The sequence below is a fragment of the Felis catus genome, chromosome A3 (assembly GCF_018350175.1).
Source record: "Felis catus isolate Fca126 chromosome A3, F.catus_Fca126_mat1.0, whole genome shotgun sequence".
Taxonomy (NCBI): Eukaryota; Metazoa; Chordata; class Mammalia; order Carnivora; family Felidae; genus Felis; species Felis catus.
In genome coordinates, this window is record NC_058370.1 from 110303417 (window position 1) to 110421646 (window position 118230).

A 118230-nucleotide genomic window follows, 5' to 3' on the forward strand; every position below is an offset into this window, starting at 1 on the left:
CGGCCCCCACCGCCGCGGGCAGGGGCGGGCAGGGGCGGGCCGGGGGCGGAGCTGCGGCCGCGCCCGAGTCTCTCGCAGCCCCACAGGCCGCAGCGACCGCGCTTGCCGCCGCCCCGCCCCGCGACTACAACTCCCAGCAAGCCCTGGGCCGCCCGCGCGCCGCAGTTGACCCATTTCCCGGCCCGTCCCGGGCTCGGCCGGCCCCCGCGCCCAGGCGGCTGCTCCCTGCTGACTGGGGTGTGGGCGGGGAGCGGCGGAGGCAGGAGGAGGCGCTGCTGGCCGCCGCCGTTGCCTCCGCTGCTGGGCTCCTGGGCAGCTCCCGGGGTTTCTGCGGCCGCCATGGACGAGCAGGCGGGTCCCGGCGTCTTCTTCAGCAACAACCACCCGGGCGCCGGCGGTGCCAAGGGTCTCGGGCCTCTGGCGGAGGCTGCCGCGGCCGGCGACGGGGCGGCTGCGGCGGGGGCGGCGCGAGCCCAATACAGCCTCCCTGGGATCCTGCACTTCCTGCAGCACGAGTGGGCCCGCTTCGAGGTGGAGAGAGCCCAGTGGGAGGTGGAGCGGGCGGAGCTGCAGGTAAAGACCCTCCCGGCCTGGCCCTCTTCATCCCGCCTCTTCGCTCCCTTCCGCCCCGCCCAGGACCCTTCCCCCCTCTCCCCCTTCGGCCCCCCTCGTCCCCTCCCCCTTTGCTCCCGCCCATCCCACTCAGAAACCGCATGTCTTTCCCCCCTTCACCTTTGCCTTTCCCTGACCCCGCTGCCTTGACCTAGGTTCCCACTCCAGCCCCTGATGCGTTGTTTACCCTCCCCGTTCCTTTTCGTCTGCTCCTTCACACTCTTAACTCAGTCTCATTTCAACTCTCTTGCCGTCCCACATTTTAGGTCGTCCCTTTCAGTTAACTAATTGGGCTGACAGTAGTTTTGAGAGACGTCTAGCAAATCATCCTCTGCCCTAGTGAGTCCCATCCTAGGTCTAGAGATGTTCCCTGCGAAAGGTATTGGTAGTTGGCTCCTGTCTCTCTGAAAGGGAGGTGACCAAAGCAGACAACCGAAGTTGTGTGCGTGGGGCCTTGACTTTAGGCAAGAAGCTGATGCTGGGCTAAAGTATTATGAGGGATATCAGCTCCTTTTTGATGTATGTGAACGTTTCTTCTCTTTTCCTCTTCCTCCACCCCCCCCCCCCCCCCACAACCCCCCACCTCCGCGTTTCTTTTAGGTATTTCAGATCATGAAGAACCTAGATGATCACCGTCAGGTGATGGTTCGGAGATGGTTTCCTGTTCTCAGAATCTGAAACTTCCCAAGGGTTAATTTTATGCCCAGTGTTTTGTGAGATTGCCTTGTACTTTGAAAGGAACTAAAAGGGACTTTAAAGTTGGTTACATTTCCTTGCATAATCTGCAAGATAAAGCATATCCAGGAAGGAGCTGTTGTGGGCTCTTAGAAGAAAGTGAGGCTGATACTTTACAGGCCATTCTGAATTGCTAAGTGTGTTTCCGAAGCTGATCTTAAAACTTCCGAGGCACACACCAATTTCACAAGGAACTCGGAGAGCTGAGTGGCTGTGCCTTGCTGTTTTACTGGCTAATCTTGTACACTTCTGAAATCTGAGTATAGTTTTGGTTGGTGAAACACTTGAAGTTAAAATGCTACCCGGCGTGTCACTTTTTTTGGTAACGGGTATTTTCTTTGGCACTTAAAAAAAGAAAAGAAGGAATCTGTTAAATAGAAAATCATGTGCTGGAACAGGGTGCTTTGGCCTAGTGGAAGTGGCTATGGAAAGAGGGAGTAGACAGCGTTTTGGTACCAGCTGTGCTTACTGCTGGCTGTGACCTTGAGGAAATCCTTTAACCTCTGTGAACTTCAGGTTCATCATTTATTTATTCAGTACTTTATTGAGTGCCAGCTGTGTGCCTCGAAAGGCCTGGGATGAACACAACTGACAGAGCTTCGGCCCTCATAGAGCTTACGTTTTAGTCGGCAGGCAAAGAAGCAGCAAATGTAAGTACATAATATACCGAACCATAATGGCACCTTGGATGAGGAAAATAAATCAGGTACAGAAATAGAATGTGATAGGGACAGCTATTTTATTTGTTTATTTTTTTTTATTAAGGTTGTTTACTTATTTTGAGAGAGCGAGTGAGCAGGGGAGGAGCAGAGAGAGAGAGAGAGAGAGAATCCCGATCTGGGGTTCGAACTCACAAACTGTGAGATCGTGAGAATCCCAAGTCAGCACTGAGCCCCATCTGGGGTTCGAACTCACAGACTGTGAGATCATGACCTGAGCTGAAGCCAAGAGTCAGATGCTTAACTGATTGAGCACCCGGGCTCCCCGCGGCTTTTTTATTTTAGATGCGGTGGGTGAGGAAGGCCTCTGGGAGGAGTTGAGTGAAGCGAGGCAGTGACCCATAGTTTCTAAAATTTCTTCTCATTCTTTATTTCCACAGTTCTATGTTGGTATTCTTTGGCAACTTTTTTTATGTCTGCCGTTATGTACTTTAGTATCTAGTCTGTTGGTATTTGTAACTTTTCTCAAAATGAATCTGACCATGTCTGTATAGTGATAAGCAGACTTGAATGCTTCATTTAAATTTATTAGTAATTCACTTTATTAGACAGTGCGTTCCATAAATGAAATTGTGGATTTCAGACTTCAAGGAAGTGTTAAAGGCAGGCTTTAGCGTTAATGTTGTTCGGGTGTGGAGAATGATTTTTTTATGTGGCTGCTTAAATTTTAATTTCCAGTTTAGGGAAGGTGAGTCACACTAATTTGGTCAAAAACAAACAAGATAATAACTCTTCCCTTTTTACTTGTGGAGGTTTGGGAGTTTGCAGCTCATCTTACCCTTGTCCTATCTCCCAGTTCTCCCCTTCCACCCCTCCATTTCAGCTTTTCAATTTACCTATAATTGTAGTCACTTTTCAGTTTTACACACACATGCTATTTCTGGGATTTTTAGTGGCAGAATGTTACACACACGCGCACACATGCTATTTCTGGGATTTTTAGTGGCAAATGTTAAAGCTCAGGTAGGTTTCCAGTTGGTGCTCCTCACACTGAAAGCACTACATTTTTACAGTATCTTTTCATTTGTGCTTACACTAAATTAAGCATCCAGGGAGGAACTTTAAAAATGTGTCATTTTCCAAACAGAACAAATAACATACTTTTTGGGAAGAGAGTTTGTGGGAATCTCACAACTGAAAACATATTTTTAAAGTAATTTCTTTTTATCAACATCATTAAATGTGAACATACCCCTTCATTTTTCTTTTGCCATTTAAATTTTTCTAGAAGAAATCGGAAGTCAGAGAATGAGTGGTGATGAAATTTGGATTAATTGATGTCCTCTCTTTGGTTTTTAAATCTCTTCTCAAGTCATTAACACCGAAGTCAACAAAAATACCTTTAAGATTAAGTCTAATTTGTCCCTTCAGGAACCTGTTAGTCTTGCTCTTTCAGATTGTCAGGACAGAGTTGTGCAAGGCAATCCAAGCTGTCACCTACCTGGTCTGCCTTTACCACTTCCTCCCTTCTTCAGGTCTTGGGAGGAAGGAACCAGTTATACTGTGCTGTAAACTTGTCATTTTCCCCTCCTTGCCCATCTCAGTTAATGTAGAATTCTCTCTCTCTTTTTAAAAAAATTTTTTTAATGTTTTTTATTTTTGAGAGAGAGAGACAGAACGGGAGCAGGGGAGAGGCAGAGAGAGAGGGAGACACAGAATCTGAAGCAGGCTCCCCAGGCTCTGTCAGCACAGTGTCCGACGTGGGGCTCGAACCCACGGACCATGAGATCATGACCTGAGCCGAAGTCAGATGCTCAACCAACGGAGCCACCCAGGTATCCCTAGAATTCTCTTTATTTTTGATAATCCCCCTCCTGCCTCACTACCACCATTCAGATGAGAATAGGCAGTTCATGGGAAAAGAATGGTTAGGGTTATTACTGAGCTTTATATTTGTGAAAGGAATTGGAGTTGGAATACTAATCATAACAATCGAGGGAAATTTCTTTATGTGAGACATTGAGCTAGATGACCTTCAAGAAGTATGCAGTCTAGTTGGAGTGATAGACAAGCAAGATGTAGAAAAATCAGTGTTTATCATTGTGGGGGCTTAGATTTTCTTAGAATAGCACAAAAGAGAGCTGGCAGTGAATGGGGAGAATAGCAAGAAGAAAGAACTTAATGAAGTAATGAGAACCTATTTGAAAATTACTGACTTAATAGAAAGCAGGCGTGTAAATACAAAACAAAAACTATTGGCCCTAGATTTTGGGGGGTGTGTGTAGTAGGGGAGGCTCTGTTATTTACCTGGAAATGTTAGAATTGTATGAAAAAGGTGATATGATTGAGTAGCTTAGGGCATGTGGCATAGAGACTGGAGTATTTATTAATCTGGATTTTGGCATTATTGATTCATATTTTCAGTCAACAAATGTTATTCACCCATTTTATGCCAGCTCCTGTTCTAGGCACTGGAGAAACAAGATGGATAAAATAGATCCTGCAGGCAGACAATAATGAATACTTACATACATAAAATGTTAGGTGGTAGTAAGCACCACAGTCATGTGGTTGGTATAAGGGGGATATGGAGTGCTTGGTGGGGTGGAGTGGGGAAGAAAGGCTTACCTGATGAGATGCCATTTGAGCAAGACCTGAAAAGGTGAAATTAAGGAGGGGGTGTTCTGGGAGGGCAGAGAGAACAGTAGGGGGGAAAGGAGCATGCTCGGAATGTTTGAGGAATAATGAGGCACATGTGGCTAGAGTAGAGGAGAAGAATGGAAGAAATGCCGTACTGGGTCTTGCCCATTGTAAGGATTTTAGATTGTACCTCAGCCAGATGGGTGACAGTTGAAATGTTTTGAGTAAAGGAACAGCATCGCAAGGGTTTAGAATGCACTTGGAGGGAAGACAATGGTAAGAGAGTCATGGAGTCTAGTTAATAATCCAGGCTGGAGATGAACTAAGCTGGTAGTGATGAGATATGTGAATGTCTATTTTGATACGTATTCAAAATCTAATGGATCCTGAATGCATTTTTGAAGGTAGAACCAACAAGATGTGCTGAAGGATAGGATGTGACGTTTGAGGAAAAAGGAGTCAAGTATGACTCAAAATTATTTTTTGTCACTTTAGTTCAGTATTTCTTAGCTTTAGCTCAACCTTAGAATAATCTGGGGGAACTTTTAAAAATCTTCATTTCCTGTGCTCTACCCCAGACCAGTTTAATCAGAATTTTAGGATTTAGTGCCCCTGGTATTAGTGTTTTTTTGAGCTCCCTCAAGGGAGCACGGGTTGAGAACCACTGCTTTAGTTGTTTGTTTCTGATTTTACATGTATTGTTTGGAGACATCTGTTAGTATTCCAGATATGGATGGCTTTTTATAGAATTGGGATATAATTTTTGTTACGTTTCTATTATTCTTTCTGATGATAGCTAGCATTTTATTTTTAGCCAGTAGAATATTATAATTTGATTCACCTCCCTCTGACTGAGAGAGATAATGATAGAGTAATTTCTGAGCTGGAATGAACTTTGGAAAAAATCAGCTGCAACCTTCTTCTGCAGGTAAAGTGAGGCCCACAGAGAGGTTGAATGACCGAGAATGAAACAGGTTTTTGTACAGACTGTCACTTAAGTCTCCAGATACCTGTACAGTTTTTTCCAAGCCCTTAAATTCATTATCTTGCTTGATCCTTAGACCCTTCTGAGATAATCAGTCACACTAATGCTTACTTATCATTTTTCTTTTTATTTAAAACAACAGACCTGGAGATTTTACTCTGTTCCACTGTTTTCTAGCTTATTTTATTGTCTGCATTTAATATTTTTTTCTGGACTTTGTGTTCTGAGTTTCATTATGATGTTTCAGGGTATATATTTCTTTTTATTTTATTTGTGACTTTGTTAGGCTCTTTGAAAAATCTACATGATCCTCAATCATTATCTCTTTAGATTTCTGCAAAATCATCAGTCACTATCTCTTTATATTTCTGCTTTATCCCATTCTCTTTTCTTTAATCTTTAGGTCTCTGATTACATGTATTTTAGACCTTCTTTATCTGTTTATTCTGACTTATTTGCAGTCCATTAATTTTCTCTTCAGTTGAATTTAATCTTTTAAAGCCAGCTGATAAGTTTCTAATTTTAATTATTACTGAAGTTCAGTTTGGTTGCATTTTAAATCTGCTGGATTTTTTCTTAATAGTTTCCTGTTCCCTGAAGATATCTTCAAGTTTCTTTTTCTTTAAAGCGAGTGAGTATAGTTGTTTTTATAGGTGGTATATCTGTACTTCCTCTGCATGAAGTCTTGGAGATCTCTTTCTGTGGTCTCTTGTTTTTGCCGGTCCTTGTTCATGGTAACTTATTTCTTTGTATGCATATTTTTGTGTGCTGCTCGCTGTCCTTGGAAAGGTGTTAAGACTAATCTGAGGTCTCAAATAAAGGTGTCTTCTTTAGAAGGTCTTTGCATTTGCTCTGATGGGTTTTTGGAGGCATTAGCAATCCACAACCATTTTAAAACCAATTCATTGCTTGAGGTTTTGGACCACCCAGCTGATGCAAATTTTGGCCGCAAATACATTTGAGGACCAGCATCCTTCACCTTTGCCTTGAAGGAATATGCTACAGGGTCTTAGCTAAATGTGGGACATATCACCTGTTAGACTTTTTACTCCGGATGGTCCTGGTCTTTAGTTTTTGCTCTTTGGGTCCTATAAGGCTGTCCAAACTTAAGGTTCAGATTTGTTCTGATTGGCTAGTACCTCTAGAGCAAAAGTGGCTTTTGTTCTCTTACCTTACTAGGTTCCCATTTTCCTTTCAATTTTGGCCAAATAATTCCTTACTTCTTATCAGCTTTGCCTTTTAAATATGTAAAAATATTTTGTCCAGAATATTTAACTGTTTTCAGTAGAAGAGTTAATTTGAGGCACTATTACTGAAAACTGAGTTATCTTACTTTCAAAAATTGACAAATAAGAATGGCCCAGTAATTATCTGTAGAGAAATATAATTGATACTTTTTCTCTGTTAAGAGATATCCTTATTTGACCCTAAACTTTATTTACTATCTAAGTTTACTTTTCTTTGAGTCCCAGTGGTGGGGGGGAGACCACAACTTCTCTCCAAAATCTTGGTAAAATTAAAGCAGAATTTAAAACAAACAAACCAACCCCTTTATTAATCAGTCCTTGATTGGTGTTTGAAAGTCCAAATAATCTGGACTGATTTCCCTTTGTCAGCTTACTCTCTACTTGATGTCAGGCTTATTTTATTTTATTTTGTTTTGTTTTATTTTATTTTAATTATTTTACTTAAACATTTTTTCAAAAATTTTTAATCTTTATTTTTTTAGAGAGACAGACAGAGCGTGAGTAGGAGAGGGGCAGAGAGAGAGAGAGAGAGGGAGACACAGAGTTTGAGGCAGACTCCAGGCTCTGAGCTGTCAGCACAAAGCCCAACATGGGGCTCAAACCCACAAACCATGAGATCATGACCTCAGCCGAAGTCGGATGCTTAACCGACTGAGCCACCCAGGTGCCCCAGCATACTTTTTGATTTATGAATGTTATTAATGGATTTCAGGTTTCAATTCTGGGCCATTAGAAATAAACTTGCCCTTGGGATCTTTGGAGTTTCTTGCTTTAGTGGTCAATTTGACACAACAGTCTATTGTCATTGTCTCTTGCAGTGTGGCTGTGGAAAGTATGGGCCTTAGTTCCATCATTTCCAGTATATAATTTTTCTGGGCCCCATCTTTGTTTGTAAATATAGCCACCAAACAGAGTAGTTGTAATTTTAAAAAGATAGAGTATGCAAAGTTTGTGACCTATAATAAATGTCCAATAAGTGGTTTGCTTTTGTTGGTTGAGATTTCTGTGGAGAGAATGCTTTTAACTGTTTTATTTATTTATTTATTTATTTATTTATTTACTTACTTACTTACTTACTTACTTACTTACTTACTTATTTGGTATTATTTATTTAAATTAAACTTTAGGAGCCAAGAACTAGTTTAAGTGATGCATTTGGCATAGTGGCTACTTATGCCACTGTTAATAGTGACAGTAAAACTGACAGTTTAATAATACTGACAATAAACTGACAGTATCAGAAGTAAGGAGCAGGCTAGAGATGTAGTAGTAGATGGTAATAGCTGGAAAGCATTGAGGACTGGAGATAGGAACAGAGGAACTTTGTAGTTCAGGAGAGAAACCTGAGGCAGGAGAAGAAGCTAAGGAAGGGGGTAGAAGAAAAGAAGAGACAGAGGGAAGAGAGATGGGGAGAGCAGAGACAGACAGGAGGAAGAAACTGTACACATGAACCTGTTGTTAATTCCTAGAGTATGTATTGTCTGTAGTCTTCATCTTAGCACATGTAACGGTAGAATTCTAGGGCTGACAGGGATGCGTGTGCGCACGTCCCCTCTCTTTGCCCTGCATAGCTCGACTCCCAATTTTCTATTCCCTTCATTAGACTAAGAATATTTTACCTCCTGTGGGACCTTAGAACTTGCATAGTCTCATCCCTTGTTTTTTTTTTTTTTTTTTTTTTTTGGTGTGGTTTACAAAAGTGATATATATTTTTTTTCTACTTAATTTTATTTATTTATTTTTTAAAATTTGCATCCAAATTAGTTAGCATATAGTGCAACAATGATTTCAGGAGTAGATTCCTTAGTGCCCCTTACCCATTTAGCCCATCCCCCCTCCCACAACCCCTCCCATAACCCTCAGTTCTCCATATTTATGAGTCTCTTCTGTTTTGTCCCCTCCCTGTTTTTATATTATTTTTGTTTCCCTTCCCTTATGTTCATCTGTTTTGTCTCTTAAAGTCCTCATATGAGTGAAGTCATATGATTTTTGTCTTTCTCTGATGGACTAATTTCACTTAGCATAATAGCCTCCATTTCCATCCACGTAGTTGCAAATGGCAAGATTTCATTCTTTTTGATTGCTGAGTGATACTCCATTGAATATATATACCACATCTTCTGTATCCATTCATCCATCGATGGACATTTGGGCTCTTTCCATACTTTGGCTATTGTTGATAGTGTTGCTATAAACATGGGGGTGCATGTATCCCTTCGAAACAGCACACCTGTATCCCATCGATAAATGCCTAGTAGTGCAATTGCTGGGTTGTAGGGTAGTTCTATTTTTAGTTTTTTGAGGACCCTCCATACTGTTTTCCAGAGTGGCTGCACCAGCTTACATTCCCATCTCATCTCTCGTTTTATCAGTTAGGGCCACAGAGAGAATAAGTAAATGGTCCTTGATCACTCTGAATTGGTGGGGATTGACTTTAGAACCCACGAGTCGTACTACCCAAGCCCAGGCATTGTTCTCCATACATCATCTCCTTTTATTGGTCCCTTACCCTGTGTAGCTGCTTCTGATCTGAAGTAGCCAAGTGAATTACAATATTTAGATGATTAAGTATGCTTTGAGTAGCTGTCATAATGTAAATTCTTATATATTTCAAACGTCAAGCATGTGACTTAGTGAAATGATTGCATTTTAAGGGGCTCAGGAAAGTTTTCAATGATTTGTGTTCCTCAAAGGTGTTTAACAATGTGTCACTCTAGTTTCTTCGAATCGTTTTATTTTTGTGTAGAGAATACTGATGTAAAATGTTTATTTCTTTAAAAAAGTCTGCAAATTCGGATCTTTTCCAGCTTGTTCTGAGGGTAGCCTAATTATGTTGTGTGTGTGTGTGTCTGTGTGTGTGTATGTGTATATCTATATATACATACATATATATACTAACTACGCTATATACAGGCACATATATGTATATACTAACTATATATGCTATACTATATATACTACACATTATATTAAAATATGTATACATGTATATTTTGTACATATTTTATACATATATATGTATGTATATTTTAATATAGTTAGTGTTTATTGATCGTATATCACCTTTTGTGTAGTGCTTTTGTTATTAGGTTATTCTCAGCCCATCTGTTTTACATATGCTGTTTGAACAGAATAATAATGTCAACCATGTATTTGCTGTTATGCATTAAGGTATTTAAAGAAATAAAATCACTTTCTTTGGCAGACAGTGCTATTTAACTTTTATAACAAAAGTACCTTATCTAAATAAGATGATGGAATATTCAAAAATACTGATATGCAAGAAGGAAATTTTATTGTAGACTGGCTTAGAAGCAGTATGGCTCAAGGAAAAATGAGTAGTGTTCTGTTTTGTTTTATTTTTTTTTTAACGTTTTATTTATTTTTGAGACAGGGAGAGACAGAGCATGAACGGGGCAGGGTCAGAGAGAGAGGGAGACACAGAATCTGAAACAGGCTCCAGGTTCTGAGCAGTCAGCACAGAGCCCGAGGCAGAGCTCGAACTCACAGACCATGAGATCGTGACCTGAGCCGAAGTCGGACGCTTAACTGACTGAGCCACCCAGGCGCCCCTGTTTTGTTTTGTTTTAGATAAGAACAGGAGAAGAATAAGGAGTAGAAGCCCTGGAATTAAGGGGAGCGCTGGGAAATGTTGAAGAAGGTTGGGTGGAATAGGTATTTTGGGTGTGGTGAATAGGTTCTTGGCATGACTGCACTACAGAGATCCAAGGAAAGGGCCGGGGGAGTGTTACACACAGGCTTCATTAGCACTCATTTACATATGACAGAAATTGGATCCAATACCAGCATATCTAGTTAGGAGAAATAAATAAGATGTCAGATTCCATAAGGGTGATACCAATTTCACCTGATGGAAAATTACAGCCCAGTCTGGGACTTGCTCTCAGTTTTTTTGTTTGTATTTCCTAAATGAGAAGGTTCAGCAGTAAGCAAAGCCTAAATTATATGCACAACCAAAACCTGCTCCTGAGGAATGTGGATTCATGTAAAGCTAAAAGGGAACAAGGAGGAGCCTGGAGATCTGGGTCAGCACACTTATTGAACTTCAAAGAGTCCTTACTTGGGGAAGATGGTACCATGGTCCCAGTACTTTAGCTTTTGTTTCCTCTTCTTTCCCCTCCAACAATAATAACAGTTTTTATTGTTGTTGTTGATCCCTTACCATGTGCTGGGTACAGTGTAGAGCACTTTACACGTGTGATCGATTTTAATCTTTACAAAGCTATTTGTGGTAGGTAATAATTATTCCCTAACTCATAGAAAAGATAAATAATTTGCCATAAGAAAAGTTTGAGTGGTGGGACTGGGCATGGTAAATGGAAGGAAAAATATTTTGACACTTTTCTTGTTCTCATGCTTTTGAGTCAATGTATAGGGTTGGGATATTTTCGCTCCCTTGTCTGCCTGGTGAATTTCTAATCCTCTTCCAAGTTTCATTTTACTGTCTTTGGGAAACCTCCAGACACAGTGAAGTTTCATGCTCCCCTAAGAGCTTGTATAAATAACAGAAACACCATCCTGATCAGTGGTTGGGCAGTTAATCTGGTTGAAATGATACCAAGTCATTTAAGTTAAAAATAATATAAACGCATAGTCATTTGTCACCGTAAGACCAAGCCCATCTGCCCTTCACTTTTTTTTTTTTTAAGAACACTGATTGGAGTTGTGTGTTGTCTTTCTTGAAAAAGCTACAATTACAATACATTGGTTATGATTTCTGGTTTTGGTTTTCCTTGAGTAAAGTATACAGTACAGAATCCTCGATTTTTATGACTTTTCCCTAGTCTTTCACAGTTGTGTCACCCACATTTAATTTGATAGCAGGTCTCCTGCTTAGTAGGTCTCCTTTGTTGTGTTGTCTTCCCAAAGCATTCAACTTAGTTTTTCTTTTCATACGTATGTTTTATTGGTTTATGTAATGTTTAATTGAATTATGTAATCAAAGCAACAAGTGCAATTGGCATAAACAGGTTTGGGAGGAAACCAGATTGACTCTTGGTGAGCTTATACAACTTGACTGAAAACGCAGTGTATGGGTGAATTATAAAGAATAGCATACTCTAGCTGTGAATACTTAATGTGCCCTGGGCGTTGGGCAGTGTTTTACCAAGGGACTGAAGAATACTGGTTAATCCAGAGGTTTGGTTAAGAGAGGATTAGTGTTGAGAACCTCTGTGTCTCAGTTATACCACCTGTCTCCTGCTTTGTGTGTTTGTTTCCTCACTAGGTTTTGAGTCACTTAAGGGTGTTTTAAGGTCTAGCAGTTACTGGCACATAGTAGCTGCTTACTAAATGGTTCTTGAATGAACGAATCATATATTAGACTACACTGTTACTGAATATGTATTAAATATATGTGTTTAAATATGTATATTATGTCTCTCAGCTAAATTGTCATAAGGGCAGGTCCTGTGACTCAGACATCTTTGATATTTACAGCATTTGTCAATTTTGTGAGTGTACAATATATGTTGGCATATATGGGAGCAAAGGGTCTGTCCCTCTTTCTGCTAGCTAGTTCTGTCTTATGACTTCCCTTGGAAAGGGCCTTTTAGAGCAAGTAGTGTCTGTATTCTGTTGTGTAGAGAGCATTGCCTGGGCCCTGCCAAGTCATTCTGACAGAGCTCATTTTTAGGGATGCCACTGGCTTCATAATTGCAGGTTGATGTTAGCTGCAGCAAATGGTGCTTGGGTTTTGGTAGTTGTGAGTGTAGGTTTGTTTTCTTTTCCCTTTGTGTGTTAAACACTGACTGCCAGGAAGTGTCTTTGGCATGGTGTCCTGAAAAGTCTTTACAATCAGCAGGGTCACATAACATTTTTTTCTTTTCTAAAATCCATGCGTTCAAATTTTATACACGTTCCTTATTCCTTCTAAATAGATAACGAATTATTTTTTTTCTGTGAAGATGAATCTTGCTTTAAATAAAATATGTAGTTTTCATTACTTTGTATTCTACTTTTCCAATTGTATTTATAGTTGCATTATTAATATACTGTGATTTTAAACTTTTTTGAACTCTGCTACTTTAATAAAATAGAAATGCCCCAGTTATCCATAATTTAGAATTAAAATTCGGACTTTTTTTTTTTTTTTAAACCCCTAAGCCTGCTTCTTTTCATCAAAGATGAACGTTTGGTTTTCCAGATCCTTATAGCTAGCCAAGTGAGAATGAACACAAAAAAGCTGAAGTATGGAAATACCAAAGTTGCCAAAGCTTCATAGAAAATACGTTGTGGTTTAACAGTGGAAAACAAGCAGATATAGTTCCAGCTCCTGTAGAGCTTATCATCAGGTGATGATTCTTAACTTTAGAAAGACCTGAATCCATTATGCCAGTGGTAGTATCCACTGTGGCAAGGCCATTTTAGTTTTTCCCATTTAAAAACCAACCAAGCCAGTAGGAATAATAAAAGAAACCCCTTTGTCAGCAGTCTTACCCATTAGTAGACTATCTTGTTCTCTTTCATTTCGATAGGATGTTCTCAACATCCTATCTTGTTCTCTTTCATTTCACTGTTAATTTCTCTGTACAGACCACATTTAGGACCTTTGGTTTTCTACTAGTCTCATTTTCCTCCCTCTCAGTTTCTTTGTTCTCTTTCTCTCTCTTGGGTTATTTATTCCTCAGTCTCTTATGATCTTGCTTTCAGGCCACTGTTCAGATACTTGTTTGCCAGATTATACTGTTTGTTTTTTTGTTTGTTTGTTTTTTGTCCCCCCCCCCCAGCTGTTTCTCTTTGATTTGAATCTTCTCACTCCAATTGATTGCTTTTATATAGATAGATGTCTTATAAAATTATATCTCTAGGGGCGCCTAGGTGGCTGGCTCAGTTGGTTAAGCATCCGACTTTGGCTCAGGTTATGATCTCGTGGTTTGTGGGTTTGAGCCCTGCATCGGGCTCTGTGCTGACAACTCGGAGCCTAGAGCCTTCTTTGGAGTCGGTGTCTCCTTCTCTCTCAAAATAAATAAACATTAAAAAAAAAGGTACTCTTTTTTCTTTTTGCCTATAGTAGGTTTCAAATCTCTTCCATGATTAGACTGTTTATATTTCCTACCTATTAGGGTACTGTTCCTAAACCAACATAGTTTAATCTTGCTTTGCACATAAGCCACGTCTACTTTTTTTTTTTTTAATCATTGCTCAAAAAGTTTCATCATTCTGGAATGTCCTTCCACCACCTCATAGTTTGTATTATTCTTTCAGATTTATATATTTCTTTATTCAGATTTAGCTTAATCTCATTTCCAACATGAAAAGTTTTTGGTTTTGGTTTTGATTGTTCCTTTTTTAATACTTGCTTTGTCATTTGGCACTTAGGATGTGCTATCTTTTACTGTTTACTTGCTTTTTATGAATCTGTTCGATTAATTTAACAAATGTTTATTGGGCATCTTCCACATGCAAGTGATTGTTGTAGGCATTGGGAATGTAGCAATCACTTGCACAGTCTCTGCTCTCTTGGAGCTTTAGCAGCTTCCTTTGTACCATATATATATATTTTTTTTTAATTTACTTCTAATACCTAGTGCAGTATGTATTAACATTATGTGTTAATAGTGATAATATTACCGTTGAGTTCAGTTTTGCAAAACGGAGCCCAACTAATAAAACAGAAAAAAACCCTACCTTGCTGCCAACCAAAAACCACTGATAACTATAGAGAAATCGATAATTTTTCTGAGAGAGTGAGGATATCTTTTGGAAGGTGGCTGTTGTCTTTGAATTCAATTATAAGTTTTTTTAAAAATTGGCCAAAGTAATACTGCCTTTGAAGATAGTAATTCAACTGTATATTATTAGTCCCCCATACAAATAAACAGAATGCAAACAGAAATAGAAAAAAATACTCATTGTCTTGGAATCAGGACTTAACTCACATATCATTTTGTTTTCCACATATCACCTTCAGTTCCATGTAATCACAGAGTGTTAAACTGTTTCCTTGTATAGTTAAGGAAACTGAGGCTCAGAAAAGTTTAATAAGATCATACAGATTAGTGAGAGAACCAGGAGTAGGAATCTCCCAATTCCCATATCAAAGAACATTGAAGTTTTGTATAGTATATTTTAATAATTGATGTGTGTAGTTCTGGTCCTGAGTTACCAAGAAAAATTATGTTCCCTGGCTTTTTTTTTTTCCCCCAAAACAAAAATAGGAATTTGTTGATCTTTAAGATTCAGTGTACATCAAAGCTTAAGTTTATCTCAGGTATTTTTTATGTGTGTCTAGTAAGTCTTTACTATTTTCCCTACTTTGTGTCCTCTTGGTTTCTTGTTTGAATAAAAATGGTTACTGATATTTTGACCTTATTTTATATATACATTTTTAAAATCAGGAAATGAGTGTTTTATGAAAATCAAGTAGTTGTTAATAAAAGCTTGTTTTTAATAAACTTGACTTCCCTAGTTAAGGAGTCTATGCTGATTTTTTTAAAATGTTTTTGTAAGTTTGCTATATTGTGAATTAGAGATTTAGAGCATGAATCACTGACTAAAAACCACCAATTTTTCTATAAAAAAAGTTTTAAGTTTTTATTAATTTTTTTAATGTTTATTTATTTTTGAGAGAGAGAGAGGGTGGGGCAGGGGCAGAGAGCGAGGGAGACATAGAATCCAAAGGAGGCTCCAGGCTCTGAGCTGACAGCACAGAGCCCGACATGGGTCTCGAATTCTCGACTGTGAGATTATGATTTGAGCAAAAGTCGGATGTTTAACCGACTGAGCCACCCAGGCACCCCAAGAAGGTTTTTTTTTTAAGTTTATTTATTTTGAGAAAGAGAGAGAGTGGGAGGGAAGAGGTGGAGAGAGAATCCCAAGAACACCATCAATGCAAAGTCTGACGTTGAGCTCAAACCCACAAACTGTAAGATCATGACCTGAGCCCAAATCAAGACTTTGACACTTTTAACCAACTGAGCCACCCAGGTGCCCCCCAAAAAGAGAGTTTTAAGCTTTATTTAGAATTCAGAGTTAAACTTAGACTTTATTTTTAGAAACTGTCTAAATTTTACATGTGGCAATACTAAAAAAAATCGAGAGCTGGACAGTGGTTAAGGTGGTCAAAGCAGATTTTAATCAGAGACTTTTGTAACAGGGGGAAAGAGATCTCAACGGGCCCAATTCTGAATACAACAAGGAAAATTGGGAATTTATAGCCAGGGCCAGGATGGTGGTGGTGGTGTCAGTGGATGTAAATTATGAAGAGTAAACATCAGAGGTAGGGGGATTCTGGCTAAACTGACAGAGTCTGACAGGATTCTTGCTGAATCCAGGCCAGAGTGACCAAATGTCACCTGGGGTACCGGGGGGGTTGAGGAATTTGATCAGATATATTGAGGGTGAGGAGATATTGAAGGTGAGGGATTCTTGCCAAAATGACTTACAGTGAGATTGTTGCAAAAATTGGGGGATGTGAAGGTGGACGTGGAAGTCTAAAGATCTGGCCTCGTGGAGCAGAGGGCTCACAGGAGCCTGACTGAAGTTTGGTTGAGGAGAGACTCTTTGTCAGAAGAAATGGTTTCTTTAAAATAAGAATAGGTGTACATGTGAAATACAAGATACTCAGCCATATCTCTGGTATCTTCCTCGTTCTAGTCCTTGTCACAAATGTACTCTTTAGAGGTAAATTCTACTAACAATTTAGTTTGTGTCCCTACAGAATTTTATGTGTATGCACACATAAACACACAGTTGGGCTTTTCATTGAACTTGCATTTACTTGGCAATGATCATTTATTGCCTTTCTTGTTTATTTTTATCTCCATTCTCATATTCTCCTTTCATTTTTCTTTATCTTTGTAAAATATTTTTTCTGTACATGTGCTTTTTATTTACAAAAATCAAATTATGTCATTTTTTCCTCTTTTTAGAAATATCCATTTGTGATATTTTGTATACATTAACTGTGTTACTTTGAACTGTTTGAGAATTTCTTTAACATAGTAATGGTTTGTTGGGCATGCATAAACCTAATTTGGCTAAGTTGCCGATTGCTTTTGAGAATGACTGCCCTTTCTACATTACCTACCAGAGCATGATCCATATAGCTTGGCATTATCTAGAATTCTACTTTTTTGCTAATCTCATAAATATAAAGTTATATCTCCTATTTATATTAGCTTGCATTTTTCTGGTTATCACCAAGATCAGGCATCTCTTTCTGAGCTTGTTAGCCTTTTGGGTTTCCTCTTCTCAAATTGCTTATTCATATCCTTTATGAGAGCATGGAATATCTATTTCTTGAGATCATCTTCTGTCTATATTAAAAGTAGGATTAGTTTTTCTTCTTTTTCTATAATTTTGGTAATTTTTCAGGTTAGTGTTACAGTTTTAGCAGGAAACAGAATGGTAGTTCTATTTATTAAAGCTAAATAAATCTAATACTTGTAGAGTGGGTTAAGATAAAGTCATTGGGATTTGTATTTATATTAGGAATATTACTTAAAATAATAGGCATTGTTTTATGTAATGGATTTAATTCTAAAAAGGCATGTTTTCTGGATCTTATTCTCTTACAAATTAAAGAAGGAATATATATAAACACACTCATAGAGGTATCTACATACATATATCTGTAGACACACACATACTTGTAGCTACTTTAGCTGATTTGGGACATGTCATAGGTTTGTGTATATGAAAATCAAGGTTACCAAAATATATTTCTAGTCTGAAAGCTGCAGTCCTGCCTTGCCTACTGCCTGTAGGGCGTGCCTTAATAATAAAATCAGCAACATATAAATTTACATTTCAGTCTTACCCTACTTCACTACAAGGTCTTTAAATTTAACTCTCTAGCATCTGTGTTTTCTTCAGATCTCTGTTAGTGTACACATTTATGTTTTAAACGTGATTGGTTTGGGGGCACCTGGGTGGCTCAGTTGGTTAAGTGTCCAATTTCAGCTCAGGTCATGATCTCACAGTCTGTAAGTTTGAGCCCCACATCAGGCTCTGTGCTGATAGCTCAGAGCCTGGAGTCTGCTTCGGCTTCTGTGTCTCCCTCTCTCTCTGCTGCTCCCCTGCTCACACTGTGTCTCTTTCTCTTTCAAAAATAAATAAACACGGGGCGCCTGGGGCGCAGTCGGTTAAGCGTCCGACTTCAGCCAGGTCACGATCTCGTGGTCCGTGAGTTCGAGCCCCGCATCAGGCTCTGGGCTGATGGCTCAGAGCCTGGAGCCTGTTTCCGATTCTGTGTCTCCCTCTCTCTCTGCCCCTCCCCCGTTCATGCTCTGTCTCTCTCTGTCCCAAAAAAAAAAAAAAAAAAGTTGGAAAAAAAATAAATAAACATTAAAAGAAGAAATCTTTTTTATGATTGGTTTGTACATAACTATTTGGTGTCTTTTTTTTTGTTTGTGTAACAATGAAATGAGTTAATATAACACTCAGAAAAATATAACAGAGGAAGAACTCAATAAAAAATGGCTTTCGTTAATGTTATGTATTCATATATATATATGAATACATAAATATGTATATATGTATATACATATGTATAACATAAATATGTATATATGTATATACATATGTATATACATATATATGTATATATACATATATATGTATATACATATACATATGAATACATAAAATTAATATATGTATGTACATATATATGTGTGTAAATATGTGTGTAAATATATATGTGTGTATATATATATAGTTGTAGTTCCTGTACTTACTTTTAGTAATTATGTAACCAAAACAGATGTCATATTTGCTTATCTTTCTATCTCTGCATACAGGAAAGTTCAGAAGAGAATTCAGCAAACTGTTCACATTGATTATCTCTAGGTAGTGGAATGGGGGTAAAGGAATGGATTTGCTGGTTTTGCCTTTATATGTTCATATAAAGTTTGAATATTTTCCCCCAGTTTTTGGTATTTTTAATGAGGAAGAAGAATTTTTTTTAAAGCTATCAAAATATAGCTTATTGAACTACTCTCTTAATGAGTACTTGGATGGTTCTGTTATAGGACAATAGTCAACATGTGGCAAAATAGTCAATATTAATAATTGTCATCAAAGAAGTACTCATTAAAGCAATGAGATACTTCTTTCTATCTATGAATTTAAAAATTTTTTTTTTTCAACGTTTATTTATTTTTGGGACAGAGAGAGACAGAGCATGAACGGGGCAGGGGCAGAGAGAGAGGGAGACACAGAATCGGAAACAGGCTCCAGGCTCTGAGCCATCAGCCCAGAGCCTGACGCGGGGCTCGAACTCACGGACCGCGAGATCGTGACCTGGCTGAAGTCGGACGCTTAACCGACTGCGCCACCCAGGCGCCCCTATCTATGAATTTTTAAAAATCAATGACAGCACCCAATGCTCGGGGGAGATGTGTTAAACTTTAGTTTCATACATTGTTGTTGGTATTATCAACAGTATCTATCTGGTCAGTATCTCTTAGGAAACATACTTTGACCTAGTAATTCAGTTGGTTGTGGTCTATCCCAGAGAAATAAATAATTCCCTTAAAAGTCTATAAGCATGAAAGGTAGCCTACTGAATTGGAGAGGATATTTGCAAATGGCATATCTAATAAAGGGTTAATGTCCAGGATATATAAAGAACTTATGCAATTAAACATTCAAAAAACAAATAATCTAATTAAAAATAGGCACAAGACATGAACAGATGTTTCTCCAAAGAAGATGTACAGATGGCCAATGGACACATGAAAAGATGCTTAACATCACTCATCATCAGGGAAGTGCATATCAAAACCACAATGAGATATCACCTCACACCTGTCAGAATGACTAAAATCAAAAATACAGGAAACAACAGATGTTGGCAAGGATGTGGAGAAAAAGGAACCCTCTTGGACTGTTGGTGGGAATGCAGACTGGTATAGCCACTGTGGAAAACAGTGTGGAGATTTCTCAAAAAGTTAAAAATAGAACTATCTTATGATCCACTAATCGCACTGCTAGGCATATACCCCCCAAAATACAAAAACTAATTCAAAGGGATACATGCACTCCTATGTTTATTGTAGCATTGTCTACAATAGCCAAATTATGGAAGCAGCCCAAGTGTGCATCAGTAGATGAATGGATAAAGAAGATGTGTTTATATATATGTAAACACAGTGGAATATTTTCAACCATAAAAAAGAATGAGATCTGCAACAACATAGATGGAGTTAAGTGAAAAAAGAGTATAAAGTTAAGTGAAAAAAGTCGGAGAAAGACAAATACCATATGATTTCACTTATATGTGGAATTTAAGAAACAAAACAAAATGAGCAAAGCAAAGAAAAAGAGACAAACCAAGAAACAGGCTCTTTATAAGAGAACAAACTGATGGTTACCAGAGGGAGGTATGTGGGGATGGGTGAATAGGTGATAGAGATTAAAGAGTACACTTATCATAGTGAGCACTGAGTATTATGTAGAACTGTTAAATCACTATATTGTACACCTGAAACTAATAGAACACTATGTTAACTACACTGGAATTAAAGTTAAAAGCTTAAAAAAAGTCTATATGCATGAAGAACATCATTAGCAATTTATTTTGTAGTAGTGAAAAGTTACAGTCTGAATGTCCAAGTATAGTGAAATGAGTATTAGGAAGTGAACCCTGTTAACAGTGACCTAACAAAGGTCGTATATTTCTCACAAGTCTGGTGGTGGGTAGTCTTTTTCTCTGACATAAGCTGGTGCAGTTATTCAGTGATGACGTAAAGAAACGAGGCTTTTTTCTGTTATTCTCTTCTGCCATCCTTCACCCCCAGTGTGTTGGCTTATTGTCTTCTTTGTTGCATTATGGTTATAAAATTGCAATAGTTACAGACATCAAGTGAAAAGTAGCAAAAAGGTTTGCTTGGGTGTTTTTTGTTGTGTCTCCTTTATCAGTGAATGATAAACTTCCCCATAAGTACCATCCCCATGCCCAGCAGGTATCCATATATATCTCATTGGTTGCATAGCCATGTTTGGCCACAACAGAATCTAAGAAAGCATGACTTTTGCTTTCTAGACTCTGTAGTGGGAAGTTACAAGGTAGAAAGGGGTTGGAAATGTGTATTTTGAGTAGCCAGTCCAGAAGATCTTTTGCAATGGTTAAGTAAGTATGGTAACTTGAAGGTCTGTAATAAACTCCATGAAAATGATGGTATAAAAACAGTAATAACACAGAAAATTAGATTAGTTACATACTGTGTTTAGCAGAATGCCTGGTTTTCAAAAACCCTTATTTTCTTGCTTCCTGACTGAACATTAATTTAAGTGCTATAAAGTAGTAAAACAGTATTTACATACAGAGGAGTTTTTCTTTAATAGAAAATAATAAGTACTCTTGGGCTTCAGAGAAGGGAGAGATTACTTTGAGCTAAATAGGCCAAGACTTGGCATTGGTAGAATTTGAAATTTCAGAAGAGCGTTTGGGGAGGTAGTGGGGATGAAGAGAGGAACATTAGCCAAAGTGTGGGACTGGGAGAGTTCAGGCCATATTTGAAGACTAAAATACTGTCCCCTTTGATTGGAACACAGGATGTGTTCAGGAGAAGGGAATGTGGAAGACAAAGCTGGACAGGTGAGGTGGGAACAGATTGTAGATAGCCTTAAATTCCATTGGGAAGATTTTGGGCTTTAGTTACATAGCATTGTAGATTTATAGGTCCACAATGTAGACATAATGAATGAATGTTTTAAATATGAAAAGTGTTGCCTCTTGAAGACTGTTTCTTTAGAGATTATATATCAATCAAAAGGGAATTCGATTGGTGTAAAACATGTTCAGAACTGCTTTGAAGTTTTCTGACCATAAAGAAAATGATACATTGTAGAAAACTTTTCATATGCAAGGAATACTTTCTGAGACTTTTTGTGAATCCTCAGGTTTTAAAATTCAGACCTCTTTGTGTGGGATCCTTGCTTCCTCTGAATTTTATTTCCTTTGAGAGTCACATTTCATATGTATATATGAATTCCTGTTAAGTTAATAGTCTTCTCAGTGTTAATGAAAGTTTTATTTCTTTTGATGAATCGATTTTGCTCAGCTTGGAACACTTGCTGAGTCAGTTTAATGATTTTTTTTTTTTTTTTTTTTTGTATAGAACAGTTGGTGGACTTGTTCACATTCATACTTACAAGCTGTTACCAAATTTGACATTTTCTGACTAAGAGCTGTCACTTTCTTAGTACTTATGTTTTTCTTCACTTCCAACACCACTGCTAGCCGTTGGGCTTTCTTTGGGGTTGGAAGGAGACATTTTTGATAAGCTTAGTTTTTAAAAAATTATTTTAGAGTTATTGCTTTCGACCTTTGAGATGTGAATGCTTGTTTAGGCTAGCATTTACTCTGGATCTGGCCTCTAGCCTCACATCGTCTTAATGGAATGTTTTCTGGGTGGTTCTCAAACAGTGATAACTGTGAATATTACATCTTTGAATGTCAAGTTTATTATACTGCACATTCACAGATCTATCCCTTGACTGATATCTTATTCTCTCACTTCACTCTGTGTATGTATATGAATATGTACATATTTTTCTTTTTCCTTTTTCCAGCTTTATTGATATATAATTGACATATAACATTGTGCAAGTTATAGTGCACAATATGTTGATCTAATACACTTGTATATTACATATACATGTATGTGTGTCTACACATGTAATATACACACATATGTATATATACACACATATATATGTATATGAAGTTTCCATTTCTTTGTGCAAATGTTAGAAACATTTGTAAAGATTTGAGATATAAGAGGACATGCCGTGAGAATTGATTGGTTGAGGGATAGAGGAACCTTTATAAGGAGTCAAGAAACCTGATGTACGATTATTTATATTTTGCCATCACCTGATAATGTGTATGTAATTAATTTAGTGTTTTAAATGTGAATTTGACCAGTGGAGAGTTTCTTGTGTAGGACAATTTATATTTGTAATCATGTATTTAGGGATGGTGGGATTGCTGTGAAAGAATACACCCCTATCTCTCGTAGAACTTCAGACATAATCTGTCACTTAAAAAAAATTCCTCATCTTTTCTGGAAAGGAATACTAGATAAGTAAAAATAATAGCATGGAGCTTTTATGAGGAAAATTTCAGGAAACTCATTCATTTGTTAAAAGATAAAGCTAGCTGTAAAGTTAATACTAGATTAAAATACAGTTTCTGAGATGAACATCAGTTTTGTACTTGACCCCAGAATTGAATAGGCATCCCACTGTATTTTGTGTTTATTTTTTTATATTCAATGCTTTTGCCTATAATTGTGTTTCTGGTTCTAGTTACATACAACATATGCTACTGGTCCATCTGTGTTGTATTCAGCATACAATGGTTCTTCTACTAGACTGTTTTGTTTTGTTTTGTTACTATCATAGCCCTAGTGTCAATAACTGTACCTGGTGCAAGGTAGGTGCTCAGTTAATATTGTTAAATGAATAAATGTGAATATTTTACTAAATTTACTACTCAAATCCTCAGTTACTAGGAGACCTCATTTTCTGGTCTTAGCTTTTTTCTTTAAAAAATTTTTTTAAATGTTTATTTACTTTTGAGATAGAGAGAGAGGGCCAAGCAGGGGAGGGGCAGAGAGAGAGGGAGACACAGCGTCCGAAGCAGGCTCCAGGCTCTGAGCTGTCAGCACAGAGCCTGATGCAGGTCTTAAACTCACAAACTGTGAGATCATGACCTGAACCAAAGTCGGATGCCCTACTGACTGAGCCACCCAGGTGCCCCTTAGCTTTTTTCTATACATACGTGTTCTGGTCTTGCACCATCACTAGATTGGAAGCGCACTGTGAGTAGGAACCTGGTTTTATTTGTTTTTCCTTTTTTCTTTATAATAATTTGGACTGTGGTGGGTAATAGGTATTCTCTAAAGATGTGATTTTAACTGAATGAAAAATGATCAATTTTATTTTTTTTTATCATGAGACTACTAAAAATACAGTCATAAACAAGAAATTTGGCAGAGAAAACAGCTAATGTGTCTTTGTCTGTCAGCTTGAGGGCCTATATAACACTTTGTACTTCTGTGGCATAGAGAGCTGGGGTTCTGGGACAGCTCTGTTTCTTGCTCTTTAACGGCCTATTTGCTTTATTTTTGGCTTTCTAACTATGTCACAGATGGTGTAGGTCAGTGGTTCTCCAAGTGTTGTCCCAGAATAGCAGCATTAGCATCACCTGGGTACTTGCTAGAAATGCAAATTCTCAGGCCCATTCCAGACTGAGGGTGGAGCCTGGCCCGAGCAATGTGTGTTATAGCAAGTCCTCTCTTTGATTCCTTTACAGTACAGTTTGATGTCTCTGAGTGGTCACACTGTCTTTAGGAGAGAGGGCTGCTAGAGGCAACAGTTGTGTGCCAAAGAAAACCAACTTGCAGCCAGAATTTAAGAGAGCAATGTAATCCAAAGTTTTTCAGAGGGAACAAGTATAGTTTATAAAGGTGTTAGGATATAAAGCAAATTATTGAAACTTCATTGTATGCTATTACTTAGCTTAAGTAAACTGTATTATTCACTTTTATTTTTCAAGGATTTCTCTTATTTGTGAGTTTATGCTCAAATGCAAAGTGAGAAGCTTAAATTGGTCAAGTTTTCTCATACTTCAGATTTTTGCAAAAGTGAGTGCTCTGCCCATTGCAGATGAGCAAAAAACAACTGAAAAGTGTCCAACCCAAGCTAATATTTTGCGTATTTTTCTTTTTTGAATATGCTTTACAGTGATTTCAGTTTTGAATTTGAAACCTTTTAAGATTTAGAGTACAAGATAGTTTAAATGGTTTCAATAAATTAAATGGTACATTAAAAATAATTTGTTTTTAGATATTCCTGTGTGTGCAGATAAACCTTAGATATAGCAGGTTTCTTTTTTTTTTTTTTAATTTTTTTTCAACATTTATTTATTTTTGGGACAGAGAGAGACAGAGCATGAACGGGGGAGGGGCAGAGAGAGAGGGAGACACAGAATCGGAAACAGGCTCCAGGCTCCGAGCCATCAGCCCAGAGCCTGACGCGGGGCTTGAACTCACGGACGGCGAGATCGTGACCTGGCTGAAGTCGGTCGCCTAACCGACTGCGCCACCCAGGCGCCCCAAAGATATAGCAGGTTTCTATTCCTTATATATGTGCTCTTGACAAATTGGAATTGGAAAGTAATACAGAAATTAATTTTTGTTTACCATGTAGACTTAAGTTGTAAAATATCCAGTTATTGCTGTTTTTATGTTTCTTATTTCTAATGGTTAGGAAATGAAGACCTAATTTTAGGTAAATAATGTAAAATCTTAATAAGGCTTGTATGCGTTCTAACTTTTATTTTCCTTGAAGGTAATTCCAAAGTTTTCTTTTCAAAAATATGTGCCATTACCATTAGGTTTCCCTGTACACATAAATGGATGTATGATGATTTACAGTTTAAAAAATACTCTATCTGTAATACTTGAAAGCTATTTTCATACTTTATCTACTTGATCATATTGAATTTACTTCATTTTTCTACTTTTTTTCTTAAGATTTCCATTGCATGTCATAATCTTTTGTTCCTGGAACTCTGGAAAGTTCAGAAGAGTTCACTCCAAGAATGTTGAGGTGACATTAGTGAAGGCAGAAGTGAGAGTTTTAGAAAGTAGGCAAGTTGTAGCTTACGTAGTTCAGAGAGAAGTGAACCTATGCAATGAAAAATTCAATAACTGAATGCATCACTTCCATATTACTGGACAGTATCGGAATATATTTGCTCCCTAGAAATCTGTCTCTCTTAGTTTAGAAGGAATTCTGCTATAGTGGTGTGCAGGGAGAGCTTTTAAGGGGCCCCTTGGACAATGTATTGTCTGTCATATCCTTGTTGTAATACTCCCACTATGTTGCATGTGTGCCTTGAGTTTTCCAGGTGGTGATTCATTTATGGTCTTGGACTGTCATCTTAGTTCATTTGTGAGAATGCTGTGCTCTTTAGGGGCATAAACTCAGTCTCTTGGTGCTTCTTTTTTTTTTTTTTTTTCTCTTTTATAAAAATAATGTATTTGGATTGAAACATCCAAGACCAAGTCTACAAACTGGTGGCTTGTGGAGCCAGATCTAGTGAATTAGTTTGGCTGTAATCGTTTTAAGTTTTTCAGTTAAGGGACTTTTATGCATAGTAACATGCCTATAGGACAGCATTTAGAAGGCATAAGGAGGGACATGTACATTTAAAGGTAGTTTTAACTCTATTCTTCTTTCTCTCAGCCACCCGGTTGTTTTCTTTGAGGACATTCAGAATGGATACATATTTGTGAATCATTCCAGGGTTATTACTTATACAGAGAAGCATAATAGTATATTTACCTTTTTTTTTTTTAAACCAAATGGTTGCAAACTACATACGTTGTTCTGTGTTTTGCTTTTATTTTCATTTAATCTATCTTGGAATTCATTCTATATCAATATAATAAGAACTGTCTTCTTTGTAACAAATGCGTAGCTTTCTTTTGTATAGATGTAGCCCACTTTTTTTCCTATTTTCTTTGTTTTTTCCTTTCTTCCTTCCCTTCCATTCTTTCTTTCAGTCTTTCCTTCCCTTCAGTCTCTGTCTTCCTCCTGCCTTTTTCAGTTAAATAATCCAATTCAAACAATAGTATCTTACCATATTAGAAAAACCTTTACCGGGGATTTACCTTTTATTTTGAAAGGGTAGAATTTATGCCAGTTATTATGTTTTAGACTCAGGTGATTTTTATAGAAGAAATTAGTCTGTCAGAACATGTGTTTTCAGATCTTTTGTTTCTAACTTTCTGAGTAGAGTTTTCCAGAGGGAAAAAAATTTAAGACATTGGCTTTTTCTTCCTCTTTTTTTTTTTTTTTTAAGATATTAGTTGAGGACCTGATTTTCTATTAGTTTTATTCATAATTAATTTAACCAGTTCCCTGTAGATGGACATTTGGATTATGCATACATTTTTGGGTGTAATTTTTCAATATATCATTTCACACATGTGCAAATATATTTGAAGGGTAATGATCTAGAATTAGAATTGCTGAGTAAAGAGTGTGTGCATTTGCAGAGTGGATGGATGTTACCAAATTGTCCACTGTAGTGAAACTGACAAATGCCTTTTTCCCCTGACATATTGTTTTATTACATTATTGAACTTAGTCTGATAGAAAAGGGGAAATCTGATTATAATTTCAATTGGTATTCTCTTACATGTGACGTTAAACATCTTTTTAATAAGTTTGAGCTTTTTGTATTTCCTTTCTATCAATATGTCCTTTGTATGTTTTTCTGTTGAGTCCTTGGAGTCCTTGATTTTTATCTTATTGGTAGGTGCTCTTACTATATTAAGAAAAGCAAACTCTCGTGATTTGTGATATGACTACGTTTTCTATTTTGTTTTGACATTTGTCAAAAAAAGAATTATTTTATTTCTCATAATAGTTTTTCAGTAACTTTTTAATTGCTATATGTGTAAATATTTTTTGAGATAAAATTTATTAGTCTTTTATGGCTTTGGGTTTTGTCTTATCCTCAGAAAGGCATTCCTAACCCTGAGATTATTAAAACAAAAGCAAACCCTACCTTTTTTTCACATACTTCGGGGTTCTTTGAAAAATTTTTGATATTTTGATGTGAGAAATATTTTCCAGATAGCTGCCCATCAACATTTATTGAATAATCCATGTTTCCCCCAGTGATCTGCAGTGTCCCCTTTAGCTTATACCAAATTCCTATATATATTAGGTTTTTTTTTTTTTTTTGATTGCCCATACCATAGCTCTCTGTTCATGCATCAGTACCACCATTTAAGAGACTATAGAAATATGTTTTAAAATATTTCAGGAATTTTAAATAATTTGTTTATTTTGCTTATTTAGTTTTCCACTTATACTTTAGAATCATTGTGTGCTGTATTCTTTGCATGGCTTTTATTTTTTTATTGAAAGATTTATTGTAATCAGCTTATTTTTGTTATAAATAGGATTGTTTTCTATAATTATGTTAACTTTTTATAGAAGCTCATTCGTTTTAATTTTTTTAAACTTTTTAAAAGTTTATTTATTTATTTTGAGAGAGAGAGAGAGCATGTGCATGCATGCACAAGCAGGGGAGGGCTAGAGAGAGGGAGAGACAGAATCCCAAGCAGGTTCTGTGCTCTGAGCACAGAGTTCAATCAATGCAGGGCTCAAACTCATGAACCAGTGAAATCATGACCTGCAAGAGTTGGATGCTTTACCGACCGAGCCACCCAGGTGCCCTTTATGGGTTTTAATTTATTTTAATACGTAGCCAATTTACTAAAATTCCTCTATTTTCTTAAATACGTTTGTAGTCAGTTGCCTTGGATTTTCCATGTATCCACTTGTATCATTTGCAAATAATGATGATTTTATTTCCTCTTTTCTGTTTTTAAACATTTCTTTCTTGACTAATGGCATTGGCCACCACCTCCAGAATATGGTTAAATATTTGTGATGAAAAATGGACATCCTTGTTTTGTTCCTGATTGTCAGTACCTCTTGGGTTTTTCCATTATGCGTGATGCTAACTTTGAATTGAACTTGTATCTTATCATATTAAGGAAGTTGGCATAGTGTTTCAAAATTAAGAAGAAAATTTAGATCTTGTATTGACAGAACTGTCGCAAGGGTAATACACAGAATTAAAAAAAATTTTTTTTTAACATTTATTTATTTTTGAGAGACAGAAAGAGTAAGAGCGTGAGCGGGAGAGGGGCAGAGTGAGAGGGAGACACAGAATCCAAAGCAGGCCACAGGCTCTGAGTTGTCAGCACAGAACCCAATGTGGGGCTCGAACTCACAAACTGTGAGATCATGACCTGAGCTGAAGTCGGACACTTAACCGACTGAGCCACCCAGACGCCCCCACAGAAACCATTTGAGGACAAGTTGTCAGCTAATCTGATAGCCTGTTGTTTCCCACCAAATACTTTAAAAGTGTTTATTTCCTATAAGTAAGTACTATCTTATGTAACAACATATAACCATCAAAATCAGGAAGTTAACACTGGATATATTACTACCATCTAATCCTCAGACCCCATTCATGTTTCATCAGTTGTCCTAATAATGTCCTTTTATAGCCAAATCCAGTTTAGAATCATACATTATACTTGGTTTTCATGCCTTTTTAGTCTCCTTCAATCTAAAACAGTCTTTCCTTGACTTTTATGACCTGACACTTTTGAACATTGGAAGAAATCTACTGTAAAATGTCCCTCAAGTTGAGTTTGCCTGTGTTTCCTTATGATGCATTTTGGGTTATGCATCTTCGGCAGAAATACCACAGAGGTGTTCTGTGATCACCAAGAAATAACACAGATATTCCTGTTAATCTTTTTTGTTTTTCTTTCCAGGTAACTCTATCTTCTCTGCAATCTTTCTCTTTAACAGTTCTGGGTCTTTTATTTTTATTAAATATTTAATCCAATATGTGAATTGACAGGAAGATGGAGAAGCAAGTGTACTGGGAACACAAGGAGTGGTTGGTGGGTTCAGATATGAGTCACAGTAAAGACTTTTCCAGTATTATGGACTGAAGTTTGAGAAGCATCCAGGGACCACGATGGAGACAGAAGTATAAAACTCGCTGAAGGATATATAGTGGAAGACATTGATCGTTGATGTTATTATTACTTTGATTACATAATTATGCTGATTAGATTATTATTTTTATTAAAGCCATTTTGAAGAGTATAAAGAATTCTATGCCAAAGCACTGTTTGGTCAAACCAGTTGGACTGTCATATCCTTTTGTCAGGACTTCCATTTTTGTCAGCTTTAAATGAAATTATTATTATGCTTACATAAAATAATGATTGCCTTGTAGAGTACATAATTTCAAAAGGTTTTATGATCATTAAGTGTAGGTAGTGTAGATATTTGATGCCTTTTCCTTGTGTGTACAATTGTTTTTGGACGATTTTTAATTCAATAAGATGGAAATAATCCTTTTAATTCCAATGTAACTTTTTAAAAAATATAATTTATTGTTAAATTGGCTTTCATGCAACACCCAGTGCTCATCCCAACAAGTGTCCTCCTCAATGCCCATCACCCACTTTCTCCTCTTCCCCACCCCCATCAACCCTCAGTTTGCTCTCTGTATTTAAGTCTCTTATGGTTTGCCTCCCTCCCTCTCTGTTTGTCACTCCTCGCCTCCCCCCACCCCCCACTTCCCTTCCCACATGGTCTTCTGTTAAGTTTCTCAAGTACTACATATGAGTGAAAACATATGGTGTCTTTCTCTGACTGACTTATTTCACTTAGCATAATACTCTCCAGTTCCATCCACGTTACTGCAAATGGCAGGATTTCATTCTTTCTCATTGCCAAGTAGTATTCTGTGGTATATATAAACCACATCTTCTTTATCCATTCATCAGTTGATGGACATTCAGGCTCTGTAACTTTTAAGAGCTTACTGAAACGAGAACAAAAACAGCACTACCTTCATTTTGAAAGTTATAAGATGCTTGGTGAATTGGATTTTATGTTCATTATGGCATTGAAAAAACAGAAAGGAATGTTATTCAAATGGAGTAGAAGTAAAGTTTAGTGGCTCACTCACTAAACCTTGGTTGGACAATCCACAATTTCTTAGGGATGTGGTAAGGTCATCATTAAATACAAGTTATTGCTTGTTAAAGCACTGTGGAAATATAAATAACATTGTCATCTGGGTTAATGTAATAGAAATGGGAGGGGAAAACATGAGAACAGTGAAATTGATATAGCAATCCTTGAGGGCCCTTAAATGCCCTATGTATTACTTTAACTAGTTAGTGTTTGCAACACAGTTTCAGTTCCTTAAGTGGAAGTTACTATTTCAATTCTACATGTCTTTATAGATATTCTGGAGAGAGCCACTTTGCCCAAGCTGTGTTTCTGAAGACATGAGTTTTACAGTTTGTTTACATATTAAACTGTAGGGTTTGTTTTTGTTTTTTTGTCTTTATTCCGTGGAGGGGCTAGGAACCTCTGGAGGGCCATTGTCTCTAATTTTCCTTTTTTGAACTTTCACTTTTTTCCCTGCATATTAAAGCTCCTAAAAGGAGGTGGGATGAAAGGTAGGGATTGAGAAAAGGCAGCTACTTTTCATTTGTAGGGGAGGTCCAGAATAAAGTCTTTCAAGACAATCTCAAATCCATCATAAGATTTAAATATGTAGTGAAGCTCTGAGAACTGTTACTTTGCGATGATATTATAAGAACTCATGATTTTATTTTCCCCATCTTCATTTTTTATAAAAGAGAAATCCCCTTAATGCCACAAACATTTGAGCAAACTATACTGTATTCTTTGCATATGTCTGCATTTATATTGATTGTTTTAGATTATAGACTCTTAGAGGATATACATTACCTGTTTTAACATCCCTAGTCTGAAGTAAAATGTGTATTTAAAAAAAAGATTTTTCCCCCTTGCAATCAGTGCCTTTCTATATGCTTACATATTTTGTGACATATATGTAAAGGAAGCATATTTGCCTCTAAGTGCCCTATCATCCAAGGGTTCTTTCTTCAGCTGAGTTAAAAACTTTTTTTGTTTGGTCCAAACTGAGTTTTGTCTTCTTCTTTTTTCTCTACTCAGGCCCAGATTGCCTTCCTTCAGGGGGAAAGAAAAGGTCAAGAAAATTTGAAGAAGGATCTTGTGAGGAGGATCAAAATGCTGGAGTATGCTCTTAAACAGGAAAGGTAATTCAGTGGGATGGAAGGCTGTGTTCTCTTTAAAGACTGGACTAATTTTTCTGTTATTCCTAAAACAAATCCAAATGTTAATACTTTATACTTTTGAATTACAAAAATAGTACCTGTAATGCACATTTACAAATGGTTGTAATATTGAATGTTATCGTGACTGTTTAATGGTCATGAACAATAAACCGATTTGTATGATTTTTTTAAAAGTTTAGCAACATTTTCCCCCTGCCCTGTCCTTTCTAAGGAAATTTATGTGCTTCCTGAGCTGTCATGATCCATTTCTTTATGGGATTGAACTCGTTTTTGAGTTGTAAAGGAGATTTCTCTAATGCCTTTTCCTCATCATCTGGTATTCAGTTCGGTGTATTTTCTTTGGGGAAAAAGCAGACTGGATTGAGAACTTTTTCTTGACTTTTTTGGTATTTTGTTCCTTTGCTATGAACTATTCATATCTCTCCAGAAGTGAATCTTCTCTTTCGATGTTGCTAGTGTTTAACCTCAGTTCACAGGGAAAGGACAGTAGGTCATAGATGAGAGTTTAGGAGATTTTTGTATGAATTATAAGTGTATATGTTATAACAGGTGGTCTTTGGAATTTTTTGTCAGCAACATGAGACAGTTTTTTTGTTTTAGGTAATTGAGTACTTGATAGGCGATACTGAAATTCTCTATTTTGCTTGTTTTGATCACATGCTTTTCTCACTTTTTTTTAAGTTGATGAATGGGCTGTTTGCAAAACTGTCATAAAATAGCATTTAACAGATAATATTTATGGATATCAAGAAATAGATTAAACTTTATTAGAACTCATTTTCACCTTTACGTGAGATCTTTAAATGGCACAAGAAATTGAAAACACGTTGACCTCTTGGTAAAAAAGAGATGATTCTTTTTTATTCCTTGAGAGGTTGATTGAAAGCTGTATTGGAGAGATGGTGTGGGTGAGGAACTACTTTTAAAAGTGTGCAATTTGGGAATATTTGAGATTTTAAGCGATTTAAATTACAGGTGTCATCAAAGAGAAAGAATAATAACATTAATGGCAACTTTATTAAGTACTGTGCACCAGGCCCTGAGGTTTAAAAACTAAGTAACTTGAGTAAGTAGAGTTGCAAAGTTGTAGTACAGCTGTGATTCAGATCCTGCAGGTCTGTCTGATTCTGAAATCTGTACTCTTTACCATCTATCATAATACAGTAGAATTAAAATATACAGGTACTCAAGTAACCAAGGATATTGCAGGCGCGCGGCGTGTGTGTGTGTGTGTGTGTGTGTGTGTGTGTGTGTGTGTGTGTGAGAGAGAGAGAGAGAGAGAGAGAGAGAGAGAGAGAGAGGCCCTCCTCATTAAATATAGTCATTGCTCTATCCATCCAACTTAAGCACTGTGCTGGAGCTGAGTATAAACAAGGTCATTGTCCTTGTCCTTAAGGGCTCAGAGTAGCAGGAAACAGACTTGTAAACCACAAAAGTGCAGTGCAGTATCATGAGTGCTATGGAAGATGTCTGTACAGGGTACAGTGGGGTCACAAAGAAGGGAGTGGTTATTTGGATCTGGAAGGTAGAAGTAGGTAGAAGTGAGGATGTAACAAGAGGAGGTGAGACTTGAACAGCAGGTGTTTGCCAGATAAGCAAGGTTCAGGAAGTAGAGAGTGTATGTTTGGCAGGGAACAAAGCAGTTTGGTGCGTTCAGAAATTTATAGTCACGGTGTATGGAGGAGGGTAAGATGTTAGTTGTGATTTGATAAGTGATAATGATAGCTGTGGGCAAGAACTAGATCATGGAGAGCCTAAGGAGTTCAAAATTTTATCTTACATATAATAGGAAACATTGAAGGTTTTTCAAAACCTTTTATTATAAAATTTCTCAAGCTTATAGAAGTTTCAAGAACTACATGCCCTTTACCCAGATTCACCAGTTGACATTTTGCTATATTTACTGGTATGCTCATTCTGTAGACATACTGCTTTTTTCCTGGATCATTTGCTACTTAGATGAAGACATTATACCCCTTATGCCTCTAAATACCTCCGTATATATCTTCTGAGAACAGGGACAGGGACATTCCCTTTTATAATTACAACTCATTATCAAAATTAAGGAAGCTTAGTGTTGATATAGTTCTATTGTTTAATGTAGCCCATATTCATATGTTCTGGTGATGATCTTTATAGCATTTTTTTTTCCACCAAATACCCCAGTAATGATTTTTATAGTATTTTTTTTTTCCTGGTCTAGGAATGCATGTTGCATTTAGTTGTTGTGCAGTTGAAAGGAGCATGGAATAGTGTGAAGTAGATTTTAGAAAGATCACCCTGACCTCAATATGGGGATGGACTGGAAAGTTCTGTTAGTAGAACCAGGAAGATTCTAATAGTCTAGGATGAGAGATTATAACATAGTAGCTGCTAGAATAGAAGAGGCATCAGCTATGAAACATTTTAAGTAGAATCCATAAAAATTGGAGATGACTGGATATAGGGGATGAGGAAGAAAGATGATTCAAGAATGATTCCCAGGTTCCTGGCTTGAGTGAAAGTTTTGTTAAATTATCAAATGAATTAAAGATTAAGAAATGAGGGTTGAGGGGCGCCTGGGTGGTTCAGTTGGTTGAGCATCTGACTTCGGCTCAGGTCGTGATCTCACAGTTTGTGGGTTCGAGCCCCGCATCAGGCTCTGTGCTGACAGCTCAGAGCCTGGAGCCTGCTTCGGATTCTGTATCTCCCTCTCTGCCCCTCCTCTGCTCGTGCTCTGTCTCTTTCTTTCGCTCTCAAAAATAAATAAACATTGGGGCGCCTGGGTGGCGCAGTCGGTTAAGCGTCCGACTTCAGCCAGGTCACGATCTCGCGGTCTGTGAGTTCGAGCCCCGCGTCGGGCTCTGGGCTGATGGCTCAGAGCCTGGAGCCTGCTTCCGATTCTGTGTCTCCCTCTCTCTCTGCCCCTCCCCCGTTCATGCTCTCTCTCTCTCTGTCCCAAAAAGTAAATTAAAGTTGAAAAAAAAATTTAAAAAAATAAATAAATAAACATTAAAAAAAAGAAAAAAGGGTTGAAAAGCAGATATGAGAGTAAGGCTCATGACTAGAGATGTATACTTGGGGCTCATTAATACTGTGGATAAAGTTGCAGGGGTAGTTGAAACAAGCAGTTGAACAAGTTCAACAAGTAGTTGAAACAAGTGTTGTGGGAAGAGAAGAATCAGCCAGAGCCACAGGAAATGGAAAAGTTTGAGGAAAAGGGAGAGGAAGAAGAACCAGCAAAGGAACAGTTGGAGAAGGAAGGAGAGAGCAGTATATTGCAAGCAAGCTAAAGAAAGTGAGAGTTTGACAATTGTAGATGCCACACCGACTCTAAGTAAGCTGTAACCTGAAAGTAGTCAACCAGATTTGCCAGGTCAGAGCTTGTAAATGGCCTTGCCAGAAGAGCTTCAGGGAGGTAGCAGGAACACAAACCAGATCACAGGGGTTTGAGGGGTGAGAAGGTCAGATAAAGTGGAGACAGATATAGTCGCTTATTTTTTCAAGTAGTTTGACTTTGAAGAACAGAAGAGATAAAGAACTGGCTGGGTCTAGGGAAGACATTTTGTTTTCTTTCAACTAATGGAGTTCTCCTGGAAAAGATTTTGTATCTTCTGAGATTTATGGAATGATTTGAGGTTATTCCTGATACTATGGCACTATTTAAGTTTAATAAATTAAGGAGTAACAGAGCATTTCTATGTGGATTAGAGTCTTAAACATTTCAGTTCTTGGGGCGCCTGGGTGGCTCAGTCGGTTAAGCATCCGACTTCGGCTCAGGTCATGATCTCATGGTCGGTGAGTTCGAGCCCCGCGTTGGGCTCTGTGCTGATGGCTCAGAGCCTGGAGCCTGTTTCAGATTCTGTGTCGCCTTCTCTCGCTGCCCCTCCCCTGTTCATGCTCTGTCTCTCTCTGTCTCAAAAATAAACGTTAAAAAAAATTAAAAAAAAAAAACATTTCAGTTCTTTAACTCTGAAATTATTTTTCTAATGCCCTAACGCCAGGAAGTTTTACAGATTTTGGAGTTGTAGAACATTTCAGTTCTTTTGATTCTGAAATTATTTTTCTAATGCTTTAAGCAAAGAATTTTTAAGAAGTTTTTTTTTTGAGGAAAATTTGAAACATAAATGTAAAGAGAGTAATATCTTCTATATACACCTCCAAGCCTTAGCAGTTAATGTTCCTGTCAGTCTTGCTTCATCCTGATCTATTTTAGAACAGCAAATTCTAGACGTCTTTTAACCTGACACATTGTCATTTAACCTGACACACCTAAGTGTAAGGATCATAATTTAGAATTGCTGTGTTATTGATTTTCTAAGTAGTCCCATTTAAAAAGATCCAAAATTAAGTGAAACGGAATCTTTAACATTACAAAAAGATTACTCACCTAGCAATGAATTTATTTAAGGCATTCCCTAAAGTATAATAGAATATGCAAAATGAGCAAATGTATATCTAATTTTTCAAGAGTACACAGTGTGTAATTCAAGATTTACTCAGGCACTTCTATACTGAAAAACCTTAAATACTATATAAAATACAATTCTGAAACATTCCATTTTTCCCTGTTTCTCTCTTACATCTGCACTACTGTAAAAACCCATATGTCCTCTTTGCCTGTAATAATTCCATATTCTAATTCATCTTCCACGTTCACAGGATTCACTTTTTGAAATACAGATTGTTCTATCCCTGCTTTAAAATATCTAGCTAATTTCCAAGTTCTTTTTTTTTTTTATTTTTTTATTTTTTTATTTGAGACTTCAAGTTCCAGATTGAATTTTTTTTTTTCCTTCCCAAGTTCTTAGTAGAACCTTTTACAGCCAGGCCCCTTTCTAGTCCTGTACACACACACACACACACACACACACACACACAGATTTTTTTTGACCCATTGTGTATTTTCCCCCCACTTTTTCTTCTGACAGAAATACTCTTCATCAATTTATTTGACTAAAAACCACTGGTTTTTTTAAGGTTTAGCTAAAATCTCTTATGTTACCTTCTTTTTGGTAGCTCTCCTTGACACCACCTTTGACAGAATTAGATAATCCCTTTTCTGAATTCCTATAACATTTGATGTAACGCATAACTCTTTTTTAAAAAATGTTTATTTAGTTTTGAGAGAGAGAGAGGGCAAGCGGGGGAGGGCAGAGAGCGAGGGAGATACAGAATCTGAAGCAGGCCCCAGGCTCTGAGCTGTCAGCACAGAGCCCCATGCGGGGCTTGAACTCACTAAGCATGAGATCATGACGTGAGCCGAAGTCAGAGGATTAACCGCCTGAGCCACCCAGGCGCCCCTGATATGACTCCTAGCTCTTAACACAATGTGCTGTAGTTATTTTAATCTCTGTCTCTTAGGCATCTCCTTGCTCCGCCCTAAACTGACTGTAAACTGCAGGTCTTTCCCATCAGCCAGCACAGCACTGGACCTGTCATGAGAATTCAGAACCTGTCTGTTGATTTAATCAAGTTATTCTGAGCATGAACATTTAAAATGTGACTTGGATGCTATGTCATATTCCTAGCACATTATAATAGACTTTGAAACAAAAGTATAATGGGACTTCTTTAATTATTATACAATTTTTATGCTTTTTTAACCCAATAAAGGCCAGTTGGAAGGCCTAGCCACGTATCGTATGTAGAGTTCTTAGATGGGAGATCTGCTATTTATTTACAATCTGATTTAGACAAAAAGATTAGGGAACAAGAGGATTGGTAGGTAACACAGATCAAGTATTAAAACTGTAGGAAACAATATGAGTGAATTTAGCATATTGGCTTCAAAAGGAATGTTACTAAGTTGAGAAGAGTTCTGGGAGTAAATTATTTTTCAGTGAATTTAACAGTTCAGTAGAGAGACCCTGCTTTAAGGGAACACGGCCTGTGGTAAACACAGCAGTTCTTTATTTATTTTGTCTAATTTTTTTATGAAATGTCAGTTTATAATATGTTGTTTTTGTTACGTATATTGTAAAGAATATTTTCTGTTCCCTTTTTTACATAAACTCTGTTGCAGTTTTTCCTAAGACCACTAGAATGCACTATAGTGTAGTATTTTGCGTTTGAAATGTTTTTCTATATATGTATGTAAATGTACTCCGTAATATTTTGTTGATACTTTTATTCTGCTCTCAGACCAGATACTTTCAATTGCTATTTGGCTTCTAGGAGGTATTGTTATTTTGTTTCATTGTAGATGAAAAATCTGAAACTTGACAGTTACATTAAGAACCTTATTTACTTTCTGGTAACTGTAAATAAAGTGGCTTTAAATATCACTGTCTAATAATCAACATTATTACAAATACATTGAAATAGACTAGGAAATGTTTAATCTGGTGATGAAATCTTTGTGACTCACAGAAGCATTAGGAATAGAGAAAAACATACTCTAGTTAATTTGGAACAAAAATATTTACTAAAATTAAAAAAAAGAAATATATGCATATTGTTAATTAAGCAAATAATACAATTTGGTCTCCTTTATGTATCAGTTCATTGATTTCCTTTCCAAAAGGAAATCTTAGTAACTAATGGCTTATGTATTATGTATCCTTCCAGAACTCTTCTATGCATATTAAATATATATAATATACATATATAAAGCAAATATCCTTTTTTAATTTCTAATGGGTATATATTATCACAAAACATTTTATACATATGTAAAACATATAAAGACTATTATAAAATCTATTCATATACCCACCATCTACCTTATATAGAACATCAGCTGTTGTAATTTTCATGTTTTCTTAAGATTCCCCTCTGTATAAACTTTGATTTTTCTGTTGTAACTGCAAATGAATATGAATCCAGTACTTTGCACGTTTGAGCAAATAATTTTCCTTTATATCATTTTTGAAATGATACTGAAATATTGAAACTTTAAATATTAAATATTGAAATATTTATTTTAAATTTAAATTTAAATATTGAAGTATTTAAACTTCTTTATGTTAAACTTTAAATTTAAATATTGAAATATTTAAACTTCTTTATGTTAAGTACTCAATTAGTTTTATAAAAAAGTTAACTTTCAATTTGGCTATATTATCCCTTCATTCCTTCTTCATTACTTTGGTTTTTCAAATTATTGTGTAACCTTTTTACATTGAATATTACAAGTGGCCTCAATATTTTGGGGAAGCAAACCAATCAAAATAGAGAAGTACACGAAGTAAGTATGGACATTTTTGTTGACCTTTACAATTTTTACCTTATCTGCATTATTTTTCTGATCTCAGATGATTGAATCTGAGATAGTGAAATCAGGTTAGACATAAATAATTACATTTAGCTAGCTTTTAAAGGGAAACAGATAAGAATTTCTGTTTATAATTCTTCCTAATTGCTTCCTGAAAAGGCAAAGGATATCTTGACTATTAAAAAAAAATTTATTCATTCCTACTGAAATAGCTTATTCAACATGAGTGATTTGGGCTGGTTCCCCCTCCCTCCTTTGGATTGTTTACTATAATGCATACTTGGCAAACCATAATTGCCTGACAAGGCAAGGGGTATTAACAGATGATTTAAAACACTTTTTGGGTATAGTTGATACACAACGGTACATTAGTTTCAGGTGTACAATATAGTAATTCACCATCTCTATATGTTATGCTATGTTCACTACATTTGTAGCTACCATGTGTCACCATACAATGGTGTTACAATATCATTGACTATATTCCCTGTGGTGTGCCTTTTATTCCTGTGACTTATTCATTCCATAACTGGAAGCCTGTATCTCCTACTCCCCTTCACTCATTTTGCCCATGCCTCCAGCCCCCTTTCCTCTGATAATCCTCAATTTGTTCTCTGTATTTATAGGTCTGAGTCTGCTTTTTGTTGTTTACTCATTTGTTTTTTAAATTTCACATAGGAGTGAAACCATATTTGTCTTTCTCAGTCTGATTTATTTCACTTAGCATAATACCCTCTAGGGTCCATCCATGTTGTTGCAAATGGCAATATCCCATCCTTCTTTATGGCCGCATAATATTCCATTGTATATACATACCACTAGATGACTTTTCTTTTTAAATATGTAAATTTTGAGAAAGGTTAGTCTTCTATAGGCTTATTTCACAATCCAAACTTATCTACTGCTTTTATAGTAGAATTGTACTTTGGCGATCATCAAGAAAATTTGAATACTCTAGAAATGAGAATGTTATATCGTTCATTTGTAATTATACAAAGATTTGTGGTTCTCAGTGTTATTCTGTTTGTTATGATGGCACTTGATGGTATGACAACAATAAAATAATAATGACAAGCACTTTTTATTACTACTTTGACACCATGGAAGGCTATGATGACTACTCCTATTTCATATCCTAAAGTTAATTTAAATATATTTTAAGATGGTTTGTATTTTCTTATTTCTTTGTTAGAGCCAAATACCACAAGTTGAAATATGGGACAGAATTGAATCAGGGAGATATGAAGCCTCCAAGCTATGATTCTGGTAAGCTAATTTTAAAGGAAGTTTAAGTGATTAAAAAGAAGTTGATACCTAGTTTTTTTTGTAGCAATAATACTTATGATGGCAAGTTAATTTCTAATTATTTGCATATTAGTTATTTTTTCTGACCTCCTCATTTTTGGCACCAAACATTTAGTGTCATTTAGATTATTTTCCAACACCTTCCTTCCTTTTCCCTCTTCCCCTTTCTTCCTCCTCGTCCTCCCATTTTCTCCTTTGTTCTCCACTTACTGGAAGGACCAGAATTCATGGAGTAATGCACTGACATAACTGTGTCTTGTTGGGTTTCCCCGATGTTAATGGGAACTTTGAGATGTGCTTTTTAAAGTACATCATGCCCTTGAAATCCTGAGAGAAAGAGAAGGGATGATGGAGTTCAAAGACTTCTCAAATACAGAGAATTCCTAATCTCCTCAACCTCATCCCTCAGCTGCAGGTGCAAGATTGTTTTTGGACTCTCTTACCCATGGGAGTTTTCTGCAGCCAGACCATCTTTTAACAGCTAAAACTTTTATTATCTTTTGTGTTATTTCTTCTTTTTTCTTTTCCTGTCTTTTCATCCCTACAAAAATAGCACTTTGTAAGCAATCAGATATTAAGGAATATAGATGTAAATGACACATTAGTAGGTATAAGGGATAGTAAGAAAAGTTGTTCAAAAGTTACGATGTTTCAAATGAGAATGTTTTGACATAATTTCAGATTAAATTTCAAGATCAAATATCTGAAGATCTCAATTATTGTTTATATCATTTGCTGAAATACATGCCTTGGGCTAGGTGCTTTGTGTATATTAGCTTCAGATAGTTACTCATAAAATAGTTACTCGTAAAGATGACATGGCTCTAATTTTACCTAAGTGAAATTTGAACTCCGAGAAGTGGAGAAACTTGTACAAGGTCACACAACTATTAAGTAATGGGAATATGGATCTGAGCCCTGGTCTGTTGACTCGAAAATTCACATATATATTTTTTAAGTTTATTTATTTAATGTATGTAATCTCTATACCCAGCATGGGGCTTGAACTCATGACCCCAAGGTCAAGAGTTGCATGTTTTTTCCACTGAGACAGCCAGGTGCCCCATATGTATAGGATCCAAAATTCATATTAGTCCTATTTTGCTATACTGCTTTTTTTTGTTTGTTTGTTTATTTATTGTGAGAGAGAGAGAGAGCGAGAGCGAGAGAGAGCATGAGCAGGGGAGGGACAAAGAGAGAGAGAATCCCAAGCAGGCTCTGCACTGTCAGCGCAGAGGCCGATGTGGGGCTTGAACTCACGAACCGTTTGATCACGACCTGAGTCAAAATCAAGAGTCTGATGCTTAACCACTGAGCCACCCAGGTGCCCCAACCACACTGCTCGTATATTTGACAATGTATGAAAAAAAATTTACAAAGTAAGTTCTGAACGTGCCACTGATTTTATAATTGAATTCAGTGTACGCATTTCCACAGCTGAATATTGAGTCCTTGAGATTTAGAGTGGTACCAGTTGATCATTGGCTTTTTTTGCTTTGTTTTTTTAAATTGTTCTGTCTTACTCTGGTGTCTCTTCTTTTGACTTGAGATACACTTAAATTAATTTTGTTTTCTTTTTTTAAATGTAGGCTATTTGTCAAAGGCTGTCCTAAAAGTTACCTTGTCTGATTCACAGAAGGGATACAATCAGTACTTTTATATAAAGTAGTTTATTTCCTAAGTTTTCAATACTAATTTAGGAGTAAACTTTTAATTTAGTTAATGTTTTCAATATTAATTTAGGAGTAAACTTGCACCTAGTAAAGGTCTAGTTGCAATATATACAACATGTATAAGTAAACAAGTGGCTCTAGAAGAAGTTTGACTTTTATGCATGTGAGTTCTTAACTCTGCCCTGACACTTTAAATACCTGTGGTATTAATCTTTCTGAGATTGTTCTGTTCCTTATCTGAAACTGGGAAAAATAGAGGAAATAATTCCTAACTTTCAGGTTTATTTTCTTAGTATACAACACATAGTACCAAGGGTGATTTCATCTACTGATCTTTCAAACTATTTATTTACAAATATTAAATATGTAGTGCTTGTCAGACCTAGCACCAGATTCAGTGAATGAGATAACAGTGCCTTACTGGATTTTTACAGGGGAGATAAGAAAAAAGTGATTGCAGTAAAATGACCTGTATAATGGGGAAGGTAATAGGTGTTAAGAAGCACAATAGCAGGGGAACCAAGTCTAGGCTTAAGCAGTCAAGAAAGGCTTTTTTGCAGGAAATGAACAGTTAGCGTCTGAAGGACAAGTAAGAACTGGCCAGGGAAAGTGAACTTACTAAATTATTGTTGAATGAGAGGTAGGGGAAAGACAGAGGGAAGATATATGGCACATTTGAGAAATAAAATAACCGGCTAGTAGAGGAAGGCCGGGGAAGGAGTGTTTCTAGATGCAGCTAGAGAGTTAACCAGAGGGGCAGATGGTAAAGTATGTTACACGTGTTTCGTAAAATATGTTAAGGATTCTCATTTTATCCTAAGAGTTTTGAGAAGGCATTTGAAGGATCTTAACTCTCGTGATCAGATTTGCTCTTATACCCCATGGGTGGCAGGTGTAGCAGGCATATGAGAGAGGATCTGGATGGGTGATGGGACGCACCTGGCTGAGTGTGGAAAGCTGCCTTCGCAGGGCACTGACAGTGGAGATGAAGAGGGTGGGTGTGTTCAGGAAGTACTTAGGAAGTAAAATCTGCAGGAATTCGTTCTTGTTTCTACGTAAGGGATGAAAAACAGGGACACTCAAAACTCAAAGATGGCCCCCACACTGCCAGTTTTGCAGACTAGTTCAGATGTAGATTTGGAAAATGATGGGTTCACTCTTGGATTTATTTGTCAGGCAGTCAAGTGAAGCTGGCTGGTAGACAGCTGGCTGTGTGGGTCTGAAGCTCCAACCAGAGGTCTGGGTTGGATATGTAGATTTGAGAGGCCTCAGCATGCAGTACCGAGGGCACTCAGGTCGCTGGAGAGGAAGAACTCACCCAGGGACTTAAGGCACAGTAAGAGGAGGACCAGGATCTCTAATACAAAACTGGTAGAAGGGTAGAAAGCTGGAAAGGAAACTGATAAGAATTATCTTAATGGTGGGAAGGAAACCAGGAGAAGGGAGGGATTTCACAGGAAAGGACTCTACAGCACTGTGAGTAATGGCCAGAGGTTCTGAAGAGTAGCCTTAAGATTTAGTGATACATGGGTCATTATTTTGGGCAGTTTTAGGAGAAGGGTGAGGGCAGAAACAAAGACATGAATAGAAAATGAAGACTCCATGTAGTCATCTTTCAGGAAGTTTAGATTGTGAAGGTGAAGAACAGGGACAGCTGAAAGGATCCATGGGGTCAAGGAAAGTGTGTGTGTGTGTGTGTACATGCGTGCAAGTGTTTCTTAGAAGAGGAGCAAATAAAAAGGAAAGAGAAGAGGTATTTAAAATAGGAAGGTATCTGAAGAAGTGATAGGGACTGGATTCTGAATTAGCTGGACAATGCTGGGAGGAGTATGTCTTTTATTGTTCCCAAGAACGAATGTAGAAGTTAGGTGTTGGGTTTGTGAGTTTGGGTTTCAGTTTGGTGGTGGGTATTTAATATGATAGCTTTATGTGTAAGACTGGATTATCTGCTAAGAGTGTATGACAGGTTTAAGAAAAGTAGAGAAGGTTTAACATAATAGTGAGGAGGACAAACTGATAACAAATAGTAGGACTGAGAAAAGCTAAGGGTCCAGTCAAGGTGTGTGATCATGAGTTTATATAGAAGAATTGGTTTACACCCTTGACAGCTTGGGTGGAAGTTAAGTAGGATGAAAATAGTTAATAATGGAATTCATTGAATTTATGGAGAGACAAAAGGAAGGAGTAACTTGAGGATATTGGCTAAAGAACAGTTGCAGTGATAGACCGTGAACTAAAACTAGGGAGGGAAGGAAGTGAAGACAAAAAGGAGGCTAATGGGTAAAAGTAAGGGGATAGGCTGTTGTCTGGAGCAGGCCAGCACACTGGTGTCCCGTAAAGGGCCAAGTAGTAATGTTTGGGCTTTTTAGGCCATATGTTACCTGTTGCAGCTACTGAGCTCTGACATCCTAACATGAAAGTAGCCACAACACAGAAATGAATGAGTGCAGCAGGCCACGTTTGACCTGCAGGCTGTAATTTGCTGGCCCCTGATCTGAGGTCCCAGCTAAATGAAAGAACTAGTGAGGTGGGAGTATGAGCCTGAAGGATATGCTCAGAGAGTGAGTTTGCATCTGTGTCTGTTCTTCATAATGACAGGATCTGAGGTCTGACAGCTAGAGAGGGTGGTGGTTGTGGGGAGGCTAAGGTGGATCACCCACACGAATGTTAACTGCTCAAGATGATGTAAACGTTTGGTTGCAGAGGAAGCACGTAAGCCTGGTTCTGAGCGTTATCGAGGGATTCGTAGGTGACAGTGATGAGGACAGTGACGAGGAGAGGGTCGAAGGTGGTGTGTTCACCACAGGGTAAACTTTAAAGAAGCAGGAATTTTCCTAGTGCTTGATCTTTTATCCATTTATACTACTTTTGTTTAAACTGATAATCCAGACATTTTCTGAAACATTTTTCACTGTAAAATTCGTTTCCTTTCTGCCTTTTTTTTTTTTTTTCCTGTTTTGTTCTATTTCCAAACCTTCACATTTCTGTTTTAGGAGAATATTACCCCAGATTATGTTAATCTTATTTATCTTTCCATAGTTCAGTTTCTTCTATTTAATATTAGAAGGCAGGTACTTATTAAAAATAGAATATTTTTATCCAGAGTGACAGATTCTACCTTTTCATCACGATGTTTAAGACCATTTACATTTCACATGACTATCGATATGGTTAGATTTAAAGTTCCCACCTTGGCTGTTTGTTTGTTTTGTTTGTTCAGTCTGTTCTTTGCTCCCTTTTCCTTTTAGATTTCTTTTGGATTCATCTAGTTTTTGTTGTTGTTGTTGTTGGTTTTTTTTTTTTTTTTTTTTTTTTTTTTTACGGTTCTGTTTTCTCTCTTGCTCACTTATTAGCTCACTCTTTGCTGGTTTGGTGGTTGCTTTAGGGTTAATAGTATACTTCTTCTTTTTTTTTTTTTTTAAACCGCCATCTATCTTTGAGTGACAGTATACCACTTCTTTTGTAGCATGAGAACCCACGTATTTCCATTTCTCTTTGGTAGTTGTTCTCACATATTTTCTTGTATTATATTATAAGTCATACACTACATTCATTATTTGTTGAAACAATCGATTCTCTTTTGAAGGGATTTAAATAATACAAAAAGTATACATTTCCAGTGCTCCTCATTCCTTTGTGGGGATCCATATTTTCTGGCATCATGTTTCATCTGCCTCAAGGGCTTTTATGTATCCTGTAGTATGGGCTGTTGCCGATGACTTCTTCCAGCCTTTGTGTGTCTGAAACATCTTTACTTTGCTTGCTTGCATTGTTTCTGATGAGATACCTTCTATCAAACTTATCTTTTATTCCTCTGTATGTAGAATGTGACCTTTTTCTCTGGCTGCTTTGAAGAGTTTTCATTTGATCATTGGTTTTAAGCAATTTCATTATGATATGCTATGGTATAGTTCCCAGGTTCTCTCCCCGCCCCCCCCCCCCCCATTATATTTCTTGTGCTTGGGATTTATGGAGTCTCTTGGATCTGTGGGTTTATAGTTTTCATGAAACTTGGAACTTTTCAGCCATCATTTCTTCAGATACTGTTTTTTGTTCTCCCTCCCTATGCTGTGATCTAGAAACGCTGTCCAGGCAGTGGGCAGGAATAATCACAGGGCTCACCGTGCTTCTCTTCTCTCAGGGATCATCTTCCTCTGTTGCCTGATGTCCAGTGTCTTAACCATGATTTCATCTATTTTGTTTTGTACTTGTTACAAGCAGGAGGGTAAATTGGGTCCCTCTTCTCCAACTGCACTGGAAGTACGACTCAAGTACTTTTAATATGACCAAGCAATTCAACTCTTACCACTTTAGATAAAATCCTCACTTTTTTTGATGTCATTTTTTTTTAAACTTGGTAAGGTAAGAGTGAATCTGATATTTGATTGAGAGAACTGTGAGTTTTAACTTGGATAAAGAACAGTGGGAAAAATTAGGTTCACATGTACAGAAGTTTTATTTTAATCCAAGACTTAAAAAAAAAAAATACGTTACCCAGGGAGTCAAATTTTATATCAGTATACAAATATACTTTTTTTTTTTTTAAAGAGGGTGAAGATGCATTCTTATTTGATTTGGCTTAATTTATTTTTTATTAAGATATAATTTACATAAGCAAAATTTACCTTTTTTAGTGTTTTCACAAACATATATGGTCTTGTTCCTACTATACTTCTTCCCCACTCTAATCCCTGAGCAGCCGCTAATCTGTTTTATGTTCCTGTAGTTTTGCCTTTTCCAGAAACTCATATGAATTCCAGGATCATACAGAATAAATATAGCCTTTTGATTCTAGCTTTTCTCACTTAGCACAATGCATTTGAGATTCATTCGTGTTGGTGTGTTCATTCCTTGTTGAGTAGTATTCCAATGAGTGCATGTGTCACACTTTGGTAATAACATCATGAGCTGCCAAAGTAGGCAAAGACAGTTGAGTATATCTGAGGATAGTATAGAAAGAATTCGGGCCATTACTGATGGGAAATTAAATGATCTCAAAAGTTCTTTCACATCTGAAATTTTCAGTCTTTTGAAATGCCAATGCACATGTTCTCACTTGGCAGGTATAGGTTACTTACATCACTTAAAAAGGGGATATATTTAGAACATACCATAGTGTATTTCTGAATTTGTGGAACCATTTGTGAACCATAGTTCCTGAATTTGTGGGTCAATGGAAGCAGATGTGTTGTTTTTTCTTAACATTGGGACATCATTCTGCCCTCTTTTTTTTTAAAGTATACCCTCTGAAGTCGTCCTATCCCAAAGTACTCTTATCTTTTTAAGGTATCTTAATCCCTCCCACCCCCCACTGTACTGCTATTTCTTTGGTATATCACAGAGCTTGGCCTAACTATTTTAGGAGAAAAACGAAAATGGAAGACCAAATTCTCATTTACTTATTTCTTTAATTTCTTCTCATTGTAGTGAGAGCATGTAGAGGGAAACAGAACTCTGGAGTCACATGTGATTTCAGCACCTTACAACTGTGTTTCTAACTTGGGAATCTTACAGTTAACTTGTAAAACTCATCTTGCTCATCTTTAAAATGGGGATTTGGGGTTGTAAAGATTAAAAAAGATAACATATGTGTTTTTAACATAGCATCTGGAACATAGTAAATGCTTAACATCAAAATCATAAAACAAATTTTCCCAATCTCTCTTATATCTCCACTTGAATAAAACCCTGTAAGAGATCATAGTTTCTTGCAGTTTGATCAAGGGCTGATGAAAAGTGTGAACTTTTTGGGGTTTTTTTTTTTTTTGTTTTTTTTTTTTTTGTATTTTTAAAGTTGAGTCAGAGTATAGTTTGGAAATTCTGTAGTCCAGATTTATCACAGAGAGGGCTCTTTTCATTTTACTATCTTAAAAGGGTTCAGCGTCTACCAAATGATGAATTAAAGCTTTACAGGGCTTAGGTGGTTTTCATTCAAGGAACGTCTTCAAAAGAATACTTGAGGTTTTTACTTAATAACTAGTGAAGGAAATAGATGTGGATTGAAATTATTTCTTACCTATATCTACTCTTTACCAGACTGGCTTTTCTGTCATCATTCCTGAGTACTTTGTTCTAGTTCTGATGTGGTGCTCCATAATACTTTCATTGGACTCCTATTGTATGACTTGATTTGAGTCAGTCTTTGTCCTGGAGGAAAATTCTTAGGCCACTAGAGATTGGGAAAATGTCGTTATTTTAGTTCTGCTACTCTCAGGGGAATCTAGTAGCTATAATGAATTCATATTTTGTTATGGAAATTAGATTTAAAAAACAGAATTTACATTGTCCTAAAACATACCTTACAGTGTAGTTTCGCATATTCTGATCTAATAAATTTTTATTGGACATATTTTATGAATTGAGATACTCTCTAATGTACAAAGCAAGGCATTTTTATTATGATTTAATGTTTTCCAGATGAAGGTAATGAAACAGAGGTACAGCCACAACAAAACAGCCAGTTAATGTGGAAACAAGGTCGACAACTACTCAGACAGTAAGTATCCTGTGGTTAAACAAAGAGAAGTATATTTCATCAGGGTACACATATATATATCTATATATGTATCTATAGATATATCTATATATGTATCTATAGATATATCTATATATATATCTATATAGATATATACATATATATTTTTTTTGCATTTGCAACTCAGTACAATATTATCTCTTTTATTGTTAGACTGCTGGTATGAAAAAACTTAATTGAATTACTGTTCCTTTTTCATATTACACATTTTCCCCCTGTGGTAGAATTCATTTTTTATTAAATATTAACAAGAATTACCAAGAATAAATTCTTTTATTTTATAATTTTAGCTTTATCAAAGAGGATATCTAATAAGTGTTTATTTATTTATTTTGAGGGGGGTTGGGGAGGGGCAGAGAGAGAGGGAGAATCCCAAGCAGGCTCCGCACTGGGAGCAGAGCCTGACCTGGGGCTCAATTCCACAAACCGTGAGATCATGACCTGAGCCAAAATCGAGTTGGATGCTTAACCGAGTGAGCCACCCAGGCATCCCTCAGAGATTAATTTTAAGCTTCTAAATTTTAATATATGCTTATGTTTACATTTTAAAGAATTCTGTATTCCTAAAGTTATTTTTGCATCTTTTGTACATGAATATATGTGTGTCCTAATAGAAGTCTAATCAATATTAAGATGTAAAATTTTGGGTTATGTTTTTTAAACTTTCTATTTTAAATAAATTGAAGAACTTCTTTAATTTTCCCAATTTGCAGATATTGCACTAACATGTACTTTCTCCTATAAAATGTGTTTTGAGACTATAAAGAGGAAACAAAGCTGGAATGAGGTTCAGATGTCAGGTGGTAGGCTATAACCCACTTTACCAGCTCACTGCCTGGTTCTTGCATATCACATTTGAAATTGGTATTCTAATTTGTGCTTGAGTAAAATGAAATTTACTACCTGTTTTGGATTTTGGGGTTTCCTGTGAATAGTCTACATCTATGGTTTCCAGAGTGGATTTGTGCTGGCCATTCCTTTTGACTAATGGCAGAGAGAATATTAAAATGTGTCTTTTTATGTATTTGTTATTTATTCAAAGTTAAAGAAAATGAGAATTCACTAATATTTAATAAGTGGTTTTCACTGGTGCCCTCACTTTGGTCTTAAATATGATTATGAATTTTTCTTTTTATAAATGAGTGTTCTTAGTGATGATTTTTTTAAATGAGAAGTGGTTATCATAGTGAGCAATCTGAGAGAGAATTTTCAAAAACTTTTAAAAGATTCACAATCTGCCCCCTCAAAGAAAAGGTGACATTCTATCAATGAATAAAGAGGTTTTCTTTAGTAAAGCCAACTTACCTATGGAAAGAGCAGTTTTTAAAACAGTTACTTGTAATGTGATTTTGTTGACAAAGATAGGTATGTATCAAATGTTAAAAACAGAAAAATATAACACCTTTGTATTGGTTTGTAAGAACAACTAATTAAATTCAGGAAAGTTAAACATTTATTCAGACTTTAATCAAAACCTTTTTTTTTTTTTAAGTTTATTTTATTTTAAAAGAGAGAGCAAGAGTGTGCACGTGCACATACAGGAAAAGAGCAGAAAGGGAGGGAGAGACAGAATCCCAAGCAGGCTCTGTGTCGCCAACATGGAGCCTGATGCAGGGCTTGATCTCACTAACCGTGAGATCATTGCCTGAACTGACACCGAGAGTCAGACGCTTAACCTACTGAGCCACCTGAGTGCCCCTCATCAAAACCTTCTATAAATATTGGATAGTATTAAAATGAGTGTCTTGATTTGGTAAGATACACTTACTCCATTTCGGTCACACATCTTTTTGAAATATCTCTTTGAGCTGTAATCTGTTAATACCTGATCTTGAAATAAACTGGCCTGAAACTAATTATCTTGTCCACCTTTGTTTTCTCTTTCATTTCATAGACTTGATGCTTACTTATAGGTTCATGCCTAATATTTGTCTGTCACATTTGTTAATGACAGTATTTTGGCATGACGTTTGCCTTTTTCATGTTTTTGCTGCTACCGTTTTTGGTCTTTTTTGATCGATCTTTGCTGTTAAAGGATAACGAATGCCTTCTGTATGCCACCCAATGTATTAGATGTGTCACTCTTAGGAGGGAAGAAAGCTGAAGTTCAGGAGAATTAAAGTTACACCGGAAGAAAGTGGCAGAAACGGGCTTTAGAACCAGGTCTAGCTCTCAGTACAAACCTATTTTTTCTGTGCCGCTGGGTCTCAGTATCACACACACCCACGTGCACACACGCATCCCACATCCACAATTGAATTGTGGGCTATTTTTACTTTAGAGTTGGCTTAGGATAAAAGCTTCCTTTCTGTAGAAATGACTCTTTGGAATGTACTCTTCTTGTATGTCTTGGAGGAAAGCAGATATGCTAGAAATATTCTCTCTAGCTCTCAGACAGTTGATCCAAAAACACTTTATAGCAGAAATGTAAAAAGAGTACTGGTTATAATAATTACTGTTATAAAATAATAATTTATTAAGGATCTGAGAGTGAGTTTGCTCCAATCCTGCCTAGAAGAAAGAATGTGCTATTAGGTATATTAAGGAACAGCTTCTTCTTATGATAAATGCAATGAATAGTGTATTGTATAGTTCTTTGATTTTTTTCAGTGACCGTAGAGGCTGGTACTGCAAGAGACATCTCCATCTGGCAGCTGGAAGATTATTTATTAGCCAGTCTTGCCAGCATAGTACTGTACTGTTAAGTCTTCTGCAGGCAATGGATTTAAAGAAATACTTTTATTTACATGTTAAGTTATAGAATACTGATTCCAAAATGACCGGATTGTAAGGATCCTCTTCGCACACAGGTATCTACAGGAGGTGGGTTACACGGATACTATTCTAGATGTGAAGTCTAAACGAGTACGAGCTCTCTTGGGCTTTTCAAGTGACGTCACGGACAGGGAAGATGACAGAAATCAGGACTCAGTTATAAATGGCACAGAGGCTGAAGTTAAAGAGACAGCAATGATTGGGTGAGTATTTTGTCTGGGTTACTAAATAATTTTGGTTTATGGGTGACACTTGTGATACTTGCAATTTTAGATACTGTTACAGGAATAATTTTTTTATAAAGTTTAATTAAAAAATGGAAATTTCATTTGGTAGAAGATAACCTATAGGGATTAGAGTTATTTGTGATTATTATAATATTTTTTGTTTAAGATATTTTTATTTGCTTGAAATTTATAGATTTAATACAGATTTTAATATCTTGAAGCTCAGTCACTTACTATTAGAACTTCACAAAAGATCATCTTTCAAAATTCAGTTCAAATCTGTAAAAATGAAATTTCATTCCTGGTGACCTAGAACTCCTATAAATTCCTCAAATTTTTTAGAAGTAAAACTTTTAACCATGTTTGTGTATTTAATAATACTGTAACCCCTCTTTCTTTTGAAAATTATCTATTTTAAGTTTATGTTTTTAATTGATAGAATCAGTGTGAGAAATTCAATAGCTATTTGAAATATTTTGTTTTGCATTTTGGATCATATGTCATACAATTACATGTAATTTTGTTTAAAATGAACATGAACAGTTAAATAAGGAGATTCTTTATTGAAAAAAATGTTGGCATGATTCTTAAATAAAAAGCCAAAGATTCTATGAAAGTCTAAATATTATGTTACTTCATTTTAATGCATGTTAAAGCCATAAGAATGGTTTAAATTGAACTCTATACATTTTCTAGCAGGAACATCGTTTCTGTTAGTTGGAACGTTAAAATTATGGGATATGGGTAAAGGCTCAAAAATAGGACTTACAAGTTCTCTAAACAAATGTCATTGGAGCCTTCTTAAATGTATTCAGTAATAACTAAGACTACATTAACTTGTTTTTATAAATGTAAGATTAGATTGTTTCTTTGTGTAGATACAAACAATGCAGGCCTTATTCCTGATTATAGTTTTACCTAAAGGGTTATTGTAAGTCATTGTAAAGATGTTCAGAAAAGACCACTCTAATTGTCTTGTGTTTTGTCCTTGACCTGTGTTTTGAAACTGAAAAGGGTATTATTCTGAATCTGTCTGATTTATGTAGGGATAGAGAATAGGGTAGAAAAAAACCAAAAACATAGCTCTCAACAGATTTGAAATTTGAGATGTATCTGTTTTGAAAATTTTGTCCATAGTTGTGGTTAATTTTTTTTTTTTTTAAGAAAATGCCTTTTATCTAAAACATTTCCTAATGAACTGGAGAGAAATCATTCTATTCTGGCTATTAGGAAATTATTTACTAGATTTATTTTGAGGGACTAAATTAAAATTGTATATGTTTGAAAAGTCAGTCATTTTGAAAATGAATGGTTTATTCATTAACACGATCAAGTTTTGTAGTAATATTAGTTTGACTAATAAGTTATTTCATGTGCACATTTACTTTTTTCAGCTCCTTAGCTGTTCAGCAGAAATGTAAGATTGCATCAGAGAAAATTGACCTACTAGTTATTTTTTTAGTTATAGAAATTTATATTGTTGGAGGAAGAGTTGCAGAGAGTAAAAGAATAGAGAAAAATAGAAAATATTTTTAAATGTTTAAAAAGAAAATATTTTTAAAAAGAAGTACATTAAGTTTGACTTAAGGATCAAAAGAATACTGAATCAGGAGGGGCCATTAGTCTGAATAGTTATGATTGTAAAGTACTTTAAGAGTAACCACTTCCTATAGTGCTTTTCCAATTAAAATCCATGGAAATGTAATGGATAAGAATCAGTGTCGTTCATAACATGATTTGAGGGGTCATAGTTATAATATAGACAAGTTAATGCAGCATATCATGGATTAATTCTTATGTTAAGTTTAAAAAATGAACTGAGCAAGACGTACATGTTTTAAACCAGAAAATCCGAGTTAACAGATTCTGCCTCCGTGCTGGATAATTTCAAATTCCTTGAAAGTGCAGCTGCAGATTTCAGTGATGAAGATGAAGATGATGACATTGATGGAAGAGAAAAAAGCATCATTGATACTTCAACGGTGAGTTGGTTACTCAGATATTAATATTTTTAGGGATCATTATGTGTACTTTAAGAATAATCTGTGTTCTTCAACCTAAACTCTTAACTTTTTTTGTGTGTGTGAATTTGGGGACATTTAATCTAAGAGGTTTCAGTATTGAGTTAAAATTCAAGAATATTTTTAGGATGGCAGCTTTCTCTTAAAGGTCCTCACTTTTTGGGGCACCTGGCTGGCTCAGCTAGTAGTACATGTGACTCTTGATCTCAGGGTTGTGAGTTTGAGCCCCATGTTGGGTAGAGAGATTACTTAAAAAAAAAAAAAAAAAAAATCTTGAAAGGTCCTTACTCTTTGACTGGTTAGCTCATTAAACATTTCAGTATTTCTGCAGAGCTGGTGAATGTGGTAAAAATGTGTGTGTTATACCAGTGCAGCGTTATTGGTGCTATAAGACAATAGAACTGACAGACCCATTATGGTGCCTGATGGCCACTGGCATCACCTCTAATTGATGAGGTTTTTGTGACTTTTGCCTGGGTTGCTTTGGTAGACAAATGTTATAGACTCTCAGAACTCTTCCATTAGATTTCTTCAAACAGATTTAAAGTTATTCTGCAGTTTTGTTTAGATCTTCATAAATTTATTGACTTTCCCATGGTAGTTTCCTGGAATAAGAAGTGTCTCTTGCTTCTTCTCCCTTCTCTTCCCTTCTCCGTTCTGTCACCTTCAGCCCCTCTTGTTATTTTCCCTCTCTTCTTTTTTCCTCCCTTCTTTTTTCCTCCCTTCTTTTTCCTCCTCCTCCTCTCTTCTCTCTCTTCTTCTTCCCATCCTTCTCCTCTTTTAAGTAATAGATGAGGTCATGCTTTGTTTAGAAAAATGTTTACATTTCCTCTTCCATGTGTATTTAAGAAGAGTAAGGTAGAAAGCAAGGTAGGGAAGCTGACTGGACCTAGAGTTGAAAGCCTTGGGGTTAAGTTCCATTTCTGTTACTAGTTACCTGTGTTTCTTATCCTTCAGGCTTAGTTTTATACTTTGTAAAACAGAGGTCATAATACCCATCTTATCCTCAGAGGATTTTGTGAGGAATAAATGAGATGTTGTATATGAAAATGATGTATACGCTCTCTGGGTGTAACTCCTCTGTTCTTGATGCCGTTTGCTCCCATCAGAGACTCTCAAATTATTACTTCCAGATTCTTATTTCCCTGAGCCACTGTTCAGTAGCATTCTGCTGGTACAGGCTTGTCATGGGCATTATTTGAACTTCAAGTAGTCACCCCCAATTTTTCGTATGGAAATACGTAGTAATAGCATGTGTTTTAATTTCCTATATGAAAAGAAAATGCCTAAACTTGTATGATCCCTTTTCTCTGTCCTAGTCATTTGGAAATTTTCTACTGCCTTGTGATTTTTATGGGCTGATTGCATTGAGATCATATTTTCCCATCAAAATACTTTATTCGTAACTCAGTGGTAAATGATCGCTGATTATGATGCTTTACATTATTTGTTAGCCATTATATTGATTTAAATATTAAGAAAAACTGTAAGTTGATTATTCTAAGTATTAAGTGTGGTCTTCCTAGAAATTCCTAACCGTAAACTGGTTTCAAGAATTTTTAAGTAATCAAATTCATAAAGATCTCCTATCTTCCAGTTAGTGCAGATTGTAGCAATTCTGTGACCAAGCAGTGAAGGCACAGCTAATATAAAATACTTAACCCCATTTAACCACTGGATTCAAAAATCCTTTTAGCTTTTCAGGAAAAAACATCTCTAAACAAATCATTTCTTTGTAAAGCTTTGCTAATTTTTAGAATACTGTACACTCATTTTCATCGCTGCAGGTTAATAGCCACATACCAAAAGGACTTTCAAAGTCTAACTCTATGTAGCAATGAATAAGCATGACTTAGAAAACGTATCATGAAGCTATATAGAGAATGGCTGAAAATTATTCTATTAAAATGTTTCGTGAACAAACAGGTTTTTAAACTGTTATTTCTTTAATCAAAATCGTTTAATAGATTCAACTACGAAAATATAGGAACAAAGCCATTAGTAACTTTTATTTGTGTGTAGGCTATAAAATAGTGTGGTATCTTCAAAAAACTGCTGTGTTCTCTTATCTTGCTCTTTACCCTCTATTACAGTTTGATTGTTCTTTGAGTTACATTCTGGATCATTTCCTCCTCTTTCCTTCTTCTTCCTCATGATCAACCTCTTCATCTTATTTTTCCTTACCATCATGGTCTTCATTCTTATCATAGTACCATTAGTTATGTGTAATAATGATCTTGAAATTATACATGTATATATAAAGTGATTATCTTTAAAATTTTGAAGGGTAACTTCACCAGCAAGATTTAGTCTCCACATTCAGATACTTAGGAAGAAAAGTAATGGGATTAAGAATCATTAATTGTTGTGTTAGTCACAGTCTTGTCCCTATTTATGTTATATTTCTTCTAATGATTTGAAAAGGGACCTTCTATCCCTTTTTCTAATCTTTGTGAACCCTGTACAACTCCTAACTTTTTTGTATCTGCCTTAATTTCTTAAGCTGATTTGTAAACTCACTGAAGGTAAGAGTGGAGTGGAACCTTAGATGTAAGGAAAAGTAATATGTGCTTATTACAACAAACCCCACCCCTTCCCATTTACTAATCCTACTCTTTGTTGGTAACCATACTTTTCTTCTATGCCTAACCATTAAAAACACAGGAGTTTTGGGGTGCCTGGGTGGCTCATTTGGTTGAGCATCCGACTTCGGCTCAGGTCATGATCTCGCAGTTCGTGAGTTCGAGCCCCTCGTCGGGCTCTGTGTTGACAGTGCAGAGCCTGAAGCCTGCTTCCGATTCTGTGTGTCTCTCTCTCTCTGCCCCTCCCCCGCTCACACTCTGTTTCTCTCCCTCTCAAAAATAAATAAACATTAAAAAAAAAAAGTAAGAACAACAACAACAAAAAACTCGACAGGAGTTTTAATTTATTTAGGTTGTAGAGACTTGATAGACAGTGATCTGCAGGTTGCCATATTTTCATTCATAAGGTTATGTGGAGGAGATGAAACCTAGAACAGATTAGGAGTTAATTTTGTGACTTAATACCATATTTAGTAATAAGAATGTTGAAAATACATTCAGACTTTCAATGTAAGTCTGTATTTTCTCTTCCCTTTTTGTTAAGCATCGAGAACAAGAATTCTCTATCTACAAGATGTTGGTGATGGCCTATCTAATTTATATCTGGTGTCCCATCAGGGTCAAGGAAAGAGAGGGATCAAGCCTCTAGGGTAAAAGAAGAGGGATTAGGCAGTGTGTTTGTGGAGCAATGAAGGTTAGCATCTTCTCTTGGCATAACTCTTGAGAGATACTTTTTGACCTTGGTCTGGCCGCCCAGGGAAAATTAGAACAAATTATTGGCATGTGGTTACAAAAGAATTCACCTTCAGCATGGGTTTTCTATACCACAGTATGTCAAACTGGTCTTGCTTTTTTTGTTTGTTTAATAGATTCATAGATGGGAGATTGGAATATGCTGTAAACATAAAAGTATGTCTTGATTTTAGGGAAATATTCTGAATAGTTAAACCAGTTATTCTAGCAGCATTAAAGAATCCTTGATTTCTCCTATTCAGTTTACACACACACACACACACACACACACACACACACACACACACACACACACACCAGGACAGTTAAGGCAGATAAGGTTTCATTCATTGCACCAGCTTTCTTCTTCTGATAGTGGCTTCCTGGAGTGCTGCACTGAGAAGGATTTTCGAGACTGTATCTGATCTTAGATGAAAAGCACTATGATTGGTAACTGATACCAGGAATGAGCAGAACAGGGTAATACAAGTCAGGTATTTGTTATCTCTTAGAGTCTGTTTCTAGACTCTAGTCTGTCCTATTGATGAGTCTGTTGAACCCTTAAAATTTTAAACCACTCATAGTAACCCACTGATACAGTTTGATCAGCTCATGCTATTTCCATTTTGCATGAAATGAAGAAGCTGAGGTCTGGAGAAGTTGAGATACTGAGTCCATTGTAGCAAAAGAAACTGCAAACCAGTCATCCTAATTTCTTTGGGCTCTTAGTGGTGCAGGTGACTAAAAAGAAAATGATTCATAACGAGTATCGGCATATAGATCTCAAAAATTACCGCTGCATGCCTTAAGCCTAAATTTTAATCCTTCAAGTGGATTTGTGATTCCAGAGACATTCCTAAATAGATAGAATGAGACATAACAGCCCTTGCCAGATTTTCTAGTAAATCTAAGTTAAGTCACACTCTGAAAGATCACGGTTTTAGAAAAAGTTTAAATATGTAGAGAGTTATTGGAGAAAACTGATGCCAGGTTGGAACAGTAGAAATAGTAATGGGAACCTTTTTTTCCCCCTCTAACCGAATACTTTCTAAGTCTTAAGGCATGCATTTTGGGATTTTAGATTTTTAAGGGAATGATGTAGTAGAGCTAACCTTTATCATGGTTATATTCTGTAAAACCTTTGCACTGTTGTGTGAAATATTTCTCATTTTGGTTAGAATAGAACGTCTATACGTTACACAGGCTGCATCCAAGAAATGTAAGAGATGGTTGTGGTTCTCCTAGTACTGTAGTATGTCAGGGACATTTTTCATCGACTATAACAATGTTTTCAATATCTGATTTCATTCGTTTATTTAAAACAAGCCATCATTGAACAAAGTTTAAATGGTTACTTTAAAATGTGTAATGTGTATCTTTTCAAAATGACCCCTGTTTTCCATTGATTTGGTTAGGTATTACAGCTATTTAACATAACAAAGATCTACTTTCCGAAGAAACCAATAGTTGAGTTTTCTCATTCGATGAGAAAGGGATACTGTTTTTCTTTATTTAAATTAATTCCAGGGGCACCTCCGTGGCTCAGTCGGTTAAGCGGCTGACTTCAGCTCAGGTCATGATCTCGGCGGTCAGTGAGTTCAAGCCCCACGTTCTGTGCTGACAGCTCAGAGCCTGGAGCCTGTTTCAGATTCTGTGTCTCCCTCTCTCTGACCCTCCCCCGTTCATGCTCTGTTTCTCTCTGTCTCAAAAATAAATCAACGTTAAAAAAATAAAGAAATTCCATAATATATCCTAAAATTTTAATTTAGCATGTTTTTTCGTTAGATTGTTAGGAAAAAAGCATTGCCTGATAGCAGTGAAGATCGAGATACAAAAGAAGCCCTAAAGGAGTTTGACTTCTTGGTTACATCAGAGGAAGGAGACAGTGAGTCTAGAAGTGCAGGCGATGGAACAGAATGGGGTAAGGAAGCATATGGATCCCACCAGAGACGTTAAGTAAAAGAAACCAGTATTTTACAAGCAGGGCAACATCTTGAAGAACACTGTAAATTTCTCATAATGATGAAATGTTGAACATCCTATGAACTTTTTACTATTGTCACCTTTTATCCGGTGTATATATCTGTGTGTGTGTGTGTGTGTGTGTGTGTGCGTGTGTGTGCGTGTGTGTGTGCATGTGTGTGTCTGTTTAAAGAAAGTTGTATTGGTTATCTTATTTTTTTTTAAATATAAGCAATATCCATGAAAATAATTTGAATCCGTATACAGACTGTTCTGTGTTTTCTGCCTAGATAGAACTTGAAAAATCTAGATTTTGTAGAAATTGAGTATGAGAATGTAATAGAGGGTTTTAGAGACTCATCTCTGGCATCTTCTGTGCAAAAAGAAGTACAGATTTAAAAAATTGTAGTTACTTATTCTAGGCAGATTTCATCAGTTTGTACAAGGCATAGAAACCAATTGTATGGATGGGGCGCCTGGGTGGCGCAGTTGGTTAAGCGTCCGACTTCAGCCAGGTCACGATCTCACGGTCCGTGAGTTCGAGCCCTGCGTCAGGCTCTGGGCTGATGGCTTAGAGCCTGGAGCCTGTTTCCGATTCTGTGTCTCCCTCTCTCTCTGCCCCTCCCCCGTTCGTGCTCTGTCTCTCTCTGTCCCAAAAATAAATAAACGTTGAAAAAAAAAATTTTTGTTAAGAAACCAATTGTATGGAAACCAATTTGACAATAAATTGCATATATTAAAAAAAAAAAAAAGAATCTTGTTAGTTTCTGGCAAGTAATAGATTTCACCACACATCTTCTGTGACCTTCCATTACTATTGTTGTGAGTCTAGTGAAGATAACAATAAGGTTTAACTTTTAATTAAAAAAAAATGGAAGACCCTCTAGGATCCAAAAGCTACCCAGTTTAATTTATTACTAAGAGCTGATTGATGAAATATTAACATTTTTAAAAATTTTTTTTTGAGACAGAGGGAGACAGAGCTGGAGTGGGGGAGGGGCAGATAGAGAGGGAGACACAGAATCTGAAACAGGCTCCAGGCTCTGAGTTGTCAGCACAGAGCCTGATGCGGGGCTCAAACCCACGAACCGTGAGATCATGACCTGAGCCGAAGTCGGATGCCCAACCGACTGAGCCACCCAGGCGCCCCAAAATATTAACATTTTAAATTGTTAGATCTTTCTGGAAAAATAGAGTATTTTTATTATTGATAGATTATAGTTAGAGCTATAAAAATGTTGAGAGTTTTAAAATTTATTGTGTTTAGTATATTCAGAGGCCCAATAAAGTTTTTAAAACTGTAGATTGAAATTTAAACTTCTTAAAAATAGATTCCTGTTTGTTCTGATTCATTTAGATTTATTCCAGTCATCCAACAAATATTGATAAAGTGCCTTCTATGTGCCAAGTCATTTGGTGAAGATCCTTACCTTTGTGGTCCATATAGTCTGCTAAGGGAATATAGCCAGTAAGCAATAAACATAAATGATAGAGCATGTCAGAAGGTGATAAATGTTGTGGGAAATAGAAAAAGTAGAACAGAGTAAAGGAGATAGGGAGTGCTGGGCTCAGGGTGGCCTGGAGGAGACAGATTACAATTTAAAATTGTAATGGGGTAGGCCCCATTGAGGGGTAACACCTGGACAAAAGACTTGAAGTGGATTGATGGGTTGACAGTAAGATATCTAGGGGAGGAATATTCAGGAAAAAAAAAAGCTACAGCAAATGCCCCAGGATAGCAGTAGCCCTCATATGCTTGAGGAATTCTGGGACACCAGAATGGCTGAAGCAGAGTGATTCTAAGGGGAATATGGTAACAAATGATCAAATTGTGTAGGGTCATAGACCCCTGGTGAGATGGGGAACTACAGGGGAATTTGAGCAGAAGGGTGACATGGTCTGACTTTTAAAGCATCATTCTGGCTGCTGTATTGAGAAAGACTACCTATAGTAGCCATTGTTGGTAATAATCTTGATGTTAGGGGAAAGGGGGCAATTATTGTAGTAATTCTAGCAAGAGACAGGGTGATTAGAAAAGTAGTGTATGTGCTAAGTAGTCAGATTCTAGATGTGTTTGGAAGGTAGAAAAAACAGTATTTCCTGAAATATTTGATGTGAGGTGTGAAAGAAAGGGAGTTTTTTGGTCTGAGCAAATGGCAAGATGAAACATTGGATTTGGAAAAGGGGGGAATTTGATTTTATATGTTTAGTTGGAGATATCTTTTAGAATTTCTCATGGAAATGTAGAGTGGGCAGTTGGATATGAGTCTTGAGTTCAAGCAAGAGTTCTGAGCTAACACATAATGTTATATAGTATATAAATTTATACTAAGTATAAAATATGTAACATATTTACTCCTTAAATTTTCTTCTCTTGAAATAGTGAAAATTAATGATTGAATTTCTTATCTGCTTGAAGCTCAGTTTCCTGTTTAAGAACTTATAGGCTAACAAATCACTTAAATTGCTTTAAATTTTGAATGAAGGTTGATTGATAAGTTTACAAAGTGCTGTTTATAAGGCCTGTAAAAAAAATGATTAGTTGATGAACACATGCCAAAAATATAAAATTTTTGAAATGAAAAGATCATTGAAGACTGTTTTGTGTAATCTCTTAATAATAATCTTCTCTCATTACATAAATTAATAAGTGTTTTTTTTTGTGAGTCAGTCATAACTGAATTCAGAAAATGGAATGAAAATGAGGGCTTCTCATTATAGAGTTGTGGGGCTTAATTTAATAAAAGTCACTCAAATCTTCTAGTGTTTTTTTCTGTTTCTTTCAGGAGAAATTTAATATTATTACCTAGGAAATTGAATTGTTTCTTAGATATTACATTTTGTATGACTTATAAGCAATAACTTTAAAATTAGTGTTACATTGAAGAAAATGGTTGTTGTCATTCAGTGACACAACAGTGAATTGACTTATAGTGTTCAATATTTAATTTAAAAAGGCTATTTCATTTGTTTTACTCTATTTAGAAAAGGAAGACCAGTGTCTCATGCCTGAAGCCTGGAATGTGGACCAGGGAGTAATTACCAAACTCAAGGAACAATACAAAAAGGAGAGAAAGGGGAAAAAGGGGGTGAAGAGTAAGTGGAAAACATTGTATCTGTAAACCATAAATCTTTCCTTTTTTTATATCCCCCAATTTTTTTCCCCAATGTTTTCCTAAAACCACTTACTCTTTTTCTTTTCTGCTCCTGGTCTCTTTCATTTTCATCTGCTCTCAGGGGTTGAAATTAAGTGGTTAGTTATTTGATTGTGACCTTAAAAAAATAAAAACAACCATGCTTCTGATTATGGAATCATAATATATCCCAATAATAAATCTAGAGCCTTGTGAGAATATGGAACTATATATTCAAAACATAGTGATAATTTCATTTTTAAAGTATATGTGCTTAATTACCACAATGATTTTTCACTGTTGACAGTTTTAAATCTCATCTAGTTTGACCCTCTGGCAATCCACCAAAATTACTGCATATAATTTTAGACCTTGGAGACAGAAAGTTAATTTCTACCCCTGAATATTCTGTGTGTTCATAACACACAGTTCATTTGCTCTCACTACTATATGCTATACAGGGCAGAGAGTCAAATACACAACTTTTAAAAGTATTTATTTTCTAATTTAAGAATTTTGGCCAATTTCATTTATAATAATATTGCCAATTAGCTTTTTTCTTTTTAATAAGATGTCTGCCATATAAAAACTGGAAGCTAAAATGAAATTGCTAGCCCTGTGAACCATATATAACCATATATATATATATAATTATGCAAATTATTAGGTTTAGCAGTAGATCTAATTAAGTATGTAAAGTAGAAACCTTGAAGAAGCTTTCAAGCATCCCTGAAAACCATCTAAAACACCTTTTTAGGACAGCAAAGCTAAACTACCTCCTGTGCTTCCACTCCCGTTGACCATATGCACATGGGTCTCCCTTTTATGGCAAAAGGAATTGCATCCTTTGGGATATTAAAGTAGTGTAAAGTGGGATTAAAATCCAGTTTAGTGAAACATGTATTTAAAAGTTGGAAAAAGTGTAGTTGTTATTGATAAACAATTCAAATCTTTATTTAAAATATGCTAGGAGTTACAAGTATTTAACTTGAATGGATTAAAAAGTCAGTGGCTATTTTTGATGTTATACTTGTAACGATTACATAACTAAGAACTATTATTTGATGCCTTCTCAATATAAATTAAATTATAATGAGAAATATTAATATTAAAACATTAAGAGCATTTTGTACTTTTTATCCAAATGTATGGATAATAAATGTGATCTTAAACAGTAATGAGATATGATTTACTAGGGCTTTTCAGAGCCATGGCAAAACCAGTTACACTGAAATTTTAATGCAAATGTCATAAATGAGAAAGGAGAATATTTTAATTTTCAGGTTGACATAAGTTGATATTTCTTTAAGTCATTATGCTACAATAATGTTTTGAAATGTAAAAAATCTCTCATTTGGAAGGGTATCCAGGATTTACGTAGAATCCACCTACTATTATACTGGTTATTCAGTTCTTGTCAAATATCAAGGCATTGCTATAGTTGGCATTTAGCACTTACGATCTAAAATGGCACCATTTGACTGGAACCGTATTCCTACTAATGGAAGCTATTGGCTTTCCTGAATCTGGAGATTATGATCAGCATGCAGGTATATAGCACATAGCTTTTTTGTATGACAAAGAAAAATGACTACAGGGGGAGAAATTTTAATATCTTAGGGTAGAGGGACTGCAGGGTGAGGCTCCACACATTTTGTTTATCATCATCAGTTCACACTGTTTTCATAAAATGGTGATCTGGGAACAAGTGAAGACATGGTAAAAACAGAACTGAAGCAAAACTTTGACCTGGTATGAAGCAGAAATTTACAAACCCCCACAAATATTTTTTTAATTGAACGTTTACTGTTGGAAAAATTTGATTCCTATTGATATGGCTCAGTAGAAATATTTCCAGTCAAATCGTGTACTCCAATCATACGGTCTTGAAATATATTTCTAGGTAGTAGTTAAAATTGCTTAAAAATAGTTGTATTCTTTGCTGGTATAGGAAAAAAAAAACCATAACGGACTATGGGTAAGATTTTCCCATTCTTAATTAAACTTGTAACAGGAAAAACTACCGAAGATCTGTTTCAGCCTCTATCCTATATAAAACAGTCAAAACAGGGATGTGGGAGAATGAAGAATCAAAGTTCAGGTAAGTAATCAGTAGGGCATGAGACTTCACCTCGGGTACCATAGCTTCAGGATGTAAGGCAGTGAATGCAACTTCACATAAATGGACAAAAAGGAATGTTGCCGTTTAACTCAGTACACAGTAGCTTCACAATCCCTGGTATCTGTCGTCATTTAGAGCAATATATAAGGATTAAAAGAATGCTATTATTTTTAATGGTCCAAATTGTATATGAACATGATTTTTTATTGAAATAGCGATATTATTCCATTAGCTTAATTTTTAAAATATATGTAAAACATAATTCTTCTCAAGAAATAAACTTTTAAAATAATTTGAAAACTTGGAAAGTAATTACTTTTTAATATGGTAGGGTAGTTTTAAAGGTGAATGTAAGCAAATGTGAATAAGGTTTATGGCACCATTTTGATGCAGTTGGATAATTCCATTCTTTTTTGTTCTCTTCCTCTCTGTTTCTGGGCTAGGGCCCAATAGGTCAAAACTACAAGATATGCTTGCTAACTTGAGAGATGTTGATGAACTTCCCTCGTTACAGCCATCTGTGGGTTCACCTTCCAGACCCACCAGCTCCAGGCTTCCAGAACACGAAATAAATAGGGCAGACGAAGGTAAGTATATGACACTCCCGAGTGCGCACACACACACAGACACACACACACACACACACACACACACACACACACACACACACACACACACACTACTGGGAAATGCATATCTAAATTCAGTTATTAGAAAGGACTTTCCTAAGAAAATAACTTTATTTTACGTATGTTTGATCGACATGGTGTTCCCCAAATGTAGGCTTTCTTACATTCAAGGGGTTTGATTCCCCCTTCAATCTGTTAGACTTGAAAAGGGTGCATAAACAGCAAGTCCAACTCCAGATTCTAGTCCACCTCCCTAGAAGCCGTGTATTTGGTATGTACAGGCTGTTTTATTCACCCTACTGCAACAAGAAGAAAATTAAGTCCATATGATAGGTAGTAAATGTTTACTTCGAGATTCACATAAATATTTTCAGATGTTTTCTTTAAAGTCTGTCATTGATAAGTGAAAACGGGGGGGGGGGGGGGGGGGGAGAAGGACACCTGAAAGTCTACTCACACTTGCAACTGTGTTTCTTTGTTCCCTTTCAGTCCTTGTCTAACTGTGTGTATTTTTTTTAACAAAGTTACAGTCACCACATAGAGTAATTCTATCTTGTTTTATTTATGTAACATAAAGTCCCAAAACAACTTTCATAATTATAATTTTGAGATTACACATTATATTTTAGACTTGATACTTCACCATATCCCTTTTGGATATTTAGGTTCCCGGTTTTTTACAGTACCGTCTTACGATATTTAAATACAATTCTGCCTGTTTTCTAGACATAAGTTCTGACTTACCTATTTATAAATAGATAAAATGCTTATATGTAGAAATTGATCTAAACTTTTTTTTAATGTTTATTTATTTATTTTGAGAGAGAGAGAAAGAGAGAAAGTTATGTGCAAGTGGGGGGAGGGGCAGAGAGAATTCCAAGCAGGCTCTGCATGCTGTCAACACAAAGCATGATGTGGGGGCTTGAACCCACGAACCATGAGATCATGACCTGACCCGAAATCAAGAGTCAGGTGCTTAACTGACTGAGCCACCCAGGCACCCCTAGAAATTGATTTTAAAGTATGTATTTACATTAGCTGAAAATCCAGTATGATGTAAAAGGAACCTTAATGATTAATAAATATTTTTCAATATTTATTTTTTAAAATTGCCTTGAATTTAAATACTGTAATTGTTTGCAGTGAATATGCTTCTTCAAATTACTATTTATTGAATAAAACAGACTGGGAAAAAGCCACAGAAAAATCATAAGTGTTTTTCTTTCTTGGTTTTAAATTCAGTTACATTTTAGAGAGACATAAACTGATAGAACCTTGATGGACAGATTTTCATGGTCGGAGTACTTTTTAAATGAAACTTTTGACCATCACATGGTTAGTTATTAGAGTTAATTTTATACATAGTATACCTGGAATTTATTACTCATACATTAAGTAACGAAGACTTGTACATTACACCTTTATACTCTAAATACACAATTTCTTTGATATAGGGACGTCTTTTGAATTAAAGATGTGAAGTCATGGGCCTCATTAGGTGTGTTTGTTGTCCTCTAGGAGATACATTCACTTGACACTATCCATGTGAGAATTTTAGTCAGTTTGTTATTCTAAGATCAAGTCTAGATAAGAAGTTCATTTTTCTTTTGTTCTAGTAACTCCTAAAGAGTTTTATCAGAGATTTCATCTTGCAGAATTCTAATAACAGAGACAGAATAAGTACTATATACTAAATGACAAATGTATAGAAGCATTACATAAGCCACAGAAAGTGCCCTTCATGGGAAAAAATATTGAAGAACCTTAAAACTGAAGCATTGAATATCTAACTTACTGTCTCTAACATGGGTCCTATAAGCTTTCTTCCTCAGTGAAAGGTTTTCAAAAATATAAAAAGTACGTGAGTAATACACGGTGTATTTAATTGCCCATGAATGATGCCTCTTGGTCTCCAGTTTAGTTTCAGAAAAAGTGTCCAAAGCCTGTGTGTGCTATAAATGTTTATCACTTTATTTTTGTTTTAATGGTTTTGTTTTAATTATTTAACTGTAAATAGTAAAGAGGCACAGTTAAATAATTTTGTAAAAGCTGAAGAAATGTGGCCTGTCGTCTCAAGTTGTAAGGAGTCTTAGAGTTCTGCCCATGGTCGCTCCCTCTGGCCCTCGGGTCTGCTGGCTTAGCCAGGGAGTGTGCTGGAAGGAGCTCCGCCTTTGTTTCAAGGTTTTACATGGCCATTTTTAGAGCATTGTTTAAATTAGCCCAAACAGAGTGTATGCTCAAATCCCATGAATCTTAGTCTTGTTTTTAAGAGTCCTTTTTATTTCACACCTGAACAAAGTTGTCTGGATACAGTAGAAATGAAAACAAACAAAACACCTGGCTGAAGACCCAGTCTCATAGTCTCCTGTGAGTCATTTGATTGAAATTTGGCATGAAAATTGCTATTCTAACCTAAACAGTCTCCACCCTGCAGTAGTTAATGTGAGAGCTGCTCAAACCCCTCAGAGGATATGTGGTATGTTTGGGTAAAACCCATTTTTATTATTGCTGCTTTATTGCATGGTGGTTTTAATTGCATAAGGTCTTAATTTATGTTCTCCTTTGTTCTTACAAGGGTTTTAAGACATAACTCTTATGTCTACTATTTTTAAGACATAACTATTCTTTCATTTCTTCAACAATTACTTATGATTGAATCTAAACTTACATAATTTAAAACTGAAAAACACCTTTAAATCCAGTTTTCTACATATGCTAATTAATATATTGACTTGTTTTTCTTAAGGAAACAAAACATTTTTTAGCAGCCGAAGTTTAAACTGTTAAATTCGTCTTATCAACTTATAAATGTTTGTTATTAGTAAAGTAACCACCTCTAGAAAACTACTCAAAGACTATCTTTGACAGTTTGCCAGCATAATTGCATTTATAAAAATCAACAATTTACTATTGACCAAATTAGGTAAAACTCCTGTTTTACTTTGGCATTTTGCTTTTAACTGATTCTTCTATGATGGTGATTGGAGGAATTGGATTGGTGTGTTCAGTGTCATCTATTACAAAGAAGATATGGCGTCAGCTCGCGGCTAATGAAACTGTTCAAACGGACACTTCGTTAAAAAAACGTCTTTGAAATAAAAATCCACTTATAGTGAAAAGAAAATGTCTTTGAAACAGAAATTTTTAACTGAACTATACCTGTGGAAAACTGTAGAAGTGGTAAGGGAGCAGGTCAGTGAATTATCACAAAGTGAACCCAGCTGTGTTACCACTCCCTCGGTCAGAATCCGAACATGACCAGGGTCTTGAAGGGCTGCTTGGGCTTCAAGTTACTGCGTCTCCCCTTCTCTCCAGACGCAGTCCTGAGTTCTAACACCAACATTAAGTTTGCCTCATATAGGCATATTTTATAGTTGTAACTATTTTACTTCTTTCTTTTTTTTTTTTTAATGTTGATTTATTTTGAGAGAGAGAGAGAGAATGCACCATGAGCAGGGGAGAGGCAGAGAGAAAGGGAGAGAGAGAATCCTAAGCAGACTCTGTGCTGTCAGCATGGAGCCTAATGTGGGGCTCAAATTCACGAACTGTGAGATCATGACCTGAGCTGAAATCAAGAGTCGGACGCTTAACTGAGCCACCCACGCACCCCAGTTGTAATAACCATTTTCGTTTGAAATTTTCTGTATTCTTCCGAGTTACAGAATTAAGCAGTTTTATTTTAAATAAGACCAGGAGTGTTCAGATCACTTGTTACTTATGTTTAATATTTGATAGAAGTAATTTGAGTAATTAACATGAAATAGCAAACGAGGTAAGCCTACTTCGCTTTAGTCGTATTATTTTTTTGTATAGTGAAAAAGAAGGGACAATGGTCTATTGGATTTGTTTCCTGTTGTACTTTTCTTTTTTCTCTTTCTTTTTTTTAATGTTTATTTATTTTTGAGAGAGAGGAGAGAGGGAGCCAGAGGATCCATTGTGGGATCTACAGGGGCTGCGGAGAGCCCAATGCGGGGCTCGAACCCACAAACAGCAAGATCATGATCTGAACCAAAGTCAGACGCTTAACCGACTGAGCCACCCACAGGCCCCTTGTGTTGTACTTTTCAAATTAGATACCTTTGCCTATGGTTAAGATACAGAAAAAGCAACCAGTTCTTGAGGATTTTCTGCTCACTGAATTTTACTGTGTTTGAATGCATTTAAAAATAATCCAATATAGACATGCCCTTAAGAGACTGTTTACACTTTAGAAGTTTTTTTATGTGTCTTCTGTCTTCCCCCTTCAGTGGAAGCATTGACCTTTCCTCCTTCTTCTGGGAAGTCCTTCATCATGGGAGCAGATGAAGCCCTTGAAAGTGAACTGGGACTTGGAGAATTGGCTGGACTTACAGTGGCCAATGAAGCAGATTCACTAACTTATGATGTGAGTCATGGTTTTATTTTTGTTGTTTTTTCATTTCTTAAAAATAAAAAGTTAACCTAATAGAAAAAGATAACAGTGGTAAAATTTCTTTACAGGTATAGAATTTGGTTCTGTTTTAATTGCAAACTTTGAAAATACAGTATTTTTCACATTGTGTAGAGATTAAAATTATGGTCTTTGCCTAAATCTGTAAGTTTTTATATCTTGTTTATTGGTTTTAGATTAAGGGAAAGAATTCCCTTTCTGTTACCAAGTTTGGGTTTTATGTTTTAAGGCACCAGAGATCACTTGAAATTCATGCCTCCCTAATGGCAACATTTGAGTTTCTTCTCCAGTACATTATCAGTGAATACTTGGTCTACAGGAGATTTTAGTTATTGTTAGGCAGGGATGTCTGCAGGGTGTCTTGCAGATGTTAAGGCCGACCCATCAGTGATTTAGACCAAAACTGAAATCGTCATACCTTTACACATGCATGCATTTACTTAATCCCAAACACAGTTGTTTTATAACTACATTTAAATTGTCAGAAAAACAGTTGCTTGTTTTATAAAGTATTTACAACCTGTCTTGTCTTGATGAAAATGGTCTCACTTTGATACCTCATTATCTTTGTTGGAGAACACAGTATAGCTCCTACCACATGGGGGCTGTAAAGATGGATGCTTAAGCAAACCATGGATATGAGAAGGATGTGCTCCAAAGAGGAACCTCACCACTCACTCCTCTTCCTACAAATCAAAATTCTCACTCTTTGCTAAGTCCATTAGTAAGTCTTTTGGGTTCTTCCTCCAAAAATACCTAAAATCGTTAGCTGTTTTTTACTTTTCATCCTACTCCATTGTTTTCTTCACCTGGAACTACTACAATAACCTCATCTAAATGGGCTCTTGGTTCCCCATTCTCTGCATATATGATACAGGTTTTTAAAAAAATACTTGTTTCCAGTAGTTTTGTATCCTTATATTCTACATCTGTTGTGTATAAAAACACAATTTAGTTGACTTTTGTTTTTTCATCTAATATTTGACAACCTTTTTATTTTTTAAATTTTATTTAATTTTTATGTATGTATGTACTTATTTTTGAGAGGGCGCAAATGAGTGAGGGGCAGAGAGAGAGACAGAATCCCATGAGGGGCAGAGAGCGAGGGAGAGAGAGCGAGAGAGAGAGAGAGAGAGAGAAGCGGGGCTCACGCTCGCCCCATAAGGGGCTGGAACTCTTGAGTCACAAGATCATGATCTGAGCAGACGTCGGATGCTTAACCAGCTGAGCCACCCAGGTGCCCCTGACAACGTTTTTAATTGGAGCATTGAGTCCATTTCTTTTTAAAGTAATTACTGATATATTTGGATTTAAACCCACTGTTTATTTGTGCTACCTGTTCTGTGTTCTTTTTTCTCCTATTTTTAGCTATATTGGGATTCTTTTTTATAAGTCACCCCCACTCCATTATTTGGAGATTATGCAGTCTTTCATTACTCTTTCTATTGTTACCCTAGAGATTACCACACATATCCTTATCAAAATTTTAATGCACAGACCTTTAGAACACTTGTAACTATACTTAAAAAATTCCTACTGTACATATATGTTACTATTACTATATATTTTGTCTCGACATTTATCTCCTACAAGATAATGTTTTATACACTCAACATTCAGTTAGGGTTATCCATTTTACATGATTCATTTTGCTTTATTCTGTTCTCCCCTGCGCATCTGACTGTCCATCTGGAACACTTTTCTTTTACTCTAAGAACAGTTAATACTTCTCTTTGGTGAAGGTCTACTGGTATCCAATTCCCTCAGTTTCTGGTTTTATTAAATTGTTTATTTCACCTGAGTGGGTTAACTTTTATCTCTGGTATCGAGTTCCAGTTGGCAAGGTTTTTGTTTTGTTTTGTTTTGTTTTGTATTTAGTTTCACTTTAAACATTCTAAATATATTATTTCATTTTCTTCCTTCGTTTTCTGCTAAAGTCAGCTGTCATTTCTTTTATTGGTCGTTCAATGTTAGTCTGATTCTTTTTTTTCTTCTATGACTCATAATCTTCCTATGTCTTGACTGTTAGCCAAGGTTTAGTTTTCTTTTTATTTAACCTTCATGAAGTTCTTAGACCTTCTTGGCTTAGTATGTTTTTCTCAGTTTTGTATAAAGTTCTCAGCTATTTATCTTCAAATACTGCTTTTACACGTCTCTCTTTCTTCTCCTTCTGGAACTCTAGTTATATTGTTAGAACTCTCTACATCCTCTGTCTCCTGCTCCCTTTGTTATGTATTTTCCATCTTTTGTCTCTATACTTCACTCTAGATGTTTTTATGACCCATCTTCTGGTTAACTAATTCTTTCTTCAGTTATGTGTAATGTGTAATTAAACCTGTCTACTTAGGTCTTACATTGTTTGCTTCTAGAATTCTTTTTCTATAGATTTATTCCAAAATTTACAATGTTGTCTTTTATCTTCTTGAACACAGTAAGCATGATTATGTTCCCAGTTGTTTTCATTAAGCTATATAATCTTGTGTGGGCATGGTTATTTTTTATTGTGTCCAAATAACCATACTTGAAAAAATGTCTATAGAAATAACTTTAGGCCTAGGATGATACCTTCCCCCAGGGAGTATATTTTAATTTGCTTCTGTCAGATGTCTGTAGCCAGTAGAAATCTGGATCACCTCATTTCAGTTTCAGTTTTTGAGATGATTTAAAGCTGATCTGCAGTCTCTGCAAGGGCTTTTGTTCTAGTTCACGCTTCTGTCTAGGATGCAACCCTTTGGACTCAAAACCCAAAGCACAGTGGTTCACCAAGCCCCACCTTCTTGGCAGGCCCTGGACACCAGTCTGTATCTCCTTGCACTGCCCAAGCGTCAAAAGCACAGCCTGACCTCTCATCCATCCCCTCTGGAATCAGCAAATACCCTCTGGGGAGAAACAACTCCAAATATCAGGCTCACCTTTTTAGATTTCTGTCTTCCCCTAAATCCTGGCCTCCTTTTTCTTCACTATTTTTCTGGTTCTCCATTTAAAAATTATTAGCTCAGCTTTTCTACTTGTCCTCAGTACAGACTTGATCCTAATGGTCTAGTCTACATCATGGCTAAAAGCAGAAGTTCCCGTGAGATACTTTTGTCCTCTCTATACGTACCTCACAAAGATTTTGTCCCATATGTTACAGAATTCAGTCATGTCTCTAGACAAATGTCATTCTTTTTTTTTTTTAGCTGTTATTAAAAACTTAGTGTTATGTCTGTGTTTCTAAAAGAAGTCTCTAGTTCTGATAAATATATTAGTAACCTACCGCTGTGTAACAAATTGCACACGACACAGCTTAAAACAACATTTGTTATAGTTTCTGGAGGCCAGCAATCTGGGGCAGCATAGCTGTGTGGTTCTGGTCTGTCATGTGGTTATAGTAAGCATGTAGCAGGGGTTGCAGTCTTAAATGAAGACTTGGGAAGATCTCCTTCCAGGCTCACTCATGCAGTTGTTCAAAAGCCTTGGTTCCTTGCTGGCTATTGGCTGGGGACTAGTTTCTCACCCAGGAGCCTCTGTGTGGCGTTCTCGGTGGAGCAGCTGGCTTCTCCCAGTGTGGGTGTACTTGAAAAGAGAGTGAGCAAGAACACCCAAGATGCAAGGTTTTATGACCTGATTTTGGAAGTAATTTGCCACCACTTTTGCTATATGTTATTGGTCACACAGAGCAACCCTGTATTGTGGCAGGGGACTTCACAAGATGTAAATATGAGGACGTAGGGCTGATCAGGAACCATCTCAGTGGCTGTCTACCACATTAAGACATTCAGAAGGAATCTAATTGTTTTTGTATATGAAAATCTTTCAGCTCTTCAATAAGAGCAGACAAGAGTCAACTTAGTTGTTCTGCTTCTCCCCCTGCTCCATGCACCCCCAACCCCCATGCAAAGATAACCCGCCCCAGATCTTATAGTAGTTCCTTGCATCGTGTGTTCTGTCTTCTTACTGCTCCAATTGTGACCTGCCCTATCCAAATTTTTCTGCAGACTTTTAAACTTCCGGGTCCTAAGTTATAGTTTGTATTACGAGTGTAGCCTCTTAAGTCAGGCTATTTGGTTTTGAATCCTGAGTCTTCCACTTACTAGAGGGAACTCATTCAGCTTCTCTTTTCTTTACATGTCTGGTCCTTAAAGTGGGGATAATGTTGATTCCTTCATAGAGCTGTTGTGACACTTAAGTGAGTTAATGTGTGTTAAGTTTTTGAAAAATGTATAAAGTAATGAATAATGCTCAAAATAGCAGTTATTATTAGTATTGGTTTTTTTTGTCATTGTAAGTATGGCAATATTTCTTCAGTGTGTTAACCAATATGTGCCCTACTCGTGCTTAAATCTAGAATGCTTGTTAGTCATGGAGTGTAATGTAATATGTGATAGGATATGTGGTGCTAGTGTAAAGTTAAACATGAACCTCTTTGGCTTTGCTGTTAGTTGGAAATGAAAAAAAAAGTTGGAATATTCTTGGAGTGAAAAACTGCATTTTTTAAGTTGTTGAGATGGAGTCTGTGTGGAGAAAAGCAAGATAATGTTGTGTTTTGCAAATGGAATTTATTGTTTTGTAACATCTGATTGTCTCTTCCAGGGTTAACATTTTATGTTTCCAGTTTATAAACGTTGTTACCAATTTGACAAAGAAAATTTAGCTTTTCATAGAAAGTACTGAAAATCTAGAAGTAGGATCATATTCTATAATGTTAATAGGTTATTAAAGGTAACTTAGTTTTCAGGTTTTATCCCAAATTAGTTTCTATACTATAATTTAGGTTGAAATTACTTGTCTGTTGTTTTTTTAAGTCATCCTAGTAAAGACCCATTCTTGTTATTTAGTCTTCTTTCAATTTTGAATTATGTTACTTGTTTTTTTGTTGTGTATTCATTCATATTTCTTCAAAGAAAACCACTGTTGACGTACTGTTAATTTTGCCTTTTGATTTGATTATTTGCATTTAGAAATTATATTGTTTTGACAGTTGTACAATGTGATGATTTAATGACAAATCAGCAAGAATTAATGTTGAAATATAATTTTTTTCATGTCCTGAACCAGATGTCTGGGTATCTTTCTTTTGTTTCCTTAATAGATAGCAAACAATAAAGATGCATTGAGGAAGACATGGAACCCTAAGTTTACATTACGAAGTCACTTCGATGGCATTCGAGCCCTTGCTTTCCACCCCACTGAGCCCGTTTTGATAACAGCATCAGAGGATCACACATTAAAAATGTGGAATTTGCAGAAAACAGCCCCAGCCAAAAAGTGAGAATATTCTACTTTAACTGTATTTGAGGGTTTTTTTTTTTCAGTTTATTTATTTATTTTGAGAGAGAGAGAGAGAAAGAGCGTTCATGGGAGGGACAGAGAGAGGGAGAGAGAGAATCCCTAGTAGGCTCCACACTGTCAGCACAGAGCCCAACACAGGGCTCGAACCCACAAAAGGTGAGATCATGATCTGAGCCGAAATCAAGAGTCAGATGCTCAACCAGCTGAGCCACCCAGACGCCCTGTTTATGAGTATTTTAATTATCAGTTTTCAGCAGAAAAGTACTTAATTATTTGCTATTAAATTTCTCAAGTATACCTTCCAGCTTTTTCTTCTTTACCGTGTCACATCATTAGAATTTTTCCCTTCTTACTCAAAATCTGATATCAGGTTGGAAAACTGACACTGAGGGAGAAATAGTATTATCTGATAGTTTCCCAGAGCTTGTGAATGCTGTTTACAATCCTTACACAGTATTTTAAATGGTTGTCATATTTGTGGATTCCCTTGTCTATATTGAAGGTTTCTACTGTTGTTGTAAAGAGGTGTAGGCGTGTCATCATTCCCCAGCACAACCTTGCCATATTATTTATTAGGTTTGGACTTAATGATGTGGAAGGGAGGCTGATTGAGGGGTGAAGGACTGTTCTTTGGTATTGTCTTTTGGCCTTGACCTTTTAGGTACTTTCCATACCTACCAACATGTATAGACTGAAAGGCACTGTTATTCCTGTCACTTAACTGCTATTTCTTCCCTCAGCCCCTCGGTTCCTCTCTTAAGCATGAACAGACATGAGTTGTTATAATCTCTTTTATCAGTGACCAAGCTAGTCCGGGTCCCACTTGGTAGGGTACTTACTGGAGGTCGCTCTCCTGTGTCCTTGAATCAGATGGTCCAAACCTAGCATATGCCAGTAATGGCCCTTCTCTGGTGTCAGGCACTTCTGTTATTGGAAGGAGAAATAAACATGAACTGGCAAAGATTATAGAAGTTTTACTACTGATAGAGGATATCTATTGCCAAGTTTAAACGAGATCAGTGAACATTCCTGCTGTGAGTCCTACATAAACTTGATAAAATACTTGATTTATCAGTCTTCATCAACCAGTTCAACCAGATCTTGCTAAAACCAAGTGACTTCTCATAAGGACCAGGTATCTTCAGCAGAGAGTAATTATTTCTTTGTTATAAATCGTGCCTTTTGTCTTTTTAGTTCTGTGGCCACAATGGGCATCTCATTCGACCAAAGAATGTCAATGTCTCATATATTCTTGACTAAAACTTAGAAAAATATTGAAACAAGTTTCTTAGCTGGTGATAGCTTAGGAACAATATCTCCACATGTAAATAACAGTGACCTGTTTACCTTTGAGCATAAAATTTTGGAAATGCTTGAGGAGAGAATCATATAAAAAACTGTAATACAATATAAGAAATGGTAAGTAATTGACTTTACATCTAGTTTCCATTAACAGTCATGGCCAGTATTAGTGTAGAGTATCTATACATTCAGTGTTCTGATTAATGAATAAACTGATGACTTGGACAACTTTTACAAGTATCGAGGACAGATATCTTAACCTTTATGGAAATGCAAAGAAATTAAAGTGCCATGTGCTGAAATCCTGCTAATGCCTGTTTCTAGCCTAGTCTGTTTTACATGTAGACTTTTATTTAATCCTGTGAGTATTTGGTATTATCCTGATTTTTCAGTTTTGTTTTAAATATGTACAGGAATCTGAAGTTCCAAAAGAATAAATAATTTGCCTGAAGTTAGCCAGCCAATTGAATCCAGAAATTTATCTCCTCAAAGCCTATGATGCTCTTTGAGTGTGACTCTCTCTTCCTTTAGTCAAATAGACTAGGATAATGCTGAGAACACTACAATCAGGTATTATTACTAAACTACTACTAAACAAGTGTTTCTTGAGGCCACAAAAATATGTGATTGATATCAGATAAGCTGTCTTAGGTGTCCTAGGTTGAGAATGGTATATTACCACAGTGTTGGTATTTCTAAAGGCAATTTTGTGGCGTATATTCAGGGCTACTGTTTACTACTGAAACTTAGAGTGGTAAAAGTCCTCTCTCTCTTGGATTTAGGAGTACATCTCTTGATGTGGAGCCTATCTATACATTCAGGGCTCATAAGTAAGTATGTGCTTTTTCTTTGTTTTAAGTCAGCATCACTGTACATCAGCCTGATTAGAGTATTTTATTTTCTTTCCCTTAAATATTTGTGTTATATATTTTTTGTATTTAGTAGCTTTTTTCTTTTGTAAATGTAAAAGAAACTGGCAGATAATACAGTGTTAAAAACAAGTTTATCACTACCAGAGATCCTTGCTAAAATTAGGTTTTATTTGGATAATGTTTAAATTGATATCTCTCTTGCTTAAAATAAGTTGATGCAGTAAGGGTTAAATATTATAAATCCTGACCTTTGTTTTCTTTAAAGATAATATAGATTAAAAAAACCCAAGAATTTTAAAATTATGAACACATATTGCATGCTGCTCATATTTCCACATAAGCTTAAGGGTTATACTTATTCACTTGATTTAACACAGAGATTGGCATTTTTTGTAGAAAGGGTCGGATAGTGAATACTTTTTCAGCTTTGTAGGCCATATATTTTCTGTTGTATATTTTTGTTTTTAGTTCAGTTTGTTTTACAACCCTTTAAAAAAAATGTAAAAACCATTTTTAGCTTGAGGACTGTACAAAAACAGACCACTGGCTGGATTTGGCCCACAGGCCATAATTTGCCAACCTCTGGTTTAGCAGCAGAAGAGAGATGTGCGATGCTTCCATAGTATTTTTATTCATCGTAAAAAGCTGAAACATAGAAGCCATATGAATAATTAAGCACTCTTATTTCTAACAAGTCCTATTATCAGATTGATTTGGGGGAATAGAAATTGCTTTTTATCTCCCAGAGGACCAGTGCTCTGTGTGGTGCTGAGCAGCAGCGGCGAGCAGTGCTACAGTGGGGGTGCCGACGGACTGATCCAAGGCTGGAATACCACCAACCCCAACGTCGATCCCTATGACTCCTACGGTAGGTGTTTCCCCCAGGATATGCAAGAATAACTTGTCTTCCTTTTACACATTTTACATAGCATATATAAGGATAAAATGAGATATGTTAATAAATTGGTAAAAGACAACAAGGTCTTTATATGGTTGAAAAGGACTCTTGTATTTAGGAATCAATTTGATATAAAGAAAAAAGAAACAAAATGGGTTATTCCTGCAAAAAACAGTTCCCACCCTCCCAGAGTTTTGTTGATTGGAAATGGTGGCTATGACTGACCATCGTTTTCTTCATTTTGGGCATCTGTACATTACTTGAGACATTATTACACATTTCATTACTGTTCTTGACAAACAGCCTAAGGAAAATTAATGTTGGCATCATCTTCTTGATCAGTTACTGGAGTGTGTAGAGGGTAATGATTTTTAAGCTCCATGACACCAAAATACTTGAAAGGCCTTAAAAATTAAGAAGTGCCTTTAGTCTTGGGAACAGTACTGTGAAACATACATCCACATGATAATCTATCACTAGATTTTACCATAAATTCTTTTGCAAAAACTGTTTAGGAATTGACTCTTTTGGTTTCCTCTTATATTCTCAGATTTTAGAATGGTATGAAGTGTCATATTTGTCCTAAAACCATATTTTCCTCTTCACTTTAGATTAATTTTACCACCAAACCTAAGTAAAGATAAATTCGATAAACAAAAAATTTTCCCAACATATATTTAATAAACATTTAACATGTATTTTGTGAAAGGTAAACCCCCTCTCTCTCCCCGGGTCTCTTACAAATTGATCTGTTCCATATTTTTCCTTACTTCCTTTATCTCTCTATGAGAGGATCAGTTGTTCTGTCCCAAGGCAACCAGCCCTTCTCCTTTGGCTCTTGACCTCATTCTCTCTTGTTTCTTTTGAGACTGCACTTGATTCGTTCTTGCTGTCTCTCTTGCTCTCATCTTAAGCCTTGCCCTCTTTTCTCTCTTTCCACCCCCTCCACATATAACTAAATCCAGGTAGCTTCTCTCCTGGGCAAGGGGAAGCCTTTTCTTGACTTCATTTCCCTCCCTGGCTTCTGTTTAGTCTCTGTTTCCCTCATCATCTGTGTGTGTGTCTCTTTGGTGGTTGTGACTAGAATACACAATTTGGAGTTACTAATTCCATGTCCTTTCCCTGGGCATCATCCCTCTGCAGTCTGTCTTCTGGTCATTCCCCTTAAATATACCAAGATTATCAGTGACTACCTGATTGGCTGATCCAAGGGGTATTTTCCAGTCCTTGTTTTTCTAGACGTATTGGCTATCTGAAACTGTAGAACATTTCATCCTTGTTGAAATTTGTCCACTATTGGCTTCTGTGACAATTTGTTTCCTATCCTTCATAAACTTTTATTTTTCTCACCTTAGATACTGGCATTTATCAAGGCCCACACCCTATTCATTCCATCTTTTGTATGCATATTCTTTGGTAGACTGAATCCACCTCTACGGTTTTATATGCTGTTGACTCATAAATATCTTCTGTAAGCCTCAGACTGCCTACAGAACATTTCAAAGTCACCATCTCATTGTCCATAAATCCCCGCAAGTGCTGTGTTTCTTCTCCCATATATTCTTTATGAGATGGTGGCACCACCACAGTTACCCAAGCTAGAAACCTAACAGTTATCCTTGTTGCCTTGTTCTGTTTGCTATCTGCACCTTATTAATTTCCTAGTAATTAATATTTACCTAATATTAATTACCTAAATATTCCTTGAATATAGCCCTTCTGCTTTGCCCCCTTTCCCAATGCCCTTCCCTAGGTGTTCATCATCATCCCCCCAGACTGCTGGAACGGTTCCCTTGCCGTCATCTGGATTCTGTCCAGTCTGTCTTCTGCACTACAGTGAAGGCTACCTTATTAAATACCTACTTCATCCTACTGCTCCTGGAAAACCCCGTAGTGGTTCATTTTGCTTTCAGAATAACTCCCAACTACCTTGATATGCTGTAGAAATCCCACCTTAAAGTAGCCACTCTCCTCTCATCTTTCTGTCTCCAACTTCACACTTCAGTGGTGCTGAATTGCTTGTAAATTTCCTCACATGTCGTGCTTTCCTTCCTTTGTGATTTTGCAGGTGCCGCCTCCTTTGCCAGCAGTGGCTTCCCTCTAGTTTTGACTGGCCAGCCCCCGTATACTCTAGGTGTCATTCTCTCCAGGAAGCTTTCACTCAATCCTGTTACTCTCCATGGATACGATGTCAGTCACTGTTATTGTACTTATCACAACATCTTTTGAGACCAGGATAGCACTGTGTCTTAATTATCTGTGTGGCCCCAACATCTAGCATAGTGCCTAACACACCGTGTCTTCAATAAATATTTTATGATATGACAGAGAGTAGAGGACAGATAACATTGACATTTTAAACTTAACATGTGAGCCATCTTGAAAGTACTGCTTCATAGAGTCACTGTGAGGATTGATAATTACAGTTTCCAGTTTGACTTTTGTCACGAAACCGTGCTAAGTGAGCCTCCTTCCCTTCATGCACATCATTCACATGTCGGTTAGTGCTGTTAGAGGGGAAGACCTGTATGTCTCAGTTCGTGTCCACCGTGAATTCCAGGGACCTGTTGCTCCCAGGAATAACTGCCATTTGTAGTGTGGAGGTACAGGAGGCTGGTCTGAAGAAGCGTGTCCAAAGTGCTGACAGAGCTCAACGAGGAAAGGATCTCTGTTCATTTCCTCGAGGAATAGTTGTGACTTCTCTGAACGCAGATTAAATTCAAATGATGTGTGTTAACGTGCTTTTTAAAAAATCTAGACAAATGGAAAGAAGGGAAGGAGAAGGAAATACCTGATTTTTTTAAGGAGAGAAATATGTACTTTAAAATTTTAATTTATAAGTCCTAGACTCTGCATGTGCATATTTCCAAGCCTGTTTTTAGTTACTGCAACATTTCAGAAGAATAATAGAAACTAGGAAGCACATTTTGTGCTGTTATTAGACGCTTTTGTTTGTATTTCCTTTCTCTGGAATCTGAGTTACCTTTATGATTTGTTTTTTTCTCCTGATTTTGCATTCTTGCTATTTTGTGTAGATCCTTCTGTTTTAAGGGGCCCTCTGCTGGGCCACACCGATGCTGTCTGGGGCTTGGCTTACAGTGCTGCCCATCAGCGCCTGTTGTCCTGTTCAGCAGATGGCACTCTCCGATTATGGAATACAGCCGAGGCTGCTCCAGCCCTAAGTGTATTTAATGATAATCAAGGTATATGCTTTTTTTTTTTATCATTCAACTGAATCTTTTATAAAGTGTCTAATTCTAACAACAAGCAAATAAATAAGTAAACGATTCTGTAAACTCTTAGAGTTTAAATTTAATTTGAAGGGTTTTTTTTTTAAGTTAATGAAAGCATATTTGTTTGAATTTCCAACTTATGATTTTTAAAAGCATAGTATTCAATGAAAGAACACACATTAAAACATGTTTTTTAAATCAAAATATAACATCTACAGTAAAAATGGATATTGAAGACATGTCTTACTGGGTTTGACAAATATATAACTCTTATACCTCTCAAGATCTAGAACCTTTCCTTCACCTCTTCAAAGTGTCTTTGGGTCCTTCCCAGCCCCTCTTCCCATTTCCAACCAGCGGTGTGATTTCTTTCATTACAAATAAGTTTTATCTGTTCTAAAATTTCATAGAAGTGAAATCATATAATATGTACTCTTTTTGTACCTGGCTTTTTACTCTCTAATGTTTTTGTGATTCATCCATGTTCTACATATCAACTTATTTATTTTTATGTTTAATAGTATTTCATTAAACCAGTGTGTTTATTTATTTACCTTTTGATGGACATGTAGGTTGTTTCCAGTTTTTGAGTATTATGAACAAAACTACTATGAACTTTATTTATTTATTTATTTATTTATTTATTTATTTATTTATTTATTTATTGAGCTAGTAAAGAGCTAGAAGTAGAATTGCTGGGAGTTAGAAGTGGTTTTGTGTGTTCAACTTTATGTGAAATTGTCAAACTTATCCAGAGTGGTTATGCCATGTTATACCACTGACAGCATGTATGAGAATTCCAGCTGTGCTTCATTCTTAATTAATTAGCATTTGGTGTTATCAGTTCATTTAGTTTTAGCCACTCTGGCGGGTGTGTAGCAGTGTTTCATTGTGGTTTTAATTTGCATCGCTTTGGTGGCTAATTATTGTGAGCACTTTTGTGTGTGTGTGCTTATTAGCTATTAATGTATCTTCTTCTATAATATACAGATTTTTTAACTGCTTGCTTGCTTTAGATTTTCAACCATATAAAAAAATCAGATTATATTCATGTATATGTATACATGATATGTATACATATCATTCTATTCTTTTATGTTTGTAAGTACACTGTAAGTTTAGCCAAGTTTTATCCTATTCTAGATGATAAATAAAGTACCTTCTTTATTCTTGAGCTGTTTTAACTTGTGTCTGGGTTTTGATGAGTTGCCTGCATTTGATATTTGCATGACTCTACCAGTAAATAATAATTTGAAATTTTATTTTTTTAATTCCGTATTTTCGATGAGTTAGAATTCCTCATAAGAGATGGTCTCTTAAAGAATTCCCACAATGCCACCCTAAGCCTCAGGTAAAAGTGGAAGCAACAAAACTTGTAGCCCAGAAATGTTTTCCGTTTATTTTCTGAGTAAAGGCCTGCATTCTGTGAATATGTTAGCTGAGTAACAGGTAGAAGACTTGCCGAACAGGTAAGGATAATAAAATAGGCTAGGGCTAACAGTAAAAAAAGAAATAATCTCTATTGAATGGCTAATGAGCTAATTTTATTCTAATGTTGAGCCTTCTTTACTTCTTAAGGAAATCTTGTGACTATTTGTTTTGCTATATTATAAGGACATTTTCAACTAGACCCTCTGATTGCCATTCTCTGAATATGTTCTGACTCTCTTAGAATTGGGAATCCCTGCATCTGTGGATCTAGTGAGCAGTGACCCGAGCCATATGGTAGCATCGTTCAGCAAAGGATATACAAGCATCTTTAACATGGAAACGCAACAGCGCATTCTCACTTTAGAATCCAACCTAGATACAAGTATGTATACCAATTTTAAGTATTCTTTGGGTCAAATTTTTAAACTTTCTCAAAATTATAATTACTAGAGTCAACTACAAAAAATACTTGTTATTATAAAGAGTTCTGCCTTTTAAATCACAGAACACAGTTACTTGGATAAAATGATTTACAATTGATTTTAAGACTTTAAATTTATGCACATTTATAACTATATTGTTTGGAATAGCATTTGAGCTATTCCAAAGAGGAGTCAAGTCACATCCCCAAAGGCAAAGGAATTAAAAGCAAAAATGAACTGTTGGGACCTCATGAAGATAAAAAGCTTCTGCACTGCAAAGGAAACAATCAACAAAACTAAAAGGCAACCGACAGAATGGCAAAAGATCTTTGCAAATGACATATCAGACAAAGGGCTAGTATCCAAAATCTATAAAGAACTCACCAAACTCCACACCTGAAAAACAAATAATCCAGTGAAGAAATGGGCAGAAAACATGAACAGACACTTCTCTAAAGAAGACATCCAGATGGCCAACATGCACATAAAAAGATGCTCATCAGGGAAATACAAATCAAAACCACATTCAGATATCACCTCACGCCAGTCAGAGTGGCCAAAATGAACAAATCAGGAGACTATAGATGCTGGCAAGGATGTGGAGAAACGGGAACCCTCTTGCACTGTTGGTGGGAATGCAAACTAGTGCAGCCTCTCTGGAAAACAGTGTGGAGGTTCCTCAAAATATTAAAAATAGATCTACCCTATGACCCGGCAATAGCACTGCTAGGAATTTACCCAAGGGATACAGGAGTACTGATGCATAGGGGCACTTGTACCCCAATGTTTATAGCAGCACTCTCAACAATAGCCAAATTATGGAAAGAGCCTGAATGTCCATCAACTGATGAATGGATAAAGAAGTTGTGGTTTATATACACAATGGAATACTACGTGGCAATGAGAAAGAATGAAATATGGCCTTTTGTAGCAACGTGGATGGAACTGGAGAGTTTTATGCTAAGTGAAATAAGTCATACAGAGAAAGACAGATACCATATGTTTTCACTCTTATGTGGATCCTGAGAAACTTAACAGAAGACCAAAGTGGGGGGGGGGGGGGAGAGGAAGAAAAAAAAAAAAAAGGTTAGAGAGGGAGGGAGCCAAACCATAAGAGACTCTTAAAAACTGAGAACAAACTGAGGGTTGATGGGGGGTGGGAAGGCGGGGAGGGATGAGCACTGGATGTTGTATGGTAACCAATTTGATAATAAATTTCATATTAAAAAATAATATGGGGATAAAAAAAACAAAGAGGAGTCAAGTTTTATACCAAATGATTAGTTTTCAATTCTGTTTGAAGAAAGTAATATTTATTCTGAATATAAAATAAATCTGTTTTTCATTTCTCATAATTTCATTTTTTAAATCAATTTAGTTTTGTATTAATAATATTATTTGACACAGCTCACTACTGATTAGACTGTAAATCAAGTTGTGTCTCTTAAAATCTCAAATATGAAGCTTCTCATTGGATACAGAAAGTCAGGAAATAATTTCTCAGATTGTGAAAAAGATACTATAGAATCTTTTTGATTTTTGGCTTTTTAACCACTGCTTTCTGTCTTTAGGCTTAATCTAGACAAGTACATTTTAGGTTGCAGTTGACAAAGGAAGCTGTGTACATATATATTGTTGTTTTAATCTGAGAACTAGCTTTGAAAATAATTACCATGGTGTGTGTGTGTGTGTGTGTGTGTGTGTGTGTGTGTGTGTGTCTGTCTGTCTGTCTGTCTCTCCCTCTCCCTCTCCCTCCCTCCCCCCCCCCCCCCCCCCCCCCCCCCCCCCCCCCCCCCCTCTTTTCCTTGCAAAAATTTCCCTCATTCCATTTTGGCTTTCTTCATTTTCTCTTCCCGATCTGTTGGCCTTTGTTTTTTTCTGAGGTCTTAGGAGAATTGTTTGGGGAAATACACACGAATAGAGTTTTGAACTATTTGGATGTAAAAGAGAGGGGTGAAAAAATAAAAACTGATATTATGGAATAAGAAAAGGAGAAACTTTTTTTTGTCAAGAAATAATAGGTTTTAGACTCTCAATAAATTTAAAATCAATTTAAATATATGACTTAAAGCTACACTAGTAAAATACAGATAACAATATGAAACTAAGAAGGATGTGAACATTTTTGGAATTACCTTCAGAAATTGTAGTCAATTCTTAGAATGTCCTGAGTGGTAAATACTGACTTTAATGACTGCTACAAATTAATAAGATGTCAACTCTGGTGGATGAGATGGATGAACTAAACTCGGCAATCCCAATTTTCTCTTTAAGTGTGTGACAATAAAGTCATGTGACTTTTTGCCTGATACTAGAAACATTTTCTGAAGAAAACTGCCAAAAATGTTTTGAACAAAGGCAACATTATTGGAATGAGTGATAATTATTTTGAGTTATAATAATAATATGTCCTGACATTTTCTTTTTTAAATATATCCTTTTTTTTTTTTTAAATGTTTATTTACTTTTGAGAGAGAGCGAGTGAGTGTGAGAACACAGGCAGGGGAGGGGCAGAGAGAAATGAGAGAGAGACACACACAGAGTCCAAAGCAGGCTCCAGGCTCCGAGCTGTCAGCACAAATCCCGACATGGGGCTCGAATCCACGAACCGCAAGATCATGACCTGAGCCTAAGTCGGACACTTAACTGACTGAGCCACCCCAGGCGCCCCTGTCCTGACATTTCCTAAATTATCAGTTTGATTACTTTAGAGTTGTATAAATTATCAGTTTTATTACTTCAGACCTGTACTTTTATTCTTTTCTACTGTGACTACCCCTGCTTATTTATTTTTTTACTACATTGTTCTTTTCTGTAATTTAGCAGATTTTTAAAAAATTAAAGTTCAGACCAAAAACATGTTTCAAGGTAAAAGTAAATTTCTTATAGAATTAAAAAGGATGGAGGTTTTTGTTTTAAAAATCAGAATAGACTCACTTTCTGTTCATTAATGTCAGTGGTGATTTGTGATAAAGTCAAAGGTATTTGAAGCAGGTAATTGAGGTCTTGTCAGTCCAGTGAAAAGTAAGCCATTTCTACATTACAAGCTGAATACAAATACTTGCAGGAGTTTTTTAGATTCATTGTTCAATTTATTCCTAGTGTTCTTTGCATTTTGCTTACATGTCTGATTTACTATTAAGTGGAGAAACTTCCTTAAAAGTATTACTAAGTAAAAACTCTTTTGCTTCCTTCCATCATTTGATTTCTATCATAATTATTTTCTAGGTCTCAGCATAATTGAAGCTATTCTCAGAAACCTCTCTCTCAGAATACATGGGATATTTTACTTAAAGTATTTCTTTTCTTTTGTTACTCTCCTGCTAGATCCTACAGAGGATAATGCTCAGTGGTATGTTATCTCTGGAGGAAAGAAAAAAAAAACAACAACAACTACAGGCTGAGCTTTGAAACTAAAGTCTTTGTTAAGGACCATTTAAATTGAGTATAACTGAGCTTACTCCACGTGGTCAAGTGACTTTTTGTTTTATTCTTAGATAACAGGCCGTTAGTACTGGAAAAAGATTACCTTCAGTTTTTAAGATGTCATATTTTTAGGGACCACAAGAAAATCCAATAGAGTACCCTAATATTACCATTATTTTTATCTATATTTAGCTATATTTTCTATTACGTGAATGTAAATTCGTAATAACTTTACTAAGATTTTAAAAAGTTTAACTCTTTTTGAAATAATTTTAAATATGCAGAGTTTCAAAAATAGTACAAGAACTAGTTACATTTCACACGGATTCATCAGTTTCTACCATGAAACAGTTCATGTACTGTGATACGGGCCTAATGACATGTGGCCTGCTTCTCTCATTGTGCGTATAATTGAAATTCTTTGAAAGTTACTGTGTAGGGCACAAAAACTACTGTTAGGATGCTGACTATTTGAAGATTCCAAACACGGTAGACTGTCAAATGATAACCATTTCTATTATGATGAGAAAGACAAGATTATACATTTCAGAAGCTCTCTTTGTCATATTTGTCTTCAGATGATAACCATGTGATAAAGAATATCTAGAAAGAGTGGAGATTTAAATTTGGTTATCATCTACTTGTAAGTAATGATGGAACTTTATTAAAGCTGCAGAAATATCATAGATCATCAGAGAATGAGAAATGTCTGTGGCCCCACGCTCAGCGCTAGGTGGCACCCATTGATTGCAGGTGGTGGAAAAGAAAATTCTCATTTGTAAGTACCTCTACATTTGTCAGTATGGTATTGTTCAGGCACTTCTTCTTTCCTAACATTGATATTGAGAATACAGTCACAGAATAAATTAACTAAAGACATATTAAAGTCACAAAGTCCCATAGGTGAGCATTCAGTCCTCTTATATGAAGAAATAGTAGCGTTAACTAACTTTGTTGCTCTTTTTTTTTTCTTTTTCGCAGCCACCTCTTCCTGTCAAATAAATAGAGTCATCAGCCATCCTACTCTTCCCATCAGCATCACTGCTCATGAAGACAGGCACATCAAATTCTATGATAACAACACAGGTAAGTGTTTATTACAGAGTGATCAGTGTTAAAATAAATAAATAAAACCCACTGTAAGTAGGCTGACTTGGGTGTCTGTTAGTGGCTATATAGTCTAGGAATAAGCATGGAAACAAATACTCTTCCAGCTCAGTTTCTGTTCATTCTGTCCAAATCTGCTAAGAACTAGTCTTCATGATAGCATATAAAATCATCTTAGGTTATTTAAGTCATTTACTTAATGTTTTATTTATTTTTGAGAGAGTACAAACAGGGGAGGGGCAGAGAGAGAGAGGGAGACACAGAATCCAAAGAAGGCTCCAGGCTCTGAGCTGTCAGCACAGAGCCCGATGTAGGGCTTGAACCCACGAACAGTGAGATTCACGACCTGAGCCAAAGTTGGATGCTTAACCAACTGAGCCATCCAGGCGCTCCTCATGTTAGTTTATTTAATAATAAGTAGATACTATGTTTTGGCCCTAGCACCAAGGTTATCACTAGGGACACAATTGAAAAGGTCATTCAAATACCAATAAAATTGATCTCTTGCTGTGAATATGTTGGGGAAAAGTAGAAACATGTTAGAAGTAAGAGGCATATGATCATTATATTTTGTTTAAAATTGTTCAAGTTTGGGGTGCCTGGGTGGCTCAGTCAGTTAAGCATCTGACTCTTGATTTCAGCTCTGGTCATGATTTCACAGTTCTTGAGTTTGAGCCTCGGTTCATGAGTTTGAGCCCCATGTCAGGCTCCACACTGACACTGCGGAGACTGCTTGGGATCCTCACTCTCTCCCTCCCTCTCTCTCTCTCTTTCTCTCTGCCCCTCCCCAGCTCACAGTTTCTCTGTAAATAAATAAACTTTAAAATTGTCCAATGTTGGAGAGCCTTAGTGTTGGAGCTAGAAACCCCTAAGTCATTTGTGTTTTTGATTCAGTTTTCCATAGACTACTCTTTTCGGTATTATAATATTGACTATCTGGTCCCGATTGATTTGAATTACTATATGTAAGGTGGGGAGGATATGTGGGCTTTCCCATTTTTTATTAGCTTTCATTCACTAGTCAGAAGGAAATTCCTGAAGAGCTGTGTTCGGAGGAAAACACTCCATATTGGCAGCCATATTTACCTGAGTATCTGCTATTAGCTTTGTAGATATATTAACTTTTGCTGACTTCGCTTAGCTGTGAGTAATGAGTAATTTAATATTTTAATCCCTTTCTATATGTTGTTTCCACCAATATTGTGGCCAGGTTTTCCCTCCGTTCCTTTGTCTTTCCGTCTCTTCTGTTCTCACAACCCATATAATTTGCCTGTAGCTAAAGGATGCAAAGTAGGTGATTCATGTCTTAGTCTTAGTTAATGAACATGGCTTAAGGGAATATTTGTGTATAAATGACTGACTTTTATATTGCTATTTGAAAGACAGAAGTATAATCTGAAATTTAAGCTTTTGTTTCTCATTACCATGGCTAGAGTAGGAGGGAGACACATTGTTTTAGCTGTGATGGAAAAAGCTATTGATGCAGTAAGTACACAGAGAGGGGTGACTGGAGAAATCAGTGTAACATGGTAACTGGCCTATGTTCAGGATGAGGAAAGCTGTTAATAAAGAGTAACAATCTCTTTTTCCCAAAGGCAAACTCATCCACTCCATGGTAGCCCATCTAGAAGCTGTTACAAGTTTAGCAGTTGATCCCAATGGCCTGTACTTGATGTCTGGGAGTAAGTACATCAACTATGGATTATTTATTTATCCTTACTATTTTCATGTTAATGTAATTTTTCCTTTCAATTTCTTTTTCTTTTCTTCTTCTTCTTCTTTTTTCTTTTCTTTTGATACAGGTCATGACTGTTCAATACGTTTATGGAACCTAGAAAGTAAGACGTGTATCCAAGAGTTTACAGCTCATCGGAAAAAGTTTGAAGAATCAATTCACGATGTAGCTTTCCACCCATCCAAATGCTATATAGCCAGTGCTGGGGCTGATGCACTGGCCAAAGTCTTTGTATGACACAATACATCATCTTCACCTTCTAGCTCTTTATAAATAATCAACTGCACAAAAGAGATACAGAAGACCAGGGCAAGAATCAACCTGTCCTGCCCTTTTGTTCTGCCGAAGGAGCACAGAGAACATTTGTTAAAGTATAGTTTTGCAATTCGTATACTGTTTTCTAAAACTAAGGTTTGTTCTGGTTGCTGCAAGCTCAGCTGAATCTGTGAGCCTGAAAACTGTTTCAAAATTTCCCCCAACAGGAGCTATTATTTCTGAGGTTGTTCTAATTTGCTAGGCAGGCCTGAGCGAACATAGGTTTAGCCTGTCCCTATTGAGTAAATAGGGCATGCTATAAGGGATAATTAAAAAGCTTGATGACTGGGAATGATAGAGGAAGAACAGAAATTTAGACCCAGTTCTCCCCTGAGAAATCTTGTTAACCACATTAGGTAGTCAAAACAGTAATCTTTACCATATCTGCTGTACTAACCCGATGTGCATAATGAGCAGGCAGTGTTCAAATGAGTTTTTAATTTAGCTCTCCTTTCATCTGTGCACATAAAAGCACCTGGCAAAGCATTTTACCATTAGGGGAAAAAAAGAAATGCAATAATATGTTAAATATATTATTATTCAAAAATGCTAAACAAATATTTAGTTTGTAAGCAGATTTCTATATTGTATTACCTTTTTGAAAATAGATTTGGTACCATTGTAAAGTTAAGCTGTCAAAAACAGTCACCATTATCAATAGTCAGTAGAGTCTGCTTTTACTAAAGAATTTAACTTATTCAGGTTCAAGATTCTGTTTCTTTTTAAGGGCAAGCAGGGCATATCTTGATAATTTCTATTAATTTTAAAATTCACTTTATTCATGTGATATTTCTAGTACCAGAGTGGTTATCTCATATTGATGAAATCTTACCTTTTAGTGGTTGAAAAGACGGAAGTTATCTGTGAGTACTTGTTTTTCAAAATCCACATAACCATGCTTCGGATGACCTCTTGCTTTTTCTTTGTCTCTCATATTCAAATTATCTGACACCTACCAAAAACAGTTTATAATTATGTTTTGACAGCCCAAAGGGTATGGTTAATGTCAGGCAGCTGCTTTTGCAGTACTAAATAAAGCACCTGGTTTGTGCCCCAGAAGTCTTCCATTAATCTATCCAAGAAGAAGAGCCCACTGGAAATCTGGATGGAAGAGTTCAGTGCATCCCTTGGTTAAAGAGTTTTCTCTTTCCCTTCCCCTACCCCTCCATTCTTTAATTGGAGTACACAGCGTGTTTTAATAGGCAGTGTGTCAGTATTGTTTCTGTGGAAAACTGTCATAAAGGACCAGGGTTCCTTGAGCTCACCTAGGTTCCTTGAGCTCACCTAGCCTGTGACCCACATGTGACCAGCTCTTAAGATTCCCATGACCCCACTCTTTGGACCTAGTGTCTTCACATTCTTTTGTTTGCCCCAAATGTCAGAGACCAGTGTAGAAATTAGGAATAAATTATTAATGCCCAACTTTTCAGCAAAATGTATATATAGTAGTTTTCATACTTAAAATCCATATCCATAAATGTTTTAATCTTTTAATATAATTCCTACATTCCTCTCCCAACATATTCCATTGTCGTAACAATGACACTTCTGATGATATGTATATTTACTCTGAAAAAGTATTCTGGTGGTGATATGGATAGTAATTGACAATTTTTCTTTAAAATTTCTGCTTTTCTGCCTCTAGAGTTTTGCAGCATACAAGCTAGATTTGCCTGGTTGATAGACAGATATACTTTAATATTTTGACACAGCTACCTTGTCATTTCATCTGTGCTTTGGTTCACAGTGGGCTCAAGGGACTCCTTTCTATAATCGAATGAATTGACCTGGACTTGAACTCCCAGGTGAATGTTTATATTCCCATGCAGATACAGAAGTCCACATTGTGTTTGGTTCATTCCTCTTTTTGGTTCTTCAGTGAGTAAAAAAAAAAAAATGGTGTTGCTAACCTAACATTTATATAAGTATACTGGAAAATCCAGTCGGGTGCCCTTACTTGGCATGTTTATGATGGACTAAGCTATTGTTTTACCACTTACTGCTTAAATTACCTCGCAAGGTCTCCAGTGCCTGCTTTACTTACATCACTGAAATTCTCAAAACCAAGAAAGTCTCTTCCCTTACGTTTTATACCTCCTGGTTGAAATTTCTCTCTTCGTGAGTGGAAAATGACCATGAGATAGGTAAACTGTGGTGCAGATGATGGAGCTTTGGAAGTTCTTTAGCCAGCCAGTGCCGGGCCATTGGAGACCCTAGACAGAAACAGATTCCTCTCCACTAGCACTGTGTGATCACAGCCTAGAAATGAGCCAAAGCTGTCTTCCAGCCAGAGAGAAGCATAGACATGTATCTGCTTTCCCCGCCAGCCTATCAGAAATTTAATCCCCCAAATGAACAAATTCAAGATTCACACAGTCATTGAAATGCTTTCATAGTGCTTGGTTTGTAAATATTTTGGGTGAAATGTATTGGGAGAGTATGAAAATCAGCAGGAGACATGGTCCCTGCCTTATTTTCATATGCTATGAATACATCTCTGGGACTTGCAGCACCCTTCTCAAAACCCAGATGTCATAAAGAGCTCATTTGCTACTCGAACCCTAGACAGGTATTTAACATAAGTGATATAATGACCTTCAGTATTTTTCTATTGAACAAGTTTAGCGATTTTTGCCATTAAACAGATAATTAGTTATGCAAAGTATTTAGCTTTTATAATCATTTTAGTTATGACTAAAAGGGGGGAAATTATGCTGCATCACTGATAATGAACTTTGTGAAAAATTTTTGTTTATCTGACTTTCATTCCTTCAGTATTCTTGCTATAAATTTCTTTTGGAGATAATGATAAAGATTTATTTGAAAATGTCTAAAATGTATGTATATTTTATAAATATATATTATATATATTGTAGGAATATATATAATATATATAGACTATATATATTATATATATTATATATATATATATATAAACCATAGGTGCATTTTACTGTTTTGTATTTTCATTCTTAGAGGTCGTGTACACCACAGGTAATGATGAGTATGATGAGTGTTGTGCTGTTTGCTTTTGCAGTATAATATATAGTTCTAAATGTTTCAATTACTGTATATACTATATTCATTATAGGCTAGCATGCTTGTTTTAAAGACTGTCATTCTAGTTTATTAAAATCTGAATGTAAGAAAACCTGGCTATTCAAATGTGAATTGAAAAATATTCCATTCTCAGTACTGAACTATTTCCATTGAACATTCAGGATTTTTTTTAACAAAACAGATATCATCAAGAAGGCAATAGCTAGAGAATGAGAGGTGCCTTTAAAATAAAATACAAATGCAGCCTTACAGTGAGGATGAGGATTGAGCTGGGGGGGGGGGTTGGGGGGGCTATGGCAGAGAGATTGAGAGACAGAGAGAGAGTGAATGTGTGTGTGCGCGTGTGCGTGTGTGTTTGCCAGTCTGTGAAGATCCTGATTTGTGACCATCAGTGTCTTTTCAGTGTATCTGCTCAACTTCTAGGATTTCAAGGGACATTTCATGCACTGTCTTCGTGCTCTTCTGAGCACCACGTGTACTTTCCAAGGATTTTGAATGTGAATTCCTAGAAATTTCAGTAGACAGGAAAATAACTATTCTTTCATGATAGTTAAGTTCAGGTAAAAGAAGAAATTATTGATTCACCAAAATTATGGGATCTTCTAATGTTGGCTAGGTAATTTTGTAAAAATGTAATTTTTAAAGGCTTACTTTTTTAGTACTTCATATATTTCCCTCTTACACAAGAGCATGCCATGAAATTCTTCTGTGATGAAGATCCAACTAGTAAAAATTATTTTTAGATTAAACACCTGAACTAGTTAAAATACCACCTAAGAATAGTGTTTAAATGGCATCTTTCATATCTACCTCGTTGTCATTGCTGCCATTTTAATGAAAGCAAATCTTTATGACATCAGAAATGACTGGATGCAATTTCTCTGTTGGTGCTTTTCTCAGGCTTTGTCATTTAAGTTATATTGAACTAAGATGTCACAAATCAGATTGAAAGACTCAGAGTTTTGGTTTTCTTTTGAAAGAACTGCTTAAAATTTATCATCAGTGTTGATAGTGAGTGGATATAGTTCAACTCTGGTTAGTATACGTCTGTGATATTTTCAACCAAGAGCCAAACTGTTACTGAATTTACATGGAAAAAGAGCTCTAAGTACAGTTTTCTTCAGCTTACTTTATTCTTTGAAAGCTATTTCAAGGCTATTAAGTACATAATCATTAATTTTATGTACTCAGAAGTTGCCTTTGTTACTGTTACTTGTCTAGTTATTTATATAATTGCAGTACTTTATGTGTTTGACACTGGGATTCAGGTTGTATAAAAGTAGTAGCTGACCGAAAATTATATGTATATTTTTGTGAAATGTATCAATTCCAGAAGTTCCTTTTAGGGGAAGGTCCAGAAAACATGTCCATCTTTAAAAACAAAGGACAGGTCATTGGTAAATGATTTGAATCATTTTTACTTTCAGCACTGGAAGCTTTTTAATTGGCCGTATCCATCATCTAGCTGGACCTCCATGTCAGTGTAAGGGACACCAGATTGACAAAGTATTTAGCAGATTGCATCAGTTTTGTTTTTGTTTTTCTGTTTTCGTTTTTTTTCTTAATCGGAAAAAAAAAAACCCACAAAAAAACAAAAACCAAAAAACTAATCTAGGCCAAACAGAGATCCCTAGATTCCACTTACTTATTCTAGCAGTATTCCTGAAGTGGTGCTTAGGGGTCAGAATTTTCTGGATCTTTGCTAGTTAAGCTTTAGATTTGATTTAACTGGGACCACATGGTTGCCATCCCTGTGATGCAAATTAGAAAGTTCATTTTAATTTAGATTAACTTTAATGTCTGCCTGGATTTTTAACAGGCTGTGAACCAGTGAGTGCCTTGTTAATGTAGAATGATTTTCCCTGGTTGTTAGCTCCTTTCTGAAAATGTCTCAGAGAATGGTATTTTAGTTGACTTGTACAGATCTGCTAAGTTCGGTATTATCAGCAGTCAGAAAGCCTTCAGTCTACCATGTACCTCCCTCCCTACTTTCTTCTCATTGTTTGGCTGAAGTTTGCCTCTTGTGAGAAACAAATTCGACCCCCCTCTCCACACACTTTTTTCAATCCAGATTAAGAGGTATTCCTTACATGCATTCCAACTGTATGATCTAATATCTGTTTTTAGGAGGAACCACTTCTTTGTAATCCTGAAATCTACTGGTTACTTTACATCCTTCTTAACTTCAGTTTACTAGAGCTGACTCCAGGGCATCATCAGTTTAGATTCCTACTAACTTCTTTTCTCCACCCCCCCTCCCACCCCCTCCCCGCAACTGGTGGGCCCTGGACCAGATTGTTTGATCTTCAGGTATTTTTAAATTTAGTTATAATATCAATTAATGTAAATTAATCCAAATGCTAATTTTTGTGGTTCAAGAAGTTTCTTTTGTAAATTCAGGGTATGGATAAGCTAATTAAGATATCTTTATTTGGTGGCTCTAAGTGTATTATTTGTTTTTAAATAAAGTGTACAAATATAGATAATGTGCTATAGGTGTCTCATGAATTGAAATATTTTGGAATCTAGTGGATTTGCAGTTTATTATAAAATACTTTAATACAACTTGATTTTGTTTTTTCCAGTAGGGGTGGGGCAGAAGAGGCATGCAGAGGAATGAAGGAGTATTAGACAAAGTAGATGTGAGTCCAAAGTAATAAGCCAGTCTTAATTATTGATTGTGAGGAAGATAGAGAAATTTATCATTACAGAGTGTGAACCTTTGGAAAGCCAGTAAAATTAAAATACCCCATGAGATTGGATAATTGATACTTTCAGGGACACACATATATTTTTCAAGTGTTTAGTTATATATTTTTTAAAAATTACACACACATATATAAATTTAATGTGTTTTTATTTTTATTTAATTTTTTGTTTGGCTACTTAACAAACATAAGCCCTCCCCTCCCCCTTGCCTTTTCAGATCAACATTAGTTTTCAAGAGCTCTCTCTGCCCACAGCTCACAGTCTCTTTGTTCCAATCTGAAGCCACCATACTATGTGGAATCTGAAAGTGTCCTTGAAACTATCTGCCGTTCTCTGATGTTTTTGTATTCTGCTGTAGTGATGAGTTTATATCCTTTAGCACGTGCACATTCTTCAGCAGCGTCAGAAATACCCCTTTTTGTGCCTTTTAATGAGAACTGAGACATTGCTGGAGTAATTTTTGAGTAATCTAGTACAGAAGGCTAGGAAGATGCCAAAAGTTTTTTCATGGATTAGCGGGCCCTCTGGGGTGCCCCAGAGTGTTCCTCTGACCTGCATTGGGTTCCCCAAGACCATCACCGAGGTTTTGAGGGGCCCCAGAGATGTTCTGGCACTTAGGATAGTCCCCAGGAACACCTAGGAATCTGGCAGCGCCATGTAACTCAAACACTGTGGCTATGAAGTGCCCTCCACTTGTTCCTTATTAGTTAACACCTGTTGCTTACAGTGATCGGGATACTCTGATTTTATGGGGAATCACTGGTATGCACCTCTAAAAATTGGAAACCCTGTCTTCTGGAACGCTAACTTAGTATAGTTTGTATACTTTCAAAACCACAGAATTCCAAGTTCACCAACCACAAAATGACTCACTTTGCATTTCACTTAGATCCTACAACCCCAAGTCCTTTCTCCATCCTAGTGGTTTAATTAAGGGTAATGGTAGTTTTAGTCAGACTTGAAGAAGGATCTATTTGAGTGAACAAAATCTGCAATATCCTGCTAACAGGAAGGGCCTATTTTGTAGAAAATTCCCTTGTCCTCGATGATTTAGCCATTCACCTTACATTGCAGGCTGGTCCAGATGCTAACTCTGCATTGACTTTCCCTGTGTGCCTCTTTAAAGATATAATTAATCCAGTAATGTAAAGGAGAACCCACCATAAAACATCTGTTAAATAGCACTTGGAGCACTGGAATGAGTATGGCTAATTCATGTGCCAAAGTTTTCTGTGCTCTCATAAACTACAGTATATATACCAGGTTCCCAATCTCTAACCTCAATCACAGATATTTTTGAATTACCTCATATAATAGCATCACCAAGTTAAGGGTAATGGTAAGGGAAACCCATCATTTACAAATGAAATTTCCCAAACTGAAAAACTTTCTTTAATTAAACACTGCATGGAATGCAAAAATTTTATGTTTAGTGTGAGTTGTAAAAACAAGGAGTTTGTGACTTGTGTAAGATGTGCTGAAATGTTAAAGTACACTGACATCTAGCTATTTTCTGAGTGAAATGGACCAAGGCAGTAGTTTTTCATAAGTAAGATTAACTTACTTAGACCAAAGAAATCTCATCAGAAAGTTTACTTTGGGTGCTGGCTAACTTGGGTGAGAGTGTGGGGGAAAACTACCATACCAAGAAGGAAAAGCCACCAGCCCTGCCATCTGGACCCGCCACCCATTGGCTCCCTTTTTTCTTTAAATGACTTGGAACGATGACCTCTGAGATCTTTTGACCTCTAAAAGTGAATAGTTCCAATTCTGCCTTGTCATTGCTCCCTGTTACCTAAATGAAAGATTTTTAGGAAGTACATCAAAAGTATTCTAGAGCTCCCAGGTAAAGTGTCAGCATAGCTTTTATTATATTTTAGGAAGCCATATTAACATAGACCCAAGTATGTTGTGCCACTTGTATATGTCAGAATGACGACCAGAAATGTAAAAATGTTCTCATGAGGCCAAGTGATAATCCCATGAAAAGATCAGAAAGTCATTTTTGTAGGATGAGTTGTTTTGAGTGATTTTACTATGCTTTCAAAACCATTTAAAAATATATTTGCATGTTTCTCTACAGACTTTTGAGCCCATATATTTCAGAATATCCTGTTGGTGGAATAATTTTATTCAGTGTGTATTTTAGAAAAAGAATTCAATGGTCTCACATCTTTTGACAGTTATTAATGATCAAACTCCTGACACTCCCTCCCCTTTTCCTCCCTCCCCGCTGGAACTCATTGGTATGTAGACCAGTAGCATATGTCTCCATGTTTTGGCTGCCTGGAAAAACAGCATGTTGTATAGTTTGCAGATAAACATGGAGCCTTGTATATTTGATACATGTCAAAATGATTGTGAATATCATGTAAATAATGTTAATTAGCAGTGTCCCCTCAGCTAACAACATTAAGGTTAGATTCTGCCAATTACCATTCAGGAGTTTTGAAAGTATGCACATTGAGCTAAAATACCACTTAATTCATTTAAATGGAAACTTTATTTTTCAGTGAAACAGTACGTGTTCAGTTTCCTTGTAGATCTCAGGGTCAGAAGAAATCAGGCTTTCTCCCAGCTCTAAAACATTCAGACTTTCTTTTATTCACTTTGGTCAGCCTTTTAAATAAGCAAGACAATAAACTCCTATTTCTCATATCCTACTATACTTGGGAATACACATCTAATGATTCCAATTAAGAAAAAATAAACCCTGCAAGCAGGCTTCCCCCCACCCCCCCTCCCCGTCTTTAGGAACATCATTGCTTTCTGGAGGAGAAATTATTTTACTTCAGAAAATGAAGGTGAGAGATCCATGCAGTTTTGTCTCCTTGATATATGCAAGTTATGTACAACTTGCCTCTGCAGAAAAACACAAATTTTATTTTGTATGATTTTTAAAAGTTATTTTGGAAGTACAAAAATCAGCAAGGAAGATGTGATAAGTTTATTTTATATACTGTCTTTCAAAATCTTAGATTTTTTGTGTTGCATGGGAAGCATGTAGTGATGAATTTTATTATGAATGCCTTGTTTCTACCCCATCCTCAACTCACATTTTACATATTATGTATTGCTCAGTGTCACGTAACTAAAACAGGTAAATGATTGCTTCAGTCTCTATAAGCTCATTTGTTTTTCTTATATTCTGCTTAGCACCTCTCCTGGTGCCTTCCCATATAAAAAGTACTCAAATACTATCTGTGGGTTGAGAAATTAGAAAGCACATTTTCAAAACTCTAAATCTATCCAGATCTTCAAAAACAAATAAATCATCCCTGCAGGTTCCTAGCCGATCGCAGATATATTTAGATCTGTGAGGCTGATCCTAAGATTGAGGTCTGTACCCTAACTGAGGAGGAATTTGGATCTCACCTGGAAGGTGGCAGCAGAATGGCCAAGACACCACCCTCCTGCACACCTCCAGTCCTGCCTACGTGGGAATTAAGCAGAGCATGTGGGGGACAAGGACATGTGTCTGAACACTGTTAATGGTGCATCTTCTTTCCCTAACCTCTCTAGCACCAACCCACTGGCCTTTGATCTCTTGTGGGGCAGCTCCTCCAGTCTGGAACTTAAACCTGCCGGGACTGTCTTGGGCCCAGGCCAGATCCACCACCCTTTCCTTGCAACCCTCAGACGGTCCAGCTATTCCTAACTGGCTGTTTTTTTCCCCAAAGAAGTAGGAAGTACCTCCCAGTAGAAGATTGTCAAGAAAGGCATTCCTCTGGGGGAACTTGCCTTGGATTTGAAGAATCTAGGACAAATCCCTCGGGATGTTTTCAGGGCTGGTTTTTGCCTAGAAGATTTGATGGTAATTATCTAAACGTTTATTAACTCTCCTGGGACTGAGCTCTGTGTTGTCTTGCTTTGCAGCTACCATTCCACCAAGGCCCAAGTGGCTTGCAGCCTTGAGCTGAAAAGCTGAATTGCTTCAGGAGCAAAACAGTCAACAAGTTAGAGACAGACTATATTTTAACAATCAAATGACTTTTAAATCATTAAGAGAATCATCAGAAGAGTAGTGAATTGAATTTTTCACATTTCCATTTCTAAAGGCTTATTATAAATAAAATTGAGTGTGAAATGTTCAATTAAATCTCAAAATAATGTTAAACCTATATATTATGTAAGAACTATTAGCTCTTCAAATTATTAAAAGAGGATTATTTTAAGATCAATCCAGGACAAAGGAAAGAACAGGATTTTGACCTGGACACAGCACATTGTCGGTGAAACTTTAGTGAGACTAACTCTTTTTTTTTTTTTTTAATTTTTTTTTTTCAACATTTATTTATTTTTTTGGGACAGAGAGAGACAGAGCATGAACGGGGGAGGGGCAGAGAGAGGGAGACACAGAATCCGAAACAGGCTCCAGGCTCTGAGCCATCAGCCCAGAGCCCGACGCGGGGCTCGAACTCACGGACCATGAGATCGTGACCTGGCTGAAGTCGGAGGCTTAACCGACTGCACCACCCAGGCACCCCGAGACTAACTCTTATGAATTGGTTTCTCATCTATGAAAAGGGGATTATACATCTGCCTGATAGATTGGTTTGAGAAAAGAGATAAAAACACCTGATAAAATGTTGGGCAGTCTTAATAAGCATCCAACAAATAATTATTCACACCCTGAGTTCAGACTTCTTGTCCATGTAATTCTGTCACACTCCTGGTAACTTCTAGAATATCAGAGTTTTAGGAGAAATGAGGTTAAAATGAACATCAAGAGTAGCCCTAAAGAAGAAGTTACTCCTAAAATATTACTTTCCTCAATATTTGAGTGCCTGCTGTGTGTCAGTCAGTTTGAGGTGCTGACATTCAGCAGTAGACAAAGTCCTTTACCTGATACAGCTTACGTTCCAGTTGGGAGGAACAAATAATATCAATAAAAAATATTGAATATTGGTGATAAGTGCTAAAAGGAAAGGAGATGGGTGTTTCACAGATGTAAATAGGGGTACAATTTAAATTACTGCAATTAACTAAAAGGGAAACAAGGGGCATGTGGCTGGCTCAGTTGGAAGAGCATGCGACTCTCGATCTCGAGGTCATGAGTTCGAGCCCCATGTTGGCTGTAGAGATTACTTAATTAAAAAAAAAAAAAGCAACAAGTGAAGTAATGAAGAGACATAATGGCAGAACTCATATCCCACCATACCATTCCACTCCCACCCCATCTTGTAACAGCCTGATCTATGTATCCCTATTTTTGTTCATCCAGATAGGTGTACACAAATACTACACAGGGTTTTGTCTTACTCTACATGTTCTCTGCAACTTGCTTTTAAAATTTAATGTGTATTTTGAGCACCTTCAAGTCCATACATAGACTTCTTTTAAATTCCTTAATCTACACACACACACACTTGTGTAAATGAAATGAGATTTTTTTGGTGCGTCTGTTTGCTGTAAATAAGTGGGATAACACATACCCTCTGCATCTTTTCTCATCCAAAAATGTGTGATGGAAATCCCTCCAAGTCTGTCTCATAGCTGTTATTTCATTCTTCTGAATGCTGTATAATACTCTATGATGATGACTTAAACTTCTTCTCTAATTAATGGACATTTACTTTGCTACCGGATTTTCACTATTATGGTAACTATGCCTGTGCACATACTCATGACCATGATGGTGTCACTTCTGTGGAGTAGATTGCCTGCAGTAGGATTGCTGGTTGACAGCTACATAGATTTAAATTTTTTAAATAAGTATTGACAGATTATTTCCCAAAAAGGCTGGAGCAATTTATATCTTCATCAGTAAATGTACAGTATAAAAATTACCCATGCCCTTCATCCCCACTAGGGATGTTGTATCATTTTAAAAAAATAGAAGAAAAAAAAAAGACTGGTGGTGTGTATAATGATTTCTCAGTATTACTTTATTTGCATTTTACCTAATTATTGTAAATCTGCATAACTTTTCATATGTTCTTTGGTTATTTGGGTTTCACTCATAATTAAATTACCTTTTGTATTTTCTATTGCTGTATAACGGATTAGCACCAATTTAGCAGCTTTTAAAGTGATACCTGTTTATTATCTCACAGTTACATGGGTTAGAACTTCAAGCAGGCTTGACTGGGCTCTTTGTTTACTGTCTGATAAGGCTGAAATGAAGGTGGGTGCCAGTCTGAGCTCTTAACTGAAGGATCTGGGGAAGAATTCACTTCCAAGCTCATTCATGTTGTTGGCAGAATCTGAATCCTTAAAACTGTAGGACGGTTGTAGATGGAGGGCTCTGTTTTCTTGCAGGCTGTCAGCCAGAGGTTGATCTCAGCTTTTAGACGTTACTCTCCAGTCCTTGTACATGACCCCTCCCATCTTCCAAGTTAGCAAGGATTCATCAAGATCCTTCTCATGCTTGACTTTCTCTGCTTTTTCTTCTGCTGCAAGCCAGAGAAAACTCTGCTTTTAAAGGACTTATGTACCTAGGGTGAACCACCCAGATAATTTCTGTATGTTAAGGTCTACTGGTTAGTAACCTTAATTAAGTCTACAGACTCCCTTTGCTCTGTAAATGTAGCATTATCATGGGAGGAACATCAGGGTGAAAGATTATGGGGGCCATCTTAGAATTCTGCCCTACCACAAATCTTCATATTTTTATTTATATCTTTATATTTGTGTCCATGTTTCTATTGTGTTTGCCTTTTTATTTAGTTTGTAGGAGGTTTTTGTATATTACATATATTAAGCCTTCCTACTCTTGGTTGCAAATAGTTTTACCAACTCATTTATAAGTTGTCTATTGACCACTAATATTATTAAGTACTTTTTCCACAGAAAACTTAAACATTTGGATTTCCCTCTTAAGGTGAATTGCATATTTGTATTTTTTAATTCACATTTAAAATTTTTACTCATTTTTTCATTTACTTGATTTTTTATTAACATTTTGCCCATATGTGCACTCTTTTAAAAAAAATTTTAAGCACTCTTTCAATCATTATATGTAAATGCTTCATCATATTTGCAAATTTTCTCCAAATCTGTCGTCATTTACCATTTTTATAATACATTTTCCCATTAAAAACTTTATATTAGTATATACTCAAGTATATTAATTTACAAAATGTGAACACTTGTAAATACATAAAAATTTCAAAGTATTCTGTATTGATTAAGGCCTTTACTTCTGGGTGACGTGTGTAGTCTCCTAGAATGTCTTCTACATTTCATTTTTGTTGATAGTGTTTTTTCACATTGTTTTTACTCCATTTGTAATTTGGTTTTGTATAGAACGCCAGCTATGGACCCAACTCTCCTTTCTTCCACGTGGGTTGCCAGTTGTTCCAGCACTTTTTATTAAATTATCCTTTAACAATGAAATGAAATACCAACTTTGTCATATATTAAATTTTCATATATAATGAGATTTCTCAATATACTGTGCTGTTTCACTTATAGTACTCTTTATATGTGGCAATATCACACTGATTTAATTACAGTGGCTTTATGTATAGTCATACAGTGGCTTCATAAAATGGTCAGGCAGAACTTTTTCCCACCCCACGGTCCTGCATACTGTTCTTTTTACTACCTTTCTTGGCTATTATCAGGCATTTCAAGTTTGTGATCATTTTATCCAATTAGGGGTTGAAATTCCATTAAATTTAAAAATTAATTTGGGGAAATTTGACAGATGATATTGTCTTCTGTTTTTATTTTTATTTTTATTTTTTTTAATTTTTTTTTCAATGTTTTTATTTATTTTTGGGACAGAGAGAGACAGAGCATGAACGGGGGAGGGGCAGAGAGAGAGGGAGACACAGAATCGGAAATAGGCTCCAGGCTCTGAGCCATCAGCCCAGAGCCTGACGCGGGGCTCGAACTCCCGGACCGCGAGATCGTGACCTGGCTGAAGTCGGACGCTTAACCGACTGCGCCACCCAGGCGCCCCTTTTTATTTTTAAATTTAATTTATTTTTGATAGAGACAGAGCACAAGTGGGGGAGGGGCAGAGAGAGAAGGAGACACAGAATCCAAAGCAGGCTCCAGGCTCTGAGCTGTCAGCACAGAGCCTGATGCGGGGCCAGAACCCACAAATTGTGAGATCATGACCTGAGCCAAAGTCGGACGCTCAGCCGACTGAGCCACCCAGGCTCCCCACCATATGATATTGTCTTCTAAGAACTAACAAAATTATATCATTTTCTGTTTGCTCAGATCTTGTCTATATCATTAGTATGATTAAGATTTGAGAGTTTTCTTCACTTAAGCCCTGTGTCTTTTTTTTTTTACTAAATGTAGTCTTGTTCCTTAGTTTTTTGGTCATTATTAAGAACAGATTTTTTTTTCCCATTTTCATTTCTAAAGGCTTATTACAAATAAAAAGCCTATTTTTTTTTCTGTGTGCTTAAACCTTATATGTAACAAATTTATTATATATACTTACTAAATTTTCTCATGAAGTTTTCACTAGTCTCTTGGGACTTTTAGAAATATAATGATGATACAAATATTATGACACACGAAATCACAAAAATAACTCGTTTTTTTTAATATTTGAAATATTCTTTTCCTCTCTAGAATCTTTAATGTCTAGAAACTCTATTATAGTGTTGAATGGTAATGGTGATAGCCAGCACCTCTGTCACAGATTTTAATTGAAGTAGTTTATTGAGCTGTTTCGAATATTCATGTTGCTATGTGGTAAATAATCTTATCTAAACAAATTCTTGTTTTACCAAGACATTTTATCAGAAAATGCTGCTGAATTTTGTCAAATGCCTTTTCAGCCTTTTTTGATGTGGTTTTGTGTTAGTCTTCTTTAATCTGTTGACTACTTAGATTACGTTGGAGCTGCTGATATTAAGCCACTCTTGTCTCCTTGGAATAAAACCTACTTGGTCATAATGTGTTATTCTTTTTTTTTTTTTTTTTAAATCAGCATTCCAGTTGCTAATATTTTATTTAGAATTTCAGCATGCATATTCATACATGAGATTAGTCTATAGGTTTCTTTAGTGGTCTGTTTTTATTAGGTAAAAAGTTATGCAGGTTGACAAAATGTGGGACTAATCAGAAGGCTCGCCCACTGTGGGTGAGAATGCAAATTTATTCGAATGTGTTAGAAAACCACTTGGCTGAATCTACTGACATGAAAATATAAAATCTAGTAATTCTGCTTCTGGGCAAACACCCAATAAAATGCATACATATGTTTACCAAAAGACATGTTCTAGAATGTTTATAGCAACATTATTAGCAATAGCTTCAAACCAGGAACTACCTAAAAGTCCATCTACTATAGCATGGATAAATACATTTTTGTGTTCATACAGTGGAATATTATACAGCAACAAGAATGAACAGTTTGTAAGCACATGCAATATATGGATGAATCTCAGAAATGTTATGTCGAGCCTTAAAAGGCAGATACAAAAAGAATACTGTGTGCTTGCCTTTTTATAAGTGCAAAAACAGGCAAAACTAATCTGTTAACTGTTAGAAGACAGGAACGTGGTTATCTTCAGTGAGAGATAAGTAGAGGGGGAGGTAGTGTCTGAAAGAGTTTGAGGGGGATTCTGCAGTGCTGGTAACATTTTGTGTCTTTGTCTAGGTGCCTGTTTATGTTCGATTGTTTAGGTCATGGAAACTCATCTACTTTACACTTACATGTACACTTTTCTGTATGTATTTTATACTTGAATAAAATGTTTTCAGAAAGCAATACTTGTTTCATAGAATGAATTGGGGAGATTTCATCTTTTTCTACAGTTTAGAATTGTTTAAGAGGTCTTTGAAATTATATGTTAAAGATTAGATGAAACTTGGCTGAGAGACTTTCGGTCCTGAGGCCTTCTTGTTTAGAGGTAGGATTTTTCATTGCTTTTCTAATACCTTTGGTTCAAAATATTCACTTCTTGAATTAATTCTGATAATTTATATTTTGTAGGAAATACTTCATTTTTTTGTAGGTTTTCACATTTATTTTCTATAGATCTGTGTTTTTATGTTTCTTGTAATTTCTTCAGTGTGTGGTATTATGGTTTTTATTCTTTTTATCCAAGGATTATCTATCTGTGTTTCTTAATTTTCAAGGAGTTCAGGAAAAGCAGTACTAATTTTTCACATTCAGTTCCTCTTGGCAAGTTGAAGGGTGAGGAGGAAACAATCAAGGTGGATCAAGAACTTGCTCAGAATACCATCTGAAGATTCCTGGATCAGAGGAGGTGTGTTACTGAGCTTCTCCATGTCCCTTACCTTTCCTGGAAAAACAGGACACCAATTCTTTTTTCCCCTCTCCCCAAGTCTATTGCTTTACCCAAACATCTCTTTTTTGTGTGTCAGTTGGAAGAGTAGTGTGGCTCCTGATACTATAGTCAGTGGTCTGTTTCCACTAACGTAAACAGTCTCTCTAGGTACAAACATGTGAAACAAATGGCAAGGAATAATTAGGAATCGGCTATGGATATTAGCCACCTTTCCTATCTTATTCCCTTTGTGTTTGGTCATTGTTACTGGGGCCTATTTGCCGTCAATGTACAAAGTACAGCCCTGCCAATTTGCCTTTTGCTTCTGTATCAGCAAGAAATGGAATTAGCTTTTAAGTTTGAGAAAATCCAACAAATAATGGCCTAAAAAATAGGGTTTGTTTCTCTCCTATAAGAAGCCCAGTGTAAGGGAGTTGTTGGCATTGGTCCAACTGTTCAAAATGTCAAGAAGGACCCAGGCTCTTTTTATTTCTCTTTGCCCCTTCTGAGAGTATTGGATTTTCATCTATTGTTTGGTCTCAAGATGGCGCCCACAATACCAGTCATATTATCAAGTTCAAGGCAAGAAGAAGGTAAAAAGGGGGGAAGGGCAGAACTAATTAGGACTTTTCTTTTTTTGACAGCAAAGGAAATCTGCCCAGTGGCCCTCCAGCAGATTTCTCCATGTATCTCACTGGCCACAACATTGCCTTTCTACCTTTAATGGATGTTGAGAAAGTGAGTATCTCACTGTTCAGCTTCTGTAGTAGGAGATGGCAGTGAGAAGTCAATTTCAAATGGCTTTTGGGTTAGACAACAAATGTTCCCTCTCACAACTACCCCATTAGCCAGGAACCTCTTTAATCACTCATTTCTATTTTGCATTTGCCCTCATTTCTCCTCTCTCGCCCTGATTATGAAAAGAAATATATGTGGTTTGTGGATGCTGAGTCCTAATTTTCCAATTCTTGAGAACAGTGCCTCAAATCACCTTCCAAATGAGACATTTGCTTTCTCCATGGGATATTACAGTCATTCTAATCTTGTTTGTTCATTCCCGGTTTTGAATTCACTCACTCTCTGAAGAACCATCAAACAAACCCTGATAAGTAGGCTTCCTTTCACACAAATCCTGAAGAACTCTGTTGTCTTAGATATAGCCTGGAGTTTGTCTCTAAGGTTAAGTTTCATATCAGTTGGTACATAACTCTTCTTGAATTCTTTCTGCTCCAAGAGGATTACCTTTTACATCTTAGAAGAAGTTGGTTTGTTTTCCTAAAGATGCTATAAAAAAAAAAAAAAAACTTAAGAAATGTCATAAAAAATAAACATCCTTACACATAAATTCTTTGGGCCAACCAGTACCAAAAAAACCCCTAAATTTCAACCTTCTGATATAAAAAGTGTACCCCTCCTACTCTTTAAAATTGAAGACCAAATTATGCTTCTGGCTAAGTGAAGTAACAGAGATCAGATTTACCGTCCCCCTTTAAGCAATAGAGGGGAAAAAAACCCCAGTAGTTTTCAGACATTGAACAACAGCCAGCACAAGGCAATAATCCCTGAGAGAGAGGAAAACAAATTGTTGACCTGGCTTCTTGCCTGGAGAGAGTGTCCATGATCAGTGCAAGGAAGGGCATCCCAGGCAGAGCTTAGAGATCTCTGAGTTGAAGAGACAGAGTTGGGAGTTTGGCAAGTCCAAGATAGTTAGAGTTTGCAGGACAAAATACTACAGGAAAGCTCTGGAGATCTGAACTGGGTCTTCTCCAACTCTTCAGCTGAGTATTGGTATGTACAAGCATGTGAGGAAACTATGAGAGGCTGAGGAAAGAGGCACCCAGTATATAGGCAGAACAATCCTCTGGTGTTACACAGGGTTGGGAATAGTTTGTTTCCACCAGGCACAGTGGAATAATATAAAATGTGAGGTATTAGGTAGAGGGCTCCGAAGGATATTATTGCCTTATCACTGTGGAAAAACTAAAGGTTGTTTAGTTTTGAAAAGCTAAAGGTTGTTTTGACTCTGTCTTAAAGCTTAAAAGTAAGATCTGGAAAGCTCAAACACACACACACACACCCTGAATATCTAGTTCCCCAAAAGGTAAAATTCAGAATGTTTGGAATCCAATTATCTGGAATGCAAAGAAGCAGGAAAACACAACCCCAAATGAGGAGGGAATGTAATAAATTAAAAATAACCCAGAATGAACACATACAGAATTAGTAAACAATGGCATTTAATTGTTTTTATAACTATATTGTTTTTATAACTATAATGGCATTTAATTGTTTTTATAACTATATTGATATGCTAGAAGACAGAGAAGAATCTTTAAAACACTGAAAAGAAAAAACTCTGTAAACTTTCAATTCTATACCCAATAAGAATATCTTTGAAAAACAAAGGCAAAGACACATAAGTGCCAAAAGTATTCATGACTAGCAGATATACTAAAGCAAGTCCTTCAGGCAGGAGGAAATTGATAGCAAATGTAATTGATGCAAGATAATAACAGAAAAAATTACTCTTTCTACTTCTTAAATTGCTAAATGACAATTGACAGTTTAAAGCAAAAAATAAGAAGGCGCCTGGGTGGCTCATTCGTTAAGCATCTGACATAGGCTCAGGTCATAATCTCATGGCTTGTGAGTTTGAGTCCTGCTTTGGGTGAGCCCCACTTCTCTCTGTCTCTCTCTGTCCCTCATGGGATTCTCCCTCCCTCTCTCTCTCTCTCTCTCTCTCTCTCTCTCTCTCTGGCCCTTGCTCACTTGCCCCCCCCCCCATTTTAAAAAGTAAAGCAAAAAATAATATACACAGGGTTATAAAACAAATGTAGAAGGAAACATATGAGAATAATAACACAAAGGCTAGAAGAGGGTAATAGAAATAGACTGCAAGGTTCTTATACATTTCTGAAGTAGTATAATATAAATTATAGATGTATACCATTGAATCTAAGGCAACCATTTTAAGAAAGCCAATAAAGGAGACAAAATAGAATAACAGAATAATTCAATTAATCCAAAAGAAGACAGGAAGAGGAAAAGAGGAACAAAGAACAAGTATGACAAATAGAAAACAAATATCAAGATGGTAGATTTACACCCAACCACATAAGTAACATTAAATGTAAATGGTGTAAACACCATAATTAAAAGGCACAACTGACAGATTATATACAAATAATGAGACCTTGCCTACATGAAATGCTGCATACAAGAAATCCACTTTAAATATAAAGATTCAAATAGGTTACAAGTAAAAGGATAGAAAAAGATATGCCATACCAAAAGAAAGCTTAGTGACTATATTAACATCAGACAACATAGATTTCAGAGAAAAGAATATTTCCAGGGATAAAGAGGTTTATTTCATAATGATTAAGAGGTTAATTCATCAAGAGAACATAACAGTCCTGCAAGTGTATGCCCTTAATGGCAGAGCTTCAAAATAAGTGGAGCAAAAGCTAATAGAATGAAGGGAGAAATAGACAAATCTACAATTATAGTTGGGGATTTCAAACGTCTTCTTGCAATAACTAAGAACAAGTAGACAGAAAAGCAATCAGGATATGGAAGACTTGGGTCTTCCAACTTAATTAACATTTTATGGAACATTCTACCCAACAACAGCAGAAAACACCTTTTTTTCCCCAAGTGCCAAGAGCATTTACTAAGACCATATTTGGAGCCATAAGACAAGTCTTGATAAATTGAAGAGGATCCAAATCAGACAAAGTATGTTCACTGACCACAGTAAAATTAAATTAGAAGCCAATAAAAGAAAGGTGTCTGGAAAATCTCCAAATATTTGGAAACCAAATAACACACTTCTAAATAACCAAAGGGTCAAAGGAAAATTAAAAAGTATTTTGCCTGGTGAGGATGTGGAACAAGAAATCTCATTCACTGATGATGGGAATGCAAATGGTACCACTACTTTGGGAGACAGTTTGGCAGTTTCTTATAAAACTAGACCTACTCTTAGTATACAATTCAGCAGTCATGCTCCTTGGTGTTTACCCAAATGAGTGGACAGGTTATAATCACACAAAAGCCTGAATAAGGATATTATAGAAGCTTTACTCATAATTGCCAAAACTTAGAAGCAATCAAGATGTCCTTTGGTAAGTGAATGGATAAATAAATAGTGGCACATCCAGAAAATGGAATATTATTCAGCACTAAAAAGAAATGAATTGTTGGGGTGCCTGAGTGGCTCAATCAGTTAAGCGTCCAGCTCTTGGTTTCAGCTCAGGTCATGATCTCATGGTTTGTGAGTTTGAGGCCCACATTGGGCTCAGTACTGACAGTGAGGAGCCTGCTTGAGATTCTCTCTCTCCCTCTCTCCCTCTCTGTCTGCCCTTCCCTGGCTTGCTCTCTCTTTCTTTCTATCAGAAAATAAAAAAATAAACATTAAAAATTTATTTAAAAAAAAAAGAAATGAATTGTCAAGCCATGAAAAGACATGGTGGAAACTTAAATGCATATTACTAAGTGAAAGAATGAACCTGAAAAGGCTACCTACTATATGATTCCAATTATATGATAATCTGGAAACTATAGAGATAGTAAAAATATCAGTGTTTTTCAGGGACTTGGGAGAGGGAGAGATGAATAGACAGCCCAGAAAATTTTTAGGACAGTGAAACTATTTGTATGATACTATAATGGTGGATACATGTCATTATACATGTGTGAACTCTGAGGTAAACTGTGAGCTTTGGGTAATAACGATGTGTCAGAGTAGGCTCATCTATTTTGATAAATGTACCACCTGGCTATGAGATCTTGATAGTGGGGGAGGCTGTGGAGGGTGGGGGGCAGGGAGTATATAAGAAATTTCTATACTTTCTGCTCAATTTTATTGTGAGCCTAAAACTGCTCTAAAAAAAATAAAGTCTATTAAAAATATTGTGAACAAATATTTTGATCTGAATGAAAATGAAAATGCAACAACATTTGTGAGATACAAAATAAAGGGTACTCAGAGGGAAATTTATAGCACTGAACTCCTATATGAGAAAAGAAGTAAGCTTTCAATTAAATGACCTCAGCTTTCACATTAAGACACCAGACAAAGAGGAGTAAAATAAACCCAAAGTTAGTTGAACAAAGGGAATGATGGAAATAAAAGCAGAAATCAGTAACATGTAAAACAGAAAAACAGAAGAGAAGGTCAATGAAAACATAAGCTGTATTTTTGAGAAGATGAATAAAATGGTTATTCTGGCAGGTTCTCCAGGGAGCTCCTACCTGAATAGGTGGAGGCAGGGACTTGCAATGCCTTCTCACACCCAAGAAAGATGACAAGGTCTCTGGGTGATGAGAAATACCCACTACCGTCTCTGCAGGTGGCTGATCTTCTAAAATCAAGTACGATCTGTGTTCTTCAGTGAGGGAAAAACACAGGATTTCTTTTTTCATCCAGGAAACTTGTTCTTATCTAGTCATTTGAGAAGTTTCTATATATGCCTGAAAGTTTGAAAACAATATTTCTTCAAATAATTCTGTATTTCCGACTTCATGTTAGACATCTTTCTCTCATCCTCCCTCTTATGCAGAATTTATAACTTTGAGCTTTCTTCGCATCTTCACTTTATTTTGTTCCATGGCTTTTTAGCTTATTGGCTTTCTGTTTTCTTCTATAGGTAGCAAACCTTAAATATTTGTTTCCCCCCCAAAATATTGGTGCATAATTTTATTGCATTTACTTAAAGTATGTTCTATTTACTTAAATGATTTTTTTTTCTTGAGGCAGATTTGCGTTTAAACCAGCCATTTATCCAATATGTGGGCCCAGACAAGAGATTCTCTGAGAGTCTATTTTTCCCTCTAAGAAATGGTGGCTTCACATCTCTTATCCCACTTAAGTCCTGCAAAGATAGTAGCAGGCATCTGAAAGCCCCTCAGGAGGGCCAGGTTCTCAGCTCTTTCCTATTCCCACCCCAGCAAACCTAGGGTAGCTGCTCACAGTGTCCAGCCTGCTGCAAGAAGCTTTGCTGTGGAGAATTCTGGATCTGGTAACCAAAAGCAACACATTACAAAGACCTCTTGGTTTAAAAACATTCGTAACCTGAATCTTTCCAGGTGATTTATTTAGAAACCTTCTTAGGAAAGGAGTCACACTAAAATAAAACTAATTTTCTCCATTCCTAATTTTCCCCAGAAAATGATGAGATTTATTCAAAAGAATTTATAGGCAATGCCACATTTAGGAGCAAAAATCTAAAACAGCTCCCTTTTAATTCCCCAAGTGTGCTTTTCAAGATGCAGCTTTGCTCTTTAAACTATGGAGATGGATAGATCCCAACTCCCCCATCCCACTGCCGTGACAGATACCACGAATTGATTTTAGCGTCTCTTTCTTTAAGGGCCCTTTGGCCTCAGAATCTCTCTTCATATGCTCCGTTAGGCAGTCACTCCTACCAGACACCCAGACGAAACCTATGTACCATCCCAGCCCAAAGCTTTCAGGGTATCAACCCAGCGTGGTGAAGGTGGTGTGGTTGCAAACATGTGTATATCTGAAAAGAGAACTCTTTGTTCTGTACTTTACTGTTAGGAAGAAAAAGTTCCCCAACCCCTGGCAGAGCATTTGCAACTGGGACAGGTGACTGGGGTAGGCCTTGGCATTGTTGTGGGTGTGCAAGATCTGGGGCATCTAGAAACCTCTTTGAGGGTGATACTGCGGTAGGAAGGGCTTCCTAGGGCAACTTGAAAAAAACAGCAGCTGTCAAGTGGCCAGCAGGCCCCAGGCAGCCGCAATTACTGCCAGGGCCAGGTGGGCTTGCCACACTGCAACAGATTTGGCAGGTAAGGACACAAATGGCCCAAGTGGCTTAAGACAGCCTACTACATAGGCTCTCTTGTCCCACGGGACATCAATGTGCATGGCAGGACACCAATACCAGAGGGCAGTGGATTCTCTTTATAAGCTATGGCTCAATCCTAGGGAGGGCCCAGGTGGAAAGTAAGTCCTAGGCATGATGTGGTGAATATAAATCTGCTAGCACAATTGGTGGCATGTTGGGACTTTGTCATTGATGTCTAACGGTTGGTTTTCCTTCTGTCACCGGAATTTCCCTAGGCCTCCTCAGCCTGTGGGTATGAAGGCAATCATAGGAACATAACTGCTCCGTAGTACTGGCTTATCCTCATGGGCATGCTGCAGGACCAAGCATTTCTGGGGTCTTGAGGGTTGTCTCAGATCTTCTCATGAGCAAGCCTGTGGTCCAGCAAGGACACTCTTGGCCGCTGCCCCTGTGGGCATCCCTCCCTCCCCCGTGAGGCTGCCACAGCTCCACCAGCATTTGATGTCCAGGATGGGAGCAGCTCCCAGATGAAAAGGTTGATTTTTCACTTCAGGAGAATGCCCCCTGTCTGCAGAGAGAAACAGGCCTGTGGGTGTTCCAGGCCTTGCATGTAGGTCATAGGAGCTGGAAGGGTCCCCTGTGGTTTCCACACTCTGGTTGTCTCCTGGTTCAATGAGGGTATTCTCTTAGGAGAGAACCAAACTGTACTGCCGCTTTGCCCTTTAGAAATTTCTGTCTGCTCATTTATTTTGCTTGGTGCATATCTTAGACAGTTATTACCACAGTGGTTTGTAGCCTTCGACTTGCCCCTGTTCCCTCTTTGGCTTTCAAATGCCACACACACCCCCGCCTATTGAGGTTGGAAAGAAACTCCCTTTCACTGGGGTTTCAAGGAGAAACTTGCAGACTATTAGGGTAATTGAAAAAAAAATCGATATTGTAATATCAGGATACAGGTTTACAGATGCCTTGGGGATGTCAGGCTAACAACAATTAAATTGATTTGGGGTCTGGTTTTGGTGTTTGCAGTTTCCATGGCTTCCAGACCTTCCCTGTTTCTGTGCCCTGGGCAGCCATGTAAAGGCTCTTTGTTGAGAACCCAGATTCAAATTTGCCATTAACCTGAATACACCCTGCTCACCTCAACTGAGTGTGAAACTAGAGGAGGCACAGAAAGAAGCCATTCAGCTGGGATTGTACTTTTTTTAAGAAAGCCTCAGCTGCCAAGCCGAGTTTAGGATTTGCTTACTTGGGCAGCCTCTAGCCTGCAGGCCCCGTTTGTGTAAAAGGGATGGCAGGAATAAAGCTAAGCTCAGTATTTCTCAATTACAGGAGAAAGAAAAGAAAAGAAAAAAGAAAAGAAAAGAAAAGAAAGGAAGGAAGAAAGGAGGGAGGGGGGAAGGAAGGAAAGAAGGAAAGGAGAAAGAGAAAGAAAAAAGAAAGAAGAAAGAAGGAAAGAAAGAAGAAAAGCTTGCACTGAAACTGTGGTCTTTCAATCCGATTTGTTTTCCATGTAGATGGTTATTTAAACAGCGCATTTCTCCTTGGTCAGGCCTTCCTACTGAAAACAGAAGTGGATCCCGGAAGCAGTGCTGTGCCTCTCTGACAGTCTTAACAGTCTTCGAAGGCTGCAGCCTGTAAACAAGTAATGTAAGTGTAGCCATCCAGGCAGAAGGAAGTGAAAGTCTTAGCAAGACAGTCACTGGTTTTCTGGGGTGAAACTTCTTTTTTTTTTATTTTTTATTTTTTTTTAGTGTTTATTCATTTTTGAGAGAGAGAGACAGAGAGGCAGAGCATGAGCAAGGGATGGGGAGAGAGAGAGGGAGACACAGAATCTGAAGCAGGCTCCAGGCTCTGAGCTGTCAGCACAGAACCTGACGTGGGGCTTAACCCCAGGAACCGTGAGATCAGGACCTGAGCTGAAATCAGATGCTTAGCCAACTGAGCCACCCAGGCACCCCTCTGGGGTAAAACTTCTAAACAAGACAGAGGGAGACTGCACTGCTGGAAAGCTTTTATTCAGCCTGTCGTTGGTTCTTTCCCAATGCAGGAACTTGTGGACACACAGTCACTAGCATTCCAAACAACTTGATGAAGGAACTTCAAGAGGTTACTACCTGTAAGGTGATCAGATAGAACAGTGGGGGTGCTTGTCCCCAACCAGCCACATCGGTGTGGTTTCCTGAGTGGCCTTGCTGAAGAAGGCTGCTGCAGGGGGTCAATCCTTAATGGGCAGGAAGCTTCACTCTGTTCCCTCTCTGCAGGGTTGCCCAACACTTTCCAGATGAAGATCTTTCTGGAGGAGAGCAGAGGGAGAGGGCTGCCTGGTTCTCCTATTCTGCTCCTGACCTTCCTCCCCTTTCTGAGACTGCTGCCTCCCTAACCCTGGACTTCATGAGTTACTCCAGTTTCCTTCCAAAAACTGCCCCTTTGCTTGAGCTACTGTGAATTGAGTTCCTGTTACTTGCAACTGAGAGAGTGTTAACCAATGCAGCCTCCTGTGGCCTGGCCCCTGCCTTGCTCCCCAGCTCTGTTCCTGGACACCTCACATTTCATGCTGTCACTCTCTCTGTGCATCGCTGCTTCCTGCCTCCTTGCCTCTGCTCCTGTCATTCCCTCTGCTGGGATATCTTTTCCATCTTTGTCTGGCTAAAACAGACAAACCCAGCTCAGGAAGCCTCCCCAAGCGTGCCTGTCAACTATCCTATCAGTCAGATGTTAGCTGTTTATCTTTGTGTCTCCCACACTGGCCTCTAAGCTCCTTGGGCAGAGACCAGATCTTATTCATCATCTCTGTACCCTGGTGTCTGTTACCATGCCTGGTGCATGATAGGTGTTTGTTGGAAGAAAACATGTTTGTTGAAAGAGATTCAAGAGGGTAAACTAAAAAAAGGGTTTCCGTTTCTGCAGAAGTGAGAGCAGAAGGTGAGGAGAAGAGTTACCCTGTGGGTGGGTCCCTGGAGAGGATTTTGGCCCTAGCCCTAGAAAAAGAGCGATTGTAACATACAGTAGTAGACGTCGGAAGGGCGTTCTAAACAGTGGTGCAGACGGGACGGAATTAGATCCTCTTTTTCTCTCGCCATCGTATCATGCTTCTCTCTTCCTGAAATATCTCCGCCTCCCATTCTACCAGCGCCATGGTATTAGGGGTTGACACTGTTTGGGTGATTTACATTCAAAGTTCTCATTTCCTGTGTTCCATGTCCCTAGTGACATGTGTGAATTGTGTCCCCTAAAGAGAGGGACTCAGGGGGTTGCTGGAAAATGGGTGGGTCAGGATTTTGTATCCAGAGAGTCTAAACCTATCTGAGCAAATCGGAGAGGGCTCCAAAGAAGAGGTGGCGTTTGGCCTGAGACTTGAAGCATAATGAGGAGTTTAACAAGAGGATGGCGAGCCCAGTGTGTTCAGGGAGCTACAGGGACTGCGGATAATAGGTTAAAATCACTCATCTCAGGTCTCCTGGGTGGCTCAGTCGGTTGAACATCTGACTTTCGATTTTCTGCTCGGGTCATAATCCCAGGGTTGTGGGATGGAGCCCTGTGTCGGGCTTTTGCTGAGCATGGAGACTGCTTAAGATTCTCTCTCTCTCTCTCTCTCTCTCTCTCTCTCTGTCTCTCTCTCTCAAAAAAAAAAAAAAAAATCACTCATCTTAAGTGAGGGCAAGGTGGCCAGCCAGAGAATCAGGTGTAGGAATGGGGAGAAGTGCAGTGTACCTTGGACATTTAACAGACTCTTCACTTTGTACATTTAATAGACCCTGGGAGCACACTTTGCAGAATTATACATACACTTTAAACTGTTAAGCTTGGTAGAGAACCTTCTATGCAGCCACCATTAACAAGAAGCAAAGTGGTTAAGTATATAGACCCTGGAGTCAGATTGTCTGGCTTTAATTCCCAGATCTGCCTCTACCAGCTCTGTGACCTTGGGCAAGTTATTTGACGCCTCCATGCCTTGGTTGCATGGTCTGTAAATAGAGCATAATAGTACCTCTCTCAGCAAGTCATAGGGGTGAGATGAGTGAGTTAATACATGAGAAGCCCGCAGAATAGAGCCCAGTGCACAGCAAACACTCACGAACTGTCGGGCACTAGTATGATTTCATTTCTCATAAGGTTGTTTGCAATCACCAACCGTGCACTTAGTGCATGATCCCGTGATAGTAATTACATGGTTTTAGTTGTTCATTTGGTGGTGTTTCCCGCTGGACTGTGAATTCCTCAAAGGCATTAGCTGAATAAATGTCTCTTTCCAAAGTAATTGAATTCATGCTTTCAAGCGTATTTCCTACTTACTACATTTATGTGTTGGTAATCTAAGGGGAGAACTTTCCTTAGGATTGTGAGGGGGAAATAACATTCTTAGTTGGAAACTCCTTTGCGAGGCGGGAAAATCTTTGCACACAGAAGCATTGTCTTCTTTATGAACCCAGGCCAGCCCCTTGAGATTGTTGCTAGAAAACTTGCTTCATGGAGGTTTTGTCCTATTCAAAAGGGTTTAAGGAGCCCAGAGAAATAAGAAATATCTGAACCCTGAACCTTGTCCATTTGGCTGGACATTTTTAGCAGAGCCTTGTTATAAAACTTTTAGCAAAGAAACTTCTTTCAAAGGGCCCTAACTCCTGAAAGGTGGGAAAATTAAGTTAAGTGGAGTTTATTCATCACATGCACCCAGAGAAACTGGCCTGATGCTCCTTCTCGGCTTGTTTTGATTGCCTTGGAGGAGAAAGGACACAGAGAAGCTTTTCTGCTGAGACCACGGAATGAAAGTTAAAGTTGCCTTAGGAGATTGGCTCTGAGTCTGCAGGACCCAGGAGCTCTGCAAAGGCTGGACCATAGCCCAGAGGGCAGACCCAGATTGTGTGTGTGTGTGTGTGTGTGTGTGTGTGTGTGTGTGTGTGAGAGAGAGAGAGAGAGAGAGAGAGAGAGAGAGAGAGAGCGAGAGAGAGAGAGAGAGAGAGAGAAAGAGAGATGGAGGTGAGGGTGGGGGTTCTAACTTCTAACCGTCCCCCACTCAGGAAGGCAGTCAAATAAGTCAGTTGGAAGACAGAGATCTGAATTCCCTTTGTATCTGCATGACCTTCCTCGAGACTGGTTTTTCTCTTTTGCCATTGGAGGGCTTGACGTGAATTGTCTGTAAGGTTCTGTTCCCAGTGTTCAGATTCTGGCTTGGCCCCAGCAGTGTTGGGCACAGTCTGGGTAGAGCAAGGTAGCATTTACTTCCGAGCTTCCCACATCATCCATCACCACCAGGACCCTTATCTCCAAACTGCTCTGTGCAACCCTGACCTGACCCAGCCCACTCCCACGCCAGCCTGCCCACTGCATCATGGGGCCACTCCTCTCTGTTGCCGGCAAGCTCCCAGAAGCCTCAGGGCTTTCTTGCCCCTGCTCATCTGCACCCTAAGGGGAGGCTCTTCGTGCTCTCTCATCCCTTGATCTTCACGCCTAGGGTGGGGAGAGGCCTGCTCCTCACCTCCTTTGCCCTTCCAGTCTCCCTCCTTCCTTCTGCAATGTCTCCAGCTCCCTTGGAGATCTGACCTCAGCCCTCCACCCTCATCACTGCTGTCTTCTCCCAACTGGATCACCTCTCGTTCGCCAAAGACGGTGAAGCTTGGCTCACTACTGGTCTCTCCATCCTGACTCACGCCACCAAATGTGGCGATTTGAACATCCACTCAGATGATTCTGGCAACTCCATAGTCTCCAGGTTCCTCGACAGCCTCACCTCTGATGCTCCCTTCCTCCACACACATACACTCAAATATTTGTTGGCAACATGTAGACAATGGGCCCGCTTGGAGAAGTTTCATTTATCTTGAAAACTGTGATACCTAAACTAGAGTGATCATATAATTTATTTTCCAAACTGGAACAGTATTGTGAATGAAAGAGGACACCAAAGTGATTTAGATTATATTATTTTTGCAAATATTTACGTATTGATGACAAATTGGCTTTTATATTAAGGCCCCTATGAAATAATTATATTCAAAAACTATTTTCCCAAAATAAGTTTTTCTTCAAAAATTAAAAAATAACTGGGCGCCTGGGTGGCTCAGTTGGTTAAGCGTCTGACTTCGGCTCGGGTCATGATCTCACGGTTCGTGAGTTCCAGCCCTGCATCAGGCTCTCTGCTCTCAGCACAGAGGCCGCTTCAGATCCTGTCTTCCTCTCTCTCTGCCCCTCCCCCACTCATGCTCTCTTGCACATGCGTGCTCTCTCTCAAAAATAAACATTTTTTTTTAAAAAGACAAAAAAATTAAAAACACTTGTATGTGTACATATTTTTATGTATGTACATTGAAGAGACATTAAACAAAGCTCTTTTGTATTGATTATCTGCATATTCAAAAACATAGGCAGAATAAGACTTCCTTGTACTTGTTTTAACTTCTTTAATTAGTTTCTTAGCTGAAGTTCTCACTAATTGTGTGTGTCACTGGTATCTTTATAAAGAATTTCCTTTTTGAAAATGTTTTTGTATTTGGAGGTTTTT

The 118230-nt window shown here is 37.0% G+C and overlaps 1 protein-coding gene across 2 annotated transcripts; it reads left to right on the forward strand.

Annotated features, from left to right (window-relative positions):
• The first annotated feature begins 203 nt into the window (after positions 1-203).
• STRN (striatin) lies at positions 204-94495 on the forward strand. Of its 2 annotated transcripts, XM_023251959.2 has the most exons (19): positions 204-573; positions 31467-31570; positions 39997-40070; positions 48200-48278; positions 51128-51295; positions 53166-53301; positions 58440-58575; positions 61602-61712; positions 63765-63851; positions 64316-64459; positions 68749-68885; positions 74002-74177; positions 76286-76333; positions 77122-77243; positions 80309-80476; positions 82179-82319; positions 86767-86871; positions 88488-88574; positions 88695-94495. In XM_023251959.2, the coding sequence occupies exons 1-19, from the start codon at positions 340-342 to the stop codon at positions 88862-88864; spliced, it is 2427 nt and encodes an 808-aa protein (XP_023107727.1). In that variant the 5' UTR covers positions 204-339; the 3' UTR covers positions 88865-94495. The 2 variants fall into 2 exon arrangements, with proteins under 2 accessions (XP_023107727.1, XP_023107728.1); XM_023251960.2 differs by lacking the exon at positions 63765-63851 and having other exon boundaries at positions 205-573.
• The last annotated feature ends 23735 nt before the right edge of the window (positions 94496-118230 follow it).

Bases quoted from the DNA above. Each gene is read 5' to 3' on its own strand.
- STRN (XM_023251959.2), top strand. From the start codon at position 340: ATGGACGAGCAGGCGGGTCCCGGCGTCTTCTTCAGCAACAACCACCCG. The intron at 58,576-61,601 runs GTAAGGAAGCAT...TACTCTATTTAG, and splicing joins AGGCGATGGAACAGAATGGG to AAAAGGAAGACCAGTGTCTC. The intron at 82,320-86,766 runs GTATGTATACCA...TCTTTTTCGCAG, and splicing joins AGAATCCAACCTAGATACAA to CCACCTCTTCCTGTCAAATA.